Source organism: Pongo pygmaeus, chromosome 19 (genome assembly GCF_028885625.2).
Source record: "Pongo pygmaeus isolate AG05252 chromosome 19, NHGRI_mPonPyg2-v2.0_pri, whole genome shotgun sequence".
In the NCBI taxonomy this organism is placed as follows: Eukaryota; Metazoa; Chordata; class Mammalia; order Primates; family Hominidae; genus Pongo; species Pongo pygmaeus.
In genome coordinates this window covers 44,459,292-44,582,016 of record NC_072392.2, presented here as the reverse complement: position 1 = coordinate 44,582,016, position 122,725 = coordinate 44,459,292, and the positions used below count along the sequence as shown (strand labels likewise).

The window sequence follows — 122,725 nt, the reverse complement described above, 5'->3', positions numbered from 1 at the left end:
TGCACTAGATATCGATGTGTCTGTCATGACAGACTGCATATATGTCGACGGTCACATAAGATTATAATACTGTATATATATATATGTTTTTTGAGACGGAGTCTTGATCTGTCTCTCAGGCTGGAGTGCAGTGGCGCGATCTCGGCTCACTGCAACCTCTGCCTCCTGGGTTCAAGAGATTCTCCTGTCTTGGCCTTCCGAGTAGCTGGGATTACAGGCGTGTGCCACCACGCCCGGCTAATTTTTTGTATTTTTAGTAGAGATGAGGTTTCGCCATGGTGGCCAGGCTGGTCTTGAACTCCTGATCTCAAGTGATGCGCCCGCCTTGGCCTCCCAAAGTGTTGGGATTACAGGTGTGATCCACCATGCCTGGTCAATACTGTATTTTTTACTGTACCTTTTCTATGTGTTGTAGAAACACACATAGGCATTGTGTTACAATTGCCTACAGTATTCAGCACACTAACATGCCACACAGGTTTGTAGCCTAGGAGCAATAGGCTATCCCATAGAGCCTCTAGGTGTGCAGTAGGCTCTACCATCTAGGTTTGTGTGAGTAAACTCTATGATGTTTGCACAATGACAAAATTGCCTAAGGACACATTTCTCAGAACGTATGTCTGTTGTTAAGCGACAAATTACTTTATGTGTGTGTATATGTGTGTGCATGTGTATATATTTATACATATTTTGTACTATCTATAATACAATTACAAAATATCTGTGATTTCTATTGACAAAGTCACAGGTATTGCCAATGCTAGTGTGATATGTTGCTGACATTCACAATGGAGGAAAATGCTAGATTTCAGGTAAGGATGAGAGAAAAGGAAGATGTAACTTTTTCATGCAAGTTCCTGACCTGGGAATTCTAATCCATTTGAGATCTCTCACATTTAGAATCCCTGAGCAAAAGGGTTAATTCCCTCCAAATGGCGGACTTGAAGACCCTGCATCCATTCAGACAAATTGTTGCTCACCCTGGCCAGGTGTGGTAGCTCATGCCTGTAATCCCAGCACTTAGGGAGGCCAAGGAGGTGGCATTGCTTGAGCCTAGGAATTTGAAACCAGCCTGGGCAACATAGTGAGACCCTACCTCTACAAAAAATACAAACATTAGGTGGGTGCGGTGGCCCACGCCTGTAATTCCAGCACCTAACAGAGGCTGAGGTGGGAGGATCACTTGAGCTCAGGAGTTCAAAACTAGCCTGGGTAACATGGCGAGACCCCATATTTACTTAGAAAAATAAAATTAAAAAGATGGCTGCTCACTCTAATAATGGCTAAATGCTTGGTATGGGGTGACCAGCAGGGGGCAGCATATGAGCGGGAGTGTGGGGCTCATTTCAGGGTGGAACTGAGGCCCAGTTAAAAAAATCTGAGGGCCTGGTTACACACACACACACACACACACACACACACACACTCACTCACTCTCTCTCTCTCTCTCTCTCACTCACACACACACAAAACTAGACCCAAGTCCTACCTGCTTGCTACCTGTCTTCTTGCATTAGGGGCCAGTTCACACACGGGTGTGCTGAATGGGCCCACTGGACAGAGGTTTGACAGAGGGTCCCCTGGAGGAGATGGCTTAGCCTGGGTATATAAGGCAGGTTTGTCTGAGCTCCCAGAGTCTCAGAACCCGAGGCAAGCAAATGGGTCCCAATAGGATTCTCCCAGGAAATATTTTCCCTGTGTTTGGGGGCCTGGATGTCATCAAGACACAGGCCCAGGGTTGGACAGAGCTGGTGTGCAACATCGCCTGAGGTCTTGGCAAAGAGCCTGCACCTGCTTCCTACACAGCCAGGGCCAGGCTGGGGCAGGTGGGCCTTCCTCTTGGGTGCACCCACTGGCCATGCCTTCCCCACTCCCTATCCTACCTCAGCCCTCCAGCCCTGCATCTAGCCTTCCAGCCTCTGCTGGGGAGGGTGCTGGGGTAGGTGGGGTTCTATTATGGGGTCTTTTGCAGACCTATCCTCTCAGAGGTAGGTGTTGGCTGGCCCCCTGGGCCCGGCCCCAAGAAAAGCTTTGTTTTTTTTTAATGAGACAGAGTCTCACTCTGTCACCCAGGCTGGAGTGCAGTGGCACAATCTCAGCTCACTGCAACTTCCACCTCCCAGGTTCAAGTGATTCTCCTGCCTCAGCCTCCTGAGTAACTGGGATTAAAGTTGCCCACCAGCACACTCAGCTAATTTTTGTATTTTTAGCAGAGGCAGAGTTTCACCATGTTGCCCAGGCTGGTCTCGAACTCCTGATATCAAGTGATCCACCCATCTCAGCCTCCCAAAGTGCTGGGATTACAGGCATGAGCCACTGTAATCCATGAGCCATCCAAGAAGAGCTTTCTTTTCTTTTCTTTTCTTTTTCTTTCTCTCTTTTTTTTTTTTTTTTTTTTTGAGACAGAGTCTCACTCTGTTGCCCAGGCTGGTGTGCAGTAGTGCAATCTCGGCTCAGTGCAACCTCCACCTCCCGGGTTCAAGCAATTCTCCTGCCTCAGCCTCCCTCCCTAGTACCTGGGATTACAGGTGCCCGCCACCATGCCCAGCTAATTTTTGTGTTTTTAGTAGAGATGAGGTTTCACCATTTTGGCCAGGCTGGTTTCGAACTCCCGACCTCAGGTAATCTGCCTGCCTGGGCCTCCCAAAGTGCTGGGATCACAGACGTGAGCCACCATGCTCAGCCTTCATCCAAGAAGAGCTTTCTAAGCAGAGGCCCCACTTGTGGCTGCTCTGGGACCTGGGGATCTTGTATGTGCTTTTGGCTCCCACATCTGCCCCATCTCTCTTGAGATAGTGCTGCAGTGACACCAACCCCACCTGGAGGTGATACCTAGGGGGTGAATCTGAAGTGGGACTGAGTGAGCCCCTGACCCTCCAGAGACCACTCTCCAGGACCAGCAGTGCACACAGCACCAGGGCATGCTCCATTTTGTCACCTGTGGAACTCAGGGACCCAAACCACTTGGCATCTCTTTCAGCCAGGGACAGATTGGAAGCAGAAAGTCACAGTCTGGACAGGGTAGCGACTCCTTCTTGTGTGAGGAGATGGGAGTGCAAAGAGGGAGTGAGCAGACCTCAGAGGCAAGGGGTGTGGGGGAGGGCATCCCCTCCATTCCTCTGGCCAGGGCAGCCCCTTTCCTGCATCTCTTTGGAAGTTCTCCTGGGAAGAGGCCCTGCCCATCTGCTCCTCAGCCTCCCCAGTGGGTCAAGAAGTTTTCCTAGATGCCTCACTCTTTGGATTAGAAACTTCCCAGTTCTGGGTGAGGGTGACAGGGACGTCACAGGCCCAGGGCATCTGCCATCATTGTGGCCTGGCCATTTTGCTTAGGGAGAGGAGGCCAGAAATGAAAGCTTGGTAGTGAGACCACAAGGCACTTGCTTTATTGTTCCAGGACAGGGGACAATGACAAGCCATCGCGGGATCTGCTTATGCCTCCTATGAGCCTGGGGCCAACTTCTGGAAGTTCTTGTCACCCCCAGGCCCAGGGTGGGCTGAGGTTCCCCCTTGGTGGGGTCAGGCTCATGACAGGCACCTGGGCCACACCCCGCAGGGCCAGGGATATCCCTTGTGCTTCCTGGGCACCCTAGGTCTGCCAAGCAGTCAAAGCGGGGGTGCTTTGCATGGGTGCTTCCCTGCCACCCTGTGCCAGGCTTTTCTCCTGAATGCCCAGGTTGCCTGAGACAGTTGGAAGTAACTAACAGGTGCTCCTCAACTTACGATGGGGCTACATCCGGAGAAACCCATCATGAGTGGGAAACATTGTAAGTCAAAAGTGGTTTTTGACTTTTGGTGGTTTAAATTTACGATGGGTTTGTTGGACATAACCGTATCCTAAGTCAAGGAACATACTGAATGTGTATTGCTTTTGCACCATCTTAAAGTTGAAAAAGTGTAAGTTGAACCATCATAAGTAGAGTTAAGCCAGGACCTAAACTATGTGAACTTTTCTTTCTGGAGGAGTGAGATTGTGGTGACCTGGAGGGGGCCCTTCCTGCACCCGGGGCTGGGGGAAAAGGACGTGTTCAAGTTTCCGAGGGCAAGGGCTTTTCCAAACACTGCTTCGGAATTGGGCTCAGTTTGGTGCCCGGGTAGATGTTGCCCCTTCTGTATGTCACCGTGGGGAAAGCTGGACAGAGCATGTACTAAGGATGGGTAGAACCTGGCTGAGCGGGTGCTGCCAATTAGCAGCTCCTGGGGGAGTCCACAGACAACCCAGGGAGGAGCTCTCTATCTCCTCCTTCTTGCTGGGCTGTTGGGATGAAGATGGGGGAATAAATACAGGGCGCTTCTGGGAAAGAAAATGACGATGGCACCAGGCCTGCAGAGCATGTGGATGTCAGAATGGGGCTCTGGGGGGATCTTTGGCCTGGCACAGGGCCCTGAGCTTTTGGTAAGCAAAGCCCTCAGCTTTCAGTTGCCCCAGAAACGAAGTCGGGCTCTCAGTGATGGAGTGCTTGGTTCCTCTGGCTGTAAGATATGTGGGTGGGTGTACATCTGAATAATTCGTGTGTGTGCACGAGGGCTTAAGTGTGGATGAGTGTGAGCTAGGGACAGTGCATTTTCTTCTTGCCCAGACACTTGCTCTTTGGGGGCCCTGGGTGAGGAGCTGGGCCACCACATGGCAGAAATGTGTGAGAGGCAGCACCCCGGGTGATGTCCTCTGTGCCTCCAGCTACCAGCTAACACACACGTTGGCTTAGTGGCATAGGGGACAGGTAGTGTTTTCCTTCCTTGACCTTTAAGGTGAGCCCTATGTGGGCGGCCAGCCAGGACTTCCAGACCAGGCAAACGCTGGAGCTGACGATGCTGGGCACAGCTCATGCCAGGGCCACGGGCTTGGAGCTGGGGCTGAGGTACACAGAGGGGCCTGCAGGGGCCGTGGGGGGCGTGGGCTCCAGCTCCATAAAGGCAGAGTAGAGGGTGGCGAGGTGCAGGTCACCCAGTGCCCCAGAGTCCCCACTGCCCGGGGGTGCCAAGTCACCTGCCCCACTGCCTGTCTCTGTCAGACAGGGCCCAGGGGGGAAGCAGTGAGGTGGTGGCTGGGGTGGCAGCATCGAAGATGATGTTGGGGATGAGGTCACCAGTACCAGGGGGTCGAGGGCCAAGCTGTCATCCTTCAACTGTTCCCACAGGTTTCCTAGATGGGGAAGGAGGGAACAGGTGTCACTGGGAGGCACCGGAGGAGCCCTGTTTGGCCCCTTCTCCCTGTCAGTTATCATATGCTGCAGAGAGCAGGGGTCAGGGTGACATGTGCTGGGAACAGAGCCTGGCACTAGCTTGTGACCCCAGGCAGTTGCTGAACCTCTCAGCCTCAGATTCCTCCTCCCGTGTAGCACAGTCTGAAAGCCATTGATCTAGATGACCTCTGTGGTTCTTTTTGGGGGGTGGGCATTGGGGAGGGGTTGATGCCTGCTGACAGCGTGGATGCCAATGTTGTGCACTCCGGAGTGAACCCTGGCTCCTGCCCAGTCTCCCAAGGAAGGTAGATTTGCAGCCCAGATCAAGGAGCTTCCGGCAGTGTACTCTGGACCTAATGGGATGGATGGGCATGACTCCCTGGGTCTCCTCCACTGCAGGGCCCAGGGAACGGGAACAGAGCCAGGATGCACACCTGAGTCCGAGGAGCAAACAGTGCTGCCACCTGTGGACCCTCATCGTGGTTGGCCAGGGCCTGGGGCTCCTGCACTGGGTATCCAGGCTGCAAGCTCTGGAGAGAGAGGGCCTGACTAAACCCTGGATTGGATTTGGCTGCCTGGGTTCCAGTCCCAACTCTCCCTCTTTCTAGCTAAGTGACCTAGAGTAAGTTCTCAAGCCTCTGTGTGCCTCCACGAAGCAGGTTTAATAATCCTTCCTATCCTCTAGGCCCAGATGAAAAAGCGCGTAGAGAGCAGCCAGCCTGATGCCTGATGCCTAGCAGGGGATCAAGTAAATGTTTTTCATATCCCACATGCCTATAGCTTCCTCTGAGGCTGATTGAGCCCTGCTCCCCACTTCTGGACCGGGCTGAGGATCTATGTGCACTTTTCTAATAGCTTCCCAAACCTGGGCTGTCTCCCTGTCAGGTTGGGAGCTCTCTGAGGACAGACTGCCTCCATCAGCTTGTGAATGTCCCCCACCCCTGTGCACACAGAGTCTGAGGCCTGGATCATCACCCCGTTCCAAACCTCCTGTGGCCAGTATCAGGGCCTGGGGTGCACTGGAATTTAGATGGGAATGGGTGGGCTTAGCCATCTGCAGAGATGGAGCAGCCAAGATGGAGTGGAATGGATAGAACCCTCCCCAAACTCCTATCTCCAAATCTCTCCAGGACTTGCCCAGCTCTGAGACTCTTCCTCTAGGGTAGAGTCCCTCTCCTTCTGCTTTAGAAGATGAACTCTGATAAAAGGCAAATGCATCTGAGAATGTTCAGGCTACTGGTCACTCACAATCGAGTATAGAATAGAACATGGAGCCCTTTGCAGTCTATCCAGAGCTGAGAGTGGTTTTTTTGTTTGTTTGTTTTTGAGGCGGAGTCTCACTCTGTCACCCAGGCTGGAGTGCTGTGGCACGATCTTGGCTCACTGCAACATCCGCCTCCCGGGTTCAAGTGATTCTCTAGCCTCAGCCTTCTGAGTAGCTGGGATTACAGGTGCGTGCCACCATGCCCAGCTAATTTTTGCATTTTTAAACAGAGACAGTGTTTCTCCATGTTGGCCAGGCTGGTCTCGAATGCCTGACCTCAGGCAATCTGCCCACCTCAGCCTCCCAGAGTGCTGGGATTACAGGCATGAGCCACCGTGCCCTGCCAGGAGTGGTTTGATGATGAGGTCCATTGGACCATGTTTGGAGCACCAGGAGGAGGGAGACAGGGGCAAGGACATCCCTCTTTCCCCATTCTCTGGATGGCAGAGAGCAAGTGGGAAGCTCCCCCTGCCAGGTCCAACCTCCTCTGCTTCAGTTGACCAGAAACCCAGCCACTTGCAGGCTGCAGCCTGGAGACTTGGAGAGGATGAGTCCCACTGCCAGGTGCCCCTCTCCAGTCGTGTCCCACCTTCCCTTTCCCACCCCCAGCTCACCCTGGAAGTCGAAGTCAGTGAGTGAAGGATTGATGGCATCCAGGTCAGTGCCAAGGTCTCCATCTGGCAGCAGGGTGTCGTGCACAGTCCTGGCTGGGGAAGGCTCGGCCAGTAGCTTGGCACTGTGGCTAGGTGGGGTGTGGGCAGGCAGAGGCGAGTCCTGGGGGGTGCCTGGCTGGGCCCGCAGCTCAAGGTGCCCGTCCGGCTGTGGGAACAATGGCTGCGGGGGTCCAGCAGGGGCCAGGCCTGGTGAGAGGTGCAAGTATGTCTGCCCATAGCAGGAGGGTGCATGCCCCACAAGTAGGTCCTGCAGGGGGTTCTTGCCAGGAATGGGGCCTGGAGCTGGGTGGAGTGAGTGCAGTGGTGGGGAGAGGCCAGCTGGGGGTGCCAGGGGCTGGATGGGGCCTGAGCCGGACAGCCCAGGGGGCGGACAGCCCAGGAGTGGGGAGCCCAGCTTTTCTCTCTTGTCTCCAATGAGGCTGTCCAGCTCTTCTGAAAGGCCCAAGAGAGAAAGAACACCATGAGACCTCCCTCCTCCACAGCCTTCCCCAGCCTGGAACCCTCACTCGGGGCCTTGCCTCATTCTCTGATTCTCTCTTTTTTTTTTTTTGGCTCATGGGTACCCTGGGCCCTTCCTTGCGTGGCCCAGCCAGCCTCACCTGGCTTGGCCATGCTTTTGCGCACAGCAATGGGGTCTTTCCTCTTCCACTTTTGCAGCTCCTCTTGCATCTTGTCAATCTTGGCCGGATTGAGGGCCCACAGGCAGCCCTTGCGGGAGGAACTTCCCGATTTGTTCTCCACCTTCTCGAAGCACTTGTTGAGGGATAGGTTGTGCCGGACAGAATTCTTCCAGCCATCGGGTGCTGTCTACCGGAACAGAGCAAGACAAGCATTCAGGCCAGGCTCAGGGAGCCAGAGCGGGCTTCAGGTCTGGGTTCTAGAACACTCCTGTTTCTCCTCTGGGACAGAGCTGCCGCCCACTCTGGGGCTTGTTGTCCTCCTCAGCACCCAGCCCTTGGTTGGTACCCTTCGGTGGTAGGGGAGGGATGAACAGGAACCTTGACCCCAAGTTATTTTCATCTCAAATCTGCCTTCATCCCACCCGCATCCCTTCCTGGCCCCTCAGAGGACTGCCGAGGTGATTCAGAAAGCCAGGGCTGGTGGGCGCTACAGAGGCCTTCTGGCCCACAACACTCTCCCATCTGAAGCTGAGCCACTCCCCACTGGGTCTCCATGCCTGTGCTTGGACCCCTCTGCGGAAGGGGGACTCATTACTCTGAGGTCTTGTGGCTGGCTTTAGACAGGGGAATTAGGGGAAGAATCCTCCTCTCCTGGGGTCTGCCTTATCCCCTCTGGGACTAACTTGGGAGAAAAGAAAGATGGGCGAGGTTGGTGAGTGTTTGGGTGTGTGTGGTGTGTGCATTGCACATATGTTTGTGTGTCTAAGTGGGTTTGGTATATGAAGGGACAGTGCATATAAGCATGCACATACGTCCCTAAGTGTGTCACCCTGGTATAAGCAACGTCTCCTGGATGCTCTTTCGTGGGTCCATGAATTCCTCGACTGAGAGGATGGCCGTGTGTGAGAAAGTCTCTCTGGGTGTGACTGTGGGTAGCCATGATTGTATGATGTGTGGGTGTGAGTGTTTGCATGAGTGTGCCCAGGGGGCGTGCCCTGGTGGGGAGGTCAGCCCTCAGGCAGTGGGGGGGGGGGTGCTCGTGCCAATAGAATAAACACCCATTAGGAGGCCTGGTCATGCCACCAGTGCGGTAATTGTGCCCAGGGAGGGTTGTAAAAACCATTAGGCTGACTCAGTTGGGTGAGAGGCGGTGGCGGGAGTGCCAGTGGGCCCCCTGCCCGCCCACCTCCAGCTCTGTTCCAGGCTCTGTGACAGCCCTGAGCTCAGCAGGGGCTGACTGTGGGTAGGGCACTCGCTCTGGCCGCTCTGGCCGGTGGGGCTCCTTCGCCCTCATTCCCTGGCCCCTCCCCCTTTCAGCCCAAAGTTTCTGCTTAATGAGGGGCAGCCACTCCCTCCTCCTCAGCTCACTTGCCCCAGGGAGCAGCCAAGATGAATCATGCCCAGCAGAACTGGGTCCTGATGCCAGCGTCACTCCAAGTGGCTGGCAGGACCTGGTGCAGCCTTTCTTGGGGGCAGCTGGCCTGGGGCAGGTTGCTGGTTGAGATGACCCCTAAGGCTCCCAGGGTCACCAGGGAGGATTCTTGAGCCACCAGACCAGCCAACTAGGGATTCACCTTCGATTCCCACCACAGTCTCTACTAGGAGTTAAGGCCACGTTGCCCCATGGGTGGAGTTAATGGGCACTGGGGCCTTTTATGGCCCCATAAATCTGTGACTTTGGGATGCCAGGGCAGCCCCCACCCCAGCCACTTCCTGTTTGGAAGAGGGATGGTCAGCACTAACAATTATGTCCAGTGGCTGGACACTTCCCCAGTCCCACATCCCTGACTCATGGGGCTACGGGACGCCCACAGCAGCTGCCTTGGGCATGAATGCTGGCCACTCCAGGGTCCAGTCTATTCTTGCCCAGAAAAATGATCTTCAAAAGGGAAGTGAGAGATGGAAAGAGGTGGGGAATCTTTGAACTAAGGAATTTCCTTAGATGGGTCACAGGGGAACTGTCAGAGTCAGAAGGAATCTATGTGCCAACAGATCTGACCCACTTTACAGACTGGGAAACTGAGGTTCAGAGAAGAAAGGGCCTAGCCCTGGATCACACAAGGAGGCAGTGAAGGAGCTTAGCCTCCAACTCTGTACCCCAGCTAAGGGCCCTGCCCAGGTCACCCCATGGGGCCTGTCTCACAATCTGGGGCCCATCCCATCCTCACAGATGCTTTCTCTCTGAGATCAAATGTAAACTCAGGAGTGAGGGAGTGATGCAAGTGGCTAAAAACACAACTAGAACCAAAGGGAACAAAAAGCTGTTAGACCTCTTCGCTCCTCAGCCCCATAAAACAGGGATTACATGGCTCCCAGGAAAAATAATTAAGCCAGGAAGATGAGATGTGAGAAGGGGGTGGGTGCCAGGCCAGGAGCTGGTGGGGAAGGAAGGCTGAGAGGACTGGGCTTTTCCCTCTCTCTGCCCTGGCCCCTTGAAACCCTAGAAGACCCTCCAAAAGCTTTAGGGGTTAGGGAGAGTTCAGCCCCTGACCTGCTAGGGTATGGGGGGCAGCCCTGAATTCAGGCTTTGATGCTTCTTGAATTCCAGGGATGACTCACCTCCCTCCCTCTTTCCCTTCCAGAACCTCTGGTGGATCAACACACTTTTCCACTCCTGGCCAGACCACTCCGGCCATCTTGCCCATTCCCCATCTGATGGCAGCCCCAGCAGGATAAACTTATTTGAACATGAAGGGACAAATTATCCCCAGGCAGGACCATAGACGGCGGGGGCAGGAATCACCCCCTGGCAGGTGGAGCTGAGTTCTGGATTACCTGGGTCTCAGCAACTGCCCACTGCCTGGGTGACAGATGAGATTTGTGACTACTAGGGCTTGGAGAAGGCACTCCTCACACACAATCTCTGGTCTCCCTGACACCCATCCCAGGAGAAGGGGGTCTGTGCTGGAGGGTCTAGGTGGCACACAGAGAGGGGTGTACAAAGCCAAATAGCTTAATCCAGTAACTGATCCCATCTACTGTGCGACCTTGGGGGAATAGACCACCCTGTCTGATGTGTTTATGCACCTTGGGAGAAGAGCCCCTGTCCTGCCTCTAGAGAGGGAGCTGGGTAAGGCTCCCAGAAGCCCCTTCTGTGAATGATAGAAATGAGATTCTGCCCAGGGGGTTGGGGGAGAGTCAGGTGAGCCAGCCTGGGACACTCAAAGACTGGGAAGCCCACACCCCGCTTTCTGGCAGAACTGCAGCTGAGCCTGCCACCCACAGAGGCAGATCCTAATCTCACCTTGGAAGGCAATGGCTTCTTCAGCCCCAACCTCCCAGTCACCATGGCTGACCAGCTTCTCCAGCCCCACAGCATCCCAGGGGTCAGGATAGCAATAGTGTCTCATTTCTTCTCCAACTTTCTCTTCCCACTTGGGGTAGGTGGATGCTCCCTGAGGCCCATCGGTGCTACCATGTCCACCTTTCCCAGCAGAAGGTCTGACTCCAGTCTGCTGTGCAACCTTGGATGAGCCGCTTGGGCTCTCTGTTCCCTGCTTGGAGCCCCTTTTGTAGGAACTCTGTCCTTCTGAGGTGGAGACAACGGAAAGCTTGGTGGGGGTAAGCCCTTTCCTGGCTTTCGTTCTAATTCTTCTCCCACCTCCAGACTGAAGCCTCTGCTCAGAGAGGCCTGGCTTGTCCAGGACTTGGGGGTGATGGGATGGGGAGGAATCTTGGGCTCACCTTGAAGTAAGGAAAGTGCTCCGTCATAAAATTGTAGATCTCGCTGACGGGAAGGCTCCCAGTTTTACTGTTCTTAAGGGCCATGAAGATGAGGATGCTGAAGACAGAGAAAGCCCCTGAGAGTCTGAACCTCTGACTGGGTCCTGAGCCCACCCCAAGCCCCCCACCCCTGGTGAGAGGCTCTATGGGGTTGGAGTTGAAAGGGGAGGGAATGAGAAGGTGTCTATTGAAGTGGACACGGAAGTCAGGAATTACAGATGCGCAAGGGTCTTGTGGAATCTGAGAAAACTGGGTGGCCATCCTGGCCTAGTTACTCTCTGGCTGTGTGACCTTGGGTGAATGACTTACCCTCTCTGAGCCTCAGTTTCCTCAACTTTGAAGTGAAGAAAGTAATAGCTACCTCAGAGTTGTGAGGATTAAGGATGGTGCCTGTCACATAGAAGGCACTCATTAAATGGAAGCTGTCATTACTAGTCAGTCCTCAGCCAATTGCATGAATGTTGGAGAGTAGGGAGGGAACTAAGTTTTCTTGAGCCTCTGCAATGTACCAAGCACAGTACCTACATTCTCTTACTTAATCCTTCCAACAGCCTGAACTGCTACCTCAAACCCTGACATTTTTTTCTTTTGAATCTTATAAGTCTTATATTTTTATTTATTTTTTATTATACTTTTAAGTTCTGGGATACATGTACAGTACGTGCAGGTTTGTTACATAGGTATACACTTGCTATGGTGGTTTGCTACACCCATCAACCCGTCATCTACATTAGGTATTTCTCCTAACGTTGTCCCTCCCCTTGCCCCCGACCCCTGACATTTCTTTTTTTTTTTTTTTAAGAGGAATAAATAAAGGCTAAGAGAGATTAAATAACTTCCCTGAGGTTTCATGCTAGTCAATTCCAGAGCTGGTCTTGAACTCATTTCTGCTGAACTCCAAGGGCTGCGTGTAGGTCTTTTAGTGAATGACCCTGCCTTTCACAAAGCCCTTCTCTGCACTCCTGGCTGATGCTTAAGTTCCTCTCCCTTCCCCTCAGCTCACACTAGCTGATGACCCGATCCCATGTAGGGCCTGACACATATTTGGTCAAGTGTCACTGTTGGTTGGATGAATGAAAGGACAGATGGAAGGATCTCCCAGACAGGCTGGGTCTGCTGACACTTAAGAGCCCAGCCCCAGAGAAGTCCCACCAGATCTGGCAGATGGTGGATAGCCGAGTCACATCTGCAGGCCTCATCCCCCATTTCCTTCCAGTAGAGCTTTGAGGGGGGCTTCCCTCTGTTTCCGAGGAGGCACAGGGAAGGCAGCAAACATCCCCCTTAAATTCTCAGATCCAGGCCCTGGGCCCTAGGAGGTGAGACCTTGGCAGGCTCACCACAGGGCACCAGCATCTGCTGAGTCAAGTCACAAACATGACTCCCCAGGCTTAGACAAAGAGTCAGAGGTGATCTAGACTATGCCCCTGCCTCCATGCAGGAACCCTCTCTCCAGCATCTTCTGGAAGCCCACTGGTATGATTTCCACCCGCTGCCATTACTGGTAGACCCAGAGGATTCCATGCCTCAGCGTTCCCAGGGACCCTCTCACTCCCCTCCTCCTTCCATCCCCGGAGAGTGGGAAATGTACCTGTAGGAATAGATGGGTTTTGGGAAGAGAGGCTGGTGCCCATCGGTGCTGGCCTGGGGTGCCATTCGCTGGTACGGATAGTGTGAGGAGCCCAGGTAGGGTACGGGGTAGCTGCCGCCACCTGGCGAGTACTGAGGAGGTCAAAAGGGGCAGAGTGATTGCATGGTACCCAACCTTTCCCAGGAGGGCTCCCCTCACCATTTATAAACATCCAGAGAAGGGGCTCAGGCCATATTCTTCCCTCCCGGGTCATGGGCCCCATCACCCCCAGTGCAGAGCTGTCTGAGGGGCTGTGAGGAGATCCACACCCTGTAATTAAGGATCTCAGAAGCCTTAAAACCCCCTTCCTCCAGCTCCTTCCCCTCAGCCCTTTCGATGCTCTGGTTGCTACGGTGACAGGATCCTGCAGGGAGAGTATGAAGTGAAGCCCTCGGCCCCTGCACCCTTCCAGGAAGGTGCTCCCGGTGCCCGTGCATCTCCTGGAGCAGCTGGGCCGGAAGCAGGATGTCCAGCCTGGGCGTTTGCTGGGCACTGCCACGTTTTATGAGTTTCAGTGGCTCTTTGAAAGGGCCAGTCATGGTGGTGGACAGGTCGGGGTAGGAGGTGGTTTTACGGCAAAGGGAGTGGCTGTGGTGCCACGGATGGTGTTTTATGGGGGATGGGGGTAGGAGACTCTGACTCCCCCAGCTGCTCCAGGCTGAAGAACTCTTTCCAGGTCACCCAAGAGACATTTAGTGCCTGAGTCATCCTCTGTCCAGGCTCCATAAAGCCCTGGGTGCGGCCATCTTGTTGAGAGGGGGTGCTGACTGCAGAGGCCATCAAAGCAGGGCCAGGCATGGTGAAGTCATTTAAGGTCTGGTGGCCCCTTAGTCCTTCTGTGGCTCAATCTCTGTCCCTGCCTCAGGGACATCCTCTACCCTGGGTCAGACCATGAGCCTCAGGATAGCTTCAGCCATTCCACCCAGGCCCCTCATGGCAGAGAGGATGTCCTCTCATGCCTTCTCTTTACTTCCCTCTATCTCTTTCTTTTCCCTGCAAAGCTGGCAGTCTGACCCAGCCCCTCTCCCTTGCCTTCCTCCCTGGCTTGGCTGAGATCAGGGCCAGTGCCAGAGAGCCGGGTGCAGAACCTGCTCCACAGGCAGGGCCTGTCTCAGTGCCAGGCTGCAGGTGGATGGAGCTAGGCGCTGGGCAGCCACTTGCTCTGTCTTGCCTGGTGACTCCTGGGAGCTGCCTGGCTGCTCTGGGGCTCTTTTCTTTCTCCTTTAAAGCTCCTCCATCCCATGCCAGTGTGGGGCAATTACTTGGCATCCTATACACTTGGGAGGAGCTGAAGCTGGGAAAGGAGGAAAGGGCTGAAGATGATGGGGACTTGGAGTCTTCTGGGTGGGAAGGTCTCCTAAGCCCACACTGGGTGCCCACCCTTTCTAGGCTAATAGAAGTTGGAGGCCAAGGTCACATAGCAAGAGGGTGGCTGACTACACAGAAGCCCTTGTTCCTCGACCTGCTCGGCCTGTGTTTCACACCACACACTCCTCTTTGCCCCTCTCTCTGTCTGGGGCAGCTCTCCTCCTTCCCCCATTTCTGGCTCACATCACAGCTCTGCCTCCATCTCAGCCCCACACTCTTATCTGAGGCCTCTCAGGCCTTGCCAGGGACTCAGACAAGCCCACCCCCGGAGGAGGGCAATTGCTTCTCTTCCCATTAACTACTCCCGCCACCTGCCGTGGCCAAGCCTAAGGTTCAGGGCCCTGCTGTCCTTACCTGCCTATCCTGGTGAACACACGCCATCACATAGACACCCACACACCACATACACACACACGATATCCTGATACCTGGGGGAAGCAGGCCCACTTGCCCCAGACCCACCTGGTGGAAGGGGGGCTGGGAGGAGCAGTACATATGCTGCAAGGGAGGCTGGTAGCAGAACATCCCAGCACCACTCTCCAGAACTGGGGGCTTGACCTTGACCTCTGAACCCTGCTGGAAGAGAAAGCAGATGACTAGGTTAGGCCTTATTTTCTCCCTTCCTCTTTCCTGTGTCTTGAACCTTACATAAAAGCAACCCCTATTCTGCCTCCCCCAAAGTTTATTCCTGGAGAACAACAGAGAACAGAGAAGGGCAGGGATTTTCCCAAGGGAACTCAGCAATTTAGTGGTAGAGCCGGGGCTGGAACTGACAGCAGTCCGTACCCCTCCCCTCACGGCAGGGGAGAGGCTGAGGCTGGGCTGTCCTGAGAAGTCAGGGAGACTTGTGCTGGGGTAGGGACAGGGATCTTCTGGAATAGCACAAGGGTGCGGTGCTGACCTCACTCAACACGCCTGGCTCAGAGGCCTCGGACCCTCCGAGTAGGTGTGCAAAGGACAGCAGGAAAAGGTCACAGCTCCAGAACTCTCCCTGAGGATCCATGGTGAGGGGAGCATGGGTAGTGGCCAGACAGGCTGGTCCAGCTGTGGCCCTGGGTCCCTTCTGTTTCCTCCTCTGTACAGCCCCAGGAAGCTCCAGCAGGATCTCTGGATGGGGCTAGTAACTCCTCTCCGCTCTGACTCCTGGCCATCCCTGATGCAGACCTTTTGCTCCCTGCTCCAGGGAGTCTACACAGTTGCTGGCATGCGTGAGTCCTGTGGATGCTCTCATGCTGGGCATGGCGAGCCTGCAGCTGCTGCTAGCCATGATGGCCAGACTCCGCCTTCCCATGCGTGAGAGGCCGGCACAGAGTCCCAGGGCCAAGTGCAGAGCTGTCCCGTGAGTACGGATAGGAGGGTGTGCAGCTAGGCCCTGGAAGGTGGACAAGCCCTGGAGGAGGCGGACTGCGCTTCCTGGGGTTACCAGGGGCCTTGGGAAACCAGCATCTGGGCCCAGAGGGGCAAATCAGCTGTGACCTCTCTCTGGGTGTGCCCTGGGGTTGTTGATGCAGAGATTACCATAATCATAGAATCTCAGGCCTAGAAGGGCCAAGAGCACTTGTGTCCAACCCCTTCATTTGACAGATGATGGGGCTGAGCCCAAAGAGGGGAAGCAATATGCCCAAGGTCACCCAGCGAGTTGACCAGATAGCTGTGTGTCTCTGGAGTTCTTCTCCATGTGTGGGAGGGTGAGGGTGTGAACTCCATCTCAGCCTCACCGTTTGCAGGCTAGGAGACACCTTGGGCAAGTCACTTGGCCTCTGTGAGCCTCAGTTTCCTCATCTGCAACATGGGTATGGTGGGAACTTTCTAGAGTGTTGTTGCGGGGATTAAATGGGGGCACTTGAAAGAAAGCACCTGGCAGAATGATTGGCAGCTGTTATTGAGTGGAGGTTTGGGGGCAGTAGCTGAGATGATGGTGCCCTATCTGTAGGCTGTGGTCGTGTTTAAGGGGCCTGAGAAGAAGCGGTCAAAGGGCCAAAATAAAGTCCTGTTTTGGCCACACCTGGTAGGACCCAACCGCCTTCTCCATCTTCCTTCTAAGCCTTTGTTGTGGTGGCTTGGGGCTGGAATGGGGGCCTGTTTGAAAGCAAGAGGTGAGGGGGGCTGGTGGGCATGTGGAGGAGGCACTGCTGAGGCTACGCCCACTCAGTCACTGCCTCAGGGACCTCCAAACCAGAGCGGGGGAGCAGGGAGCAAGTTCCCTTTAGCTTTTCTCTTCCCTAAGCAACAATCCCATGAGACAGGTAATGTTGACCTTACTTTTCAGATGAGGCTCAGAGACATTAAGACTTGCCCAGGGTCACACCGCTTATGGAGGTCAGGCTATGGAAGGACATGTTAACCTTCCAAAGTATTTCCGGGAATACACCCAGGCCCCACTCTGGGCAAAGAATGGGGCCGGGAAGGGTCCCTCCAGACTTAAAGTCCTCTCTCAACTCTGTATGCTAAGGCTGGGGAGGGAAAAACTGTGTACTATGGCTCCTCCCCAAACCCTTTTTCTTGGCCTCTGGAATGTGTTTTTCTTGTCACATTTGCATATGGGCGTGCAGGTCTGGCTGGAGATTCTTGACACTTAAACAAACAGTGAGAAGTCACACACTGGAATCCTGACTCAGGAGCCTCTGGGAAGCTGCCAGCTTCTTTAGCCTGGCCTACCTCCCCTCCCGCCCCCCTCCATGCTGGCCAGGCCAACACCCCCTTCCCAGCTGACCAGGAGGCCCCAACTCTCTGGTCTTGAGTGGCAAGGTCTGCAAAGAGAAGGTGGGACTTTGGTCTCAGAGGACTGACTCTTTCTAGGCTGCTAGGAACTGGGACAGCGGGGAGATGGGACACTTGCTGGCCACTAGTACTCACCAGGACTTGGGGGCCATGCTCCTGGCTGGGGTAGGGGAGCCCGTTACACCAGGCCTCTGCTGAGAAGCCAGGCAGGAAGGCCTCGGCCTCCGCCACGTCCACTGGGATCTCCTCGAAGGCCTCCAGCGGCCCTGGGGTCTTAAAGGAGTGTCCATTGAGGGCCAGGGTGGTCTCGGCCTCTGGGAAGACGTCCTCATGGAAAGGCCGCTTGTATGGGTGGAAGGGCACGTGGCTGCCCTTGAGGAATCGCCCAGGGCTGCTTGCTGGGGCCTCCTCAAAGCCAAAGCCAGGATACTTGTCTGAGGGTGAGAGCCTGAAGGGGCCAGGGCCAGGGCCAGCTGGGCAGTGGCCCTGGACTTGCTCGGGCCCTGGTGACGCAATGCGGGGGCTGTGTGGGGGCAGTGAGGGTGTCCTCTCTGGAGGGCCGTCGGACACAAATGACGAGCAGCTGAAGCCGGCATGCTTCTGGGTAGACAGAGAGTAGCGAGCCTGTGAGTGGAGGCTGAACCAGGCCTGGGAACTGGCTGGGTCCCTACTCTGTTCTGGGGTAAAGGGGGTCTATGGCTGAGCTCTGGGAAGACCCTAAATGGTGGAGAAGAAATAGCCTGCCCTTGGGAGCCCCGATTTCATGAGGGCACCCTGCCATGAAACCTGGGGTACCCCAAATCTGATGGGGCTCACAGCCCTGGGACAGGCTCAGACTGAAGGGATGAGGAGTGACCCCTCTGGATCTCGGGGTCCCTGAGGACTTGCTTGCTGGTGGAGGGGACAAGACAGGCCCTGGGAGGTCCCTGGGGGCGGTAAGGTGACTGGTCTTCTTGTTGCCTGGGCAGCCGCAGGCCTTGGCCTAAACCCAGGCCCAGATGCCAGGTACTTACACTCTGTGGGGCAGGGGAGCCTGGGAGGCCCGGTGCCTGCATGAGGTCCCCTTGGCGCTTGCCCTCCAGTCTGGTGGGGCCCGGCAGTGTGACGTCAGACTGCGGCGGGGGTAGCGACACCATCACCCAGTCCTGGCCTCAAAGAAAGCCGTCTGCCATGAGAGTGAGGACCAGCATCCAGGGGTGACCAACCCAGGTTCACCACCTCCACCCCAACCCCATCCTTGGGCTGGGACCCTGCCTCCAGTCAGCCATCTGATGAGAGAGAGAGAGAGAGAGAGAGAGAGAGAACCAGACAGAGAGCGAGAGAGAGAAAGAGAAACAGTCTGGAAAAGCAGAGCAGAGAGATCAGACCCCTGTGGAGAAAGGGCAAAGTGAGCCAGGTAGGAGCCTCAGGAGGGGCTTGGCTGATCTCAGGCTGCGGCTGCAGAGACTGACCAGTGAAACCCTGGCTCCCAGCTGGGCCCTGCCTCTGCCTCCTCAAGATCGGTCTCCTGTGTCTACAGAGGAGGGCCTGGAAAGGTGACCACAGCAGGTGGTCTCCATTCAGTGACTGGGCAAGTTGGTGGTCCTGAGGGGAGAGTGAGCTGGTGCATGGGTCAGACTCATGCTTGGGGTGGGAGCAACCCCCTCCATGCAGGTGAGCCAGCCCTCAGCAGAGGCTGGTCCTGCAGTGACCCTCAGGTCAGCCTGGCTGATGTGACCACAGTGTGTAACTGGGGACCCAAAGGCCCCCGGTTGCCTGGAGGCCCTGTGAGCCCAGCGGGCCCTGAGGATGTCACCACCCACGCTGCAGCGACTGGCAAGTGCTGTTCCACCTCTGTCCTCCAAACTCTAACCTGTGACTTTGTGCAGGCCACTGCCCCTTTCTGAGCTTCAGTTTCCCCATGAAGACCTAGAGGCTTGGGTACATGATATCAGAGTGCTTTTTCTGCTCAGACCTTCTGCAATCATAGGGGAACCCTGTCCCTAACACAGTGGGGTGGTTAAGAGGACTCAGGCCTCAAAGCTGGGGTTGGCCCTTCCTCTCAAGCTGTGCCAGCAAAGCTCTCTGAACTTCGGCGTCATCATCTAACTGGGAGAGTGACTGGCCCTACCTCACACAGACGTCGTGAGTGTCAAACAAAATCACGCGCAGAAAGCATTCAGCACAGTGCCTGGTGCACAGTCAGTGCCCCATAAATGCCAGTTCTCATTATGAATATTATTGTGAGTGTGGTTCTCACTTTTTTTTTTTTTTTTTTTGAGATGGAGTCTCTCTCTGTCACCCAGGCTGGAGTGCAGTGGTGTCATCTTGGCTTACTGCAACCTCCGCCTCCCGAGTTCAAGCAATTCTCCTGCCTCAGCCTCAAGAGTAGCTGGGACTATAGGCTTGTACCACCACACCTGGCTATTTTTTGTATTTTTATTTTTATTTTTATTTTTATTTATTTATTTTTTTGGAGACAGAGTCTCCCTCTGTTGCCCAGACTGGAGTGTGGTGGCATGCTCTCGGCTCACTTCAACCTCCACCTCCTGAGTTTAAGCGATTTTCCTGCCTCAGCCTCAAGAGTAGCTGGGACTACAGGCACATGCCACCACGCCTGGCTAGTTTTTGTATTTTTAGTAGAGAAGGGATTTCACTATTTTGGCCAGGCTGGTCTCCAACTCCTGACCTCAGATGATCTGCCTGCTTTGGCCTCCCAAAGTGCTGGAATTACACCCTAGCCACCGTGCCTGGCCTCTCACTCTTACTATCCTCAGCTTTTTGCCTTCCTTTACCACCTGCAAGAGCAATTCCTCTTAAATGTACTTCTCTTTGCCCAAGTGGCCTCTGATAAATGCTACAGTTTGCTGAGGGTCTGCTCTGGGCTGGCCACTGCGTGAATGATTTGGATGGTTTTCTCATTGATCTATCAGAACAACCCTGTGAGGAAGGAGCGTTATTGACCTCACCTTCCAGATGAGGACGCTGAGGCTCAGCGGGGTTATGTGACTTGCCCAAGTCACCCAGGGGCAAGAACTCTGGTCTGTCTGACTGTAGACTCTGCACTCTGCTTATGGTTTCTTCACCGGGTGGGTGTCAAAGTTGGGGTAGGCTAAGCTGGGAGGCCACGCATCAAGAAAAGCATGAGGTGTACACTCACCCCTTCTACCCAAGACCCCCTCAAGCCAGAGCAGGGCAGCTGTGCTGTTCCCAGGCCGTGCTCTTTCCGGAGCTCTGGGAGGGAGAGGTGGCCTCATTGGCCCCGTGGTACCCAGGCTGGAGTTGGCACATCTTTGCTGAATAAACCATCAATAAACCTCATTTGACAGAGGGGGTAGCAGGGAAAAGGAGGGGAGGCAATTTGCCCAAAGTCCCACAGGATTTGCCCAAAGATCCCACAGGGGATCAGTGGTGGAGGGGCTGGAAGCCGGGGTCCAGGTGGGGGCCTGGTGGGAGGCTCTCCCGCCCCTTCAAGAGTCCCCACCACCCCTTCTTGATGTCCTGGCGCCTGCTCACTCGGCAATGCTAAATGTGGCGTGACCAGGGAAGCGCCGAGCTGGCCGTAACGGGACACCACAGCGGAGCAGGCATGGGGCCCGAGGTGCGGGGCAGCCCACCTCCTGCTCCGCATCACTGCCTCCTGCTCCCTGGACAGCTCCTCCCGGAGAGCTCGGGCCTGCCTGGCGGCCACACCTCACCCTGGCCCAGAGCTGCCTTCTCAGGAGGTGATGCAGGGGGCTTGGCGCCTTCCCAAGGCATTCTCCAGCTCCAAATGGGAGGCCGAGGGCCCTTCCTCCCTGCCAGATCTCAGGCTTTGTAACCTGGGGAGGGTGGCCACTCCCGTCCCTGCAGGTGGGGTAGCACAGTGGTTTAGAGCAAGGATTTGGAGTCAAGCCCAACTGAATTCCAGCCCCATCTTTGTCACTTTCTGGGCTGTGTGACTTTGAACAAACTGTGTAGCTCTCTGTGCCTCACTTTCCGCATCTGAGAAATGGGGCACACGGACCCACCTCGCAGGGTCATCGTGAGGATGGTGTGCATGAGGTGCTGGCACAGGGAAAATGCTCGAGGACATGTGTCATGCATCTGGCCTCTGCTGGCCAAGTGTGACTGCAGGGGGCTTTGGCCCCAGGCTCTACAGCTTCTCTGATGCTCTCGTTGCCTCAGGCCTGGCAGTCCTGGGGCGACTGGCTGAAGACCCAGCCCCAGGTGGCAGCTGCCCTTGCTAGCCCTCCTTGCCTGCCTGGCCTTCACTCAGCCTGGCCTCAGACCCCAGCACTGCTCCCCTGCAGATGTGAACCTGGGGAGGCCTCTCTGAACTCCAGCTCAGTCCTGCACTGCCTCCTGAGGGTCTGGCCTACCCAGAATGATCCCCTCAGTGTCGGCCTTGTCCCATTCTTGCACCTGTTCCCCATTCTCCAGAACATCATCTCCAGCTCCAGCCAAGTTCCTGTATGTCAGAGGCCTTAACAGAGGCTTCAGTTCACAGCCATGACTTTCATAGCCTCGCTTGTCCAAACCACCCTGCTACCTCCTCCAATACCCCGGGGACAGGATGAGAACCAGGGAAGTTATGCAGAGTTCAGAGGCCCACCCCTTAATTTGCATTAAGGATGCGGCGGTTCCTGACTGGTCCTCTGGGATTCCTCTGGGCAGGTTTTGTAAGTGGGGACTCGTGATTTGGTGACCATGATGCCTCCTTGGTTGCAGCTAAAGCTCTATTCTACAAGTGAGGCCCAGGGAACAGGTAAAGTGACTTTCCTAAGGCCACACGGCCCAGGAGAGAGGGGGTCCTCAGGGGCTGGTCAGAAGCCCTCTGACTGGTGTTTATGAGGGGCTCCTGTCCATTACTGGGAAGGGCTCACTGCAGGAACCTGGATGAGGCTGCCTTGGCCCTGACCCTTCCCTGGAGTAGCCGGCAGAACCCCTGAAGTTGGACGACCTGGAGTCAGGGCTGGATTTCAATCGCAGGAACTGTGGGACTTTGGTTGGGCATGATGCTTAACTTCCTTCCCCATGCCTCAGTTTCCTCATCTGTAAAATAGGACTAATAAATACTTACCTCTCTGGAGGATTAATACAATATTGCTTGTAAATAGCTTAACACATAGTACATGCTCAATAAATGATAGCTATTATTAATCATTAGCAGTGGGACAGAGTTTGTTTAAGGCCTGAGTTATGGGGGTGGGAGGAGGGGGAGCATCAGGAAGGGAACTCCCCTTTCCTGCCTTCTCCTGCCTTCTACCTCCAGGTCCTTGACATTGTCTTCTCCCATTGGCAGAGGCTAAACTTCCCTCTTCCTGACTCTCCGGCCTCAGAGGTCATTTCCGCCATTCCCATGTGGTAGAGCTAGTGTCTGTAGAAACTCCTGGGACTTACGTGGAGAGGAGGAGGGTTGACTCTGTTGTTTTGGATCTCTTGGGAGGTCTCTCTGCTGGCCCCAGTGTCCTGGGGCTGACATCTGCATTCAGAAGGGATCTTTCATAGAGGTCCAACCTTTATCCTGCCTGTTCCAGTTTCAGGGAGCGCTGGAACTGGATGGGATGTGTGTGCAAGTATCAGCAAATACCAGCACAGGAGGCCCAGTCAGCTCTCCCGCCTTCTCAGATTCCGGGAGCTCCTCCAGGTCACTCTCATGAACTGCCCCTTAATATGGGTACCCACAACCCACAACCACCTGCTTCCTGGACTAGAGGCTGAGGCTCTCACTGGCAGACTGTGCCCTGGGGTCCCTTCGCCACAGCTCCACATCTGCAGTGCACTCTGAAGTTTCCTCTGCACTTCTTTTTTTTTTTTTTTTTTTTGAGACAAGGCCTTGCTGTTGCCCAGGCTGGAGTGCAGTGGCACAATCATCACTCACTGCAGCCCAGGTGTGCACCACCGCGCCCAGCCCCTCTGCACTTTTGTATCCCTTGTCTCATGTTATCCTCCCTTTGCCCCAGAGGGTAGGGGGCAATGGTGTGCAGAGCCAGTTGGTAAGGGCTCACGAGAGCCAATTGTGCCCATTTCTTCCCAACTCCACGTCCAGTGAAATTGGTGGAGATCAGCCACAGTGGGAGTATTTGCCCATGGAAATTAGCAAATCCTACAAATCAGAGCCTTTTTAAACATTATGATTTATTTACTTTTGAAAGCTGACTGGTGAACATTTACCAACACACCACTGTCAGGGGAGCAAGGTCATCAAGCCCATTTTTTTAGGGGAGAAAATTGAGGCCCAGAGAGAAGAAATGACCTGCTCAGGGTTACACAGCTGACTGAAAACCACACCTGACTCTCAGTTCTTGAGAGCCATGACCACACCGCCAGACACTGACTCTCCAGGAGTGCACCCCTGGCAAAATCTTGATCAAAGACCTTTTCAGCATCTGGGCATTCTGGCCACCTTCTGCCTGCCACTATCCTTGGGGAGTGGGGATGGAAGAGGTGGACTTGATCTGCCCTGGCGTCAGAGAGAAGAAAGAAATGGCCCTTTGACGTGAGTAGAGGGGATGACGAGTGAGAAATTCCCCAGAAAGGCAGACAACAGGATCAATAATCATCAAGGATCAACAATCATCATTACTGCATTCCTGCTCTGTGCCCTTCTCACAAACAGCCGGCCTGCGCCCCCTCTACCCATCGACATCTCCCCACCTCTCAGAGAGCCTTCGCTTGGCTCCTTAGGACTCAGGCAGAGGGGGCCGTTTAGGAGTGGGGGCCAGGAGACACTGTGCTGGCTGTGTGATGTTGGATAACTCACTTCCCCTTTCTGTACTTCAGTTCCTTTATAAGTCAAACGAGGCCCTGGGACCATTTGCATCTAAAGATGCTGAGGCTAATCCTGTGGAGGTGTGTGCCTGGTGGAGGAGTATACCCTGTACCCTGTACCCTGTGAAGGTGTGTATTCTGTGGAGGTGTGTACCCTGTACCCTGTACCCTGTGGAGGTGTGTACCCTGTGGATGTGTGTACCCTATGGAGGTATGGCTCCTGTGGAGGTGTGTACCTTATGGAGGTATGGATCCTGTGGAAGTTTGTACCCTGTGGAGGTGTGTACCCTGTGGAGGTATGGATCCTATAAAGGTGTGTACCATGTGGAGGTGTGTACCCTGTGGAGGTGTGTACCCTATGAACGTATGGATCCTGTGGAGGTGTGTATCCTGTGGAGGTGTGTACCCTGTACCTTGTGGAGGTGTGTACCCTGTGGGGTGTGTATCCTGTGGAGGTGTGTACCCTTTACCTTGTGGAGGTGTGTACCCTGTGGGGTGTGTATCCTGTGGAGGTGTGTACCCTGTGGAGATGTGTACCCTTTGGAGGTGTGTACCCTGTGGAGGTGTGTATCCTGTGGAGGTGTGGATCCTGTAGAGGTGTGTACCCTGTGGAGGTGTGGATCCTGTGGAGGTGTGTACCCTGTGGAGGTGTGTACCCTGTGGGGTGTGTATCCTGTGGAGGTGTGTACCCTGTGGAGGTGTGTATCCTGTGGAGGTGTGTGTCCTGTGGAGGTGTGTACCCTGTGGAGGTGTGGATCCTGTGGAGGTGTGTACCCTGTGGAGGTGTGGATCCTGTGGAGGTGTGTACCCTGTGGAGGTGTGTACCCTGTGGAGGTGTGTGTCCTGTAGAGGTGTGTACCCTGTGGAGGTGTGGATCCTGTGGAGGTGTGTACCCTGTGGAGATGTGTACCCTTTGGAGGTATGGATCCTGTGGAGGTGTGCACCCTGTGGAGGTGTGGACCCTGTGGAGGTGTGGATCCTGTGGAGGTATGTACTCTGTGGAGGCATGTACCCTGTGATGGTATGGATCCTGTGGAGGTGTGTACCCCTGTGGAAATGTGTATACTTGTGGAGGGGTATACACCTGTTGAGGAGGGTATACCTGTGGAAATGTGTACCCTGTGAAGGTATGGACACTGTATGTGATATGTGTATGAGATATGTTCACCCGTGGAAGTGTGTACCCTGTGGAGGTGTGAAGATATGTATATCTGTGGAGGTGTACACACGTGGGGAGGGGTGTTCACCTTTGGAGGTATGTACCCTGTGGAGGTACACACACTTTGGAGGGGTGTACACCTGTGAAAGTGTGTATACTTGTGGAGGGGTGTATACCTGTTGAGGAGTGTACACCTGTGGAGGTATATTCACCAATGGAACTGTATACCCTGTGGAGGTGTGTACACCTGTGGAAGTCTATACTTTTGGAGGGGTGTACACCTGTGAAGATGTGTAGCCTGTGGAGGTATGTTCACCTGTGGAAGTGTGTACCCTGTAGAAGTGTGTATCGCATGGAGGTGTGTACCTCTGTGAAGGGGTGTACACTTGTGGAAGTATGTTCACCTATGGAAGTATGTACCCTGTGGAAGTGTGTTCACCTGTGGAGGTATGTTCACCTGTGGAAGTATGTACACCTTTGGAAATGTGCACACCTGTGGAGGGTGTACCCTATGGAGATGTGTACACCTGTGGAGGGGTGTACTCTGTGGAGGTGTGTACCCTGTGGAGGTACGTACTCTGTACTCTTTGGAGGTGTGTACCCTGTGGAAGTGTGTACCCTGTGAAGGCGTGTACCTCATAGAGGTGTGTACCCTGTGGAGATATGTACCCTGTAAAGGTGTATCTGGCCCACAGAGCTGTCAGCTGGGACCTCACCCCCCTCTGCCTTTATGTGGGGCCCCCCTGAGGACATCCTCAAGGAGATCAGGAAGATTTGGCTGAGTTTTTACACCCCAGGAGGGAGGAGCTGTATTATCATCCCATTTTATAGATGAGGAAACTGAGACTCAGAGAGGTTAATCTGACTTGCCCAAGTTCACTCAGCTAGTAAATTATGCTCCCTAGGATTCCGACCCGGGCTTCAAAGCCAGCATGCTGAACCATTACGCTACACGGCCCCACCTTGGAAACGCCTCAGCCTCCCTGCTCATGCCTGAAAGGTGGGTGGGGGCGACGTTGGAGGTTTCCTCGGGAGGGTCTGTCCCCGCCTCCCCTGTGGGCAACTGAATCACAGGGACATACAGGCCCGGGGCACCAAGGGTCCTCCCCAGACTCTCTTCACGCTCCCTGCTGCCTCCCACCTGGCTGCCTCCTACCCACTCTTTATGAGTGAGGTGGGAACGGCTCAGTTCCACCTTAATGGTTTCTGTTGCTGGCTGCGGCAGCATGTTTTACGAGGGGTGGGGCTCGGCCGGGTGCTGGCCTGTAGCCCCACCCAGGGCTCCACCCGACAGGCTGCTGGGAGGGGTCCCCTGGAGCAGCTCAGCAGTTCCGGGGGTGTCAGGGAAGGACCTGGGGGCTCTGCCTGAGGCTTGGGCACCCCAGGGAACTCGGGGTCTGGGAATGCCAAGAAAGAGGGGGTTTCTAGCTCCTTTCTCCCCATCAATGTTGGAAGTTCTGAGGGCAAAATTCTGGCCTCCCTGGCTCTTAACCCAGCATCAGTTTCGGAAAACGGGTTGCGTGCCCCTGCCTTGAGATCTGACTCAAGTACAGAGCAGGCAGGGACAGAATGGGCAGGAAGGGGAGTGGGGAGAACAAAGGATGAAAAGCCACCATGTCCCCCAGGTGACGCTTTCCTCCATGTGAGCCACCGACACCTGCAGTTGAGTCATTCCAGTCCCCAAATCAGGCTTCTCCTAAAGCCCCTTCAGCATTCCCATGTGCCTCTGGAAGCAGGCTGGTCCCAGAGCATTGCCTAGTACGCCCATCCTGGAAAAGCACTTGTGCCTTGGGCCGACCTGGAGGTTCTTCCAGATCTCTAACCCTTATTTATTGTAATCTTAGTCCTCTTGTCCTGTCCTTCCTGCCATTTACCAAGCCACCCACCAGAGCCTGTTTAAGGGCAATAGACTCATCCCTTCTCCAGGGAGGGTCCCAGCTTTGCTTCAGATGCCTGACTCCAATAGCGTCCAGTCTCCCACTCTCCTTTGCCCAGAACCCCTTCCTTTTCGCCACCCCTGGCTGCCTCTGGGCAGCTTCCCATCTCTCCAGCCCCTCTCTAGCCTCTGCCACCCAGCCATGGCCCCAAAGGAACCAAATCCAAGCACTCACAGTGGGCTCTGGGTAATGGCCACCATCACCACTTCGGGGAGTCATTCAGCCTGCAGCTCCCCAGGAGCCTCCATCGAGGTATAAATACTCCCACATGCCTGGACCGGCCCCCTGCCCAAGGGCTGAGGCGGGGCTGTCACCCCAGGCCAGGCAGGCAGGTCACATGCCCCATAAATGCCACAGGACCACAGGCCCTTCCTAGCAGCCCTGGGGAGGCCAACTGGAGCCTGACCTCTCTGGATGGATAGGTGGATAGATAGATGTATTTATGTATGTAAAGATGAACAGTTGGATGAATGGACAGATCATCGGATGGAGAGATTGATGGATGGACAATGGATGGATGGAAAGCTGGACAGATGGACAAATCAACAGACAGATAGATGAATGTTTTTTTTTATTTTAAGTATTTTTATTTCTGTGAGTATCTGTAGTATAAAGGATGAATATTTAGTGGGATAGATGGATGGATGTCATTGACCTACCCGTGAATGTTTATTCTGGTTTTTTTTTTTTTTTTTTTTTGAGACAAAGTCTCACTCTGTCACCCAGGCTGGAGTGCAATGGCGCAATCTTGGCTCACTGCAACCTCCATCTCCCGGGTTCAAGTGATTCTCCTGCCTCAGCCTCCCAAGAAGCTGGGATTACAGGCGGACACCACCAAGCCTGGTTAACTTTTGGATTTTTAGTAGAGACAGGGTTTTGCCATGTTGGCCAAGCGGGGGTGTTTATTTTGTAGATGGAAAGAAAGGGGTGTTTGGTTTCAAGGAAACAAGAAAGGCTATCCCTCAAAGTTCCCATCCATTCCTTTCTGAGACATACCTACTAGGACCCCTTCTCTCCTCTGCTAGTCTGAGAGATCAGCCCTATTGGGTTCTTCCTACTCCTTAGATGCTCCTTGACAGAGACCTCCCACCTAAGCATCCTCGGCCCCCAGGGATCTTTTGCTCTTACTCGTGGGTGTCATTCATGGTCTGCCTCTTCCACCCTCCTGCCTCCCTGGCTACTCTGGAGTCCAGGCTCTGAGGCTATGAGCCTACCCCCAACATCTTGCTCCCAGAAGCAAGGTCAGCAAGCTTGCCCCGACAAGGTTAGTAGGGGAGGAGAATTCCCAGTTCCAAAAACATAAAACCCTTGGACAGGCAGTTTAAGGAGAAGGTTCTCCCACCTCCACCTTCCCCAGGTTCTAGAGGTGGGGTCTTGCTTTGTTGCCCAGGCTGGTCTCAAACTCCTAGGCTCTCGCCTCAGCCTCTGGAGTATATGAGACTAAAAGTGCATGCCACGGTGCTCACCTATTCCCAGGGATTTTTGAAGCCATGGCTGAGTCTGATGGTGAGAACTGGCCTGACCTAGGACTTGGAGGTGGACAAGGTGACCTAGAACCACTGAGGGCTTGACTGGAAAGCTGAGCTTTTGAGAAGGAGGAACTTGTTGCCTGCTTGATCCTTCCAGGGGGCAGTGTTCAGAGACCAGTGATCTGAGGCCTTAGACATTGATTTCTAGAGAAGAAAGTTCCCTGAAATCCTCAGTCTGCCCAGCTGTGATAGGGGCCAAAGAATGGCTGATGAGGTGGGGCATGAATGAAGGACCAGGAGGCTTTTGCACAGATTGTGAAGCCTTGCCTTCATCCCTCCTACAACAAGCTTCCTCCAGCTACACTGGCTGAAGGGGATGGAGAAATAGGCTGAGGTATGGGATGAAGTGGCTGACCTCTAAGCACTCATTAGCTCTGGGTCCCTGTGGCCTGGAAGTCCTACCCCTGTAATGAAGTCACTCAGGGCTGAGCCCGATGGTCCCAACCCCAGCCTCCTGTGGGCTGCGTAGGTAATTGGCTTTGGAGTTGATGGGCTGTGGCAGTGATTGGCAACAAAGGATTTGATCTGTGAGACCAACAGGGATGTTGGAGCTTGGTCTCACCTCCCCTGTAACCTAGCGTTATCATCTCTGGACGCCTTCACTGAGCCCAGATCCTGGCTTCCCTACAGAATCCCACTTTTCCCTCACAGTGAGTCCTCCTGACCAAGGACTGCAGGAGGGTCCTTTCTCAGCTCTGCTCTCAGTGTGGGAATAAACCTCGTTCCCTCCTTTATAAAACGGAGTCCTCCTCTTTGCCCTACATACCTCACCTGGCTGTCCTGGGGACCCAGTGAGAACCAGAATGTCAAAATCCTCAGAAGTTAAACCAGCACCAGCTTGTCTGGTGCCCCTGCCTTCTCCCCTGGGGTCCCAGGCCTGTAGGATTTCAGGAGTGGGTTGGGGCTGAGTGAGATCTTTTTACCTTCAAACATCTGCCTTTCCTAGGAGTGTGCCCCACGGGGATGGTCAAGAGAGCCCTCGTCCTGCTGGTGCGCTCGCTCTTTGCCTGTCCACCTGAGTGGGGGCAAAGAAATGGCCCAGGATCCCACTGTCCGTTGGGCCAGGGGCCTCTCACATTCTGTACATATCATTATCAGAGCTGCTCGTTAATACCAATCTATTATTAGGGATATTAATTCTGCCACCACTACTAATAATACAGCTTTTGTACAAGACAAATACATACTGGTGCACCTCCTCCCCCAACATCGTCTTGCACAGGGGATGGGCAGGTGGTTATCTCCTTGAACTTACTAAGTCTTGGAGTGAGAAGTGCACTGGGAGGCCCTCTCACCCAAGCCCCTCTTTATTTGACAGATGGGGAAACCGAGGTCCCACCAGTGGGAGAGATTGTTCCCTGCTATGCAGGCATCTGTGCGCTGCTCCTTCCTCCAGGTGCTGGGGCTATGGGAAGCAGCTCTGAGCACCTAATCATGTCCCTGGAGAAGGGGCAGGCTCTGGGGGCATTTTCCCGAGCCCATCCAGTTCCTTGGCTCCAGCTGCCATCTTTCTCTCTTGACCACCCTCAGATCATCTTGGGTTTGGCATTGTCACCCCAAATAATTTTTTCTCCAGAACCCTTCCCACTTTAGGCAGATTGGACACGCTCACGGGAAGGCACAGAGAAGCAGAGCCACCTCTACAAAGCCACATGCTCTTGGTGCCCAATGTGGGCTGCAGGAACCCTCTCCAGAGGAAGCTGGGGACACTGCCCCCACTGACAGTGAAGACTGCTGTGGTCGCTCTGGGCCTGCGTGGAGGAGGGGTGCTAAGTGCAGAGTCTGATAATTGGGTTTTCTGATCACAACGATGTGTGTGTGTGTGTGTGTGTGTGTGTGTGTTTGTGTCCTTCCTCATGTACATTCTATGCCTTCCGAGACTGATGGGCTGGTGCAGTCTGGGACATGGCTATGGAATTTACAAGTGTTAGTGGGAACTCCAACTGTCTCCGGGCAATCTGGTTCCAGGGATGTGCCCCATTCTCATTCTGTGTGTGTGTGTGCGCACAGGTGTGTCTGTGTGTGTGTCTGTATGTATATATGTATGTGTGTGTGCATGTGTGTATCTCTGTGTGTGTGTCTGGGTGTGTGTGTCTGTGTGCGTGTGTCTCTGTGTGTGTGTGTGTCTCTGTGTGTCTTTGTGCTGTAGTTTGTCAGAGGCAGTGGGGGGAGCCCTGAAGGCCCCGGAGGCTGTATGAGGGCAGGATTTGGAGCTGACTGACCATGCATCCTCCTGTGAGCATGGGGTGGAGGGCGAGGGTCAGACCTTGCAGTGGGCTCTCTGTTGCATCCTGGAAGGGGATGGGAGGGTCTTGAGGGGTGCCTACCCCTGGAAGCTTCTAGAGTAGCTGTGAGAGCACAGGTTCCCTTTTCTCCATGACTCACAGCTGGCTCTCCAGTCAAGTTCCCCAAGAGATCACGATTCAGCGAATTCTCTCCCTGGCCCCATTAATCGGAGCTGACTAAGCAAGGGCTACAGGCAGGGTAGAGACCCGGGGATGCGCACTCCTAATCAACCCTAAAAATCCCTGCTCCTGCTTCCATGCCCCCCCTTCCTTGGCCTGCCATGCCTAATAGGATCAGTTACACTCCCAGCCCCCTGAGAAAGGCTGCCCCGGCCCCGCTTTGGGGCTCTATGAGTGTGTCTCTCCATCCCCCCTTCACTGCCACATGCCCGCAGTGTGGAGGTCTGTCTGGACACCAGCCCTCCACTTGTCTTGTTGCATCTGAACTCATTTTTACTGTTTGGTGAGCATCCAGCCTTCACGGCCCAGATAGGATGAGGAAGCTAAGGGCTGCTCCAGGGATGATCTTGTCCTGCTCGTTTTGTCTATTGGCATGGCTCTGGGCTTTTCCTCAACGCTCAGAGAACCTGGGGGACACCCCAGAACCTGGCGGGGATGCTGGTGAGGGGCGTTAGACTCCAAGGGAATCTGTCACATAGGAGGAGATCCATCCTGAGGAATGGAGCGGGAGGGGGAGATGGGGATAGGAGTGTGGTTGGAGGTGGGAGTGAGGAGATGAGGTAAGGAGGAAGGAGCAGGATGGGGTGGTGGTGATGGAGGCAAGTTTGGGGATGGGGATGAGTAGGAAGGGGGCTGGGCGGGATTGAAGGTGGGAATGGAGATAGGTTGTGATGGGGAAAGAGACAGAGATGGGTGGAAGGGTCAGGGGTGAGGTTGGAGCTGGGCACAGACAGGGAGGGAGGGGCAGGGGATGGAGATGAATAAGCTGGAAAGACCCAATGTATTCTGGAACCATGTGGTTGGTGCTTCTGGGAGGCCCTCTCCCAGAGGTCATCTTGTCTTTCCCCAGCTCCTGGAGGTCATCTCATCCTTCTCCAGCTCCTGGGCATGTTGCCAGCCCAACCCCACCCACCCCAGATCAAAGGTTGCCTCTCCACTCAGGAAACCACCTCCTGTGGTCACATAGTCCAGTCAAACTCAACCTAAAGTGCTGAGAACTTTCTCTGAACTCTGTCAATCACTCCTGCTGCAGAAGCCAATCCTGGCTTCCTGAACTCCCCTCTGCCAGCCACAGCAGGGATGGCAGGCTGTGATTTGGAAGGACAGAGGGGAGGGCATACCTGCAGGACCTCGGCCCCCTCCATCCTTCTGTTATGGGCGGATGGGGAGGCAGGCAGAAGCGGACCGCAACTTCGTTAGAATGTGGAGTCAGAGAGAATAAGAGGGGCAGTGAGAGTGGGGCCTTTCTGTCCCTGCCAGCGCCCGAGCAACCAGGGCATTTCAATGTGACTTAGAACAGTCTCTGCCTATGTGCCTGGGCCGTGTGCAGGCAATGGGGGTTCTGCTGGTCCGTGAAGACCAGGTGTCAACTCAAGCCAGAAAGGGAGAGGTTAGACATCAGGAAGGACTTCCTGGCTAGAGAAGGTGAAGAGTCCAAGGAAAGAGGCGATATGTTGCTTTCTTAGAGGCCAGATGGGACTCTCTGGGGGATGGGGGGAAAGGAAGGCTTTCCCTGAGGCAACGGATGGCACATGACAGAAGGCGCATGTCACCAGTGGGCTTTCCGCCTTGTCTTTAACTTTCCTAAGCCTTCTCGTGATGAAGCCTTCTCACGATGAAGACGGCTGTTGGTTGGAGGCAATGTGGCGTCAGTGCGTGGATGAGACAAAGCTGGGGAGCAGGGAGGGGTCCTAAGCCCCCTAATTTTTCTCTAGTTTCCCAGGACCCACTGGTCCAGAGGATTCTGGGGCTCCCTGAGCCCCTGGGAAATAAAGTCCTCTGAGAACTCGCTGGCATTCCCGGGAGAACAGGTTCCTGGCTCTGGGAGTGAGTGAGGCGCCGGGCCTGGGGGTGCAGCGTGCCTCGGCAGGCCCTGGAGCCGGGAGCTGAGCTCGCACAGGCAGCGCGGGCGGGGCTGGGCAGGGAGCCGGGAGGACATGCGCCTCTCCCTGTGGCTCCTTCGCCTTTGAGGACCCCCAACCTGGGGCAGCCCTCACCCCGTCTGCCCCTCTCCAAGACTCAGCCTGGCTCTGTCCCTGCCTGGCTCACCCTGGACCCCTCACAGAGCCACAAGAGAAAGGGACCAGGATAGGAGGCGCTGCCTCTTCCCCCATCCACTCGGGGTGCCCTTGTCCTGCCTGTGTCTTGTGGTCAGGGAATGAGCAAGATGGTAGGTTCTGAGCCAAGCCCGGTGGGGACAGGACTGCAGTGCAACGCCGCCCTCGGATCCGAGGAACTAGTGTTCCTCAGTGCGGGAGGAAGAAAGCTACTGGGCAAGCAGAGCTGGACCCTGCAGCAGTAAAGACTTCAGAGAGGCTCCAGGAAGGACTTCATGACTGTGAGGAAACTGACCAGATTTTCTCCTTCAGGGATTAGGAAAATTAGGAGGGGCAGCCCTGCCCGATGTGGGCAATGACTGGCTTAGGGGCAGGGGATGGATAGGATGACTTCCCAAGAGGAGCCCCTCCGCCCGGGTCCCTTCCCACTGACTAGTTGTGCATTGCCACAAAGCACATCCAAACATATCCCCCATGCCTGTAGGTGCCGAGAGAAGAGGCAAACACGCCCACTTGTTAGAGTCTACTCTTCATCCAACGGGCTTCTTTGGATATTTAGGGAGGGCCTGGGGGACTCCACGGGGAATGCCAGAACCTTATCTGAGCGGGCAGTGGGTGGGGAGGAGTCGGGGCAGCTGGCAGGGGCTTCCTGCTGCTTCGGCCATTTCCCTACCGGCCTTCACTCACCACACCCCCAACTCTAGGCCCCAAAGGCCTCAGGGCTCCCTGCCTGGCCCAGCTCTGCTCACCAGGACTCTGCTTTAGGGGTCTTGCGGGAGAGAAATGGAGTTGGGGATAGGAGGCGACTCTGTCCTAAGCCCAGCATCAACTCATGGCCACAGCACCTGTTTGCCACCTGTCTGCTTCGCCACAAGGTGCACCAACTCCTTTCTGCAACCCAGGCCTCTGCATGGGCCCAGGCATCTAGACCCCAGCCCAGGCTGCATGGAGATGTTGAGCAGTTCCTTGATCTGCACACACCCTTGGTGCTCCCCAGCTCCCGGAGCTGGGCTCTCCCTTCTTCACCTGGAAAACCACTAGATGGAGAACCTGGCCCCCTGCCTTTCAGCTCTAGTTTTCCAGATCTAACACTTTTGAGTCCTCATTTCCTCCCAGCACAGGGTGGGTAAGCACATCTCCAACACACAGAGACACACACAAAATCCAGCACACACCAGAATGAGACCCACACCACAGCAAGAGGGATTAAAGTTGGACAACCTAGAAAAGGAACTGGAGGGGGGCGTGGGGGAACAGGTGCCCCTTGGCCTCCAGGCACTCACCCGAATTCTGAGTCTCCCTTGAGCTGCAGTGAGAATGTGGGGAGCACCCAGGTGCTCCCAGTCACTCCTGAGCCCTATTAAAAAGGCGAACGCCCTCCCCATGCCCCAGCCCGGCCCTGCTGGCCTCCACGGCTGACTTGGGCCGGGTCTCCTCTTACCTGCTCAGTGAAGCAGGTCGGCGTGGGGGCCCGGGTCTGGGGGGCCAGCAGCTCTGTCCGTCTGTCAGTCCGTCAGCTCGGCCGTCCTGTGTCTGTGCTGACATCAGGTGAGGGGAGGCAGCTGCCAGGTGAGCCAATAATTATGATATCAGCTTCCCCTTGCCCGGAGGGGCTGCTGCCAAAATGGGGAGAAGAGAAAGGTGACTAAGAAGCTGGTTTGCTCCTTGGCTCTTGTTTGACAGGTACCGGCTCCCGTGCCCGCCCCAGCCGCACCCTGGCCCCCCCCAACCCCTCCCTCCTCCTGAGCTAGCCCAGGCTCCCTCCCATGTCCCTGCCAGTGGGCACAGCCTATGGCTTGTAGAGGAAGGGGTTGTCCCGTGGACCCCGCCTGCACTCTGGAAGGGGGATGTTGCCACCCTCCCCCACAGGTGGGGCACAGGCCTGTTGGAGCATGCACGTGTCAGGAGAGCCTGGCCGCCACATGTATGCTCATGGAGCCCACTCATGAGGTTCTGGAGAACAGTGCTGGGTGGCAGCCCAGGGTTCTCTGAGGCACGGCATGGACAGGTTGGGCCCTTCAAGGGCCAAGCATTAGCACAGATTTGCTGGGAACTGTCTGTCCATGGGGCTGGCCATCTGTCTGTCTCTCCACAGCTCCTGCAGCACCTCGAGGGTGTCTCCTTGTGGGTGGGGGCGTGTGCACCCACTGGAGCATGTGCTGGTGACTCCCATCTCCCTCTCCCTCAGGGGGAGATACATGCGAGTCTGTCTGCATCTCTCCCTGGGTCTGTACATCTGTCTCCTGGGTGGGCGTGTGTCTGCATGTCTTCCCCTGTGTCTGTGTCTCTGTGTCCCCGGACCCAGGCCTGTGTGTCGTCCGTATGTTGACATGCTCATGTCTGTGCACACGTCTCTGCTGGGGGTCAGCAATCTAGTCCTGTGTGAGCATGTGGGTGTCTGTGGGGGTGGAGATGGGGGCTCCCTGGTTCTGTGTCTTCATCCCAGGCTACTCTTCACAATTTGGAGGATAGAAACAGAAACCTGAGTGGCTGTTGCCCTGGTCTCTGGCCCCTTAGAGTTCCTGTTGAGGGTGAAGCCCTAGGAATTGGCCTCCCTGGTCCCAGCTGGACTCAGGCCTGGAGCCTGTCCCTGCTCCCTGACAGCTTTCTCTGCTGTTCCCCCAGACCCTGTCCTCACCTCCTTCTCTCTGCTTCCTTTTCATCTTCTTTACCCTCCATCCCCTTGTGTCCTGTCCCTGGTCATTCTTTCCCTCCTCCGTCTCCCTGACCCTTGCACTGGCCTCTAAGCCCACTTATGTCTTTTCCTGGAGCTAAAGGCTCTAGGGACCTAGTACCAGCACTGCTGCCCAGCAAGTTCTGGGATTTGGCTTCTGGCCTGAGGGTATGGACAAGTCAGCTCTTCCCCAGTGACTATCTCATTCCAAGGAGAGAGGTAATATCAACCCTGGCCGGGGAAGAGTGGTGGTCATCTGGCACAAGTGTGGAGCATACTAAAACATTTAGAGAGTTCTCAGTCGAGGCGGAAAATGTTCTGTACTAAATATCCATTTCAGAAAAGAGGGTGCAGGAGCAGACAGCGATGAACCCATTTGTAAGTGATGGTTAGCTGTGTGATCTTCCATAGTCCCCACTCTGAGCCTCAGTTTCCTCATTTGTTAACAAGGGAGTAATACTCACCCACAGGGTGGTTGTGAGGATTAAATAAATTTATATGTCTAAAGTTCTCAGCTCAACCCTTGTATATAGTAGATGCTCAGTAAACAAGTGGCTCCTTTCTCTTCACCAAGGCCAGTGGTGCTGGAAAAGAAATGAGGACGTGCTGGCATGCCCACTCCGGTATAAGAATTGTGTTTTGGGGTTAGGACAGGGGCCCTGACTCAACCCACCTTTCTCTGGGACTCACAGTAGCAATCTAAGCTCTGCTCCCTTAACCCTAATAGTCAACGGAGTTTCACAGTGAAAGGGCAACTATCAAGACCTGGGTGTTTGCTAATTGCTTCTATCTGATGTACACAGAGCTAATTGTTATTTCTAGACTCACAGGTATTTCTGTATGGATACTCTGGGCACAGAAAACCACAAAAGTTGTAAGTTGAAAGCTGCCATGGTTGCTATCAATGAACATTATTCTGAAAGCCCCAACCAGTACAATAAGAAAAAGAAATAAGGCATTAATATAAGAAGGAAGGACGCAAAACCTTCAAGAATTACAAATGTTGTGCTTATTTAGGAAATCGAGGAGAATCGACTAAAATACTATTACAACAAATGAGAGAATGAAGTAAGATACAGAATATATCAATGTATAAAAATCAAAACCATTTCTATACAACTGAAACAACCAATTAAAATAGGAGATAGCTGGGCACGGTGGTTCACACCTCAGCAATTTGGGAGGCTGAGGCGGGTGGATCTCTTAAGCTCAGGAGTTCAAGACCAACCTGGGCAACATGGCGACATCCTCTCTCTACGAATAATACAGAAATTAACTGGGTGGGGTGGCACGCACCTGCAGTCCCAGCTACTTGGGAGGCTGAGGTGGGAGGATTGCTTGAGCCAGTGATTCAGAGGTTGCAGTGAGCCGAGAGGTTTTGGCGAACCACTGCATTCTAGCTTGGATGACAGAGTGAGACCCTGTCTCAAAAAAAAAAAAAAAAAAAGAAAAAAAGAAAAGAAAGGAGACAAAAAGATTTAGCTCACAAAAATAACAATACAAAATATCCAGGAATAAACTTAATAAGAAATGCATGAAATCTACATGAAGAAAACAATACATTTTTACTGACAGACATAAAATAAGACCTGAATAAAAATAAGGGCATATCATGTTACTGAACTGGAAGGCTGAAAAAAAAAAAAAAGTAAAAAAGAAAGAAAAAAGTCTGGGCATGGTAGCTCATGCCTGTAATCCCAGCACTTCGGGAGGTGGGAGGATCGCCTGATCCCAGGAGTTTTGACACCAGCCTGGGCTACAAGGCGAGAGACCCTGTCTCTAAAACAGCAACGACAGGAAGGCTGAATATAATACTGTAAGGATGTCAATTCTCCTCTAAATATACGCTGAATGTAATTCAAATCAAAAGTCTAAAGGATTTTTTGCCCCCTAAACTTGACGAGTTGATTCTATAGTTTGGGGGAAGGGTAAATACATGAGAATAGCTTGGAGCTTTTTGAGAAAGAAGACTAACAGGGGTAACTTGCCCTGTCAGTTTTCCAAATGTTCAATAAGGCTTCCATAATTAAAACTGCAACTTTGATACAGAAATAAATAAATTAATGGAAGATAATAGAGTCCAGAATAAACTTGGATATTTGTGAGAAATGGGAATATGATAACAAGGTATTTTAAAATAGGTATATAATAGTAGGGTATTTTACTTTATTTTTCTGAGACAGGGTCTCGCTCTGTTGCCCAGGCTGGAGTGCAGTGGCAAGATCATAGCTCACTGCAGCCTCCACCTCCTGTACTCAAGTGATCCTCTCACTTCAGCCTCCCCAGTAGCTGGGACTACAGTTATACCATGCTTAGTTAGTTAAAAAAGAATTTTTTTTGTAGAGATGGGGTGTTGCTCTGTTGCCCAGGCTGGTCTCAAACTCCCGAAGCACTGGTATTATAGGCTTGAGCCACAACATCTGGACTGTAATGTATTTTAAAGTAGCAAGTAAAAAATTTAATAAATGGAGTTGGGGCAATGAACTTTCCATTGGAAAGAAATAAAGTTAAATCCTACTTCATACTATACATTTAAAAATCTAGATGGATTAACAATCTAATGTAAAAATGAAAATCATACAAACAAATAGAAAAAATATAGGAAACATTTTAATGATTATGGAGTGGAGAAAGGCATTTTTAAGCATGACGTCAAATGCAGAAGCCATAAAGGAATATATTGACAGATTTGACTAAATAAAAACTGTAAATTTCTTTAGAGCAAAATGTAATATGAACAAAGTTAAAAGACATAACATAACCTGGAAGAAAGTGTTGAAACATATGTAAGAGATAAAGAGTTAATATCCACAATATATAAGGAACTCCTCTAAATAAATAAAAAGATGATTTCACAGAAAAATGGGCAAAGGACACAAGCAATTCACAGGTAAAATACAAATGGCCAAGAAACAAGTGAAAAGATTTTCAACTTCATTAAAAATCAAGAAAATGCAAATTAATTCAGAGGCCAAGAGTCTCAGGGAGGCCCCGATGGGATGCCCAGGAGAGACTGTAGTTATCACCTCCCACAGTGAGACTGCTTCTGGTGGATGAGATGAACTTCTTTCTCTTCCAAATCAGGATCCACCTCTGCCCCAGGAATGGGTGTGGGCCCTGGCTCTGGCTCCGTCTTTCCTTTGGGAAGCATGACTTCCTCATTGCATGCAGTCTGGGAGTTGAAACAGGAACCTTGGGATTGCCACAGTCCTTGGACTGAAAGGGGATTTGTGAGGTGTTTCTCCTCTGTCTCTAGATAGGACCATCCCCTCCTTCTCTCATCACACCAGCCCTTCAGAATTCTCTCTTAGGCCCAGAAAGTCTGTCCTGGTGTCTAGCCTCAACTCCAGCTGTTGCAGTATTGGGAAAGGACTTTTGTCTGGAGTTTTGGTCCCACACACTCCAGCACCCTCATTTCAGGTCCTGAGATGGAGCTGAGCTGGGCTCTGGCCTGGAGGAGCTGCAGCTAGGTGCTTAGACAGGCTGGGGCCAGAGAAAGCTCTGTCCCTCTGCATACTGGAGGTCAGAAGCGGTTCACTGTATGCTGCTGAGCTGTGCCCAGGGCTGGGCTGCTTTGAGCCAGAAAACAGCCCTGGCTGAGGATGGAAATCCCTGGGGCCCATGTCTGCTATGCTTCAGTCTGGCAAAGACCCTAGGGACGCTAGGAAGAAGGAAGAGCATGTGCCCACCCTTGGGAGCCCCAGTGTGATGGAGGAGGGGGACCCCTCTCTGAACCCTGCATCTGGATTGGCCATCTTCTGTCCGCTTCTGCTCATGCAGGCTGGACTTGCTTTTCCAAAGTGAGTTCCCAAGATTTGAGCCTGCTGCTTTCCAAGTCTCACTCCACTGGCGTGCAAGACACTGAAGAACATCCATAGAGGAACAGGGCCCAAGCAAAGCTGCCATGAGGCTCTGAGGCCCAGGGACCACACGTCAAAGAAGGGGTGGGGAGATCTGGGGTTAATTAGGGTGAGCTTCCTGGGGAAGAGCAGGCAGCTCATTGGCTGTGGCTGATGGAGAAGCACCCAGAGCTGTGGAGGGCGTGTGGCGGGGCAGCTGGGCCGAGGTCTGAGCCTGTTCTGGTTGGCTGAACCCCTGGGAAATCCAGGGAGTTTCCAATCTGAGAGCTTGGTGGGGGGGCCGGGGGGGAGGAACACAGAGTCCTGCTGGGTGGGGAGGGCTTCTCACCTCTTGTCTTAATCCCTCCTGCTGTGGAGGTGGGAGAAGCAATGCTGGGGTGTGTGTGTTTTCACTGGTGTCAGTGTCTGTGTAAGTGCATGTGTACCTCTGCATGAGTGTGTACGTATTTACATTTGTGTTCTCACTCTCACGTGTCACCATGGGTGCGCACGAAGTCTGTGGAGCTGTAATGTGCTACTGGGTATGTCCGTGCCAGAATCTATGTCTAAATGTGGGCATCCACATGCAGCGAGAACACTCAGGTCTGACACGGGGTGCAGAGGCATCTGAGCGACTGTGTGTGTACAAGTGGCTGTGGCTGTGTATGTCTGTGTGTGTTTCTGGGGGTGGTCCTGTGTGTCTTTCAGGCTGTGAGAGCCTGTAATGTTGTGCGCATGAGTGTTTGTGTGTGAATGTGTGTAACTGTGTGTTCACAGGTATCCATGTCTGTGCATGTGTCTATGGGTTCTATGGGTACCCAAGGATCTGTGACTCCACGTACACACATTTGTGGGTCTTTCCACCCTTCAGAGCACTCTTCTGAGTCCCCGTTACTTCTTTCCAACCAGGCTGCTCTGTTCCCTTCCTCGCCTTCTCCTCTGCATACCCCCTTCCCCTTCCCTTGCCAAACTGGGGTGGAGGCTGCAGGGTTGGAGACTGGTACTCCACCAGAACTTCACCCACCCAGTTCTACCCGACTCAACACTCCCTAGCTTCCTCCACCCTTCCCTCCCTCCTTCAGAAAGCAGCCTCCCCTCCAAGACTGTGAGGAGACAGGAAGTCATGGCCTGCGCCCCCAAGGAGCCTACTCTGGGGCCAATGACCTTAACCCCTAGAACTGCACTTTGGCTGGGGCCCAGGTCCAGGTGAACTCAGAGAGTGGTGTGGACAGCCCTGCTCCTGCCTCCACAAGCTCCCTAACAAGCTCCACCTATCCCTGGGCCCTCTGGTTGCCATAGAGGGCTGGTGCTGGCTGGCAGGAGGAGGGAGTAGGGAAACAGGGACACTCCCAGGACCTCAGGGGACAGGGTCAGGGGAACACTATGAGTCGGCTCAGAAATCTGGGCCTATCTGCTGAGCTTAAGGTGACATTGGCCCAGAGAGGTCAAGACGTTTCTCAAAGTCACACAGCACTCCACACACGGCAGTCTGGAAAGAGGCTTGGAGGGGAGCGTGTCCAGCTTCCCTCTGGGAGCAAGAAGCTCCTGTATAGTTCCCACACATTCCTCCTTCATGCACTGTTTGCTGTGCCAGGCCCTGTGGAGGAACTGGGGACACGGCTCCAATCAGGCAGACTGTCCTTAAGTCGCTTCCAGCCTCGTCGATCTTAGCAATGGAATGCTCACTGCCGCAGAAGTTGTTGAGTCCCAGCACCGCACAAGTCCGGCTGGTAGGAGACACCCAAAGCTCACTGCTAACTTCCTAGAAGCCATCAATGATGGGGTGTGGGTGCCTTGGCAGCGAGTCTGCAGACCCAGTCCCAGCAGGGCCCATCTACCTGCCGCAGCCTGGAGTGTGTGTGGAGCTGAGCTGCCGGGCTGCCTGTGCAAACCTGACCTGGCTGGCGAGCCCTTCCTTCAAAAGACTGGCCCAGGCTGTGCCGCTTTATTGCCCAGTTAACGATGGTGATTAGGCCGACAGGTGCCACCTGCCGCCTGTCCACCCTCCTGCCTGCTAAAGAGGGTGTTTTCTGAGCACCTAGGGGAGGCTTGGCCCTAGAGCCCTGCCAGGGCATCCACCGCAGCCAAACTCTCGACCCTCAGGCTGGCTGGCGTCCACCTCCTTCCCGGAGAATGCAGGGCCAGCTCGGTGCTCACTTTCTGGGACTGCTGTGTGATCTCAGTCCACACCTGACCCTCTCTGAGCCGGACTGAGGGGGAAGTGTGCCGAGAACAGTCGGCAGGGCATGTGCACCCTGAGAAGCACACTCTCCTCTTCCCTAGCCAGGGTCCAGAAGGAAGTGGCAGCAGAGGGTCCTCCTTGCAGATGGAGCTGGGCTGCTCCTTGGGGAGCCACCGCATTGTGGGTAGGCCACTGGGGGAGGCCCACCATTCTGGGGCCGGCCGTTTCCAATGCAGGGCACTGTTGCCTGGGGCTTTGGTGGGTGGGAGGGGGCCCTCCTGTGGGTCTGAGTGGGAGCTGTGATTAATGGCTGTGCTTCATGAGTGAGGAATGCCAGCCTGGGGGGCCAGGGTGGGGCTGGAGCCACCCGCCTGACACTCCTGGCTCTCTGGGATGCCTGGCATGTCCTGTCAGGACCCCCTGTCCCCTGGGGACAGCCGCGTACTCCCCCACGAAGTGCCCCCTCCTAACTGTACTTCCAGCCCCCAGCTCGGGAGGACCCAGTGAAAGCCCGGCCCAGGGGGATCCAGAATGAAATCCTTTCTGGTTTTCTCTGTTCACAGCCCAGCCCCCTTTTTCATTTGGGCATGAAGGTGATGAGAAATATCTCTTTTCTGTCCCACTGGAGGAGAAGGGGGTGGGGTGAGACTCTAGAAAACTTCCTTCTGGATGAACTCAAGGCTGACACGCCACTGTCCACAGTGGGAGAGACTTAGCATCAACACAGAGATGAACTTCCAGCAGGGAAGGGCTGTTTGGCTCGCAGAAGGAATGATGGATACGGTGTCATTCTTCCCCATCCCCACCCCCACCTTGCTAGATAAATGAAAACTCTGGAGTCCACGAGGGTGTGGGGTGGGGGAGTGTGGGGAGGCCGGGTGGAGGTGGGGTGGGGGAGGCGGAATCATCCAAAGTTGTCTGGTCCTGGACTCTGAAGGCCATGCCAGTTTCCAGCCTGTTCCTGTGCTGCAGGATGAGGGTCCGTCCTCTGGGCACCCAGCACAGGTCAGCCTGTCTTCTCTGGCCTGATGGGACCGGTTTTTCCAGCTGGAGGAAGGGTCGATGAGGAATTGGCAGGGGCAGAAGGTTTTATGTAAATACCCAGGGAGTGCTCTGGGAATGGGGAGGCCGGTTTTCCCAAAGACACGCAGGGACTGGCAGCTCCCAATTAGCCGGGCCCAGTGATGTCAGTGCTGCTCTCCTAGGTGGCTGCGCCCACTCTGATGGGCCTTGGCAGGGATGCCCGACCATTACCTTCCCCCCTGGGTGGGAGGGGTGCCAAGGGGGCTGCATATAGGACAAAGGCCAGGCCCCCTCCCTCTGGACTCCCCCAACCTGGGGTCTGAACCACATTGGGGACTAGCCCTGGAGAGTGCCGTGAAAAACCATCCCAGACTTTACTGAAAAAGACTTTAATGTAGTTAATATTCGAACCTCCACCAAAACACTGGAAGGCTGGGGAGCCCTCAGTATGTTGGGCCAGTCCCAGAGGCTGTTCCCGTGGCAACTGCTGGCAGGCCCTCCTCCCAGGCCACTCCAAGCCTGAATTTCAATAAATACAGTGCAAGTAAGTCTGGTCACTAAGCTGGGGATACCAAGACCTGGGGCACCAGAGAGGGCATGTTGGATTGTCTGTGAACACACACATGTGCACTGTCCGGCATACATACCTAGGATCATGTGCATGCACACAGCCCCCCCCTCGGATAGCCTCACGTCACACACCCCTCACATCCATGCAGGCGCACACATATGCGCACACACATATGCACACACCTTTTCTTCCAGCACATAGGAAATTGAGCATACACCCCTTCCTTACAGACACACAAGAGATTATGTACACACGTGCCTTTCAGCCTTTGGCCTGGAGCTTGGAGCTTGGAGCTTGGGGTGTCCCCACCCGGCTCAGAGGAGTGGGAATGGGGTGGGTCTTCCTGGGCATGGCCAGGCTGTGCCCCAGCCTAGGGGCTTGGTGTGGTGGTGTTGGCCAGGCTCGGCAGGCACTGGGCTGTGGTGTTGGACTGTGCCCAGGAGGGGAAAGAGTGCAGGCTGAAGAGGGAGATGCCCCAGCTGTTGATGGCCAGTGCGATGACCAGGACTCCAATGATGTTGAGCAGGAATCCCGCCCGGGCCTGGTGCGAGGAGAGTCCATTTGGCTAAGTCCATTTGGCTGGGCTGGACTGCCCCCAAGTCCCCAGGTGTTTGGGGGTGCACAGGAGCCCTCCTACCAGCAAAATTCTCTCTGGGAAGTCCTCCCTTTGGTCTAACCTGCAGCATAGCCAATGCCTTTGCCCCTTGCTTTACTCCCTGTGCTAACAGGGGAAAGAGGCGCTCCTCCTGAGCTTCCAGGGCCCTGGGCTTGTTCTCTCTGAGCTCGTCTCCCTGAGTGTGGGTGCCTGGCATCTTGGAGCCTTCCCCATATTCCCCACCCACTTTCCTCCCTGTCACATAGCCTGGGGCTGGCAGGGCCTGAAGATGCCACCACTGAGAGGTCATGTCCCAACCTCCCCCACTGCACCTTCATTCCAGATGAGGACCTGCTCAACTCTGAGACTCTCAGTGGCTTTAAGCTGCTTTGTGGTTCACTAAGATGAAAAGTCAGAGCAGCAAGGAGGGATGAGGCATTCAGGCCTCCCTGCCACTTACCATATCCAACACTTTGAGGTCCCCGAAAGAGAAGACGATGGCATTGGGCGGGGTGGCCACAGGCAGCATGAAGGCCAGGGAGGTGGCCAGAGTGCAGGGGAGCATGACGTAGAGAGGGTGGAGGCAGATGGCCTGGGCCTAGAGCGGGAGGCAGTGGGGCAGAGCTGACCTTGATCCCCATCCCAGAGGGAGGGGCATGGCCCCCAATTCTCCTGCTTCTCTGGGGGACAACCCCTGCACCCCAATACATTCTCTGGTCATGAGCCCACCACTTCTCCCAGAAGGCACTGGGTGACCTGGAAGGGCCTCTTGACCTCTCTGGAGGGAATGAGTGTGCTGCCCTGCCTTGTGGGGTGTGGTGAGGGGAGGGGCCCATAAAACCGATCTCAAAGGGGCTCCGGGGGTGTCATCAAAGGCTGCAGGAACACGCCTGGGGAGGAAGGGGCTTGGGACGCTTCAGGGAGCAATTTCACCCCATCACCTCAGGAATGACCAGAACAGGGACTGGGGTGGGGAGGTGGGTGAGGCCACCAGGATCCCCATCAGGATACTCCAGGGGTGACATCATGAGGGACGGGGTGAGTCAGGGGCCAAAGCGCCTTGGGGCCCAAGGTGGCTCAAGAGCCTGGAGAAGGACGGAAACTCAGGGGTCCTCTTCAGGAAAAGGAAAAGAGGAGGCACAAAGACAGGATACTCTGCCCAGCAGGCAGAGCCCCTGGTGAGGCAGGCAGGAGGGCTGCCTGGAGGAGGTGTTCCTGAGGGCCAGCTCACCATGGAGGCTAGGATGGGCAGGAAGATCGTAGTGGTGGCCACGTTGCTAGTGCACTCGGTGAAGGTGGCCACCAGGAGGGAGAGGATGATGGCAGTGGCTGGAGCTGGCACACTCTGCAGTGGGGTCAGCTTGTTTCCCAGCCACTCTGACAGGCTCGATCGCTGTGGGCAGAGGAGGATGGCATGTGAGAAGCAAGGCTGCCTGGGCCCCCAAGTCTTCTGCCGAGGCTCTATGAGGCTCCTGCTCCTGCTAACATCTCCCTGGTATTCAGAGTCAAAGACAGCTCTAAAGGGATGATAGCCCTTTCCTGCTCTTGAAGAACAGCTAGGTGTGGGAAGAAGGGGCAGATGAGAAATTAGGAGGGGGCCAAAGGGCCTTCTTGGGAAAACTGGGGTTTGGTGGGAGCAAAAATCTTTGACCGCACTGACCCCTGCCGTCCTGACCTCTCTCAGGAGGTCCCTGGACAACCTTAGCCCTCTTCCTGCCCCTTCCAGTCCAGTGGCTTGGGGCAGAGGGAACCTTGCCCCTGGCAGGGAGGGAAAGTTGGGGGAGGACACTGACAGAGGCTGCAAGAGGCTAATGGGAGGATAAGGACAGTCCACAGGGTCAGAAGAGCTCCGAGGTCTTGCCTTCCCACGTCTGGAATGCCAGGCTGTAAGCTGGGACTTAATCTCGCTCAGTGGGGCCAGCGCCTAGCACAGCACTGGGCACAGTCAGTGGATGAACATGCCACAGACCCAGGAGTCCCCTGCACCAATCCCTGACCTGGGCAGCCACCTTCTGTTTGAGCCAGAACACGGAGGCCCCAGGGATGCCGTGTCAGGGATCTCCCTCTTTTGGATGGAGGCTCTGGGGAAAGATGTTCTGGTCCCCAGAGCCTGGGTGGGTGTGATCATGGTGCCCCCTGGTGGCTGCAGCAGGCAGACCGCGTCAACACAACCCCCAATTACTTCGGTGCTGATGCTATTGTGTGCTCTGTCTGGCAGCGGGCAAAGGGCTGGGGTGGGATGGCATTTGTCTCTGAGAACAGGCCCTGCCCACCAGAGAATCCTGACTTGTCCCTAGGGCTTGTGTTTCTTCCTCCCACATGAGGGCCCTAACCTAAGTCTCCCCAGCTGCTGCAAAGGCTCTGCCTACCCGAGAGGCTCCTACGTGGGGACCAGGTCTCCCCTCTGTGGGATAGAAGCAGGGCCCCCTCTCTCCCTGCCACAGAGACACCCGCACACAGGCTGAGGAGGGGGCTGGGGGCCTCTCACCTCACTGCCCTTGGCCAGGGCATAGCCACCACCCAGCAATAACACGATATTCCACGGCATCTTCTGGTTCACCATCTTCCAGTCGAGGAGGCCAAGAGGGGCCTTCAGCTTCCCTGGGTTTTCTACTCCCCAAGCAGAGAAGGATGGGTCACCAAAGAACAAACAGGCCTTTCCCCTCTCCATTTGCGGGCTCCCTGTGTGGGTCCTTTTTGGAGCTTAACGCCCGCAGGAGGGGACCCTCAGTTCTGCAACATCTCAACTTTGTCTCCGAGTCCCTGTGCCCTTGGCAAGTCGCTCCAGCCTTTCTGGCCTTTGCCTACTCCTACCAACTGTGGTGGAAGGTACATTACATACTTGAAGGCAGGGGCTGCCCGGAGACCCTTCCCTGCCCCAGTCCAGGTGCTTACCTGGATCCTGGGTCAGCCCTGGGAACTTGGAGGGTATGATGAACATAATTATGCTGATGAAGATGGCCACTGTCCCATCGGACACCATGCTGTTGGTGGCGGGGGGGGAGCGGGGAGGGCTGGGTTAGCCGCTTGGGGTTGCTCAGGGCCACAGGGTGGAGGGTGGTAGAGAGGAGCCTCTCCCATAGACAAGCCTGGGGAACCTTCATCCCCCACCAAGTGTACCTCCTGTTCTGCAATGGGGGCCCTATACCCTTCCCTCCTCCCAGAGCATGTGAGCCCCATATGTGTCCTCCTCCCATCCCCTGCAACTCTCACCTTTCCCCCTTGGCATTGGGAAAAGCCAGGTTGCCCCAGCCAAGAAAAAAGCCCGGCTCCCGGGTGAACCAGAGCAGCACCAGGATGACGAATAGGATGCTGATGGCCTTTTCTGCAAAGGTCATGGGGCCCAGCAGCCTGTGCTCGGTCTGGATGACGCAGTAGGCTGCCTGCTGTTGCTCCTGCGTCTTTTCCCCAATGCCAAAGTTCTTCCGGAAGCTGCAGGCAGAGGGACGGGGCAGCTTGTGGGGGGCCTGCTCCAGCAGGGAGCGAGGGGCTCTGAGTGCCTATGATCTAAAGGCTGAGGCCCACAGAGGGCATCTCAGGGTCACTACACTCAGGCCCCGGCTCCGCCTGAGGCTCTGGAGGAGGAGCAGAAGACTTAGAGGTCATAGTTCTTGCTTATTCTCCATGCTTGGCCCTGCCCCATTGAGCCCCTTTTCCTCCAGGGGTTCTATGGTGCTGAACCCTCCCTTGCCCAGGGTGAGGAGGACCTAGCAGCTCAGACCCTGGGACTTCTTCCTGCCCTGGCTCACAGCTCTCCTCCTCCAACAGCCTTTGGGAAGTCCTCCCTTCCCTCCTCTGCCTGCTCTGGTTATCCCCTGCCAGCCTGAGCCCCACCTGCATTGTCCTCAGAGGCACAGTAGGCTGCAGCCCACTTCCTTCTGCTGCTGACTTAACTTGTGCTGACATTTAACTTTCCACTTGGGTAAATCTCAACCTCCCTGCTGGACTGTGAGTTCTTCGAGGGCAAAGACCACACTTCACACATCTTTGATCCCCCGTGGTGCCTGGCACTGTGCTGACCTCTTCTACTACCCTTGCCTTGTACCAGCTCCCAACCTTAATCCAGCTTCCTTACATTTGCCCAAGTGATTTTTCCAAAGTGCAGCAGCGATGCTTAAAAACTTTCAAGGGCTCTCCACTGCCTGGGCAGGAAGGGCAAATTATAATTAATACCACAGTAACACTCATACCACCACTCCTATCCCGTACTCATGGCAGACATCACTAATCAATCACAGACTTGCTACTAACTGAGCCTTAGCAGGGTCTCCTATGATTTTCCAACTCAGAGCTCCAAACAGTGACTACCAGGAACCTGGTGGAAGTAGGAATTAAATCTATTTATTACTCTTGGCTTCATTAGGTGGCACATAAGAACTTCCAGAACCTTCCCCTGCCTACTTCTCCAGCTTCATGACCTGATGCTCCTTTTTGCTGTTTGTGTTTTAGTCCTGCAGAACTAGAGTTCCCTCGAACACATCATGTCTGTTCTTGCCTCTGAGCTTTGTGCAATCTGCTCCTGCTGCCTGGAATTTCTTCACCCATTCTCTACCTGGCTGACTTCTAGTCCTGCAAGATTCAGCCCAGGCATGATCTCCTCCATGGTGTTCTGGAATCTTCACTCACCTGGGCTGAACTAGGCACTGTGTTCTCTGTGCTCCTGCAGCATCTGGGCTTCCCTCTGTCATGGCCCCCACCATATCATCATCCACCTGATGGGCTACAAGGACAGGGACTGTGCCCAGTGCCTTCTAGTATTCTCAGTGCCTTACACAAGACCTGGTATACAGTAGGAACACAGCAGGTGCTTCTGTAACTAACCATGCTCAGTGTGTGCCCCTTAAGCACCTATCAAAGGACAGTGGAGCATTATGGGAAGGGGCATCAAGTGACCTGGTTTGCAGCCCCAGCACTGACAAATCTAGTTGTGAACCACTCCTGAAACCTCAATTTGCACGTCTGTGAAATGGGATAATACTCTCTACCCAGTAATTTCCTCAAATGGGGGTCCAAGTGCACAGAGGGGCCTTGGGAGGGAGAAGCCTTCTCACTAGGATGGTGATAATATCATTTTCCACATCTGCACCGAACTGGAAGCTCCCAGGGCTAAGGGCAGGGACCTGGGCTTCTCTCACCGACTTTGCCACTTACTTGAAGCCCAGGAAGAGGATCTGCAGCCACAGCCAGGCCAGCAGCAGCAAGATGACCATGGTGGGGAAGGCGAAGCTGAACCAGGAGGCGAAGTTCACCACGTTGCCGTTTTGGGGGAAGAGCCTCAAGGAGGAACATGGGCTGCCATGTGACATTGCCCCGAGAACTGCCCAGCCCCATTCACCTCCCAGTGAGTGTGCAGATCCCCCAAGGTGGCCCACCCCTTGTCACTCACGAGGTGATCTGGCCTTGCAGCACCAGGTTGGGTGCGGTGCCGGTCAGCGTGGCGATGCCCCCAATGCTGGCGGAGTAGCACACGCAAAGGCTCATGCACTGGGTGAGGTGGAGATGCTCCTGGCTGAGATGTGCCCTCCCCTCCGAAGGAGCAGATGTGACAGGGAGGGCCTGCCCATTATCTGGGAACAAGGGAGAGCCCAGGTGGGGGCAGGTACAGGGCCAGCTCTGGGGAACAGGGCCAGGGCTGCAAGGGCCTCCAGAGCACCTTGTCTGTGAACAGCCCAGACCGGGGCTGGAGAAGGACAGAGGATGTCTCCAGGCCTGAGGGGCCCAGCATTCCCCAGAGTCTCAGGCTGGGAGCGCCCTCGGACACTCTCTGATCTGACCTCTCTCTTGAGAGAGGGAAACGAGGATTACCCAAACCACTCAGGAAGAATGGAGCCTAGACCTTGGACCGTCCACCTAGACTCCAGCTCTCTTCTTGCTATGGTGACCAAGCATCTTGGTTTGCCCAGGGATGAGGGGATTCCCAACACAGGGGACTTGACATTTTTAAAAAAGGAAAAACAAATTGGTCACTGTCCTTCTTGCATCTGTTTCTTCTCTCCCCAAAGGCTCCAAGATGACCAGCCCTCGAAACGGACAGACTCTCAGACTCTCTCCAAGAACCAAGGAGTTGGGGCAGGGTCTAGCCTCATTTTTCTCACCAAGCTTGGTCACCTCCTTCTGGGGACTTGGTTCCTGGAGCTCGAAGGTGGGGTTGCTGCTGCCCTCTTCGACGTCGCTGCTGGCTTGCGAGCTGTGCAGCTGGTCCAGGACGGCATGTGCGATGGGCACCATCATGGCCGAGGTGGCCGTGTTGCTGATCCACATGGACAGGAAGGCCGTGACCAGCATGAAACCCAGGATGAGCCTAGGGATGGGCAGACAGACACACTGCTGTTCCAGCTTCCCTTCAGGGACCGGGTGCCCAGAATATCTCCTCGTCAGGTTCTCCCGTGCTGGTTTGCAGGAGGAACTCACAGGGCAGGCCGCACCCCAACGATGAGGAGGACACGGAGGGCAATGCGTTTATGCAGATTCCAGTGTTCCACCGCGATGGCCACTAGCAGCCCCCCGAAGAACAGGAGGTTGGAGTCCTTAAGATACTCGACGGCAACCTGGCAGGTGGAGACATGGCTGAGCGGTGGGAAGACCCTGGGGTCTCCCACGGTGCCCCTGAGGTTATGGGATGCAGTCACTGACTTTCCCACAGACTGGCATTCCCCTGGGCTCTCGAAACTGGATGGAAATGGTCTCTGAATGATCTGCCATTTAAAAAAAAATAAATTTAACTTTTTGGAGACAGAGTCTGGCTCTGTTGCCCAGGCTGGAGTGCAGTGGCACAATCACAGCTCACTGCAACCTCCACCTCCTTGGCTCAAACCATCCTCCCACCTCAGCCTCCCAAGCAGCTGGGACTACAGGCATGCACCACTATGCCTGGCTAATTTTTGTATTTTTTGTAGAGACGAGGTTTCACCTTGTTGGCCAGGCTGGTCTCGAACTCCTGAGCTCAAGTGGTCCACCCGCCTTGGCCCCCTAAAGTGCTAGGATTACAGGCATAGGCCACCACACCCGGCCTGGATTATCTATCGTTTAACATCAACCAGGTTCCCCTCTTCTTGTCAAACTCACTTTATCTCCCCTCAGGAATAATTAATTGGGAGATAATCTACCGTGATTCCATTCATGTTTCAAGCCGTGGACTGGGAGATAGATACTTTAGTGCTGTTTCTAAAAACTAGACAGTGGTTCTCAAAGTATGGTCCCTGGGCCAGCATCATCACCATCAACTGGAACTTGTTAGAAATAAAATGCTTAGGCCCTACCCCAGATCTACCGAATCAGAAACTCTGGACCCAGCCATTTGTGTTTTAACCAGCTCTCCAGGTGACTCCGATGCTGTTCAAGTTCAAGAGCTACTGAACTAGAAGTATATGAGTGTGTTAGCTGGCCCTCAAGGCCCCTTTTCTGTGTCACTAGGCTTTCCACCTCCCACCTAAGGCTGGCTAATCACTCTCACCTTGAATGAACTCTCAGCACTAATTCTGCACCCCTCCCCACCCCAGCCCGCAGCCTTCTAGCTGACTTCTTCCTTATGCAGAGTCAGGAACCCCTAATTCATGTGCCCTGCCTATGATGAGGCTTCCTTAGTCAACAAAGTCTGAGGGAACCCACCCCCTGGCCTCCCGCACTGCCCAGAACGCTTTCTCCTATGGATGGGGGCTCACCTCAGAGGCATCCATGATGCCCATCATAGGGAACAGGATTAAGGGGAAGAGGGCAGTGACGGCCAGGGGCAGGGCCTCAGTGCACCAGAAGAGCGCCATGAGGATGATGGCGTACGCGCAGTAGGCCTCCTGCAGGTGGGAGAGAAGCAGCAGAGCTGTCAGAGGGCCTGTGTCCCAGAGCCATGCCACCTCCTTTCCCTCAGACAAACCAGGCCATTTGTAACTGCCTGGGGAGAGCCTGTGAAACCCACAGTCATTGATTCCCAAGCCCAAGGTCTCATTTCAAAATGCAAATAAAAAACAAAGCAAGGCACTCAATATCACCTTGTCTTTGACCCTGGGGAGCCCAGACATTACAAGCCAGCCACTTCGGAGAGACTGGAGTTGGTTACCAGTCCCCATCCAGCCCAGTGGGATTGCAGGGCCCCAGCTGAGGATCCCAAGTTGAGATGGGGGCTGCCAGAAGAAGGAGCGGGACCTGGGCAATGTGGACCTTTGCCTGGCACCCTGGCTTTCCCTGGCTTTTATCACAAGCTGCAAGAGTATGTTTGTTTGTTGGATATTTAGTGTTTGTTCCCTTTGCTAGGAGTGAGCTCTCCATCAGACAGAGTCGGTTTTGTGGCATCCTTTCTAGCAATCCTGGTCTGGCTGCTGCATTACGCAACTCCAGAGGAGCAATTTAGATTATAGGCTATGTGCAGTTTTCCCCAAGATGCTTGTGTTGTGCAGGGAATTGTGGGGCAATGCTGAGTCTTGTGAGTCTTTGAGTACCAGAAATCCCCCTTTCCTACATGAAGCCCTCAAGTCTAGAGAAGCCTGACCTCAGGCCTGGAAGGGGACCTGGGGCAAGAATGGAGGCCCACCCTCCTTATAGAGACTCTCCCAGGGCTGGGGAATCATTAGCCAGGAGGCTTCCCAGGGCTGGGGAATCATTAGCCAGGAGAGGGCACCCGTATCCCCTCTCCAGGGGCCGGGCACCTGCCCACTCTTTATTTGCCAAGGGAAGGGGCCTCATGCTGGGGTTTGTTGGACAATGGGGCTGGGGAGCCCCTCCTCCCTTGCCCATCCCAATTGCCCTGGCCTTGTCCTCTCCACCTCGTACAGGCTAGGCTCACACTCTTAGTACCCTAAAGCTTGGGAAGGGTCCGTGAGGTGGGAGTAGGTGGTGGCCTGGGGGAAGAGGCAGCTGCTATTTATTCAGCAACTCTTAGGAACTTAGTATTGTCATTTTTGTGTTTACATGAAAACATAATAGCCATTAAAGTGGGTGTGGTGGTCCCACCTTATAGATGAGCTCAGAGGGTAAATGGCTTGCTCAGGGTCACAGAACTATTAAAAAAAGTGGCAGAGCCTGGATGGAACTCAGATAAAGGATTGGGATTGGGTAACTTTCAAGCATTACCTAAGAGCACTCCCCTTGTAGTCTGTGTGAATGGTGCCCCAGTAATTGTGCAGTGTGCAGCCTGCCCAACTGCACACAGCCCCACCAAATCTGTCCGAAGCCAAGCTCTCTCTCCACCAAACCTCTACTACCTCTCTTCATCCTGGACACAAACTCATCAGCCCCAGGAGTGGGGCCACTTTGACCCTCAACCAGAGAAAGCCAGCCCCCTCCTCCCCCAGCAGGATTCTGCTGATGCCAGTGTTTCCTCACCTGCAATGACTGAATGGCCAGTTACCCTCCCCTTGGACTAAGGGCGGGCCAGCCCTCTTGGACCCTGGTGTCCTCCACCCTGTCCACCCAGAACTCTCTGGCCAGAGACAAGGAGCAGGGCTGGGGTGGCGTTCACTCTGCTGATTCAGGAAGAAGTTTCTGTATAAGTATTGGAGGGTGACTTTGTGCCAGGCATCATATTCTATGTGCTTCAAATGCTTTTACAAGTTGCATTTATTTGCTCTCAGAGGTAATAACTATTGCTCGCATTTCACAGTTGAAAAAAGAAAGGAGTAAATACATTTCAAAAATGCCTCAAAGTCACACATATAGTAAGTGGAGAAGCCAGGCCATCTGTTTCCCGGGCCCCAGCTTTCACCTGCTACCCTGAGCATGATCACTTGCATTTGAGGGTGTCCTCAGCCTCAGGCTCCCTGTGACCAGTGGAGTGTAGGGAGAATGAGCTGGTGCTCTGAATCCAGAGCTATCTTCCCCAGGGCCTGCACTTCCTGTGGCTGGGCTCTGTTAAGCATGTCACTTTGAGACCCTGTTTCCATACTCCAAAGGGAGTTGTTAATAATCGGACCAGGCTGGGCATGGTGGCTCACGCCTGTAATCCCAGCACTCTGGGAGGCCGTGGAGGGCAGATCACTTGAGTAAAGGAGTTTGAGACCAGCCTGGGCAACATGGCAAAACCCAGTCTCTACTAAAAATACAAGAATTAGCTGGGTGTGGTAGTGAGCACCTGTAGTCCCAGCTACTTGGGAGGCTGAGGTGGCAAAATCACCTGAGCCCAGGAGGTTGAGGCTGGAGTGAGCTGAGATCACACCACTGTACTACTCCAGACTGGGCAACTGGAGTGAGACCGTGTATCAAAAAAAAAAGTCAGACTCGCCTCCATGTGCTCCAGTGTGTTTGATGCATGGCTCCCTGCTCCCTGCTGCCTACGTTTGTGATGGGTTCCTCTCTATCTCGCTAGGGCTCTGCCCTCAGGGAGTGCCCGAGAGTACCTGACCCAGGGGGCCTCTCAGAACACTGATAGCTCCTCAGTCTCGAACCCAAACCGTCTAAACATCTTGCATTTGAGGGTGTCCTCAGTCTCAGATCAAAACACAAGACCTGTTCCAAAGTTCCATCCAGAAGCTTTTGTTAACCCTGGGTGGCTTTGGCCCTGCCTCCCCATCCCACCTCCTGGGCAGCCTGTCAAGCTGGAGCACAGTTCGCTGATTTGTTCTTCCTGCATCGTGAGATTCTTAACTGGGGCATGGAATTCCGAGGATCCATGAAGTTAAATGGGAAAACTATTTTATCTATTCAAGAACATCGAACTAAGGTTATGAACATAAAATCATAGTGCTATTAATGGTATTATTGGTGACTTGGTCACAGATATTTGACTGTGGCTATCAGCTATTAGACACCGATCCAGATAAGTTGTTGCAATTATCTCAGAATAGCTCTCGACATTCTTTTTACCTCCATCATTATTTTGAAATTTTGGTAGTTATTATACCAACTTTAGATCTTACCTAATGCACTAGCAAGGAAGTACATTTATTTCTGAGCTGCAATTTATTTTTCCATATTTTGATACCTGTATTTCAAAATAATTGGTTTATTTGTAATCCCATGCATTTTATTTTGTATATTTTATTTCTTATTTTTTCTAATTAAAAAAACTTTTTTTTAGAGACAGAGTTTTGCTTTGTTGCCCACACTGGAGTTCATGATGTGATCATAGCTCACTGCAGCCTCCAACTGCTGGGCACAGGCAATTCTCTTGCCTCAGACTCCCAAATAGCTGGGACTACAGGCATGTGTCACAATGCCCAGCTAATTTTTTTTTGTATTTTTTGTAGAGATGGGTCTTGCTTTGTTGCCCAGGCTGGTCTTGAATTGCTGGCTTCAAGTGATCCTCCCACCTCAGCCTCCTAAAATGCTGAGATTACAGGTGTGAGCCACTGTGCCTGGCCTGTGCATTTCAAAGTAATTTTCTGAAAAGCGCAGAACCAAGACTCAGAGAGGTCTAGCATTGCCTTGTTGACAGTTGTTGATGCTTAGAGGGTTTGGGTTTGAGACTGAGGAGCTGTCAGTGTTCTGAGAGGCCCCCTGGGTCAGGTACTCTCGGGCACTCCCTGAGGGCAGAGCCCTAGGGGTCTTTTCTTCTTAGGCACACAGTATATCCAATTGCAAGGTCAGTATTCCCAGCTCCAGAAGTGGGGATTTGGGGATCAGCCTTATCCTTCCAGGTCACTCTAGTGCTCTCTGCCTTGCAGCCCAGCTCTATGGAACCTAGGCCAGCCAAGTTCAACTGGCAGCCTATGGCATGGGACTCAGCTGGTTTACACACTGGCCACTGGCCACTCCCCAGGACTGCTGCACTGCACAGGTCCAGGTCGCCATTCTCATATGGAGCTGTGCAAGGCATAGCCTGCACCGCAGTCCCTGGTGGTCCCTCCTGGAGCTCAGAAACCAGCAGGGAAGAGTTTTCTCCTGGTGGCGAATGCTCTTCTTTCTGCCTCTGGCCCTGCTTCCTCCTTCCCCAGGCCAGCAGGGTGGTTGTTCCCCAGCTCTGTTCCTTGACTGTAGCAGCTACTCTCCTCTCAGGATCTGTTTATGGGCTCCTGAGGACGGGGGCGTAGCCTCTTTCTCCTCTGTGATCTAGCCTGTTGCTCTTTTGCAGGTGCTGGCCTGGTCTGTAAAGCCTCCTTTCCCACTGGTGTCACCCCCACTCCCAAGGAAGTCACCCTGTTCAGATCCTCACTCTTCTCCACCCAGCAGTCAATCCCTGTGATTGGAAGCCCACTGCGGGCAGACCCTGGGTCTCCTGCCTGTTCATCAGCCACTCATTCCACAAATACCCTCTCTGGGCCATGCACCCAGTCCTGCTGGTTCTGCCCCTTGAGTGCTCCCATTTATTTCTCTGTAGCTCTGGACCACTAGCCTGGTCCAAGTCTCAGCAAGACCTCTGCAAAAGCCTCCTTATTCATCTCCCAGCTTCCTCTCTTGACCCTGAAACCCTTTCTCCTTGCTGCAGCCAGAGTGATCTCAAGGCAGAAATCTGTTTAATTTGCACTCCCCCTCCCCAGCACACACACACACTCATCTCAAAACAGCTCACATCCCTTCAGTGGCTTCCTAGTGCTCTCAGGAACCTAAGTTCAGGGTTGGTCTGTGCCTCATGTCTTAACACTCTCCCCCTTACCTTCTCTGCTCTGGCCATACCAGCCCTCTGTGGGTTCCTGAAATATGACATCCTCCCTCTGGCCACAGGGCCTCTGCACATGATTTCCTCTCTCTGGACCTCTCTTTCCTCCCTACTTTGCCTAGTTGATATCTACTGGTTCTTGAGATCTCAGCTCAAATATTGATTTTTCAGGCTGGCTTCCTGGAGGCGATATAGTTCCCATTTTTCACACTCTAAGTCCCTGTACCTCTTCTGCATAGCACTCATCATAGTCTGCAATTAAACATTTAGTTTTAGGGACTAAAAGATGAGTATCAATCTTTGTTGTCAGACTCTACCCTCCAGGGAGCAGGGTGCAAGTCTGTTTCTGCTCACCCCAGCGAGGTGCCTGGCATCTATTTAGCAGAGTTGACACTGAACGAGTGGGTGAACGAACGTGGGCCCTAGGGGTACAGGCATCAGTCAGGCCTAGCCCTGGCCCTCCGGGAGTCTGAGTGCCTGTGTGGGCTGGCCTGAAGGGCAGACTGAAGAGAGAAACCCCCAGAGGGGCTTCCAAACCCTAAGCCAGGCAGCTTGCTTCTTCTGTAGTGGGAAAGCACATGTCCAGGGCACATGCTGAGTGCTGAGGCCCCGCTTTACTGCTGTGTGTCCTTGGGCAAGTTACTTAACCTCTCTCAGCTTTAATGGTAAGAAACATCAAGCATTCACCACTGTAAACACATTTATCTCCATCATGCAGTTTCCTCATCTGGAAATGGGGATAAGAGAAACATCCACCCAGCTGGGTTACTGTAAGGATGGAGAGAGCTAACAAATGTAGGAATAAGGTTTTTTTTTAATTTTTTTTTTTTTTAAGATTCAGGGTCTCACTCTGTTGCCCAGACTGGAGTGCAGTGATGTGATCACAGCTCACTGCAGCCTCGATCTCCTGGCCTCAAGTAATCCTCCTGCCTCAGCCTCCTGAGTATCTGGGACTATAGGCATGTGCCACCACACCCAGCTAATTAAAACAAATTTTTTTTTTTTTTTTTTGGTAGAGATGAGGGTCTCGCTATATTGTCCAGGCTGGCCTTGAACTCCTGGGCTCAAGCAATCCTCTCTCCTCAGCCTTCCAGAACACTGGGATTATAGGTGCGAGCCACCGTGCCCAGCCAGGAATAAGTTTTAAAGCATTGTAGCCTGTGAGCGCATAGCAGGGTTGGTGCTGGGAGAGAAATGTGCTCCTGGGCTTCTGGAGAACCAGAGAGGATACATGAGGCACAAATGGAAGTGAAGGTGCCAAGGAGTCCAGGGCAGACTCCGGACCCGGGGTGTGTGGCAGGTGTGGGACCTGTGGGCATCATGGCCTCTGTCACTGGCACAGTACAGCCTGTGACGGTCAGGCAGCAGCGCATGTGCCCACAGTCTCAGAGGTGTCACACCTTATTCCTCCTGGTGACTGAAGGTTAACCCAAGGGTAGGGACAGGTTGGCACATGGGGGACACTCCCACTGCCCCTCTGCCCCTAGCAAGTGGGCATGCTGCCGGCAGGAGCACTCCCGGGTCTCAGGAGCAAGGCGAGGCACTGGGTGGCAGCCTACCAAGCACCTGTAAAGCAGAGATCAGAAGAATGGAGCTCAGAGGAGAAGGGGCCCTGTCCCTGAGCCTCCTTTTGTCTGGGCTGAGGAAGGCTTCCAGAGAGGGAATCTTGAGCGGGTACCGAGGGGTGAGTAGGAGTTCAGTTAGTGGGCAAAGGGGGTTGGGGTGAGGGAGTAAATGTAGAACAGAATGAGACATAAAAGATCAAGATGCATTCTTGGAAGGAGACTTGTCTGCCCTGAGAGGCTCTAGGAATTTGTCTGGAAGACAGGGGAGAAAAAGGGAGAAGGCCTCAAAGAGTTTTAAGCAGAGAGAGAGTGGCATGGTCAGACTTGTGGTTTAATAAAATATTACACAGATACTACCACATGTGGTTTAAAAAATTTGTGTGCAAGTGTTTGTATACATTCAGGGAAATTTCTGATGTAGGGGTTTGTACATTTTTTTTTGGTACCAGGATCCCCTTGGCAGCCTGATGAAGCATTCCAGTGTCTTAGAATAATGTTTTTAAATGCACTAAATAAAATACATAAGACTACAAAGGAAACCAATTTTATTGAAATACAGGTGATAGGCTGGGCGCGGTGGCTCACACCTGTAATCCCAGCACTTTGGGAGGCTGAGGCAGGAGGATTTCTTGAGCCCAGGAGTTCAAGACCAGCCTGGGCAACATGGCAAAACCCTGTCTCTACTAAAAGTACTAAAACAAACAAACAAACAAAAAAACTTAGCTGGGCATGGTGGCATGTGCCTGTAATCTCAGCTACTTGGGAGGCTGAAGTGGGGGAATCACCTGAACCCGGGAGGCAGAGGTTGCAGTGAGCTGAGATTGCACCATTGCACTCCAGCCTGGGGGACAGAGTGAGACCCTGTCTCAAAAAAACAAACAAACAAAAAAAACAAAAAAAAAAACTTAATTTTTAAAACCTAAACAAATAAATAAATACAGCTACTAAAATATGAAAAAGTGCTGGGTCCAGTGGTGTGTGGCTACATGGAAGGCTGAGGCAGGAGGATTGCTCGAGCCCAGGAATTTGAGGCCAGCCTGGCAACACAGTGAGACTCTCTCAAACAAACAACAAACAAACATCTCACAAACATCTCACAAACAAACAAAAACATGAAAGAGTGCGGAGAGACGGAAGTCTTCTCCAGGAAGAATAGGCAGATGCCGAATGCCTAATTCTTTGAGGACTGGATATACAAAGGGGAGAATGGCCAGTTCATATGTAAAAATATGTTTCACAGCTTCTGTAATAACCAGCCGAGAAGTCAAACGACAACCTCTAAGGCAGTAAGCCCTAAACACTCAGGATTTGCTCGATGATTGCCAATTCCCCTGATTTTTGCCCCAAACTCTTTACCCCTACTTCCAAGTAGGACCAAGCCCAGAAAGCGAAATATGCTCCCCTAACCAGTCACCTGGGATGCTGCTTCTAGTTAGCTGCCTACGGCTTCCCTGTGCCCAACAGCATGCACTGGAAGCCTTCCCTTTTGACCATTCTAAAGCTTTCCCACCCCACGCCTGCCTCAGGCTGCACGTGATGGCGGTGACTCTTCCTACCGTTTGCTTATTCTCATTCAGGTGTCCTTCACTGATTTGCACACCTTGATGTGAATGACTTTGTTGCATCAGCTTATGTTTTAAGAGGCCAAAGGGAACAATGAATTTCTGAGTGCTGGAGAAAACAAAAGTGGGGAGAAGAGTCCTGATATCACAGCCTGGGCCAGGGCCAGCCCTGCCTGTATGCACTAAGGAGCAAAACGCAAGCTCCTCTATGAATTTGATCCTTGCGACAGCCCTGAGCCTCGCTGCTGGATTATATCTAGGAAACTCTACTGTTGAAAAGGGTGACTTACTTTCCCATTCCTGGCCTTCACCTAGCAGGTGCCGATAAACAGGGACATGATTTAGTAATCTGGGCAAAATCCAAGTTGGGGACTCTACGCCAGGGATCCCCCCAGCCTTTGAGGCTGGGTCCTTCTTATCCTATTTCCAGGCATCCCAGAGGCTAGAAAAACTATCTCTACACAGCTGCAGGTATGGCTATTCCTAGAGACACAGCTCACCAATCTGGTGGGTGACCAGACATGCCTTCCTGTTCTATAGGTGGGAACATCTGAGGCCCTCCTAAGCACAAGAGCCCATTTGAACAGAGCAATGGAGAAGAAGTGAGGCATCTACACAGGGCTCCAGACCAGTCTGTGTTTTCCAGGGGCCCAGGAATTCAGACAAGAGGCAGAGGGCAAAGGGAGCAAGTGTTTATCAAGCCCTAGGTGCCAGGCACTCTACGTATATGTGTGCTATCTCAGCTCATCTTCATAACACCCCTTAGAGATGACAGGGTTTGAAGAGGCTCGGTCAGGTCACATGGCAGTACACGCTGCTGAATGGATTTGAACCCACACCTGTTGGCTCCAAAATCCACGTTTTGTTCACTGGACTCTGCTATCTCAGCTGAGGGCCAAGAAATCTCAAAAGGTAGAGGTGGGGCCCAGAACAGAGGTTCAAATTCCTTGTATAGTTTTCATGCCCGAAGTGAATCATCCAAGTCCCTGCCTTTGAGGTTGAGGAACAGCTTGCACTAAGAGTATTTTAATTACACAGATTTTTTTTTTGACAAGGCCTTGTTCTGTCCCCCATGCTGGAGTGCAGTGGCATGATCACTGCTCACCTCAGCCTCGACCTCCCTGGCTCAAGTGATTCTCCTACCTTGGCTCTCCTAAGTAACAGGGACCACAGGCGCGTGCCACCACGCCCAGTTAATTTTTTTGATCTTTTTTTTTTTTTTGAGACAGAGTCTCGCTCTGCTGCCCAGGCTGGAGCACAGTGGCGTGATCTTGGCTCACTGCAGTCTCTGCCTCCCGGGTTCAAGAGATTCTCCTGCCTCAGCCTCCCGAGTAGCTGGGATTATAGGCGTGTGCCACCACGCCCAGCTAATTTTGTATTTTTAGTAGAGATGGGGTTTCACCATGTTGGCCAGGCTGGTCTCGAACTCCTGACTCCAGGTGATCCACCTGCCTCGGCCTCCCAAAGTGCTGGGATTGCAGGCATGAGCCATTGCGCCCAGCCAACTTTTTTGATCTTTAGTAGAGACAAGTCTCCCTACGTTGCCCAAGTTTGTCTTGAACTCCTGAACTCGAGCGACCCTCCTGCATTGGCCTCCCAAAGTGCAAGAGTTACAGGTGTGAGTCACCACTCCCAGCCTTAATTACACAGATTTTAAAATTCAAACACATGTAATGTCTATGCATTCGAAAAGGGCCAGTGATTCAGATTAAGAAATTCTGCCTTCTGGCCTTACAATAAATGCAGTATTGACTTCAGCTGAGTTCTGTCCTGGCCAATGTTGAGCCACTAGGAGACTGTTTTTACAGATGCCTTTGGGTCCCGGGAGGTGTTTGTGTTTTGACTCTAACTTACTAGCTGAATGACCCCTGAGTCGTAAGTTATTCACCCCTTAATGCTCACAGCACAAAATCCCTACTCCTCCCTGTAGCCTTGTAGGGCTGACATTGGCTGACCTCAACCCTCTTCTCTAAACTTGACTTAAGCAATCTAGTGAGGCCTCTTAAGGCCTCACTCGAGCCGCAAAAGCCACACTGGCCTTGCTTAATCCCTTCAACTTGCCAAGCTCGCCCCATCTGCAGGCCTTTGCACTTGCTGCTTGTTCTTCCTGGATGGCTCTTTACCCAGAGCTGTGCTTGGCTGACTTTAGAGAATTTATTTTTGAGATAGGAGTCTTGCTCTGTTGCCCAGGCTGGAGTGCAGTGGTACCATATGGCTCACTGCAGCCTCAACCTCCTGGGCTCAAGTGATCCTCCTGCCTCAGCCTCCCAAGTAGGTGGGACCACAGGCACACACCACCACACCTGGCTAATTTTTTTAGTGAGGAGACAGGGTCTTGCCATGTTGCCCAGGCTGGTCTTGAACTCCTGAACTCAAGCGATCCACCCACCTTGACCTCCCAGAGTGTTGGAACACCCTCCTCAGGAGACCTTCCCTGACCCCATCTAGAGCAGCCCTCCCCAGGCCGTGGTCATAGCCTGCTGCATTGTTTCTGTTTTTTGTATGTCTCCCCACTCCTCCCACTTTCTCTTCCCAACACACCCAGACAGTACTTGTCACACTGTAATGATTTCTGTGTTCACTAACAAAATGCATGGATGGATGAATAAATGAGTGGATGTAAGGTTTCCATGTCTGGCTGCAGGGTTGGGAGAGCAGGAAGACCCCAGGCCCCCCTGTTCCCCATCTGCTGGGACCACCAGAGAGTGACTAGCATTTCAAGGTTCTGTCGCCACCCCTCCAACACACCCTACTATTCCCGGCCCCTACATCTTTCCTCCTGTGGTTCCCTTCACCTGTTCTGCTGATGCCTCTGACTGTTAAAACTCCACCAACTTTCAAGGCCCAACTCAAATGTTGCCTCCTTCAGATTCTCCCTTGACTCAGTTGGAAGAATTTTCTCCCTCCTCTGAGCTCTGCAGCCTTCTGGCTGAACCTTTGTGTGGCGTAAACACCTGTCTCCTCCTATAGACTGTAAGCAACTTGAGAATGGAACATCTGTACTCCTTTTGGTAACTCCTGAGCAAGAGCTCAACAGACATGCTGGACTGAAGTACGGTGGGAGGACTGACTGACAGCTGGACGCACATGAGAAAGGATGGCCTGAGAGGTGGGTCACAGTGGGGGCACCACCGGCCTCCCAGGGAGCCTCAGGCAGAGACTCCAAGACCAGGTTCCAGTTCAAACTTTTTTCCTAGCTGGGACTTTAAGCAAATTGCTTCGTCACACTGGCCCTCAGTTTACATGTCTGTAAAATGGAGATAGTGGTAGTAACCTCATGGTAACACATAGGCTTTTTTTAATTTTTTGAGACTGAGTCTTGCTCTGTCTCCCAGGCTGGAGTGCAGTGGCACGATCTCAGCTCACTGCAACCTCCGCCTCCCGGGTTCAAGCGATTCTACTGCGCCTGCCTCCCGAGTAGCTGGGATTTCAGGCATGCGCCACCACACCCGGCTACTTTTTGTATTTTTAGTAGAGATGGGGTTTCACCATGTTGGCCAGGCTAATCTTGAACTCCTGACCTCGTGATCCGCCCACCTTGGGCACCCACCTCCCAAAGTGCTGGGATTACAGGCATGAGCCACCATGCCCGGCCCGACACATAGGCTTTTGAAAGAAATAAATGATCTAACAATGCTTTGAAGTGCATGGCACAATGCCAAGCACATAAAATATACTCAACAAATGTCACTATTATTATTATGGGCACAAATTTGAGCCTAGGCTGGGGCTCCTTCTTCCCCCTTTGGAGGCCAGGGCCATGGGGCTAAGCTTGGGGACTCATTACAGAGAGTAGAGATTCAACAGGGATGCAGGACAGGATCCACTTTGTGCACATTCCTTCCTTTCTTCATTCAAAAAGTTGGGGATGGCCAGGCATGGTGGCTCACGCCTGTAATCCCAGCACTTTGGGAGGCCAAGGAGATCAAGGTCACGAGGTCAGGAGATCAAGACCATCCGGGCTAACACAGTGGAACCCCGTCTCTACTAAAAATACAAAAAAATCAGCCGGGCGTGGTGGCAGGCACCTGTAGTCCCAGCTACTCGGGAGGCTGAGGCAGGAGAATGGCGTGAACCTGGGAGGCGGAGCTTGCAGTGAGCCGAGATCGCGCCACCGCACTCCAGCCTGGGTGACAGAGCAAGACTCAGTCTCAAAAAAAAAAAAAAAGTTGGGTTTTTTTTATTTGTTTCTTGAGATAGAGTCTCGCTCTGTCACCCAGACTGGAGTGCAATGGCGCGATCTTGGCTCACTGCAACCTCCTCCTCCCGGGTTCAAGCATTTCTCCTGCCTCAGCCTCCCGAGTAGCTGGGACTACAGGCGCCTGCCACCACGCCCAGCTAATTTTTGTGTTTTTTTATAGAGACGGGGTTTCATCATGTTGGCCAGGCTGATCTCAAACTCCTGACCTCAAGTGATCCACCTGCCTTGGCCTCCCAAAATGCTGGGATTATAGGTGTGAGCCACTGCGCCAGGCCTAATAAGTATTTTTTGAACATCTACTTTGTGCCAGGCACTGGGGATTCTGCATGGGACAAGACAAAGTCCCTGCCCTCATGGAGCCGACATTCTAGTGCAGGAAGCCAGAGAAGAAGTAAAAAATAAGCAAATAGATAATTTCAGAGACTGAACACCCTATAAACAAAAGAACAGGGCTTTTCCCCAAGAATGACTGGGGTTGGTCAGAGAAGGCTTCTCTAAGGAGGTGGATTTAAGCTGAAACCCAAAAACAGGAAGGAGGTATCTGGGAGAACAGTCCGGAGCAATGTGAGGAGCAGAAAGAAAGCAGGTGAGGGCGGGGGAGAGTGAGCAGAAAGCAAGCTGGTGAGGGTGGGGGAGAGTGAGCAGAAAGCAAGCTGGTGAGGGTGGGGGAGAGTGAGCAGAAAGCAAGCTGGTGAGGGTGGGGGAGAGTGAGCAGAAAGCAAGCTGGTGAGGGTGGGGGAGAGTGAGCAGAAAGCAAGCTGGTGAGGGTGGGGGAGAGTGAGCAGAAAGCAAGCTGGTGAGGGTGGGGGAGAGTGAGCAGAAAGAAAGCTGGTGAGGGTGGGGGAGAGTGAGCAGAAAGCAAGCTGGTGAGGGCGGGGGAGATTGAGCAGAAAGCAAGCTGGTGAGGGCGGGGGAGAGTGAGCGAGAGGTGGGTCACAGAGGTGGGTCACAGAGGGAGGCACCAGGCCTGAGCCTTGGTGACTCCTGGCTGCTTGAAGAGGTTTTATCCTAAGTTTGACAGGAAGCCAGTGTAGGGTTTTTTTGTTTGTTTGTTTGTTTTTTCAAATTAAGGTGGGGTCTCACTATGTTGCCCAGGCTGGTCTCAAACTCCTGGGCTCAAGCAATTCTCCCGCCTCATCCTCACAAAGTGCTGGGATTATAGGTGTAAGCCACCGCGCCTGGCCAATGTAGGGTTTTGAGCAGAGTGGGACACATGGGAAATGACCAGGAAGATAGTGGATCCGAGGGCGGGGAGTGACTCCATTCAGAGTATTTTGGGGTATCAAATGAGCAGGACCTTCTGCTGCATGTGGAAGGAGGGAAGGAGAAGAATCAAGAATGCCCCCGAGTTTTTGGCTGTTGCAGCAAGGTAGATGGTTGAAGCATTTCTTGATGCCCAAGCCAACTGGAGAAGGGCAGGAAGGGTTTTGGTTTGGACGTGGAAAAGTGTATCCTGCTTATCCTGCTTACAAAGAAAATATTCAATTGGGGAGATGGCTGGTGTTCATTGGATAATACAAGTTTAGAGTTTAGGGCTGGGGTTACAGATTGATAACTCATTGGCATAGAGATGCTTTTTAAAGCACGAGATGGCATAAGATCAGCTAGGGGAAGTGGGGACCCTGGAAAACCTCAGCATCAGATGGAGAAGGAACCTCAGAGTCAGGAAAGGTGGGAAGGGGCAGGGCTGGGCAGGAACCAGGAGAAGGTGTCACCAAAGCCAAGAGAAGACAGCACGGCAAAGACGGGGTGACAGCTGTGACAAATGCTGCCGAGGGACTGAGGAATGTGAGGGTGGCCCAGGGTTTGGTCACAAGGAAGTTGATGGGATCTGAGTCTTGAAGATGGGAGGTGACAAAAGAGAAAGTGCACTTGTGGTGTAGACAGTGTCTTGAGACTTCCTGTTATGAGAGAGAGCAGAGAAGGAGGCACTATCTGGAAGGAGAGTGGCCTTGAAAGAGAGCTCTTGTTTGTTTAAGATGAGAGGTATTACAGCACCTCCGTATGTGGATGGGGGAGATCAGGCAGAGAGGAAATATTTATCTTGTAGGAGAGTGAGAGGACAATTGCAGGAGCAAAGTCCTTGTGAGGGGCTGGCCTCTCCTAGATGGGACCAGAGTCAGGATGGGGCTGGCAGCATCTGTGAGCCAGAGGCAGGTAGCAGGGCCAGATACGGTGCACAGAAGACAGGGGCTCCTAACACATCCCAGTCTCACCAACAGGCATGGCCTCTAGCACCGACTCAGGATTTCCTGTGTGACCTGGGCAAGTTACTGAATCTTTCTGTGCTGTGCTTCCCCAGGTCGAGGGGAATTGGGAAGAAATCAAAATCCCTGTCTGGCTTCCCTCCTGGGGTTAACACACTTGCCCCAGCCTGTCGGAAAACCCATCTGATGGGTCCCTAGCACTGAGATGCCACCGGCTTTGGCCTGAGATGAAGGTCATCTCAAAGGTCAGCTAGGCCTTGTTACTGACCAGGTGTCAGGGGCCCAGGGGCTGTGCCACTACCATCCCCAGTCTCTCACCCCTTTGGGATACCATGAACAAAAAAGTCTGACTCAATTTCTCTATCTATGACAAAAGGAAGAAAATGGCTCGATGGGCAGTTCTGGGGGTGTGGGGTGGGGCAGGAGGCAGCAGGGTGGAGAGAAGACATGCTTTGGCATCAGATCACACCCCCAGCTCTGAACCTCCCAGCTGTGTGATTTGCCAGAGGCCGACAGACTGAAGATTGAACTTCAAGGCCTTCCTCCTGGACCCTTCCCAAAGCCCCAAGCTAATTTCAGATTAATACTTTTGTGTCCTTTTTCTTACAGAGTGGGGCCCAAAGGTGTATAATATCCAAGTTCCATGAAACTCGGATCTGCCCTGGGACTTTGACTAAGTGACTTAACCTCACCTTCCCCATTTTGTCAAATGGAACAGTCAGGTCTGATCTCTTAAGATGGCAGAAAAGGTTACTGGGTGCCTAGGGCAGGGCAGGCATTGGCGGCTTGATTTAATGAGAGATGATGTTATGACTTCTGCTGGGGGCGGAGGAGGAGGCAGTGACGCCTGGTTGTGCCCAGCTACCCCTCCATCCAGGGCACAGTTTTTGTGCTGTCTACCTGCAGGGGTCCCCTCTTCCAACTCCCACCCATCCTCCTCCACAGACTTAGCCCTTGAATCCACAGGTGAACTCTTTCTCTTCCTGTTTATGCTGTTAAAGTTGCAGACTGCCTGCAGCCAGCTTTCTTCTATTCTCCTTCCAACCCTCTTCACTCTGCCGCTGCTCACCCAGCTGTCCCCTCCCCACAAGCCCGTCTCAGCCCCCATGGAGCCCAGTCCAGGGCTAGGTGGGCACACAGTAGGCAGATCAGCTCCATCTGCCCCCCTTGCATCTCGTTGATGGAACTGGTTTCCTGCTTCCTAGGGCAGTAGGTTGCAAACCCATCTAAGCAATTCACGCTGGGCTCCTACAACTGGGTGCCAAGCAAAAGCCCCTTTGACCTCCTAGCTCTCCGTCCTCAGGAGGAGCAGGGGCGATAGCCTCACTTCCAGGGCAGGGGCAGCGAGGAAGTTAATGCTGGATCCTAAGGATGCCCAACCCCGGCCCAGACAGTCCCTCCCCTGCCCCCTGGAGTTATCTGTGCTCAGAACACCAAGTCCTTACCTTACTGGGGACGAGGATGGGCAGAGGCAGCAGGAGAATGGGCACGAAGAACACAATCAGGTAGGAGCGATAGGCCCACAGGGCCTGCCAGCAGGTGGTCATGCTGTGGACCAGCGAGGGCTGCTGCAGCCACCGCCTCCAGGAGCTGGGTAACAGAAGGACCAAAGACACAGCCCAGCAGGCAGGTGGCAGGCTTATATAAAGCCACTTGAGCGTTAACCATTGACCCACTCTGGCAATCAGAGTGTTTTTGGAGTTGGGGAGGTGAGAGTAAGGAGGAGGGACCCACAGGCGGAGTAAAGATCAGGAAGGGAGAGGGAGAAGGAAGGAGGAAAGAACAAGGATTAAAAAACTTCAGGTTCCTTCAAGAAGTTAAGCCCAGCGTTAACTCCTTCTGTTCTTGGAGGCTGCTGAGGGTGGCGCTGGAGGAGCTGGAGAAGGAAGGAGAGTCCCCCAGCCACCCTCCACAGGCAGCCCCCAAGCCCCCTCCCCTGGCCTGGTCTTTCCTTTCTCCTTCTGTTCTCCAAAGCTAGGTTCTCAGCTGAGCACTTTATGTGACAGCCTGGGTGGGGTGGCCCTGCCCTGCCCACAGAGATGCCCTAGGAATTTTCAGTCTAAGATTGACAGCAGCCAAGGCCTGGAGCAAGTCCTCCTCCTCCTCCTTCCAGGTATCGAGGACCATCAAAGTCCCTGGTCCTGACTACGTCTTGTGTGACACTGATCCGCCGACTTAATCTCTCAGAATTAGCCACTTCCTTATTCTGCAGTAATATCTTGCTATTGTGAGGCTCAAATTAGACAACTTATATATGTTGAGCTTTGATGCGTGGCAAGTGTACAATGAAGGTTAGCTTCTTTCAGGCTCTTCCTAGGCCCCTCGCCCCCCAGCAAAGATTGTCTCTTATTTTGGAAACATACTAGATCTCTCATTTATCCATCATCCATCCATCCATCCATCCATCCATCCATCCATCCATCCATCCATCCATCCATCCCTCCCTCCACCAAGCAAGTGTTTAGTACCAATTATGTATTCAGCCTTGTGCTCAGTGCTAAAGATACAGAGATTAAAATGCTGCTGCTGCTGCTGCTGGTGGTAAAGACTGACATTTGCTCAGCACTTAGTACAAGTCAGTTACTGTATTTCATCATCTCGGTAACTACACCATGGGTTAGGTGTTACTATTCCATTTAACAGATGGGGGAACTGAGGCCAAAGGACATGGAGCCAGCCAGAATTCACACACGCATTATGGGTATCCTGAGGGAGGTCCAAACCAGGGCAGAAGCTCTGGGTGAAAGGCACCAGGCAAGGGCTCCTGGAAGAGACGGCATCTGAGCGAAGGCTTGAGAGCTCAGTCTTACTTGGCACGAGGTGATAGGGGAAGGGGCACAAGGAGAGGGAAGAGTGAATGAAGGCCTGGAGGGTGGCGTGTGCATGCATGTGTGTGTGTATGTGTGTTAAACGGAGCAGGTTGTAGTTTGGAAGAAATTGTGGGTCTTATCTCCGGCCAGACCCTCAGTCTCTTGGCGCCCTCACCCCTCCTCACCCTGACTGCAAGCAGTTGAAGGTCATTGCATGTTTCTGAGGTTATCAGGGTGTGATGATCTGTATGTGCCAGGATAAGGAGGCAGGGTATTAGGGAGAATGTTTCAGGCAGCGAAGACAGTCTGGGAAGAGATGCAGAAGCGTGGGGACGTTTAGAGAACAGAAGGTTCTGCGTGGTTGGAATGTGGATTTGTTGGGGACAGGATTAAGAGCTGATAACTACAGTTCTAGGTGTACCATAGCATGGCCTGGGCTGTTATGCCACCGAGACACTCCTGGAGCCAGTGGAGCTTTTAGAGAAAGGCCCCTGGTGCTTTCTGCAGGGCGGTCCTAGAGGTTGGAGGGATTCAGGTTGAGGGCTCCTGGAGCGAGGCCAGGCTGGGTGGGATGCTACAGTAACACAGGACAGGCTAGCCACCCCAGCCCCCCTTCAGGCATGGCTCCTTCACTCCCACACAGTGACCTGCCACCTGCCCAGGGCAAAGTAAGCAAGAGCCAGGAAGGACAGGGAGAGACAAAGGGTTTCAGACACTCAGGACAATGCCCTGATTCTATCTCACCTTGGGGGAAGCCTCTCCCACGGCCTGAGGCTTTTAAGGAGCCACAAGCAAAACCAGGCCCAGCTTCACCATGTGTAAAATCTGCATCCCAGTTTACCTAACTCTCCATACCAATTCTGTGATGTAGGCTCAGGGCAGTGAGGTTACTCACTAGAGTCACACACCTTGTGAGTAACAGAGACAATGCAGATTTGTTTCCAGGAAGGCTGTGCCCTTGGCTCAGCCCTCCATTCTCTGGTCTCCTTTGATGGAGCTGGGAGAAAACTCAATGTTTTACTGAGACCCTCTGGCTTCCCCCTACAGCCCTCTTCTGAGACATAGGCTTTTGGGACCTTCTTTGATTCTTTTTTGAGGTCCAGCGTTGGGGGGCTATTGCATCACCAGCAGCCAGGCCCCATCAGTGATGAATTCATCTCAAAGCAGTGTCCCAAGGCCAGCAGGAAGACTCCAGCTGTCATATTCATTACAAAAACTTCCCCTTTGCCTGGGAGTCACAGCCAGGGCCCCACTCTGCCAGGTCTTATTCAATATTCCCTTTTGCCCCACCACCTTCTCCTTTGATTAATGCAGCAGATAACTGTGGTTTTTTCCATGGCTCCTAATGAATTGTGAGTAACATACGGTAGTTGCCTGGCTGGCTTCTTCAGTCTTTGCCGAGGCCTTCCCTGTGATGGGTCTCTGTACTATCTCAGGAAGGAGTCACTACCAGGAAACACCTACCCTGCACTTTGTCCGTTGCCTCTCCTGGACAGGGCCATCAGAGATTGGCTGCAAGTCCTTGGGGGAGAGGAAATGGTCTCTGGCTTGCAAGAGCCAATTTGTCCTCAGAAGCAGGTGGCTGATAAGCTGGAGATAGAGCTGGGGCTGGGTCACAAAGGTGGCTTTTAGGAAGTTTATATCTGAACATGTGAGTCAGGCCTTAAGACAGGGGCCCTTGAGGCAACCCAGCATTGTGCAGGCTGGGCCTGGGGCCCACAGGGGCACAACTCCAGGGATCCTAGAAAGGCGGGATGACTGGACATATTAGGGAGCATCAGGAATGATTTCTAAGACCTGAGACTGCCCAGCCTAGAGGAGAGAAGATAGGGTGTGGGCGGGGACAGTCAACAAATCCTTGATTGAGGAAGAAGGGATGTTCTCAAGGACAGACAGGATCACAGGATAGGGGGGCTACGGAGGCACCTGGGCTGTTTTCAAGAAGACCACCCTCCCTTGAAAAGAAGCGCCCCTCCTGGGTGGCTGGCATGCCCTGGGGAGGGGTGGACTCGGGGGTTGGGCACCGTGTTTACAGCTCTGAGAATCCCAGACCCCAAATCCGACTCCAGGTGCTCTGACCACTCCCCTCATCTTCCATCGCCTCTCCAACTGGGTCCACAAATTTTTTGTTTGTTTGTTTTGTTTTGTTTTAGACAGAGTCTTGCTCTGTCGCCCATGCTGGAGTGCAGTGGCGCGATCTCGGCTCACTGCAACCTCCGCCTCCTGGGTTCAAGTGATTCTCCTGCCCCAGCCTCCCGAGTAGCTGGGACTACAGACGTGTGCCACCATGCCCAGCTAATTTTTTGTATTTTTAGTAGAGACCGGGTTTCACCGTGTTGTCCAGGATGGTCCCAGTCTCCTGACCTTGTGATCCGCCCGTCTCAGCCTCCCAAAGTGCTGGGATTATAGGCATGAGCCACCGTGCCCAGCCACAAAATTTGTTTTATATGTGTTCAAATCCACCCCCCTCTGCAACTCACGAGGTGCTCAAAAGGTGCCTAAATGTCCCTATAAGATCCAGTTCTCCCTTTCCTCTTCCGCCTCAGCCCTCACCACTCCTGCCTGCAGTCAACAATACGCCAGACTCAATTGTTTTCAGATCCTCAGTTGGGTCCTGCAGTTTGTAAAATCTCCAGGCAGTTCCCACGCTCTTGCTTCGCCTAAGCATATTCTCCCTGACTCCTCCTCCTTACTCTACTGGTTCAGTCTTGTTTACCTTTCAAGCCCTAAGACTGAAATTTCTTTGTCAACTCTCATCACAGACAGGATCAGGACCCCTGCAAAGTGCCCTAGATATCACAATACATGTCACGCTGCATTGCATTCTCCTGATAACACATCTCTGTCCCCCACAAGACTACAGGCTCCCTCCAGGCACAGACTGTCTGTACGGACCTGGCACAGGGCTCGTACTCAACAAGTACGTGTTGAAAGAATGGATGGCTGGATGGATGGGTAGATGGGTGGATGGGATGCCCATAAGATAATTTGTAAGGTTTATGCCGGAGAGCCAAGCCCTCCTTCCAGCATGTTCTGGAGCTAGTCCTCAGAGCTTTAGGCAGGACATATAGGGGCCATTGGTCAGACCACCAGGCAAAGAAGTGAATGGATTTTCATTACCATCAAGACCATGATGAGGAGATAGGGAGTAACCCTTCCAGAGCCAGCCCTGTCCATCGGCTGTGGCTGTTGGAGGCTGGGCAGGGACCCAGGGAGTATTCTGATCCTAAAAGAGATCCGAGGCTCATTTATACACAATCAGTCCAAGAACCACCTTCTTGCATCACCAAGTAGCAAGGCCCATTCTTTCTCCTTCTAAGTCTCCAGGCCCAGCTCTCTTTAAAAATTGTGATAAAACACACATTTTAATGACCGTCTTAAACATTTTTAAGTGTACAGCTCAGTGCTGCTAAGTATATGTACACTGTTTTGCAGCCAACTTCAGAACTTTTCATTTTGCAAAATTGAAACTCTATACTCATTAAACAACTCATTTCCTCCTTCCCCCAGTCCCTGGCAACTACTTTTTTTACTTTATGTTTCCTTGAGTTTGACTAGTCTAAATACCTCATAGAAATGAAATCATACGTTTATTTGTCTTTTGTGAAAGGTGTGTTTCACTTAGCATAATGTCCTTAAGATTCATCTATTTTGTGTATGTGTCAACATTTTTACGGCTGAATAACATCCCATTCTATGTGTAGACCACATTTTGTTTATCCATTCATCTGTCAATAGACATTTGGGTTGCTTTCACCTTTTGGCTATTGTGAATAACCCTGCTACGAACGTGGGTGTATAAATATCTCTTTGAGACCTTCCTTTCAATTCTTTTGGATATATACCAAGAAGCAGTATTCCTGGATCATCTGGTAGCTCTATGTTTCGTTTTTTTTAAGGAAATTCCATGCTGTTTGCCACAGCAGCTGCACCATCTTATATTTCCACCAACAGCACACAAGGGTTCCAATTTTCTCACAGCCTCACCAATACTCATTATTTTTGTTTTGTCTTTTTTAAAACAGCAGCCATCCTAGTGGGTGTGTGGTGTTTCATTGTGGTTTTGTGCTTGTTTCGGCAGCACACATATTAAAATTGGAATGATGCAGAGAAGATATTTCGTTGTGGTTTAGATTTGCATTTCCTTAGTGATTAGTGGTGTTGAGCAACTTTTCATATACTTGTCCATTTGTATATCTCCTTTGGAGAAATGTCTATTGAAACCGTCTGCCAATTTTTAAATTTGGTTACTTGTTTTTTGTTGTTGTTGGATTGTAAGAGTTCTTTATATATTCTGGATATTAACCCCTTCTCAGACGTATGGTTTACAAATATTTTCTCCCATTCTGTAGGTTGCCTTTTTATTCTGTTGATTGTGTCCTTAGATGACACATGCCCAGCTCTTTTGAGGACTCTTTCTCTGTTTTCTATTTAAACTTTCGTTTGATATTATTTTAAGCTGATTTCACCTAGCTCAATATTGTGAGGAGGCCCTAGAGATAGGAGGAGGTGGTAAGATTAATGCTGGCTTCCAATCTTTGGGTCCTTGAACCTGATTCCATTCATTCCTTATCTACCCATGTATTCATTCATTCAGCAAACACAGAGTTTTGGAATGAAACAGATCTGGCTTTGAATGCAATGTTTCTGAGTCTCAGTTCTCTCTCTGTAAAGCAGGGGAAAACTGGACATGTAGTCAAGAGAGAAGATTTTATGCTAGAAACATCAAACTAGAAACACTATGCAAAGGGCCTGCCCTGGGTGGACACTTCATAAACAGTAGCGATTGTCATTTCTCAGTGGCTAGCAGTGGGCGGATGCAGCCCTTCTCCAGGGTCCCTTAAATCTCAAGGTCAAGAGAGTTCAGCTCAGTTTATTTTCCCAAGAGATTAAGTGCTGTTGACAAATCAAAGCGGTGCTCTGACCAAGCCTCTCCCCACAGTGGCAGTGATAGTGACAAAGTCTCCCTCCTGTCATATGTTCTGACCCTGAAGGCAAGGAGGCAGGGAAGACACTCTGCCTGACAGGGAGCCAAGGGAACCCATGTTTGTGATGAGCAGAGTTTCTGTGAAAGACCTTTCACCAAAAACAGCAGGATTGAATCATGTTGCCCTGGGTCATGTGGCGATAAGATAAGCTGAGCTGCTCTGCAGTGTTTGAACCGTGGAGCTCTCTGACTAGAAGAGCTGCCTGAGTGGGAAGGCTGCCTGGAAGAGGAGCGACGCTTCATTGGTCCTTCCCCTCCTGCCAAAGAATCCTCCTCTCCTGGAAGCCTAGGAGCAGCTTCAAAGTAGACAAGGTGGGGAGGGGGTCCTGGGGTTCTAGACCCCACTTCTAACCCTGGCTCTGCTCCCCACTGCCTATGCCACCTGTTCCTGGTCTTTCTGAGTCTCAGCTCCTCACCTGTAGAATGAGCATAGGAAAAATACCCGGAAGGTGCACGGTTTATGTGAGAAGATTCGTGAAGAGTGCCTGGCACGTGTTCGGCCCTGAGCAAAAGCTGGTTTCCTTCTCCTCCCCTTCCTCCTCAGCCTCTGCTTGCAACTCCACTCTCCAACTTCCACAGGCACAGGTGTGCACCCCCCTGGCTCAGCATCCTTGGGGCTCCCACGCTCTTCCCTCCCTGGCTGCACAGAGCCTTGACTTCTGGCTGGTGTTGCCCACCTCCTTTTCCCTCCAAGAGGAGAACTTTCTCATCCCTCAGGAGCAGCTCCCACCTGCCACCCTTGCCTGATATTGCGGCCCATCTTGATGACACTGTTCCCAAGCCCCTTTAAGGACATACTGCTCTGGTTTTTGGCACAGACTGTACTTACTTTTGGTGGTAAGGATTTGTTCTTGGCATGCCCCCAGCCGGGCTGGGAGTCTGGAGAGCAGAGCTGGGATCTGAACCACGCACCTTGGGTGGGTAGCTCAATGCGGACTGCCACGCGTGCAGCACCCCGTGTGCCCAGTGCTCTTCTTGGAACAGGGGTCTGAACGATGGTGGTGGCTGACAGATCGACCACACATGACTGACAGATGGACCCCCTGGTCCCCTTTTCAAGCATCCAGTACTCTACCCTTCCCCCACAACATACAAACATACTGACCTTCCTTCACCAAAATGTCATAGTGGAGCCTCTTACCATTTAATTTGCAGAGCCTACAGGTCCCTAGGGCAGAAGGGCATCCGCGCTCTGTGTCTCTCCCCAACCTTAACACCCTGAACACTCTGTATGTGTGCCCTTAGGGAAGGTACGCTGATGGTTCCCATCCCGGAATGCTGGGGAGTAAAGCTAGAAAAGAGGCTAGAGATGATCCAGGCCAATTTGTTCATTTCATGCTGAGGAAACTGAGGCTCAGAGAATTTGGGAGACTTTTGAAGGTCACACACATTTGGCACATCCTGGCCTAGAACTCAGGGGTCTCCCTCTATTAATTTTACTTTAACAATTTGTCAACATTAGTGAGTCCCCACTGTGGCCCAAACCCCAGCTAAGCATTTTCACACTCATTCTTGCATTGAACTCAGATCATGTTGTTTGAAATTGATACTATTATCATTGAACAGAGGGGGAAACTCAGCTCTCAGAAAAGGGACATGACTGGCTCAAGGCTCATGGCTAATAAGTGGCCAAGTGAGGACTTGAACCCAGATCCTTCAACTGCCAGTTTAGCACTCTTTCTAGCAAACTTGAGCCCCGCCTTGGCAATACCAAAAGGTTGCTGAGGGTGCTGGCACCCATGCCCCGCTGAGAGAAAAGGCCCATTGAGATGCTGGGTGGCACAGATGATGGCAAGGGCCCTGAACAGTGGCTTTCTGGCAAAATGTGGCCCTGTTTTGCATAACATACAAATAAAATCTCATATTTCTCAGGAATTCTGCACAACAGCTCCCTGGCTCAGGGTAGGCAGAGTCGCTGCTGAGCAAGGCTTCCTAGCCCTGGCTGGACTCACATCTCCTCCTAGATGCCCCTTGCAATGCCAGCAGCTTCCACACCCAATCCTAGGGCCAATACTTTTACCTTCTTTGGGCTTTGGTCTCTTGGCCTCAAATGGGATGATGATGGTGTATATAAAGGTATTTCTTAGTCCAGGCATGGTGACTCACGCCTATAATCCCAGCTCTTTGGGAGGCTGAAACGGGAGGCTCACTTGAGGCCAGGAGTTCGAGACCAGCCTGGCCAACATGGTGAAACCCCATCTCTGCCAAAAATACAAAAAAATTAGCCGGGCATGGTGGCACATGCCTGTAATCCCAGCTACTCAGGAGGCTGAGGCAGGAGAATCACTTGAACCTGGGAGGTGGAGGTTGCAGTGAGCCGAGATCACACCACCTGCATTCTAGCCTGGGCAACAGAATGAGACTATGACTCAAAAAAAAAAAAAAAGGTATTTCTTTCTCCACTGAAACACCACTTTAGGGAGGTCAAGCCTCCATTAAAATACCTTCAGCCTCCACATATGCTTCACAATAACAACAGTTGTGGCTTGTGATTAAGCACCTACAACATTCTAGAACTTAGTTACATCCCTGCAACATCCTGTTTTATGGATAGGAAAACTGAAGCACAGAGAGGTTAAGCCAACTGCCATAGGTCACACAGCTAGTAAGTTGCAGAGCTGTGATATAATCTCAGGATCATTCAATTCCAATTCCAAGGCTTTTTCCATGACATCAGAACATGCTTTTGTTTGCAATTCAAAGTCCTTCCTCCATAATCTGCCTCAATTTCCCTTTCTAACCCCAATATCAATCAGACAGGCCCACTTAATGGTCCCCTCTGGGTTTACTACCTGGGGTAGTCTCCTCTATCTCTCCAATGGCCTAAATGTATACTTATTTTGGGGCCATTTGTATGAGTGTTTAGGTACATGTATGTATATGTATGTAGGGTTTGTGATATATATATGTACATATGTATGGTGCATATGTATTTGTAGTATGTGTGTTCGTGTGAATGGATTTATGAACTTTAGTGTGTATCCTGGACTCATGCACGTGCGTATTAGCATACTTCAGTTTATGACCAGCGTGGGCAACACAGTGAAACCCCGTCTCTACTAAAATTACAAAAATGAGCTGGGCATGGTGGGCACGCCTGTAATCCCAGCTACTCGGGAGGCTGAGGCAGGAGAATTGCTCGAACCCAGGAGGTGTAGGTTGCAGTGAGTTGAGGTCGTGCCACTGCACTCCAGCCTGGGTGACAGGACAAGACTCTGTCTCAAAAAAAAAAAAAAAAGTTTCCGTCTACACATATACTGTGTATTTCAGTGACTGGGGGAGCATTTGACAAGTACCAACGAAGTGTTAATATCATTATACCTAATGAGAAAGAAAAAAGTCCTGACAGCTTGCAATTGGCCCATAGGGTAACCAACTGTCCCGGGTTTCCTGGGACTCTCCCAGTTTTAGCACTGAAAGTCCTGCATCCTGGGTAAGCCCTTGGTCCCAGATAAACTGGGGTGGTCACCCTACTGGCCTGGCAACCAACAGCTAGGCTGTCATGTTCTTTGCTGAACATGACAAAATATCACAGAATATTGACATCAGATGAGGCTGCTCTGTGACCATGATAGAACAAGGCAAGATCAAGGACACTATGACACTCAAAATGACCAAGCATCCTTCTCCCTTGGCGAACATGAGTGACTACTGCTTTCTTTCTTTCTTTCTTTTTTTTTTTTAACCGATGACAACTCTAGCCCTGCTTGGATCCTCCTAACTCCTAGATAAAAATTATTAAGATGCCCAATGATCAAATTGCTCTTGCTTCCTGACAGTGCTCAACCCAGAACAAACTCTTGCTTCCTTAAATACTCTCCAAAATCACCCAGCACAATTCCAAACAAGCCCATCCTCACTGCCTCTTACTAAGACATCCCACAGTCCCCCATCGTATGTGCTCCTTCACTGCAGCAAGTTAAGAAACCTAACTTTGTTCAATTACAGGTGTGCTCCTGGGGCTATTTAGTTACTGGGCTTTATCACTGAGTGACAGTCTATCAAAATCTCTGGTGAGCAGAATGTATCCATTCAAACATCATTTGCTAAACAAACATTTTCTGAGTGGCCAGGTGCGGTGGCCTATGCCTGTAATCCCAGCACTTTGGGAGGCCGAGGCAGGTGGATCACTTGAGATCAGGAGTTCGAGACCAGCCTGGCCAACGTGGTGAAACCCTGTCTCTACCAAAAATACAGAAGTTAGCTGGGCATGGTGGTGCACACCTGTAGTCCCAGCTATTTGGGAGGCTGAGACAGGAGAATTGCTTGAATCTGGGAGGCGGAGGTTGCAGTGAGCTAAGATTGTGCCACTTCACTCCAGCCTGGGAGACAGAACAAGACTCTGTCTCAAAATTAACCCCCAAAAGACCAACAAACAAAACACATTTACTGAGCACTTAACTATGTGTCAGGGTGTCAGGCACTATGCTAGGCACTGGGGACAAACCTAGGGGAGTTTACAGTTTGGTGAGTGAGACAGACTATTAAATAATGACAAAAATAAATATGCAGTTAAAGATCATGCTAAGTGTTGGGATCCATATTTAGTGGGTCATGGGATATTTAACAACACCTAACCCAGCTCCACTGATCAAAGAAGTACCTCATTCAAATCTGGATTCCCCCAGCCCCCACAAAAAAAATCTGGATTCCCCCAATCCTCTAAGAGCCAGCCTTCCAAAGAGCCTCTTGGGTTGTTAAAATTCTACCTGCAGCCGAAGACCTATGTGGAGTTGGAGGCACAGAAAGGCAGAAGTTCTCTATTTCTCCTCTCAGCTTTCTTCCTTTAAATGAGTTCATTGGGCCACAAGCGTGGTGGCTCACGCTTGTAATCCCAACAGTTTGGGAGGCTGAAGTGGGTGGATCACCTGACATCAGGAGTTTGAGACCAGCCTTAGAGACCAGCATGGCCAACATGATGAAACCCCACCTCTACTAAAAATACAAAAAAAAAAAAAAAAAAATTAGCCGGGTGTGGTGGCAGGCGCCTGTAATCCCATCTACTCGGGAGTCTGAGGTAGGAGAATCGCTTGAACCCGGGAGGCGGAGGTTGCAGTGACCTGAGATAGAGCCATTGCACTCCAGCCTGGGTGACAGAGTAAGACTCCATCTCAAAAAACAAAACAAAACAAAACAAAAAAACCAAAAGAGTTCATTGGAGCCCTGTGTCGTAACTCTTATCCTAGGAGATGTTTAAGGTCTTAGTAGCAGCTGGAGATTGGGAAAGTGGGTCTTTAGTGAAGTAAGGCAGACTGGGAGCCACGTCAGCCTGGCCAACATGGTGAAACCCCGTCTCTACTGAAAATACAAACATTTAGCCTGGCGTGGTGGTGTGTGCCTGTAATCCCAGCTACTTGGGAGGCTGAAGCAGAGAATCGCTTGAACTCGGGAGGCAGTGGTTACAGTGAGCCGAGATAGCTCCGTTACACTCCAGCCTGGGCAACAAGAGCGAAACTCCGTCTCAGAAAAACAAAAACCAAAACCACCAAACAATATACAGGCCCTGGGACAAACTGTTGCCTGGAACGCGATGTCATTTCTCAGAGCCACACGCAGGAAGCGTCACATGTAGGAGGCATGGGCCACCACAGGATTCCCAGCTCGGGCGCAGCTTGAGAGTGGCGTGGGGGCGTGGCCAGGGATGGGTGGGACTGGGCAGCCCAGCTACGCAGCCTCCCCACCTAACAGGTGAGCAGTATCTCCAAGCCGCTGCTACAGTGCCAGCCCCAATCAGGGCGCCCTGAACAAAGGCATCAACTCTCCTGACCAAGCACGAACTTGTGCCGCCCAGATTGGAGGCATTTGTGGCTTTTAAGTTATCTTGGGGCCACATCTTTATATTCCACCTTTAGTCTGCCCTTGCCTGAACTTACTCATTTTGTGTAGTCTCTTAGGCCCTGAAAGTCCTTTTTGAAACAAAGAAGTAAACAAACTGAAATGCAAGACTTAAACTGTACCTAATAACAAATATTTTATACTTCTCTAAGACTAAAGACTCTTAAACAAAGTTGAGACACTAACTTGCTGGGAAGAAAAATATGTGGAACAGCCAAAGCAAAGTATATATAAAATATGAAAAACTCCTACAAATCACTAAGAAAATGTCTGAAAGTCCAATAGGAAAAAGGATTTGAGGCCAGGCGCGGTGGCTCACGCCTGTAATCCCAGCACTTTGGGAGGCCGAGGCAGGCGGATCACGAGGTCAGGAGATCGAGACCATCCTGGCTAACACAGTGAAACCCCATCCCTACTAAAAATACAAAAAATTAGCAGGGGGTGGTGGTGGGCGCCTATAGTCCCAGCTTCTCGGGAGGCTGAGGCAGGAGAATGGCGTGAACCCGGGAGGCGGAGCTTGCAGTGAGCCGAGATTGCGCCACTGCACTCCAGCCTGGGCGAAAGAGCCAGACTCTGACTCAAAAAAAAAAAAAAAAAAAAAGAAAAAAGGATTTGAACAAGCAATCTGCAGAAGACATTAAATGACCAGTAAACATAAAAAAACTACTGAATGTCAGCAATAGTCGAATAAAGCATTATTTGCCTATCAGATTAGAAAAAAATTTAAAGAATTGGTGATTGCAGGGGGAAATGGGCTAACTTTTGAGTGGGACTATAAATTTGTATGACTTTTCTGGAAGCAATTTAACAGTAACTATCTCAAAAAATAAAAAATGAAACAAAAAATAAAAACAAAAACAAAACAGTAACTATCCTAATTTTATTTTTATTTTTGGAGACAGAGTTTCGCTCTGTTGCCAAGGCTGGAGTACAGGCACGACTCTGGCTCACTGCAACTTCTGCTTCCCAGGTTCAAGCGATTTTCCTGTCCCAGCCTCCTGAGTAGCTGGGATTACAGGTGTGTACCACCATGTCCAGCTCATTTTTTTGTTGTTGTATTTTTAGTAGAGACAGGGTTTCACCACATTGGCCTGGTTGGTCTTGAATTCCTGACTTCAAGTGATCCACCTGCCTCGGCCTCCCAAAGTGCTGGGATTACAGGCATGAGCCACCTTGCCCAACAATTATCCCAATTTTAAATGCAAATTCCTTTGACTCAGGAATCTTCCTTCTAGGAAATCTATCCTGCAGACTTATTCAAATGTCCAAATTTTTTTTGTACAAGAATATTCATTGAAACTTTATTTTTAATAGTTAAGGATTACATATATAAATTATGAAGTATCTATACAATGAAATATTATGCAGCCATTAAAAAAGAACAGCCTATATGAATGGACATGGAGGAATCTTCACAGTACACTCTTAAACGAATGCAGCAAAATGATTGCTTTTTTTTTTTTGAGACAAGGTCTTCCTCTCTCACCCGGGCTGGAATGCAGTGACATGATCATGGCTCATAGCAGTCTTGAACTCCTGAGCTCAAGCAATCCTCCTGCCTCAACCTCCCAAGTAGTTGGGATTACAGGTGCACACCGCCATGCCTGGCTAATCTTTTCAGTATTTATTTATTATTTATTTTTGAGACAGAGTCTTGCTTTGTTGCCCAAGATGGAGTACAGTGGTGCAATCTTGGCTCATTGCAACCTCTACTTCCTGAGTTCAAGTGATTCTCCTGTCCCAGCCTCCCGAGTAACTAGGACTACAGGCATGTGCCACCATGCCTGGCTAATTTTTTGTATTTTTAGTAGAGACGGGGTTTCACCGTGTTAGCCAGGATGGTCTCAATCTCCTGACCTTGTGATTGCCCATCTTGGCCTCCCAGAGTGCTGGAATTACAGGCGTGAGCCACCATGCCTAGCCAAATTTTTTTTTTTTTTTTTTGTAGAGACAGGAGATCTTGCTATGTTTCCCAGGCTTGTCTCAAATCCCTGACCTCAAGTAATCCTCCTGCCCTGGCCTCTCAAAATGCTGGGATTACGGCATAAGCTACTGGCTCTGACCGTGATTCTATTTTTATAATTAAAAACAACAACAACAACAACAATCAAAACTCTCAGTGTGTATCAGTTAGCATTCTTTTTTTTTTTTTTTTTTTTCCAGATGGAGTCTTGCTCTTGTTGCCCAGTGTGGAGTGCAATGGCATGATCTTGGCTCACTGCAACCTCTGCCTCCCAGGATCAAGTGATTCTCCTGCCTCAGCCTCCTGAGTAGCTGAGATTACAGGCGCCTACCACCACGTCTGGCTAATTTGTGTATTTTTAGTAGAGAAGGGGTTTCATCATGTTGGCCAGGCTAGTCTCGAACTCCTGACCTCGTGATCCGCCAGCCTCGGCCTCCCAAGTGTTAGGATTACAGGCGTGAGCCACCATGCCTGGCCCAATTAGCATTCCTAATAGCAAATAACATACTTTACTGTAACTAGTTTTAGCAGAAAATAATTGATTAAGTCTTTTGAAAAATCCCCAGGACAGCCAGAGTTCAGGCTTAGAGCCTCTGCCAAACCAGACCACAAGGCTTCTCTAGCACAGACCCCACTGCTACAATTGTCTACACCAACAGTGCTCAGCATTAGGTACCTCCTTTATGATTACTCCTGAGAAGCTGTATTGTCGGCGTTCTCCAGAGAAACAGACTATAAAACACACACACACACACACACACACATACATGTCTATTTATACAAATGTATACATGTATAAAGAGATGTGTTATGGGAATTGGCTCATGCAACTATGGAGGCTGAGAAGTCCCACCATCTGTCATCTGTAAGCTGGAGAACCAGGAAGGTGAGGGCTAAACTCTGACCTTTTTCCTTGCTTGCCCAAATTCTTATCTAAGGGACCTGAAGAGTTATGCCCTACAAACCATAAAATCTCATCAGATGGGTTTTATTTAACGCTATATAATGTAGTGTACTTTCCAACTTGACTGTGGCATAATATCACATAACAGAAATAGAAGGAAATCAAAATATTTTATGTGAAAATATGTTTCTTTGCTTTTTTTTTTCTTTTTTTGACAGTCTTACTTTGTCTCCCAGGGTGGAGTGCAGTGGCTCGATCTCGGCTCACTGCAACCTCTGCCTCCCGGGTTCAAGCAATTCTCCTGCCTCAGCCTCCTGAGTAGCTAGGACTACAGGCGTGCGCCACCACACTCAACTAATTTTTGTATTTTTAGTAGAGAGAGTGTTTCACCATGTTGGCCAGGCTAGTCTCGAACTCCTGACCTCAAATGATCCGCCCGCCTTGGCCTCCCAAAGTGCTGGGATTACAGGCATGAACCATGGTGTCCGGCCTGTCACGTATGTATTGACTGATGTCTTACATCTCCCTAAAATTTATCAAATCAAATTGTAACCCAACTACCTTGGGCACATGTTGGGAGGACCTCTTGAGACTGTGCCTCAGGCCTTGGTCACTCATACTTGACTCAGAATAAACCTCCCTAAATGTTTTATAGGATTTGACTCTTTTTATTGACCAAAGCCAGCGTGTAATTCAGTTTGAACCCGAAGGCCTGGGAACCAGGAGACCTGATGATGTAACTCCCAGTCCAAGTAGGGACGCCTGATGAGAGGGGGTGGAGGTTGGGAGGCTCTGGTGTAAGTCCAGTAGTCTGGCAGGACTGAGAACCGGGAACTCTGATGTCCCAGGGCAGGAGAAGATGGATGTCCCAGTTCAAGAAGAGAGGAAGAGAATTTGCTGTTTGTGATATTGTGAAATATATATTTGGTTTTGTCCCTGTTTCCTGGCCCACAACTTCTAAAACCCTTGGAATCTCCACAGTGATAAGAGCATCTTTTGTATCCTAATGAGGTGGCTGACGACTCTCGGGGAGCTTCAGGATAGGGGCTGGTCACCAGAAAAACCAAGGCATGATTAGAGGGTTGGAACTTTTCGGTCCCACCCCCAACCTTTCAGGAGGGGAGAGGGTTAAAGTTTGAGTTGGTCACGAATGGCCAATGATTTAATCAATTATGTTTACACAGTGAAGCTTCCATAAAAACCCAAAAGGAATTGGTTTGGAGAGCTTCCAAATTGCTGAACATGTGAAGGTGCTTGGAGGGTGGTGAGCCTGGAGACAGCATGAAAGCTCCGTGCTCTTCCCACAGGCCTTGCCCTATGCATCTCTTCCATGTGGCTGCTCATCTGTATCCTTTGTTAAATCTCTTTTAATTTAATTTAATTTTAATTTTATTTTATTGAGGCAGGGCCTTGCTCTGTTGCCCAGGCTGGAGTGCAGTGGCATGATCTTGGCTCACTGCATCCCTAACCTCCCGGCTTCAAGTGATCCTTCCACCTCAGCCTCATGAGTAGCTGGGACCACAGGTGTGTGCCTCCATGCCTGGCTAATTTTTTTATTTTCTGTAGAGATGGGGTTTTGCCATATTGCCCAGGGTGGTTTCAAACTCCTGAGACTGATCTGATCCTCCTGCCTTGGCCTCCCAAAGTTCTGAGATTCCAGGCATGAGCCACTGCACCTGGCTGTGATATTCTTTAGAATAAATGGGTATCCAATGAAGATGACCACTTAAATAAATAAATAAGTAAATAAATGGGTAATTGTAAGTATTTTCCTGAGTTCTGTGGGAGCTGTCTTATCAAATTAATTGAACCTGAGGAGGAGATGGTAGAAACACCAGTTTATATCTGACTGGTCAGAAGTATAGATGACAACTTATTACTTGTCACTGGTATCTGAAATGGGGGGTATTCTTGTGGGATTGAGCCCTCAACCTGTGGGATCTGACATTATCTCCAGGCAGATAGTGTCAGAATTGAATTGAATTATAGGCCATCCAGTTGATGTCCACCAGAGAATTGACTGCTTGGTGTGTGGGGAAAATAACTCCACACATCCGGTGTCAGAAATATTGTACTGAGTGAGAGTAGAAAATAGGAAAAGCAAAGTTTTTTGTTGTTGTTGTTTTGTTTTGTTACACCTTTATTCTGCCCTGTTGTTCTATTCGAGGCCTCAATAGATTGGTGAGGGCAATCTTGATTGATTATCTCAATAGATGTAGAAAAGGCTTTCAATAAAATTCAACATCCTTCATGTTAAAAATTCTCAATAAACTAGGCATTGAAGGAATGTACCTCAAAATAATAAGAGCCATCTATGACAAACCCACAGCCAACATCATACTGAATGGGCAAAAGCTGGAAGCATTCCCCTTAAAAACCAGCACAAGACAAGGATGCCCTCTCTCAACACTCCTATTCAACATAGTATTGGAAGTCCTGGCCAGAGCAATGAGGCAAGAGAAAGAAATAAAGGGATCCAAATAGGAGGAGAGGAAATCAAACTATCCTTGTTTGCAGATGACATGATTGTACATCTAGAAAACCCCGTAGTCTCAGCCCAAAAGCTCCTTCAGGTGATAAACAATTTCAGCAAAGTTTCAGGATACAAAATCAACATACAAAAATCACTAGCATTGCTTTACGCCAACAACAGCCAAGCCAAGAGCCAAATCAGGGATGGAATCCCATTTACAATTGCCACAAAAATATTAAAATACCTAGGAATACAGCTAACCAGGGAGGTGAAAGATTTCTACAATGAGAGTTACAAAACAGTGCTCAAATAAATCACAGATAACACAAACAAATGGAAAAACATTTCATGCTCATGCATAGGAAGAATCAATATCATTAAAATGGACATACTGCCCAAAGCAATTACAGATTCAATGCTATTCCTATCAAACTACCAATGACATCCTTCACAGAACTAGAGAAAACTATCTTGGCCAGGCGTGGTGGCTCACACCTGTAATCCCAGCACTTTGGGAGGCTAAGGTGGGTGGATCACCTGAGGTCAGGAGTTGGAGACCAGCCTGACCAAATGGAGAAACCCTGTCTCTATTAAAAATACAAAAAAATTAGCCACGCATGGTGGCACATGCCTGTAATCCCAGCTACTCAGGAGGCTAAGGCAGGAGAATTGCTTGAACCTGGGAGGCGGAAGTTGCAGTGAGCCAAGATCGTGCCATTGCACTCCAGCCTGGGCAACAAGAGTGAAACTCCGTCTCAAAAAAAAAGCAAAAAACCTATCTTAAAATTCATATGGAACCAAAAAAGAGCCCAATAGCCAAGGCAATTCTAAGTGAAAAGAACAATGCTAGAGGCATCATGTTACCTGACTTCAAACTATACTACAGGGCTACAGTAACCAAAATGACATGGAACTGGTACAAAAACAAACACATAGACCAACAGAATGGAATAGATAACCCAGAAATAAGGCTGTACACCTACAACCATCTGATCTTCAACAAAGCTGACAAAAACAAGCAATGGTGAAAGGAATCCCTATTCAATAAATGGTGCTGGGATATGCAGAACTGGGTAGGCATATGCAGAAGATTGAAACTGGACCCCTTCCTTACACCATAAGCAAAAATAAACTCAAGATGAATTAAAGCCCTAAACCCTGGAAGACAACCCAAACAATACTATTCTGGACATAGGAACAGGCAAAGATTTCATGATGAAAACACCAAAAGCAATCGCAACAAGAGCAAAAATTGACAAATGGAATCTGATTGAGCTTAAGAGCTTCTGCACAGCAAAAGAAACTATCAACAGAGTAAACAAACAACCCACAGAATGGGAGAAAATATTAACTATGCATGTGACAAAGGTCTAATATCCAGCATCTATAAAGAACTTAAAACAAATTTACAATAAAAAAACCAAACAACTCCATTAAAAAGTGGGCAAAGGGCATGAACAGACACTTTTCAAAAGAAGACATACATGCGGCCAACAAGCATATGAAGAAAACCTCAATATCACTGATCATTAGAGAAATGCAGATCAAAACCACAATAAGATACCATCTCACACCAGTCAGAATGGCTATTATTAAAAAGTCAAAAAATAACAGATGCTGGTGAAGTGGAGGAGAAAAGGGGACACTTACACACCCTTGGTGGGAGTGTAAATTAGTTCAACCTTTATGGAAAGCAGTGTGGTGATTCCTCAAAGTGCTAAAAACAGAACTACCATTTGACCCAGCAATCCCATTATTGGGTATATACCCAAAGGAATAGAAATCATTCTACCATAAAGACACACGCATGCGAATGTTCAATGAAGCACTATTCACAATAGCGAAGACATGGAATCAACCTAAATGCCCATCAGTGACAGACTGGATAAAGGAAACGTGGTATATATACACTATGGAATACTACGCAGCCATAAAAAGAATGAGATCATGTCTTTTGTGGGAACATGGATGGAGCTGGAGGCCATTATCCTTAGCAAACTAATGCAGGAACAGAAAACCAAATTCACATGTTCTCACTTATAAGTGCGAGCTAAATGATGAGAACTTACGGACACAAAAAGGGGAACAACAGACACTGAGGCCTACTTGAGGGTGGAGGATGGGGGTAGGGAGGGGATCAGAAAAAATAACTATTGGGTACAAGGCTTAGTACCTGGGTGACAAAATAATCTGTACAACAAACTCCTGTGACATGAGTTTACCTATATAACAAGCTTGCACAGGTACCCCTGAATCTAAATAAAAGTTAACAAAATAGTATAGAGCCTCAGTCACATGCCTGAGTTCTAGCAGCAAGGGAAAAGAAATTCTAGCTACTCTGTTGGTAAGATGAACTGCATAATGTCAGGAATGCCCCCCAAATAGGAAAGCTGTTCAAAAGATCCTAGCTTTCCCCAAATAGAAAAGCTATTCAGAAGATACACAAAGCATGATGTATGTTCACTGCACTCCTCCCCTTGGCTGCCCAACATCTGCTTTCATATTTAAATTCCCAAAACAATAACAACAAATTCCTCTAACTCATAATTTATTTATCCTGTGTACAAATGAAAATGAACTTACTCTTCCTCCTATAGGAGGACATTTGAAAGCCCCATGACTTACTGCATCCAGCTCCAAGACTAGGATCTCTGGGTAATGTCCCATTTTCTTTTAATTCTGTCATAGTCCTGCCTTGATATTCTGCAAATAGATTATAAAGTTAACCAACAAAAAATAAATATTTTTATAAAAAGGGGAAAATTCATAAAAAATGTCAACACAGCAAATAAGAAAATATGGGCGCATACTACAGTCCTCATTTATGCAACTGATCACTAGGCCAGAGTTGATCTTTGTAATTTCCTCTTTCCACTACTCATTCCATGCTCTCTTAGCTCACAACCAGCAGCTCAGCCCAGCAACTCAGCCCAGCGGCTCTTCATCTGGTGATGTGATCCAAACCTTTATTTCTAAAGAATCTGGGCCCTTGGTGCCCTTATGAGGTTGCTTTCTATTAACTTTTAACCCCTAAACATGATAATATTAGGAGCCATCTGCAAGATATTCCCCTAGATTCTAAGTAGCTCTTGTTTTGCTCCCATTGTACAGCAGCAACCCTATTTCTTCTATTTCACATTTTTGAAAATCAGGATCAATAACCAATAATGATCCAATATTTTGATCTCATCTTTTTCCTGATTATTCAATGGTAGAAAAGCCCCAAAAGTCTAGGAGACTGTGTCAACTTCCAGTTCAATGGAACCATTCTTGTGTTCCCTGGTGGAAGCATGGGAACATGCCTTCTTTCTTTTTTTTTAGTATTCTTTTTCTGACTTCTTAATTTAAGACCTATCTTATTATCAGCCCCTTGCCTTTCTAATATACGCATTTAAAGCTATAAATTTCCTCTAGAGGACCATGTTGGCTTCATCCCACATGTTTTTAAAAATCTGGTAAAATTTGCCGAGCTTCAATAAACAGACCATGGACCAGAATATGATCTATCTGGGTGGACATTCTAGTTGCATTTGAAAAGAATGTGTATTTTGCAGTTGCTGTAAATAGCATTTTATAAATGTCAATTAGGTCAAGTTTGTTGTTAGAATTGTTCAAATCATCTATATGTTTTCTGATTTATTGTCTACTTGATCCATCAATTCTTGAGAGAGGTGTAAACATCTCCAACTATGGTTGTGAATTTGCTTATTTCTCCCTTTCGTTCTGTCAGTTTTTCTTCATATATATATTTTTTGTTTTTGTCTTTTTTTTGAAACAGAGTCTTGGTCTGCTGTGGCGCAATCTCGGCTCACTGCAACCTCCGCTTCCTGAGTTCAAGCGATTCTCCTGTCTTAGCCTCTGGAGTAAGCTGGGACTACAGGCATGCACCATCACGCCTGGCTAATTTTTATATTTTTAGTAGAGACGAGGTTTCACCATGTTAGCCAGGCTGGTCTCGAACTCCTGACCTCAAGTGGTCGGCCTGCCTTTGCCTCCCAAAGTGCTGGGATTACAGGTGTGAGCCACTGTGCCTGGCCTTTTCATATATTTTGAATCTTTGTTATAGGTGCAAACATGTTTAACATTGGTATAGCTTTCTGAAGGATTGACTGTTTTGTCATTATGGTCATTTCTCTTTTTATTTCTGGTAACACTCCTGTCTTTTCTTTTTTTAAATAATTGAAATCAGGTGTGGTGGCTCATGCCTGTAATCCCATCACTTTGGGACTAGCTCAGGCTGGTCCAGGAGTTCAAGACCAGCCTGAGCAACATAACAAGACCCTGTCTCAATTATTTTATTTATTTATTTTAAAATATATGTATTGTAGAGATAGGGTCTCACTCTGCTGCCCAGGCTGGTCTTCAAATCCTGGCCTCAAGCAATCCTCCTGCCTCAGCCTCCCAAAGTGTTGGGATTACAGGTGCGAACCACTGTGTCTGGCCAATACTCCTTGTCTTGAAGTCTGCCTTACCTGATATTAAAATAGTTACACTAGCTTTCTTATGCTTCCAGTTAGCATGTTATATCTTTTTTCCATCCTTTTACTTTCAACTGATTTGTGTCTTTACATTTAAAGTACATCTCTTGTAGATAACAAATAGTTGAGTCTTTTTTTCCCCCAGTCTGTAAATCTCTTGCGTTTTAATTGAATGGCTTAGTCCGTTTATACTTGACGTAATTATTGAAATGGTTGTATTTACATTTAACATCTTGCTATTTGTTTTTTATTTATCCCGTCTATTTGTACATCAATTCGCCTTCCTTTCCTTCTTTTAGGTTAACTGATTATATTTTTAGAACTCTATTTTATTTATTTCCTCTATTGGCTTTTTAGTTATGCCTCTTTGTTTTTATTTTTAGTGGTTGCGCTAGTTATTAAAATATACAGCCTATGTAGAATTACAATAATATAATTCTGTTTACTTCTCTTTCTTCTGTAACACTGTTGTCATATATTTTATTTATATATACATTGTAAACCCCAAAATACAATGTTATTTTGTTTAACATTATGCTAGGTGAATGAAGCCAGTCACAAAAGACCACAAGCTGTATGATTCCATTTTTATGAGATGTACAGAATAGGAAAATCTGTAGTGACAGAAAATAGTTCAATGGTTGCCTAGAGCTGTGGAGGAGATGCTGGGGAAAGGGGAGTTGACTACCAACAAGTACAGGTTTTGTTTTTGTTTATTTGTTTTGGTGGGTGTCTTAGTTAGCTCTGGCTGCCGTAACAAAATACCATAGACTGGGTGGCTTAAATAACAGAACTTATTTTCTCAGTTTTGGCTACTGAAAGTTCAAGATCAGGGTGCCAGCATGGTCGAGTTCTGGTGAGGGCTCTCTTCCTGGCTTGAAGATGGCCATTTTCTTTCTTTCTTTCTTTCCTTTTTTTTTTTTCCCCATGACACAGCTCGAGGAGGTCCTGAGAACATGTGCCTCATGGCCACTTTTCACACTGTGTCCTTGCATGGTGGAAAAAGAGCAAGAACAAGCTCTCCTGTGTCTCTTCTTATAAGGCACTAGTCCTATCCTGATGCTTCTATCCTCATGAGCTAATTTAAACCTAATTACCTGTCAAAGACTCCATCTCCACATATAGTAGTCCGCCCTTATTTGCAGACCCCCAGGGCATGATTGAAACCACAGATAGTACCAAACCATATGTATACTACATTTTTCTTGTACCTACGAGAGCATTTAATTTATAAATTAGGCACAGTAAGATATTAACAAAAATAACTAATAATAAAATTAAACAATTATAACAATATGCCAGCATCACTACTCTTGCACTTTGTGGACCCATTATTAAGTAAAATAAGGGTTACTTGAATACAACCATTGTGATTCTACAACAGCCGATCTGATAACCAAGATGGCTAAGTGACTAATGGGCAGGTAGCATACACAGCATTGATATGCTGGACAAAGGGATGACTCATGTCCCAGGTGGGATGGAGCAGGACATCGTGAGATTTCATCACGCTACTCAGAATGGCACACAATTTAAAACTTATGAATTCTTCGAGACCAGCTTGGGCAACATGGCATAACCCTGTCTCTACAAATAATACAAAAAATTAGCTGGGCGTGGTGGCACGTGCCTGTAGTCCCAGCTACCTGGGAGGCTGAGGATCATCTGAGCCCAGGAGATTGAGGCTGCGGTGAGCCATGATCATGCCACTCTACTCCGGCCTGGGCGACAGACTGAGATCCTGTTTCAAAACAAAACAAAAACCTTATGAATTGTTTATTTTATTTTATTTATTTATTTTTTTGAGACGGAGTCTCGCTCTGTCGCCCAGGCTGGAGTGCAGTGGCGCAATCTCTGCTCACTGCAAGCTCCGCCTCCCGGGTTCACGCCATTCTCCCGCCTCAGCCTCCCGAGTAGCTGGGACTACAGGCGCCTGCCACCACGCCTGGCTAATTTTTTGTATTTTTAGTAGGGATGGGGTTTCACTGTGTTAGCCAGGATGGTCTCGATCTCCTGACCTCGTGATCCGTCTGCCTCGGCCTCCCAAAGTGCTGGGATTACAGGCGTGAGCCACCGTGTCCGGCCCATGAATTGTTTATGTCTGGAATTCTCCATGTAATATTTTCAGCCATGGTTAACTACGGGTAACTAAAATTGCAGAAAGTAAAACTACTTTCTGTGCCATTATACTGTAAGAGGAAACTGCTGTACCATGATACTGAGGGTTAGGGCTTCAACATACAAATTCCGGGGGGAACACAATTTAGTTCATAGCAGCGGGTGATGAAAATGTTCTAAAATTGATTGTGATGATGGTTGCACAACTCTGTGAAAAGATTAAAAACCATTTAATTGTACATTTAAATAGGGAAACTATAGGGTGTGTGAATTATAGCTCAACAAAGCTGTTAATTTTTAAAAAAATAGTTATACTTTATAAAAATTGTGAAAAGAGACCAGTGCTCCAGAGGCCATCACCATGCAGAGCTGGGGCAGAAGCCGCGGTTGAGAGATGGGAGGAGGGGACGGAGATAGGAATAGATTCCCACAGGGCGGTTATCCTGTGTATAAGAGTGTGAGGGCTGGGAGAGATGGCTCAAGCCTGTAATCCCAGCACTTTGGGAGGCCGAGGTGGGAGGATCCTTTGAGCTCAGGAGTTTGAGGCTGTAGTGAACTATGACTATGCCGCTGCACTCCAGCCTGGGCAACAGAGGGAGATCTTGTCAAAAAAAAAAAAAAAAAAAAAAAAAGCATGTGTGTCTCACAGCACCTTCAATGGCATTGAGTAGATTGTCAGTATTTAAACAGACCCTATCATGCATGAGTACAAGCTAATGGTCCTTGGTTCAGGAGGTGTTAGGAAGTCTACTCTGACAGTTTAGTTTATTCAGGGAATTTTTGTTGAAAAATATGACCCAATGATAGAAGATTGCTGCAAAAAGCAAATTGAAGAAGATTGCCAATAGCGCATGCTCAAAATCTTGGATATAGCAAGGACAGAGCAACTTACAGCAATGAGGGATTTGTGTATGAAGAATAGCCAAGGGTTTGCACTAGTATATTCTTTTTTTTTTTTTTTTTAAAGACAGGTCTCACTTTGTTGCCCAGGCTGGAGCGCAGTGGTGCTATCACAGCTCATTGTAGTATCCACCTCCCTAGCTCACACGATCCTCCCACCTCAGCCTCTCAAATAGCTGGGACTACAGGTGTGCACCACCATGCCCGGCTAGTTCTTTATTTTTTGTAGAGACGGAGTCTCACTATATTGCCTAGGCTGGTCTCACACTCTTGGGCTCAAGTGATCCTCCCGCCTTTGCCTCCAAAAGCGTTAGGATTACAGGTGTGAGCCACCATGCCTGGCCTGCACTAGTATATTCTTTTTTTTTTTTGCACTCTGTCACCCAGGCTGGAGTGCAGTGGCACAATCTGGGCTCACTGCAAGCTCCGCCTCCTGGGTTCACGCCATTCTCGTGCCTCAGCCTCCCAAGTAGCTGGGACTATAGGCGCCCGCCACCACGCCCAGTTAATATTTTGTATTTTTAGTAGAGATGGGGTTTCACTGTGTTAGCCAGGATGGTCGCGATCTCCTCACCTCGTGAACTGCCTGCCTCAACGTCCCGAAGTGCTGGGAATATAGGCGTAAGCCACCGCTCCTGGCCGCACTAGTGTATTCTATAACAGCTCAGTCCATGTTTAATGACTTACAGGACCTGAAGGAACAGATTTTATAGGTTAAGGACACAGAAGATGTTTCAATGATTTTGGTTGGGAATAAATGTGACCTGGAGATGAGTGAGTAGTTGGCAAAGAACAGGCAGACAGTGGTATAACTGCCTTTTTAGAATCTTTTGCAAGGTCAAATTTAGCAGACAGTGGTATAACTGTGCCTTTTAGAACCTTTTGCAAGGTCAAAGTTAAACTCCTTTTTTTTTTTTTTTTTTAATACAGAGTCTCACTCTGTCGCCCAGGCTGGAGTGCAGTGGCACCATCTCAGCTCAGTGCAACCTCTGCCTCCCAGGCTCAAGTGATGTTCAAGCAATTCTCATGCCTCAGCCTCTCGAGTAGCTGGGATTACAAGCACCTGCCACCACGCCCGGCTGATTTTTGTATTTTTAGTAAAGACAGGGTTTCACCATGTTTACCAGGCTGGCCTGGAACTCCTGGCCTCAAGTGACCTACCCGCCTCAGCCACGCAAAGTGCTGGGATTACAGGCGTGAGCTACCACGCCCGGCTCAAAGTTAAACTTTAATGAGATGTTTTGTATCTGGTCATAGATGAATAGAAAAACACCAGTGGAAAAGAAGAAACTTAAAAAGAAATCATGTTTGCTGCTCCAGGTCCATAGTTAGCAGCAGCTCTGAGCCAGATTACAGGAATGAACTGTTGCCTACTTGGAAAGTGCCAGCATTCTAGACTTCAAAAGTCAGTCTGAGGAAGCTTCTCCTGTTTTATATATTATGTGAAGAATTTAGATCTTATATTGGTTTGCACAAGTTCCATGAAGAAAAAAATGTTCTGTGTGTATTTCTTGGAAAATAAGACAATATTTTTCCTTTGCAGTAGCAGTTATAACACATGTGAAAATAAATATACTTGACTCTAATGTGAGTATACTAAAGAGCATGGATGCATTTCAAATGGTAGATATTTCTACTATAATTAAAGTGTTTCATATTGACCTTTTTTAAAATCATGATTCCTTCCTGTCAAGCACTAAAAAGTTGTACCATTATGTTTTATATCTGTTATGATATAAATGATGAAATTTCCCCTCAAACTCATCGCAGTGATAACTTTTTTGAGTCATTGACTTCACTTTATATTTTAAATATTATGAAATATCATCTGTCATTATATTCAAATTAAAATTGTTTTCATATAAGGCTTTGGAAAAATGGTCTTTTATAGGAAGACAACTGGGATAATTGATTTCTATGGCTTTCAAAGCTAAAACATAATATACTAAACAAACTCTAATATTGCTTCTTGTGTTTTACTTTCAGATTAAATTACTGCTTTTATAGATAACTGAATTTTAATATATTAAAAAGATATTAAGAAAAGAAAAAAATAATTTCTGTATGTACCTACAAATTTGCCATTTCCAATGTCTTTCATTTATTTCTGTAGATCTGTATAATGTAGTATAATTTATCTTCAGTGTGAATAATTTTCTTTACCACTTCTTGAGGTGCAGTCTCCAAGTGACAAATTATCTCAGCTTTTGTTTAACTGAAAATGTCACTATTTCACCTTCATTGTTAAAGGATAATTTTGTTGGATATATAATTTTGGGTTGACAGTTTTTTCCCCACTTTCAGCACTTTAAAAATGTAGCTCCAAGCTGGGCATGGTGGAGCATGCCTGTAGTCCCAGCTACTTAGGAGGCTGAGGCAGTAGGATCACTTGAGCCCAGGAGTTCAAGGCTATAGTACATTATGATTGTGTCTGTGAATAGCCACTGTACTCCAGCCTGGGTAACATAGTGAGACCCTCTCTGTTGAAAAAAAAAAATTAGTTCCATTGTTTGTTGGCCTTCATTATTACTTATGAGATGTCAATCATCTTTTATATCATTTTCCCCTAGTATATAAAGTGTCTCTTGGCTGGGCATGGTGGCTCATGCCTATAATTCCAGCACTTTGGGAGGCTGAGACAGGCGGATCACCTGAGGCCAGGAGTTCGAGACCAGCCTGGCCAACATGGAGAAATCCCGTCTCTGCTAAAGATATAAAAAATTAGCCGGGCGTGGTGGTGGGCACCTTTAATCCCATCTACTTGGGAGGCTGAGGTGGGAGAATTGCTTGAACTTGCGAGGCAGAGGTTGCAGTGAGCCAAGATTGTGCCATTTCACTCCAGCCTGGGCAGCAAGAACAAAACTCCATCTCAAAAAATTTAAAAAATAAAGTGTCTGTCTTTTTTTGCCGCCTTTCCTCACTTTACTTTTCCCAATATCTTAGTAAGAAAAATTTCAAATATAAAACAAAGTTGAAATAATGGAACAGTGAATATATGATACATACCCATCTAGATTCTACTTTTTACTATATTTGCTTTAACACACATCTATTCATCCTTCACTCCATTTTATTCTTTGGATGCAATTCAAAGTTGTACATCCAATGGTGTGCTGATAAACATTTAACAAGTGGATCCCTGGAAAAAAAAGTCTTGTTTTGTAGTATTTGCCAATTACTATTGTGTAATACTCCCATTATGTCTGATTCCAAGCTATCAATGTGATACCACTGAATACAGAGCTGGGAAGAGATGCTCAATAGCACACCATTATGTAGGCTATTCATATGCAAAAGAATGAAGTTGGACCATTTTACAGCATATACAAAAATTAACTCAAAATGTATCAAAGACCTAAGTAAGTGTAAGGTCTAAAACAATACAATTCCTAGAAGTAAACATAGAGCAAAAGCTTCATGACATTAGATTTAACAATGATTTCTTGGATATGATACCAAAGGGACAGGCAGCAAAAGAAAAAATAGACAAATCAAACTTAAAGAAAATTAAAATAAGCCAGGCACAGTGGCTCACACCTGTAATCCCAGCACTTTGGGAGGCTGAGGCAGGCAGATCGTGCATCAGCTCAGGATGTCGTGACCAGCTTGGGTAACATGGTGAAACCCTGTCTACAAAAAATATAAAAAAATTAGCTGGGTGTGGTGGCACATGCCTGTAGTCCCAGTTACTCAGGAGGCTGAGGTGGGAGGATCACCAGAGCCTGGGAAGTTGAGGCTGCAGTAAGCTGTGATTGCGCCAACGCACTCCAGCCTGGGCAACAGAGGAGACCCAGTCTCAAAAAAAAAAAAAAAAATCAATAAATAAAGCAAAATAAAAATAAAAGCATTTTGTGCATTAAAGACACTGTCAACGGAGTAAAAGGCAACCCACAGAATGGGAGAAAATGTTTGCAAATCAAATACCTGATAAAAAATTAATATCTAGGCCAGGTGTGGTGGCTCATGCCTGTAATCCCAGCATTTTGGGAGGCTGAAGGGGGTAGATCATTTGAAGTGAGGAGTTCAAGACCAGCCTGGCCAACATGGTGAAACCCTGTCTCTATCAAAAATATAAAAATTAGCTGGGAGTGGTGGCACATGCCAGTAATCTTAGCTACTTGGGAGGCTGAGGCAGGATAATCGCTTGAACCTGGGAGACGGAGGTTGGAGTGAGATGAGATTGCACCACTGCCCTGCAGCCTGGGTGACAGAGTCTTGCTCTGTTTCAAAATAATAATAATAATAATAATAATAATACCCAGATTATATAGAGAACTCCTGAAACACAGCAATAAAAAATCAAACAACCTGATTTAAAAATGGGCAAATGATTAAGTAGACAATTCTCCAAAGAAGATATACAAGCAGCCAATAAGTACACGAAAATATGCTCAACATTACTAGTTATTAGGGAAATACAAATCAAAACTATGAGATATCACTGTCAAAGAAAAAAATCAGCTTAAAAGTTAGTTTTATTCAGAGTCTTACTGAGGATTGCAACCGGGAGAGTCAGAGTTTTTGTTAGACTGCTTCAAAGCAGCGTTTCAGCCCACAGTTTATGTATCAGGTGGGGAGGCTCTGCCTGTGTTCAGAAGTTACATCAAATGTGCTCAGAAGTTATGTTACAGCAAAATCTCATCAAAGTGTGACATAATCATTAATCCTGTTGGACACTGTCTTATGTACAGGAAAAGGCAAGGGCTAGGATCTTTGAACTTACTTTTTCTAAAAATGCAGTGATTCAGGGAAGAGATGTGGGAGCCTCTGCTCTGTTCTGCTTGTCGTCTTCAAGGCGTTCTTCCAGAGGGCCACGCTCAGTTGCTGAGTCAGGGGTTTGTGAAGTTTGGCTGACAAGCAGAAGGAGAAATCATGGCTTCTCAAGGCAGGGGCTGATCAGAGGCAAACATTTGCCACTTTGTCGCACACCATCTCATGCCCATTAGGATGACTACTATTTAAAAAACAGAAAATAGGCTGGGCATGGTGGCTCACACCTGTAATCCCAGCACTTTGGGAGTCCAAGGTGGGTGGATCACAAGGTCAGGAGTTCGAGACCAGCCTGGCCAATAAGGTGAAGCCCCATCTCTACTAACAATACAAAAATTAGCTGAGCGTGGTGGCGTGTGCCTGTAGTCCCAGCTACTCAGGAGGCTGAGAGAGAAGAATCACTTGAACCCGGGAGACAGAGGTTGCAGTGAGCCGAGATTGCACTACTGTACTACAGCCTGGGCAAAACAGCAAGACTCCATCTCAAAAAAACAAAAAAACTAAAACAAAAAAAAAAAAAGAAAAAACAGAAAATAGGCCGGGCATGGTGGCTCACACCTGTAATCCCAGCATATTGGGAGGCTGAGGCAGGCAGATCACTTGAGGCCAGGAATTCAAGACCAGCCTGGCCAACATGGTAAAACCCCGTCTCTACTAAAAATACAAAAATCAGCCGAGTGTGGTGGCAGGCACCTGTAATCCCAGCTACTTGGGAGGCTGAGGCAGGAGAATTAGAGAATTGCCTGAACCCCTGAACCCCTGAACCCAGGAGGTGGAGGTTGCAGTGAGCCGAGATCACGCCACTGCACTCCAGCCTGGGCTACAGAGCTGTCTCAAAAAAAAAAAAAAAAAAAAAGAGAGAGAGAGAAAGAAAGAAAAAGAAAATAACGAGTGTTAGCAAGGATGTGGAGAAATTAGAGCCCTTCTGCACTGCTGGTGGGAACATGAAATGGTGCAGCTGCTGTGGAAAACAGTACGGTGGTTCCTCAAAAAATTAAAAATGTACTCAGGCGGTTGAGGCAGGAGGATCACTTGAGGCCAGGAATTGGAGGCTGCAGTGAACTATGATTGTTCCACTGTGCACCAGCCTAAGCCACAGAGCAAGACCCCATCTCAAAATAGAAAAAGTTTAAAAATAGAATTACCATATTATCTAGCCATTTTACTTCTAGGTATATACCCAGAATAACTGAAAGCAGGGTTTCAAAGAGATATTTGTATACCCATGTTCATAGCAGCATTATTCACACACTAGCTAAAACATGGAAGAAACCCAAGTGCTCATGGATAGGTGAATGGATAAGCAAAATGTGATATATCCATACAATGCAATATTAGCCTTAAAAAGGAAGGAAATTCTGCAATATGCTACAATAGGAATGAACCTTGAGGATATAATGCAGAGTGAAATAAGCCAATCACAAAAGGATAAATACTGTATTATTCCACTTATGTGAGGTACTTAGACTAGTCAAAATCATAGAGACAAAAAGTAGAATGGTGGTTGCCAGGGGCTGTGGGAGAGGGGAATGGAAAGTTATTGTTTAATGCGTATAGAGTTTCAGTTTTACAAATTGAGAAGAGTTATAGAGATGGATAGTGGTGATTGTTGCACAACATTATAAATGTATATAATTCCACTGAGCTGTACACTTAAACATACTTAAGATGGTAAATTTTATGTTATGCATAATTTACTATAATAAAATTTGAAATTAAATAGTATACCATAATAATAGTATTCTCACAATACAGATACAATTGATAGGTGTAAATAACCTCAAAATCACAGATTAGGATGGGCGCGGTGGCTCACACCTGTAATCCCAGCAGTACTTTGGGAGACTGAGGCAGGAGGATCGCTTGAACCTAGGAGTTGGACAACAGCCTGGGCAACATACTGAGACCCTGTCTCTACAAAAAATACTTTAAAATTAGCTGAGTGTGGTGGCACACTCAGTTTGTCATGATGCTTGTAGTCCCAGCTACTTGGGAGGCTGAAGTGGGAGGTTCGTTTGAGCTTGGGAGATTGAGGCTGCAGTTAGCCATGGTTGTGCCACTGCACTCCGGCCTGGGTGACAAAGAGAGACCTTGTCTCAAAAAAAGAAAAAAAAAAAAGCATAAATTATAGTAAAATATCATAAAATAATTAAGAAGTGGTGATTTTGAGTATTCATTACCTTTGTTTTTAATATTATTATTTTTAAGTGTGTGTAATTTAATTTTTAAGAATAGCTCCAGTTAATAACTGGCCCTTTATAAAAAATGTTTGCTAACCCCTTCTATAGAGTTTCTACATTGGAAGTTTTGAAAGTTTTCTGTTTTTGACTTCTGACCTAATTGTGTTATAGTTAGATAATATTATCGGTATACTATTGATTTTTTAAATTTGAGGTAAACTTTGTTGCCTCATACATGGCCAATTGTTATAAATTATCCATATAGGCCTGGCGCTGTGTCTCACGCCTGTAATCCCAGCACTTTGGGAGGCCGAGGTGGGCGGATCACGAGGTCAGGAGATCGAGACCATCCTGGCTAACATGGTGAAACCCCGTCTCTACTAAAAATACAAAAAATTAGCTGGGCGTGGTGGCGGGCACCTGTAGTCCCAGCTACTCGGGAGGCTGAGGCAGGAGAATGGCGTGAACCTGGAAGGCGGAGCTTGCAGTGATCCGAAGCCGAGATCGTGCCATTGCACTCCAACTTGGGTGACAGAGTGAGACTCTGTCTCAAAAAAAAAAAAAGAAAAAAAATTATCCATATATACTTAAGAAAAATATGTACTCTTGAATTTTTTATAGTGTTCTAGATATAATGTATATTAAATCAAATTTAAGTTGCTCACATTTTTCATTTTTTTGTGAATTTTATATTTGCTTGATCTATAACTTACTGATAAATGTGTGCTAAAGTCTTGTATAAGGATGGAAATCAATCTGTGTCAAGTATCCTTGTTTGTCAGTTTGTCCTTGTAGTTGTATTTGCTTGTTATATATTTTTCTGTCCTTCAAGTTCAAGCTGAAGGTGTGTTTACGTCATAGACATTTAAATACCCAAATATTCTGAAAAGCTTAAAAAAATGGTAGTTTCCTGTCCACCCCTCTTCACTCCCTTAGTCACCTTCCTCAACATCAGCCGTTTCCAACTCTTTCCACCATTTATTTTGACATTTATATTTATATTATCTTTGTTTCTAAATGGTATATATGTGTGTGTATATATATATGTATATATATATATATATTTTTTTTTTTTTGAGACGGAGTTTCACTCTTGTTGCCCAGGCTGGAGTGCAATGGCACGATTCCGGCTCACTGCAACCTCTGCTTCCGAGGTTCAAGCAATTCTTCTGACTCGACCTCCCGAGTAGCTGGGATCACAGGCATGTGCCACCGCGCCCAGCTAATTTTGTACTTTTAGTAGAGACGGAGTTTCTCCATGTTGGTCAGGCTTGTATCGAACTCCTTTCTTCAGGTGATCTGCCCACCTCGGCCTCCCAAAGTGCTGGGATTACAGGCGTGAACCACCACGCTCGGCCTCCAACCTCGAATTCTTTAACCAAACAAGCTATTGCTTCAGTGTGAAGGTAGAATCAGACAGTTTCAGATATGCAATATCTCAGAAGTTACCTCATACATCCTTTCTCAACAAGCTATTAGAAGTTGTCCTCTACCAAAATGAGAGTATAAATTAGGAAACAGAAAGTAGATGCATGAAATGAGATACAACATAGAAGGGAAGGTATGGGAATTTCCAGAATGGTGACAAAGGCAGATCCTAAGATGACGCGTGTGCTCCAGAGAGGACAGCTTGTTCACATTGGAGCAGTGTGACTCATGAGGCACGTGGACATAATTGAGGGTTATAATAACCATGCCCTCTGCTAGTGAGTGTGATCCACAAAAAGGAAGTAAATCGGCCGGGCGCGGTGGCTCATGCCTGTAATCCCAGCACTTTGGGAGGACGAGCTGGGTGGATCACAAGGTTGAGAGATGGAGACCATACTGGCCAACACGGTAAAACCCCGTCTCTACTAAAAATACAAAAATTAGCAGGGTGTGGTAGCGCACACCTGTAGTCCCAGCTACTCGGGAGGCTGAGGCAGGAGAATCACTTGAGCCTGGGAGGTGGAGGTTGCAGTGAGTTGAGATCTGCCACTGCACTCCAGCCTGGGCAACAGAGTGAGACTCTGTCTCGAAAGAAAAAGAAGTAAGTCAAGGAGGAAGGCATGAAACCCAACTCAGGAAACAGGGAAAGAGTATTACAAGGTGATAACAAAGGAAGACCCTAGCAGTGCAGCAGGTCCAGAGATCAACTAGCCTAGATTGAAGAAGATTCGAGGTCTCCGTGATGGAGGAAAATAAAGCTCTCCAAGAAATGATATGGAAGTGATGGATCACCTGATGTGACTAAACTTTTGGAAAATTGTACCAAAAGGCTTTTAAAAAACGTTTTATTTGTTCATTTTTATTTTAGAGACAGGGTCTCACTTTGTTGCCCAGGGTAGTCTCAAACTCCTTAGCTTAAGCTATTCTCCCACCTCAGCCTCCTGAGTAGCTGGGATTACAGGTTCAAGCTGCCAGGCCTGGCTCTCAAGAGGCTCTTAGATGGTGTGAGAAGGGTTAGTGATAGGTACAAAGGAAACCAAGCTAATGAAAACACTAGGCAATTATTAACTTTAGGAAAAAACCAAAACTAAGAAAGGAATCATAATCATCATATACATTACCCAACTATGAATATTTACATGAACATTCTAATGTAAACACTGAATCTTGATTTAATTTAAAATTATAGTATAATCTTATTTGATTTAAGAGAGCTAAATCTTTCCAGTATAGTTATATTATATTTAAATTATACTCTAATACGAAGTTGATAGCTAAAGTCCAAAATTGATGAATAAAATATGAATGTGGCCGGGTGTGGTGGCTCATGCCTGTAATCCCAGCACTTTGGGAGGCTGAGGCAGGCGGATCACCTGAGGTCAGGAGTTGTAGACCAGCCTGGGCAACATGGTGAAACCCCGTTTCTACACAAGTACCAAAAAAAAAAAAATTAGCCGGGCATGATGGTGGGTGCCTATAATTCCAGCTACTCGGGAGGCTGAGGTAGGAGAATCCCTTGAACCCAGGAGACAGAGGTTGCGGCGATCCGAGATCACACCATTGCACTCCAGCCTGGACAACAAGAGCAAAACTCTGTCTCAAACAAACAAACAAACAAAACAAAAATGAATTTGAGATTGGAAATAATTTTTCTTCAGAATTTTGAAGTTATTGCTTCATTGCCTTTCTGCTTCAAGTATCTTTTCTGGAAATTCTAAAGTCATTCTGGTTCCTGATCTTCTTGTGAAAGCTTTTTTGTTTTCATTTGGGAAACTTGAAGGTTATCTCTTTGTCTTGAAGACCCTACAATGTGACAATAATATGCACTGGAGTGGGTCTATTTTAACAATTATGCTGAACATTCTGTGGGTTCTGTCAATCTACATCCTCCAATTCTGAGACATTTTCTTGAATAATTTCATCGATGTGTTCTTCCCTTTAATTTTTCTTTTCTCTCTTTTTGGATTATTTGGATTCTGGGCTTCCTGGGCTGTCTCTCTCTTTTTCCTGTCTTTTCTTTTTGCTTTAGTATTTTAGGGATTTCCTCAACTTTCTCTTGAGTTTTTCATTTCTACTACCACTTTTTTTTATTATTTTAATGCTTTTTTAAATAGCATCCTGTTCTTGTTTCATAGATGTAATGTTTTCTCTTATCTCTCTAATGACATTAACAATAGGTTTTTTGTTTTGTTTTGTTGAGACAGGGTCTTGCTATGTTGCCCAGGCTGGTCTCGAACTTCTGGGCTCAAGGGATCCTACCACTTTAGCCCTCATGAGTAGCTGGAACTACAGGTGTGTACCACTGTGCCTAATAATAGGGTTGCTTGGAAATTTGGAGGTTTTTTTTCTTGTATAGTTTCTATTTCTTCTGAGTGCTTTTCCTGTTTGCTTTAGTACCTCCCTACAATGTTAGAGGCTTATCTCAGGTCCAGGCTTTTATCTCATAATCCATGGTCATTTTGTTATGATTAAGAGTGGGGGGTGTCCGGGTGCAGTGGCTCACGCCTGTAATCCCAGCACTTTGGGAGGCCAAAGCAGGCAGATCACCTGAGGTTGGGAGTTCGAGACCAGCCTGACCAACATGGAGAAACCCTGTCTCTACTAAAAATACAAAATTAGCTGGGCGTGGTGGCACATGCCTGTAATCCCAGCTACTCAGGAGGCTGAGGCAGGAGAACTGCTTGAACCTGGGAGGCGGAGGTTGTGGTGAGCTGAGATCGTACCATTGCATTCCAGCCTGGGCAACAAGAGCAAAACTCTATCTCAAAAAAAAAAAAAAGAGTTAGGGAAAAATTAGATACTCTGAGTCAATGAAGTCACAATGAGTTTCATTGTGGTGACCTGGATTGGTCATTTGTTTGGAAACCCAAAGTTTCTGTATCTTTGGGTCTTTTCTCTGTGGCTGTTCATATTCCTCAGAAAAGACTCTTCTAATCTTCCAATTAAAGGATACAGGTTTCACTTCTAGCATTCTAGTGGGAGAAAAGGGTTAGGGGAAGTCTTAGCTTTCAGTATGTCTACAGTCACATAATCCCAACTTCCAGCTTGTCTTCAGCTGTGCTCATCAGCCTCCCTCCAGGCAAAGACCTTCTGTTTTTCCTTCTTTCAAGAATAATCCCCCAATCATCTGCTAGGGTTAGGAGAGGCAGTACTGCCATGGTGTGGAATACTGGAGGGGATTTGGCATCTAACTACTTCTCAGCTTTTACCTAATCCTCCTTATTTTAAATTCCTCTCCCATACCATCTCCAATTTTAGAGTTGCCTGTAGTTTCCAATTACTAAGTATTTTGAGGATTCTATGGTGAGAATGTGGTTGGTGGCCCACTGCTATCTCAGAATTCTTCTGTATGTTGTTAAGTCATTTTGCCCATATGTTCATGTCTTCCAAACTCTTACTGTTGTCGTCTTCCCTTCCCCAACTCTTCTCCCCTCCATTAATTTTTTAAAAATAAATATTTAAAAATGTATATTGAGACCAGGCGCGGCGGCTCATGCCTGTAATCCCAGCACTTTGGGAGGCCGAGGCAGGCAAGACTTGAGGTCAGGAGTTCGAGTCCAGCCTGGCCAACATGGAGAACTCCCGTCTCTACTAAAAATACAAAAGTTAGCCAGGTGTAGTAGTGGGCACCTGTAGTCCCAGATACTCGGGAGGCTGAGGCAGGAGAATCACTTGAACCCAGGTGGTAGAGGTTGCAGTGAGCCGAGATTGTACCACTGCACTTCAGCCTGGGTGATAGAGTGAGACTCAGTCTCAAATATATATATATATATATATATATATATATATATATACACACACAACTTTAAATTGGGGCTTTTGGTTGGAAATGAGATAGATTAGTTGTGTGTGCATCTTAACTTGGAAGATTAGTTGATTTTGCATCTTAACTTGGAAATATCTTACTTTTCAAATTTAATTCTTCCTCTCCCTCTTCGGTTTGGAGGTTATAAACTCTATTTCCCCTCTTTTAGACTATTAATCATTTGACATGCATACTTTATCTAAAATCTAAAATTATTCAAGTTCTCTACCATTCTCCTCATACCAATCATCCCCTTCTGTCTCATATAGTCCATTATCTTATTTCTATCTAGTTATTTTTTATAGCTTCCCTCTAGTTAAACATTATTATTATATTTTTTGTGCAGTTAATGTTTGATATACCTACTTGCTTATCAATTTATTGGCACACAACTCCTTCTTTCATCCCAAACCTTTTTTCCAGTATCACTTATTATCCTACATGGACCTGTGAATTGAATGATTTGTGTCTTTCATGAATTCTGGAAACGCCTCAGCCAATACCGCTGCAAAGAGCTGGGCATGGGCAACATAGCAACACTCTGTCTCTAAACATTTTTTTAAAAGGTCTACTTCCATTCTCTCTAGATGCTCCTCCTAGAATTCAGAGTAGACCTATGTTAGACTTCATACTTTATTCTATCCTGTAGGTTTTATACCTCTGTTTTATTTGCCTCTGTGCTGAATTCTGAGTATTTCTTCAGCTCTGTCTTCAGTTCTTCATTTCACTAATTCACTCTTCATCTGTGTCCAGTCAACACAGATGATGTTTAGCCTGTCCTCTGAATTTGGTTTACTTTTATAAAAAAGCAAAACACAACAAAGCCAAATTTATCTATCATCTAGCTATTTGAGATGAGTAGGAGAGAATGGGGTGGAGGAGAGTATATGGCTAAGGGAATTTTTTAAAAGATGTGATCAATTTAGCATGCTTAAATGCTGACAGGAAGGACCTGAGAGAGACAGAGAGAGAGAGAGAGAGAGAGTCCAGGTTTTCTTATTCTTCCATGTGGAGTAGATATGATCCATTAGCAACTGTTGGATCTTCTATTGTTAGGCATGATTCCTAACTGTGGTCCACAGCATCTATTCTACCTGATTTAAGCAGAAAGAAAGTTATTGGTAGATATCAAGTGGCTCAAAGAGGGCTGAGCATGGTGGCTCATGCCCGTAATCTCAGCACTAATCCCAGCACTTTGGGAAGTCAAGGTGGGAGGATCACTTGAGCCCAGGAGTTCAAGATGTGGCAAGTCCCCATCTCTACAAAAAATAAAAATGTTAGCTGGGTGTGGTGGGGTGTGCCTGTAGTCTCAACTACTTTGGAGGCTGAGGCAGGAGGATATCTTGAGTTCAGGAGGTCAAGGTTGCAGTGAGCTGTGATCATGTCACTGCACTCTAGCCTGGGTGACAGAGCAAGACTTTGTCTCAAAAAGATATAAAAATAAATAAATAAAACAGTGAAATCACCAAAAAAAAAGCACAACAATGTAAAAACCATGGCACTAATTAGACCTTGAAGGACATATTTACATTATGAGCTGAAACAAGACAGCAAAGTGTTGCTTTGTTTGACTTCAGCTGGGAAAGTATATTGGATAACTCAAATTTTCACTGTATTGTATATGACCCTGAATGACCCAAAAATGCTGAGAAAGTGCCAAGAGTATTAATTTTGAGTCACACATAAATTTTAGCAAGTAGGAGAATTTGCAAATACAAAATCTCCATGTAATGAGACTATACTAATGTTGGAAACCATTTGGGAAAAGGGGCTCTATTTCTGCCGGGGGTCGGGCTGAGAGGACAGGACCTGAGCTGGGCGCTGCCTAGTTGTATTTCCTTCATTCTTGCTGTATGATATCCCATTGTGTGAATACCCACAATTTATTTATCTGTTCTACCAGTGATAGACATTTGGGTTGTTTCTAGATACTTGGCTGTCTTAGTCAATACTTGATATTTTCTGTTTTTTACAAAATTTTTTTAGCCATTCAGGTGTAGTAGTATTGGACTGCGGCTTCAATTTGTACTTCTGGTGATAAATGAGATTGTACAATTTTTTATATTTTTTAGCCATTTGGATGTTTTCTTTTGTGAAGTGTCTGTTCAAGTCCTTTGCCCATTTGTAAAAATTGAGTTTTCTATCCTTTTCATACTGATTTTTAGTTCTTTAGATATCATGAATATGAGTTCTTTGTCAGTTAAATGTACTACAAATATCTCCTATTCTATGGCTTGCATTTTCACTCTTTTAAGGATATCTTGTGAAGAATAAAAGTTCTTCTTGTGTCCTGTTGAAATAATCTTTGCTTACTCAAAGGCTATTAAGATATACTCCTGTTTTCTTCTAAAAAGCTTTATTATGCCAGGCATGGTGGCTCACACCTGTAATCCCAGCACTTTGGGAGGCCGAGAAGGGCAGATCACCTGAGGTCAGGAGTTCAAGACCAGCCTTGCCAACATGGCGAAACCCCATCTCTAATAAAAATACAAAAATTAGCCAGGTATGGTGGTGCATGCCTGTAGTCCCAGCTACTCAGGAGGCTGAGGCAAGAGAATAGCTTGAACCTGGGAGGTGGAGGTTACAGTGAGCTGAGATCACGCCACTGCACTCCGGCCTGGGCAACAGAGTGAGACTCTGTCTCAAAAAAAAAAAAGGCTGGGCACGGTGGCTCACGCCTGTAATCCCAGCACTTTGGGAAGCCGAGGTGGGGGGATCACGAGGTCAGGAGATCGAGACCATCCTGGCTAATACGGTGAAACCCCGTCTCTACTAAAAATACAAAAAATTAGCCAGGCATGGTGGCAGGCACGTCTAGTCCCAGCTACTCGGGAGGCTGAGGCAGGAGAATGGCGTGAACCTGGGAGGTGGAATTTGCAGTGAGCCGAGATTGCACCACTGCACTCCAGCCTGGGTGACAGAGCAAGACTCTGTCTCAAAAAAAAAAAAAAAAAAAAGCTTTGTTATCTTACCATTTACAATTTATCTAGAATTGATTTCTCTGTAGGTGTAATGTAGAAGTCAATATTTTTTTTCTGAATGGACTATGGACTTTCAACTGACCCAGCAGTACTTATTAAAAACACCTCTGTGATGGTTAATTTTTTTTTTTTTTTTTTGAGAAGGAGTCTCGCTCTGTCACCCTGCTGAACTGTAGTGGCACGATCTTAGCTTGCTGCAAACTCCACCTCCCGGGTTCAAACAATTCTCTTGCCTCAGCCTCCTGAGTAGCTGGGACTACAGGCACGTGCCACCACACCCAGCTAATTTTTGTATTTTTAGTACAGATGGGATTTTCTAACTAGAATGGCAATCATTAAAAAGTCAGGAAACAACAAGTGCTGGAGAGGATGTGGAGAAATAGGAACACTTTTACACTGTTGGTGGGACTGTAAACTAGTTCAACCATTGTGGAAGACAGTGTGGTGATTCCTCAGGGATCTAGAACTAGAAATATCATTTGATCCAGCCATCCCATTACTGGGTATATACCCAAAGGACTATAAATCATGCTGCTATAAAGACACATGCACACGTATGTTTATTGAGGCACTATTCACAATAGCAAAGACTTGGAACCAACCCAAATGTCCAATAATGATAGACTGGATTAAGAAAATGTGGCATATATACACCATGGAATACTATGCAGCCATAAAAAATGATGAGTTCATGTTCTTTGTAGGGACATGGATGAAATTGGAAATCATGATTCTCAGTAAACTATCGCAAGGACAAAAATCCAAACACTGCATGTTCTCACTCATAGATGGGAATTGAACAATGAGAACACATGGACACAGGAAGGGGAACATCACACTCTGGGGACTGTTGTGGGGTGGGGGGAGGGGGGAGGGAGAGCATTAGGAGATATACCTAATGCTAAATGACGAGTTAATGGGTGCAGCACACCAGCATGGCACATGTATACATATGTAACTAACCTGCACATTGTGCACATGTACCCTAAAACTTAAAGTATAATAATAATAAAAGAAAAGAAAAGAAAAAAAAAACAAACAGATGGGGTTTTCACCATGTTGGCCAGAATGGTCTTGATCTCTTGACCTCATGATCCGCCTGCCTCGGCCTCCCAAAGTGCTGGGATTATAGTGTGAGCCACTGTGCCCAGTGAATTTTTATATCAGCTTAACTGGGCTAAGGGATGTTCAGATAGCTGGGTGTGTTTGTGAGGGTGTTTCCAGAATAGATTAGCATTTGAATTGAAATACCGCGTAAAGAAGATCACCCTCACCAATGTGGACAGGCGTCATCCAAGACACTGAGTGCCTGAAAAGCACAAAATGCTGAGGAAGGGTGAATTCAGTTTCTCTATTTGAGCTGGGACATTCATCTTCTCCTGTTCTTGGACATCAGTGCTCCTGGTTCTCATACCTTCATACTCAACCCGAATTATACCCTCAGATTTCCTGATTCTCCAGCTTGCAGGTGGCAGATCATGGGACTTGATGGTTTCCATAATCATTTGGGCCAATTCCTATAAGAAATCTCTCTTTCTCTCCACACACACACACACACACACACACATACACACACAACTTGTATTTATATTTATATTTATATTTATATTTATATTTATGTATCTCCTATTGGTTCGGTTTCTTTGGAAAACCCTGACTAATACAACCATCTTGAGGGTGGGAAGTATAAGAGACATTACTATGGCTTATGAAGGGGATCTCTGAAAAATTAGACTTACTTTTGACACTTTCGGTTGTTAGACTGTTGTTTGTCCACAACACGGTCCCAAAACAAGGTCAGGTGAAGCACCAAAGTTTATTTTGCAATATTCTTTATCTCTAGGTAGAGTACTAAATACATGGGTTTTGTTTTTTGTTTTTTGTTTTTTTTTTTTGAGACGGGGTCTTTCTCTGTCACCCAGGCTGGAGTGCAGTGGTGCCATCTCGGCTCACTGCAACCTCTGCCTCCCGGGTTCAAGTGATTCTCCTGCCTCAGCCTCCCTAGTAGCTGAGATTACAGGCACTTGCCACCATGCCCAGCTAATTTTTGTATTTTTAGTAGAGATGGGGTTTCACCATGTTGTCCAGGCTGGTCTCGAACTCCTGACCTCAGGCGATCTGCCTGCCTTGGCCTCCCAAAGTGCTGGGATTACAGGTGTCAGCCACCACGCCCGGCCTTAAATACATGTTTTCAAGATTTGAGTCAGGTGCAGTGGCTCATATCTGTAACCCCAGCACTTTGGGAGGCTGAGGCAGGAGAATCACATCAGGCCAAGAGTTCAAGACCAGCCTGGGTAACATGGCAAGCTACTGTCTCTACAAAAAAAAAAAAAAAAAAATTAAAAAATTAGCTAAGCATGGTGTCACACACCTGTGGTCCCAGCTACTTAGAATGCTGAGGCAGGAGGATTGCTTGAGCCCAGGAGTTTCAGACTGCACTAAACTATCAGAGCACTACTGCACTCCAACCTGGGTGGACAGATCAAGACCCCATCTCTAACAAAAACAAATGTATTTTTAAAAAAATTTTTTAAGAGATTGAGTATTGCCATGTTGCCCAGGCTGGCCTTGAACTCCTGGGCTCAGGAAATTCTTCCACCTCAGCCTCCCAAAGTGCTGGGATTACGGGCATGAGCTACCACGCCCAGCCTATTTTTAAAATGTTAAATAGCAATAGAATTCAGCAATATACAAAATAATTATACACCATGACTAAGAGAGGTTAACTCTAGGCATGCAAGTTTATTTCAATATTTGAAAACCAAACAATGTAATTTCTTCGGCAACATTGAGGATAGAAGATAAACACACAAAAATCAATTGTGTGTCTATATACATTGACCCTTGAACAGCACAATTTTTTTTTTTTTTGAGATGAAGTTTTGCTCTTGTTGCCCAGGCTGGAGTGCAATAGCGCGATCTCGGCTCACCATAACCTCTGCCTCCCGAGTTTAAGCAATTCTCCTACCTCAGCCTCCTAAGTAGCTGGGATTACCGGCATGTGCCACCACGCCCGGCTAATTTTGTATTTTTAGAAGAGGAAGGGTTTCTCCATGTTGGTCAGGCTGGTCTCAAATTCCAGACCTCAGGTGATCTGCCCGCCTTGGCCTCCCAAAGTGCTGGGATTACAGGTGTGAGCCACCGCACTCGGTTGTGAACAGCACAATTTTAACTGCATGGGTTCTCTTGTATGCAGATTGTTCTCTATAAATATTTTGATGAAATATACACAAATCTATTTTAAAAGTTAACATTTATTGAAACATGTACACACTCACAGATAACACACAGTGCCATTGCCATTTGCGGTCAAGAGAAATGTAAACAAATGTAAGGCATAAAATTAACTGTAGTACAGACTATACTACTGTAATTATTTCCACCTCCTGTTGCTATTGTGATGAGCTTAAGCATTGTGAGTATCTGCTTACAATACCATATGGTGCTAACCGTCTCCATGTGAGCAGTTCGTGTCTTCAGTAAATTGCATATTGCAGTAAAAAGTAATCTCCTGCAGTTCTCATGTATTTTTTTTCCTTCCTTCCTTCCCTCCCTCCCTCGCTCCCTCCTCTCTTTCTTTCTTTCTTTCTCTTCCTTTTTTTTTTTTTGACAGTCTTGCTCGGCTCCCCACGATGGAGTGCAGTGGCGCTGTCTTGGCTCAGTGCAAACTCTGTGTCCCGGGTTTAAGCGATTCTCCTGTCTCAGCCTCCTGAGTAGCTGGGATTACAGATGCATGCCACCACACCTGGCTAATTTTTGTAGTTTTAGTAGAGACGGGGTTTCACCATGTTGGCCAGGCTGGTCTCAAACTCCTGACCTCAGGTAATCCACCCGCCTCGGCCTCCCAACATGCTGGGATTACAGGTATGAGCCACCATGCCTGGCCCAGCTAATTTTTAAAAAAGTGCTGGGATGAGCCACTGCAACCAGCCTTCTTCTTCTTCTTTTCTTTTTTTTTTCCTGGAGAATAAGGCACAGCCTGACTTCTGGGGATACCCAATACATGGGGGTTAAGCGTGGCAGGTGGTGGCTGGCTGGCTGATGGCGGTCTAGGGAAGAAGTGCTGGCAGTCAAGTCTGGAGGGAGTGAGAGGTCTTGAGTGATCAGAGAAACCCCAGCAAAGGGGTGTGTGCTGGGAAGGAAGTTCCTGGTGGGAGGGCATGTGAAATGTTGACAGGCTAACACTTTAATAGTGTGTACCTTTTGTCCCAGTGTAGAGCCACGCAGGGCTGAGTGTCTGGTCCCTTGAAGGGACACCACCAGCACAGTCTGATCCTTGCAACATCCTAGGGCAGTCCTGGTGCCTGTACTTCTACATAGGTGACTTGGAACGTGGCTTGGAGATGTAACTGCTCATTCACAGGACTCGAGTTTACAGGACTCGTCATTATATAAGTCAACCCACCAAAAACCAAATCTGTGCCATGACAAGTCTTTGGGAAATATGCCTGTTTAATACTGGCTCACTTTCCAGATGTATATAGCTGGGTCCCTATCTGCCGGTTGGGGACTTTTTCCCTGTGTTGGAGAGCACTGTGGTACCAGGCATGGCCACCAGAAGGGAAACGAACAGCCTGGGCCAGGTCTGGAGGAAGTCCAGGAGGACCCAAGGAGAGAAGGAAAAGGGAGGCAGCTGGGGCTCCCAGTTAGCAAAAAGCGGGGAAGCCTTCTGAGCTGTGGACATTGGAATTCATCTTGCTGCCGAAGCCTAGTCCCTGGCATTATCTGTGGGGTGGTGAGCACTGAACCCACATATACTCCGTAAGTCCTAGCCTGTCCCCAGGTGAGGTCGGCTCTGAACACTATGCCCACTCCCCATGTAGCCCCAGGGCCTGCTACTGCCCCTGCCTGGAAGGCCCTATGCCTACGCCACCTGCCTGTTTGCTGGAGAAACTTTCCTACTCAACCTTCTAGACTCACCTTGGATACCTCCTGCTCCCGGAAGCCCATTCCCCGTCCGAAGCAGGCACTGACACAGAGCCCTGTACTTCCCCCATCGGAGTACTAGACTGTTACTTCTCTGAGGAGAATATGTCTTGCCTCATCTAGCAGTGCCTGTCATGCTATGAATAATAGCTGGATGACTGAAAAAGTGATATTTTAAGACAGCAACAGGCACGGTGCCTCACTCACCTGGTGCCTGTACTGAGCCACCGAGGATGCCCTGCCCGACAGGATGTTATATGTATTATATACTGTATAATATATAATACAGCCACACTCTGGCTGCACAGCTGCCTTCAGGATTACCTGCCACAGGGCTCTGCTGCTCAGAAGCAAGCCATGAACAGACTCTGCCAGAGCCTGACCACAGTTACCCTGCACAGTGCACTAAATCTTCCCCATCCCGGATTCCTTCATCTTCAGAATTTGCCCGAGGTATGACATAAAGATGTCAGCATGGATATCAACGTTTTCCCCTGATAACAATCAGTTCACCTTTCGATAGCAGCATCTTGCTCTGCCTGCCCCACTGGCTGCAGCCTTGCAGGAACTGTCATCAGGATGCTTCCCTCCTTGCCAAAGGGCAGGCATGCAACACATGACGGCCAGCCAGCCTCTCTAGTTCCCAGAACTGCCATCTGGGGTCGAGTGATGGAACGGGGTTAGAGCGCATGCCTCCTGATAGCAGCATCCTGTAAAGTGTGTTGGGTGGTTCCTGCTACCTGGATTCCCAGAATGATCCTCTTTCCTGTCCTACTTGTGTCCTGGTTGTTCAACATTCTTCGTATTCTGAGAGCTACCATTCAAAGAAATTCCTCAAAAACAAAACAAAACAAAACAAAACAAAAAACAAACAAACAAAAAACAAACAAAAAAAAACCAGCCAGAATTTGTTGCTATCCCCCTTGCAAGCAGAGAACATTAAATGTTACAGATGGGCTAAATCTAAGATGGTGACATGACATCTAAGGAATAAGTGCATAGGCCAGAAAATGGGTCCAAAACCACCTGCACGTGGGCCACATGGTGAAGTGAATGCAGGAGCAGAGCGAGGAGAGAGCTGGAGGGTCCCAGGAACGATACTGCATGCAGGAGCCACCAAGGCAGTGAAAGTGCCCTCTTCTCCCCATTTAAGATTTCATTAATTGGGGCACAGAACCTGAACGAGTCAGGTGAAGCTCATGCTACGTCTGCAAGAAAGGCCATGTTGGGGAGAAATCTGGGAATTCCATCAAAGGAAGGGTGGTTGAGGGAGCAGAGTTGTTCAGCCTGGAGCAGAGAAGCCATGCGGTCTTTTTTTCTTTTTCTTTTTTTTAAGACAGTGTTTCGCTTTATCACCCAGGCTCAAGTGCAGTGGTGAGATCTCAGCTCACTACGGCCTCGACTTTCTGGGCTCAAGCTGTCCTCCTGCCTCAGCATCCTGAGTAGCTGGGATTACAGGTGTGCACTACCATGCCTGGATAACTTTTGTATTTTTAATAGAGATGGGGTTTCACCATGTTGGCCAGACTGGTCTTGAACTCCTGACCTCAAGTGGTCCTCCTGCCTCAGCCTTCCAAAGTGCTGGGATTGCAGGCATGAGCCACTGTGCCCAGCCTGATGCTGCCTAAAATATCACTTTTTCAGTCATCCAGCTATTATTCATAGCATGACAGGCACTGCTAGATGAGGCAAGACATATTCTCCTCAGAGAAGTAACAGTCTAGTACTCTGACGGGGGAAGTACAGGGCTCTGTGTCAGTGCCTGCTCTGGACGGGGAATGGGCTTCCGGGAGCAGGGGGTATCCAAAGGTGAGTCTAGAAGGTTGAGTAGGAAACAGGCAGGTGGCAAACAGGCAGGTGGCATGGGCATGGGGCCTTCTAGGTGGGGGCAGTAGCAGGCCCTGGGACTAGATGGGCAGTGGGCATAGTATCTGGCATGGAGTGGGGGCAAAGTGTGAAGGAGCTGGCACCAGACCGGAAAGGGCCTCAGACACCATGCCAAGGGAACGATAGAAGGTTTTTAAGTAGTGGAGTAAGAAAATGAGATGCATTTTGAAAGATTACCATGGAGAAAGATTTGGAAGCAGAGCAAGTCTGGAATATATGAGACAAGACCAGGCGCAGTGGCTCACGTCTGTAATCTCAGCATTTTGGGAGGCCCAGGTGGGTGGATCACTTGAGGTCAGGAGTTTGAGACCAGCCTGGCCAACATGGTGAAATCCCATCTCTACCAAAAATACAAAAAATTAGCTGGGCATGGTGGCACATGCCTGTAATCCCAGCTACTCAGGAGGCTGAGGCATGAGAATCACTTAAACCTGGGAGGCGTAGGTTGCAGGGAGCCAAGATCATGCCATTGCATATCACGTCAGTGCACGACTGGGCACATCAAGATCATGCCAGTGCACACCTGGGCAACAGAGCAAGACACTGTTAAAAAAATAAAATAAAATAGAATATGAGAGACAAGTTAGGGGCTAGTTGGAATAGTCCAGGGAGGATCTGGGATGGTGAAGTGACAGTGGGCACAGGGATGAGGACAATGAAAAAGCTATTGAGGTGGTAGAATAAGGGTGAGGGGAGGCAGAGAAGACGTCACAGAAGGCCTTATTCACCAGGATAAGATGTTTTGGTGGAGTTTGGAGGGTGGAGGGAGTGACTAGTCTTGTAAAAAAACCATTCTATGGCAGCAGAACCTTGGACACCCAGGTCTAGGCCCCCAAATGCTACTTTGTCAGGACAGCTAGACTGTGTTTGGTTTTCAGAGGCTGAGACACAGTAATCAAATTCATAAGGGACTGCCTGACAGGTCCAAACACCAACGTGTTAACCCTCAGTGGGAATCAAACTTTAAAAAGCCTGAATAGGTCTTCCCAGGGACCTGCATACATGTGCCAGTCCATCAAGCGCCCTGCAGGCCAGAAGGTCATCAGAAGTCACCAAAGGAGAAGAAAGATGAAGAAGTGCAGGTGGATGGCCGGGGAATCTGTAAGGATATTTATGAAAACTTTGAGCAACTTACTCACAAGGACTGTCTTGCCTGCTGTTGTATCCGAGGTGCCTGTAGAAGTGAAAGCTTTTGTCTGCCTGACTGCATGCAAATCACCCGGAATGGTAAATTCCATTCCAGGTAATTTACCCTGGAATGGATGAACTACCAAGTTCTTTCTTTCCCTTTGATCTCCATTTCCCAGATGCCTCCTATTTCGGGCCACTCTGGTGGATACATTTTCCTACTATGGGCAGTGCTTTTATTTTTATATACTGTGGAAGTCAAGGATATAAAAGTTGAGCAATAGATTTACATATCATATGATGGAATCCACTCTTAGAGCTCAAAAATGCTATAAAATCCCTATTTATAATATAAATTTCATGAGTAATTTTTACACTATCATTCAGTGTGCACATGATTCTTTAGTAAATCTTCAGATTATTTGTATAACAAGCCAATGTTATTTTAAAAAGCAAACAGGGGCCAGGTGCAGTAGCTTATGCCTGTAATCCCAGCACTTTGGGAGGCCGAGGCAGGTGGGTCACTTGAGGCCAGGAGTTCGAGACCAGCCAGGCCAACACAGCAAAACCCTGTCTCTACTGAAAATACAAAAAAATCAGCTGGGCATGGTGGCGCACACCTATAATCCCAGCTACTCAGGAGGTTGAGGCAGGAGAATTGCTTGAATCCAGGAGGCAGAGGTTGTAGGAACCGAGATTCGCCACTGCACTCCAGCCTGGGCAACAGAGTGAGATTCCGTCTCGGAAAAAAAATTAAATTAAAAAAAATACAAAAATTAGCTGGGCATAGTGGCACATACCTATAATCCCAGCTACTCAGGAGGTTGTGGCAAGAGAATCACTTGAACCTGGGAGGCAGAGATTGCAGTGAGCTGAGATCATGCCACTTCACTCCAGCCTGGGCAATGGAGCAAAACTCTATCTCAAAAAGGAAAAAAAAAAAGAGAGCGAGATTGAAGAGCCTTAAAATGCTCTTAGAATGCAACGCGTGGGCTTGTTTGAAGTCTAATTCAAACACACCAGTCATAAAAAGATGTTTTGTTGAAACAGTTATTGAGTACCCAGTATCAGATCATGTCAAAGAATTGTTAAATTTTAAGGTGTGGTAACAGCACTGTGTTTATGTAAGAAAATGTCTATATATTAATATTTTAGAGATGCATGCTAAAGTATGTAGCAGTGAAATGACACTATACCATGACATTTGGAATGTCTTAAAATACTTGAGCAAAGGGAAAAATAGATTAATCTGTAGCAATATTTTGATAATAACTGTTGAACATAAGTGATGAGTATATGATGGCTCATTGCATGACTCTATTTTGCGTATGCTAGAAATTTTTTTTTTTTTTTTTTTTTTTTTTTGAGGCAGAGTCTAGATCTGTTGCTCAGGCTGGAGTGCAGTGGCACAATCACGGCTCACTGCAACCTATAACTCCTGGGCTCAAATGATGCTCCCACATCAGCCTCCCAAGTAGCTGGGATTACAGGCGTGCACCACCAAACCCAGATAATATTTTTGTATTTTTTTGTAGAGACAAGGTTTCACCATGTTGCCCAGGCTGGTCTCGAACTTCTGGGCTCAAGTGATCTGCCCACCTCACCCTCCCAAAGTGCTGGGATTACAGATTTGAGCCACTGAACCTGGCCTAAAATTTTTAATAATCATAAAAGTTAGGCCGGGCGCGTGGTTCACGCCTGTAATCTCAGCACTTTGGGAGGCTGAGGCGGGTGAATCACTTGAGGTCAGGAGTTTGAGACTGGCCTGGCCAGCATGGTGAAACCCCGCGTCTCTACTAAAAATATTAAAAGAAATTAGCCAAGCGTGGTGGCACGCACCTGTAGTCCCAGCTACTGGGGAGGCTAAGGCAGGAGAACTGCTTGAACTCAGGAGGCAGAGGTTGCAGTGAGCCGAGATCATGCCCCTGCACTTCAGCCTAGGCAACAGAGTGAGACTCTCTCAAAACAAAACAAAACAAAACAAATAAATAAAAGTTAAAGATGGAGTAAACAGTAGCAACAATAAAAGTTTAAGTTTCTAGGGCAGTTTCTTATCACTCAATTCTCATTTTCTCATCTTACTTAGGAGACAGAAGAAATTTATTTTCAGGTTGGGAACAAGGACTTGCTGATGTTGATTTAAAAACATTTTTTAAGAGACAGGGTCTCACTCTGTCACCCAGGCTACAGTGCAGTGGCATGATCATAGCTCATTGCAGCCTTGGACTCTTGGGCTCAAGGGATCCTCCCACCTTGGCCTCCCAAAACCCTGGGATTACAGGTGTGAGCCACTGCGCTCAGACCCTGATGCTGATTTTTCAGCAGGAATTTTGTAGATGATTGATGAGTAGGAGATTGTGATGTGGGTGTTGATGAGTTTTAGTGACTTGAAAATTTTCAAGAGGAAAGTGAACGCAGCTTTCTTTGCTTGAGAAAGGATTTGGTAATGGGCTGGCTGTCCATCAGCTCTCCGCACCTGGGATGCAGCAGAGGGCAGGAGCGAGAAGTCTGGCTTTCCATGCATACTGACTGGGGTTCCAGTCCTGTCCTTGACTCTTAATTAGCCACAGGACCCTTGATAAGTCCCTCAATCTCTGTAAGCCTCCGTATCCCCTCTATAAATAGGGAATGTAAGGTTTTATAAGGATAAGTTGAGATATTTCAATGCTTACTCTATAAATACTCATTAACCATTAGCTACTTTTATTATTCTTGTTGCATTTGGGTTACTTATGTTTCTTTGTCGTTAATTCTTTTTTGTAATATGACTTGCAGTTTCCTAAAAATATGTATACAGGGAAAAGTGAGAGGATATTCCACTATCCAGAAGCTGGATAACTGCTCACATCCGTTTTACGGTTCTCTTTAGTTCATTGGGATCAGCCCGCTCTCGCCACATAACCTGTAGGATCCCCAGGGGAGATTGTGAGTGATCCTTGCACTCACAATTAACATTCTTACACATGTGGAGAGTGATTCAAGTCTATAATAGCAAACAGGTAAAGTATATATTTGAATGGAGATTCAGATACACACATTCAAAAAGAAAAACGAGGACAGAGTATTTGTTCACTGTTGTTCATTTTTAGAGCGTCTGACATAGTGAACTTTTTTTTTTTAATTTAAAAGTAAACTTTAATGTCGAAAATGCAAACTTGGGGAGGGCAGAAAGACCACACATAAGGCTGCCACTTCACACTTGAAGGGCTGCACGCAGAGGCGCTCCTCACTTCCCAGAGGGTGGGGTGGCCGGGCAGAGGCGCTCCTCACTTCCCAGACTGTTGGGCGGCCGGGAAGAGGCGCTCCTCACTTCCTAGAGGATAGGGAGGCCAGGCAGAAGCGCTCCTCATTTCCCAGACGGCGGGGCGGCCGGGCAGAGGCGCCTCCTCACTTCCCAGACCGTGGGGCGGCAGGGCAGAGGCGCTCCTCACTTCCCAGACTATGTGGTGGCCGGGCAGAGGCGCTCGTCGCCTTTTTTTTTTTGAAACAGGGTCTCTCTGTCACTCAGGCTCTCAGGCTGGAGTGCAGTGGTGTGATCATGGCTCACTGCGGCCTTGACTTCACTTCCCCAGGCTCAAGTGGTCCTCCCATCTCAGCCTCCTGAGTAGCTGGGACTACAGGCACACACCACTATGCTCGGCTTTTTCTAAGTTAGAGATGAGGTCTTGCTGTGTTGCCCAGGCTGGTCTCGAACTCTTGGCCTCAAGTGATCCTTCCACCTTGGCCTCCCAATTAGCTGGGACTACAGGTGTGAGCCACTGCAACTGGCCATAATGTGCTTTTATCAGAGGTCCATCTTCCTCTCTCTGAGGATGCACAATCCACACGTTTATACTTCATTAGGCCATAAAGACACTGTAAGAGGCCAGGCACAGTGACTCACGCCTCTAAATCCAGCACTTTGGGAGGCCGAGGCAGGCGGATCACTTGAGGTCAGGAGTTCGAGACTAGCCTGGCCAACATGGTGAAACCCTGTCTCTACTAAAAATACAAAAATTAGCCGGGTGTGGTGGCAGGCGCCTGTAATCCCAGCTACTTGGGAGGCTGAGGCAGGAGAATTGTTTGAACCTGGAAGGCGGAGGTTGCAGTGAGCCAAGATGGCGCCACTGTACTCAAGCCTGGGTGACAGAGCAAGGCTCTGTCTCAAAAAAAAAAAAAAAGAAAGAAAGAAAGAAGAAAAAGAAAAAAGGAAAAAAAAAGCACCATAAGAGACTCTGGGACTGGGAGCAGTGGCTCATGCCTGTAATCCCAGCACTTTGGGAGGTTGAGGCGGGCAGATCACAAGGTCAGGAGTTTGAGACCAGCCTAACCAATATGGTGAAACCCCGTCTCTACTAAAAAATACAAAAATTAGCCAGGCGTGGTGGCGGGCACCTGTAATCCCAGCTACTCGGGAGGCTGAGGCAGGAGAATCACTTGAACCCAGGAGGTGGAGGTTGCAGTGAGCAGAGATCGAGCCACTGTACTCCAGCCTGGGTGACAGAGCGAGACTCCATCTCAAAAAAAAAAAAAAAAAAAAAAGAGACTGTGGGCCAGGCGCTGTGGCTCACGCCTGTAATCCCAGCACTTTGGGAGGCCAAGGCGGGTGGATCACAAGGTCAGGAGATCGAGACCATCCTGGCTAACACAGTGAAACCCCATCTCTACTAAAAATACAAAAAAATTAGCTGGGCGTGATGGTGGGTGCCTGTAGTCCCAGCTACTGGGGAGGCTGAGGCAGAAGAATGGCATGAACCCAGGAGGCGGAGCTTGCAGTGAGCCGAGATCGCACCACTGTACTCCAGCCTGGGAAAAAAACAAAAAACAAAAAAAGACTCTGGAGGGAGAGGGACAAGGTACAAGGCTGGGAAAGGAAGACCAGACGCTGGCAGCCGCAAACTACCCCTGCAAACAAGGTCGAGAATTAGGGCTCCTAGAAGAATCCTATGTTGGTGTTCATCTGTGTTCTAGTTCACACCAGTAGTCCTGAGGTGACTTGTCCTCAGGTGGACTTTTAAAAAATCCTTAATTCACCATGTTAGAGATTTCACATTCCCATTTCTTCGTATTTAATTAATTAGTTTTTATTTTTATTATTTATTTTTATTTTTGAGATAGAATCTCACTCTGTTGCCCAGGCTGGAGTGCAGTGGCGCGATCTTGGCTCACTGCAACCTCCACCTCGTGGGCTCAAGCAATTCTCTTGCCTTGGCCTCCCGAGTAGCTGGGACTACAGGCGTAAACCACCATACCCAGCTAATTTTGTAATTTTTGTAGAGACAGAGTTTTACCATGTTGCCCAGGCTGCTCTCGAACTCCTGGGCTCAAGCTATCCTCCCATCCCGGCCTCCCAAAGAGTTAAGATTATAGGCATGAGCCACTGTGCCTGGCCAACAGGTTTATTTATAATTATTATAAAGTTGTACTGCTGAAACTTGTTCACTGGAACATTCTGACTTGCATTGATGCTTTGCCTCCCTGCATTTATACTAAAAACTCATACACAGATGAAAATGGGAAAACAGCCAATTGATTTCTCTCCCTTATTTTTCCACTCTCAATCATATACTTAAGACCCTATGGGAAAAAAAACCTAACATTCAGAATTACCCATAATAGGAAGAAGAGAAAAATATTTTGGGAATGAAGTGTTTCCCATCATAGTGAATTCTTAAGCACGTTCTCTATGTAGGCAGTGTGTTAGCTGGATGTCTTTTGGCATAGTTGTTACACATTTGGCATGGGTTGCACACAACTCGGTGTCTTCAAAAGGCCAACCAGACAGGCCTCACTTCCCTCCTGCAAAACACCAATAGCTGCGCTCTGGAAGCACAGATCTGTTTTTTGTTTGTTTGTTTGTTTGTTGTGACGTGCTTTCACCATGTTGGCCAGGCTGGTCTCAAACTCCTGGCCTCAAGTGATCCACCCAAACTGCTGGGATTACAGGCACCAGCCACCTGTAATGGTGCACGTGCCTCTGGGCACCTGAGCCCACCGTGCCCGGCCAGCACAGATCTGTTTTAAAGTTCTGAGCAACTTTTCACACCAGACATTGGAAGGGAAGTTTGCAATCAGAGGTTTGGTGGACTTCTGAGCATGTCTACGTTCCCGGAGTGCCACAGTGGCAAGCCTGTAAGGATAGGGTTTCTTCATCTCTGCAGTAGAGGGCGCACTCTTGCAAGCGGCTTTTGTAGTCAGTAGCTCCCTGGGTGCTTTACCACAGGTCAATTTCAGGCAATTGGCTTTGTATCAGCCGTGGTATAGAGACCTCCTTACTCACTCGCTTCTCCTTGTATAGAGTCCTCCTTTATCCTTCTTCTTGGGCTGTAGCTCGGCGAGCTAGAGGAAGCTCAGGGTTAGAGAGCAACAGTGGCATGGCTGCAGCTGCAAACACAATTGACTTCCTATCCTTACCTGAAAGATATCAGCACTAGAGTCGGCCCCAGTGTTCTCCGTTTTTCCACTCAGTCTCATGAAAGAAGGGCAAATGTCAGCCAAATGTCAAAATAACTGCGTAAAAAAAGCTAAAGTGAGCCAGGTGTGGTGGCTCATGCCTGTAATCCCAGCACTTTGGGAGGCTGAGGCGGGAGGATCACAGGGTCAGGAGTTCGAGACCAGCCTGGCCAACATGGTGAAACCCTGTCTCTACTAAAAATACAAAAAATTAGCTGGGTGTGGTGGTGAGCACCTGTAATCCCAGCTACTCAGGAGGCTGAGGCAGGAGAATTGCTTGAACCCAGGAGGTGGAGGTTGCAGTGAGCCGAGATCATGCCATTGCACTCCAGCCTGGGCGACAGAGCAAGACTCCGTCTCGGGGAAAAAAAAAAAAAAAAAAAGACAAAAAAGAAAAGCTAAAATGGAGAAGGCACCACAGGACAGCCTCAAGTGAGGCAGGGCTGTGAGGCTGTGCCAATTTAGCCTACCACAGGGGGCTTAGGAGCATCGGAGTTAAGCATGAAAAAATCAATTCTGGGCCCATGGAGGGTAGCTGGCTACCTGGACAGGTTAACACCTGGGGAGTGCGTCTGCTGCTGTCATCCACCTAACCAGCTAGGCCTGGGCGGGGTTGCACCTTTTGCCTTCTCACTACCCCTCAGCCTCAGATATGCTTCCCTGAGATTGCACTGGCCATAAAGATTAGGCCTGCCTGTCCCTAATGCACCCCAGTTCCATCT

The 122,725-nt window shown here is 49.3% G+C and overlaps 2 protein-coding genes and 1 pseudogene across 10 annotated transcripts; 1 reads left to right on the top strand and 2 right to left on the bottom strand.

Moving 5' to 3' along the window:
* Window positions 1-3,358: 3,358 nt before the first annotated feature.
* Window positions 3,359-34,660, bottom strand: FOXN1 (forkhead box N1). 6 transcript variants are annotated; one of them, XM_054458672.2, is made up of 10 exons: window positions 20,317-20,399; window positions 18,191-18,322; window positions 17,313-17,774; window positions 15,358-15,447; window positions 14,919-15,029; window positions 13,050-13,180; window positions 11,423-11,519; window positions 7,718-7,925; window positions 7,059-7,550; window positions 3,360-5,140 (listed from the first exon to the last, which is right to left on the bottom strand). In XM_054458672.2, exons 2-10 carry the CDS (start codon window positions 18,311-18,313, stop codon window positions 4,821-4,823), a joined length of 2,034 nt encoding a protein of 677 aa, XP_054314647.2. In that variant the 5' UTR covers window positions 18,314-18,322; window positions 20,317-20,399; the 3' UTR covers window positions 3,360-4,820. The 6 variants fall into 6 exon arrangements, with proteins under 6 accessions (XP_054314651.2, XP_054314647.2, XP_054314649.2 ...); XM_054458676.2 differs by lacking the exons at window positions 15,358-15,447; window positions 20,317-20,399 and adding an exon at window positions 34,498-34,660 and having other exon boundaries at window positions 3,359-5,140; window positions 17,313-17,777; window positions 18,191-18,342; XM_054458674.2 differs by lacking the exons at window positions 15,358-15,447; window positions 20,317-20,399 and adding an exon at window positions 34,498-34,660 and having other exon boundaries at window positions 3,369-5,140; window positions 14,919-15,032; window positions 17,313-17,777; window positions 18,191-18,342.
* Window positions 34,661-43,150: 8,490 nt separating this feature from the next.
* SLC13A2 (solute carrier family 13 member 2) lies at window positions 43,151-67,567 on the bottom strand. Of its 4 annotated transcripts, none has more exons than XM_054458668.1 (12): window positions 67,444-67,567; window positions 51,602-51,730; window positions 50,352-50,488; window positions 50,036-50,241; window positions 49,327-49,507; window positions 49,092-49,214; window positions 47,154-47,372; window positions 46,836-46,924; window positions 46,429-46,550; window positions 45,172-45,333; window positions 44,401-44,538; window positions 43,151-43,886 (listed from the first exon to the last, which is right to left on the bottom strand). In XM_054458668.1, the coding sequence occupies exons 1-12, from the start codon at window positions 67,543-67,545 to the stop codon at window positions 43,716-43,718; spliced, it is 1,779 nt and encodes a 592-aa protein (XP_054314643.1). In that variant the 5' UTR covers window positions 67,546-67,567; the 3' UTR covers window positions 43,151-43,715. The 4 variants fall into 4 exon arrangements, with proteins under 4 accessions (XP_054314643.1, XP_054314642.1, XP_054314644.1 ...); XM_054458667.1 differs by having other exon boundaries at window positions 43,168-43,886; window positions 50,352-50,635; XM_054458669.1 differs by lacking the exon at window positions 51,602-51,730 and having other exon boundaries at window positions 43,168-43,886.
* Window positions 67,568-92,264: 24,697 nt separating this feature from the next.
* Window positions 92,265-93,798, top strand: LOC129017554 (ras-related protein Rap-1A-like; annotated as a pseudogene).
* The last annotated feature ends 28,927 nt before the right edge of the window (window positions 93,799-122,725 follow it).

Bases quoted from the DNA above. Each gene is read 5' to 3' on its own strand.
- FOXN1 (XM_054458672.2), bottom strand. From the start codon at position 18,313: ATGGTGTCGCTACCCCCGCCGCAGTCTGACGTCACACTGCCGGGCCCC. The intron at 13,181-14,918 runs GTGGGTCTGGGG...TGACCTCCTCAG, and splicing joins CCCAGCCCCCCTTCCACCAG to TACTCGCCAGGTGGCGGCAG. The intron at 5,141-7,058 runs GTGAGCTGGGGG...TTCCCCATCTAG, and splicing joins CACTGACTTCGACTTCCAGG to GAAACCTGTGGGAACAGTTG.
- SLC13A2 (XM_054458667.1), bottom strand. From the start codon at position 67,545: ATGACCACCTGCTGGCAGGCCCTGTGGGCCTATCGCTCCTACCTGATT. The intron at 46,925-47,153 runs GTGAGAGTTGCA...CGCCACCAACAG, and splicing joins CCCAATGCCAAGGGGGAAAG to CATGGTGTCCGATGGGACAG. The intron at 45,334-46,428 runs GTGAGAGGCCCC...CTCTGCCCACAG, and splicing joins CCCTGGCCAAGGGCAGTGAG to CGATCGAGCCTGTCAGAGTG.